Below are 101,999 nucleotides of genomic sequence, written 5' to 3' on the forward strand. Positions count from 1 at the left end.
CAAGAAGAGACAAAGCCAAGCCAAGCCAATCCAAGCAGCAAAAACATGTGATAATCATACCAAAACATTTATTTGTGCTCTAGATTCCGCTCCATTTCAACTTATGTGTGTCACAGTTTCATATGAAATTATTTTATTGCGCTCTTTATAGTCTGGGTATCTATAACTCTTTATAAGTTATGCATTGTTATCGAACTGTCAATTGTGTGAGATGTGCTCAACCTTAGAAACTGAAATCGGATGGAAACTTAAATAATGGTATCTTTTTAGATGATTTATACGAGTTTAAAGTCTATAGTTAAAGTTCTATATGCACACTTAGTTGTAGTGTTATATATACATATACATATACATACCTATACATATACATATACATATATATATATAGCCTAACTACCGAGCATTATTTACTAGTTCTCCCGACATTCCAGTTAAGTGACGTTCATATGGCCATATATGACGAGCCCATATGACGCAGATATTCCAAAATGTTAATCTTTTTATGCTGATTAATATTTCTATCAAGTGTTTCGATACTTAACACACACTTTTAAGTTCAGCTGGTTCGGCTGTAGTGTTCCGGAGTTATCTTAACATGTGACGATCTTACGTATGCCTAACGACCATAACGTAATATTTAATGCAGTTAACTGGGAAACAATTGCGTCAACAGTATTTGTTTATTTACTCGCGGCCCGTACCTATAAATACATGTAGGTATGTCAAGGTGATGTTCGATTGCCTGCCTGATAAATTGTCTTTAATGCTTATGTAGATATATGTGCTGTGCTTTTTGCATAAAAAACTGCTGTTGTGATCTCTGAGCTAAGCCAAGCTGGGGCCAAGTGGGCCATGCGCTTGAATATATATATATGTATATTTATATTTTTATATAAACCGGAAATCGTTGTCTTTGTCTCGTTCTAAGTGTGTCTCTGTGTGTTTGTGTACTATATATTGAAGAGCGTGTGGTTTATTATCTCAGTTCCGTTAAAAACAAAACAAGCGTAGAAATATAGAGTAAACAATTAGAGCAGAACTTGACAGTGACTACGTGATTTGGTTAAGCTCAAGCCACATGCATATATACATATATATATCTCTGTATAAATACAAAGGTAGATGATAGATAGATAAGTTAGGCCCTCTAATGTTTATGTTGATCTGCGATTTATGAAATTTCTCGAAAACCGGCTTCAACTGTTGCTGTTGCTCTTGCCTGAGTCGTCTCTGATGCCTGCTGATTGAATTTGAATTGCTAAATGATGCTCGGGCCAGGGCGATCAAATTGGAAATTCCTTAACTGAATTAATGATCGACTATTAAAATAGATGAAAGAGAACAGAACTTTGACGCTTCTTTAATTTGTTTTCTGTCACAAGGCTGCCGAAAACAAAAGTTTCCAAGGGCCCAAAGCTAGAGTCGACAGAAAAATAAACCAAAACTTGAATAAAGCATTTACATAAATCCAAAAATATAACCGAAAGTCACTTAAAAACAACAACTAAATATTTTTGAACAAATATATACATACGTATATAGATATATATATATATATATATAGTCAAAGAATCATTTGGAGAAATACGTTTTATGAGCGGGCCAATTAGCATAAAACGCGTCGTAAACAGTTAAATAATATTGTTTATACAAATGTGTCTATGCTGTGTGTATCTGTATCTGCATATACATATTATATATTAATATATATAAATATATATATATAGATATATAGATACATTTGTGTCTGTTTGCATTTCGTTTGAGTGCTGCCTAATGACAAATTTTTGAAGTCGCTAAAGTTGTTTTTTTTTTGTTGGTCAACACCATCAATGGCCACTTGTATGAGCAGTCATGCCCAGTCATGCTTCACTGTAGTTGTTGTTGTTGTTATTGCTATCGCTATTGTGACAACGAAATTCATGCTGAAATATTTTGTTAGCCCGAAACTTGTTTGGGCCTCTTTATTTTGTATTTTTGTTTTTTTTTTTTTTATTAAAGCGCGAATTTATTACAGCGACGCTCAGCGCCATAAATATTTTGTTTACAATTATTTAATTTATGCAGTTTTCTTGAGTCGAACGCCACGTTCAATGTGGGCTGCGGCCATTTAGCCATTTAGCCAGTTAGCTGGTTAGCTGGTTAGTTAAGCCAACAACTGCTAAAAGGCCAACGCCAACGGTTTGCTGTCAGCGCAAGTTGAGAGGAAGCCCTATTACTTGATGCCACAATGCACGGGGCACGCCCCGGCAACCAGCCACCCACTCAGCTATTCATTGATTTTTGATTTGCTTGGGTCTCGCTGAGGTCAAAGTGAGTCGATTTAAGCGCTAATGGAAAACCATAAAAATTTGCCTGCACTTCAGGATTGAAAGAAAAGTCGAACTTTTCTATAACCATTCGTTTTGTAATATTTTTTTACATTTTTTATAGCCAGCTGCGTTTAGCCACACAATTTGCCACCTGTGCAAACGAGCGGCTCATTTGAATCCACGAAACAGAAATAACTTGCAAACTATTCAAATTTCAAAACTAACTGTGCTGTCGGCAAAAAACGATGTGCTAGAATCGAAAATCTAGTGTTACCGGGCCAGAATGGGAATGTATTTGATTTCAACATAAAACGACGTTTGCAACGAAAGCTTCGCACATAAACACTGCCTGAGCTGTATTCATGTTCTTGTTTTCCCTTTTACTGCCAATCTAAACTATTGAGCTCAAATATTTTATCTTATCATAAATAAATAGTTTCATTCAGTTAAAGATCTGTTTTTTCAAGTGTGCCGATTGTAGGCATCAAATCAAATAAAACACGAGTTTAGCTGGCAACTGAGCTATCTCTAGCTATATCACTCAACCATATTGTTTGGGTCCGTACGTGATATTGATGTCTCAGTCGGACGATCGTTATGTTTATTTACACAGTTTAGCTCGCATGCAAATAAACAGTGCTCGATCGTAACTGAAGCAGATATCAGCTGCGTATAACGTGGAAAAGCCAATGAAAACAAATACAAAAGCTCGTCCATTTAAAATTATGAAACCCACAATTCCCCCCGTTTTTCCTACTCTGTTCTCCAGTCTTCCTCTGCCGGCTGTTGACATGTTCTGTCGCTCGCCAGATAGTTTTGTGTGTCAGTTGCTAACTTGGACTCTGTTCCGAGATTGGGACATGTCTTTGGATACCTTTTTGTCTGTGCTGATGTTTATTTATTTACGGCTGCACTTTTTGCTGATATAACCCCATCCCGTTTCGCTCGCTCACCCGTTGACCGCTTTTTTATTGTGTCCAATCTGAACGTTTTTATATGACACATTTTGCATGCACTTTGTCCCGGTGCACAAAAGAAAACACAAACTCAAATCAATCCGAAGTGAAACACATGCAATTTGAATGATCGCTTATCGCCAAAAGCCTAAAGCAAATCGGCATTTCGTTTGCGACCCTGACCAAGTGCACGTCGTCGCCCTGACGACGTCACAACTAGCTTATAATGATCAGCTGATAATAAAAGAGGTATAAAAACAGGCTGCTGGAATGTGCTGAGTCATTAGAGCAATTTGAATAAACATATATCAGGGCCAAACATCAACGCATACTTGGCTAACTGCTGAAAACTTTATTTCCTACTAAAAACTTAAGAATGTTGGGGCATGATCAGGCGATCGATATATAATCTGCTGCTTGCTCAGCAAACTATTTTAGCTACACTCAGAGAAAAGGCGATATGCTTAACATTATTTAGTTAAGAATTTGAATACTAATTGAATAGCTAAGATACATTTGCCAACTCATAGATACTTTTGGTTATAGCTCATATCTGTGCACTGAGCTGCAGCCACTGCGCCAACAAGTTTTGTTCTTGGAAAATTCATACTGAATGCGCAACTGTCCGACAGTTGAGCCACACTCTCTCTCTTTATATACATTTATATTCATATATATATATATATTTATATATATCTGGCGCACATTTTATTATCGCGTCAGGCCGCCTTTTGCGCGCTGCTCTTTTAATGGCCGCGCGAATTCCACAGCAATGATTAATTAACAAATCATATAAATATGCCAGCCCTAAAGAAAGCAACAAATATATTTTTCAATTAAAGCACATTATCAAAGTATATACAAAGAGTGCGTGTGTGTGTACCTATTGGAGCAATTAATTTATGAAGATTAGTAATTATCATTGGAATGTGAAAATGTTGTTGTCTGCGCTGATATTGAAATTGAATTTCGCAAACAAACAGCTCAACAAAAATAAGAAATAAAGACAACAACAAACAACGACAACAACAACAACAACACTAACAGTAACAACGACAACAGACAACGTCATCGTCATTAGCTATTTTGCCGCAGCGGGAAAATTGCGACCTCGATAAGATTAAACATATGGCAAATACCATCTGGGGGTACCAGGGGGCATTGGGGCATTTTATATGGCAACAACAAACGCTGCAGGAGAGTAGACATACCATTAGGCAAGTGCTAATGCTGCATGGTAAATATTTGTAGTCTAAGAAATATGTGTATGTATTCGTGTGTTTTTTTGCCCACTTTTACCGAAACACACGGCAAAAAAAAAATAAATAAAAAATAAAAATGCACACAGGAAATACCAGACAAAAAGTTGTCGCTAATCTTATCGAATGGGCCCAGAGAAACGTTTCCAATTAGCTGGCGTGGGAACAGTTGGCCACAGACGGTAAACAGGTTACGATACATCTTAGATAGGGCCAGCAAATACAATACTAACCGAAATCTTCTCTACGGAAATTCATTAGCGATTTGTTGTCTCTATGCAAACAAGCTGATAAGCTAAATATTCTCGGCCAAACGAGTTACACATGGCTAACCTGGATCTGACCAATTTCGTCTATCTTTTTGTTTTTGCAGCTACACAAAACCGCAATCGTTCGAGGACTGTGTGGGCGATGAGCTGCCCGTGGGCTGGGAGGAGGCGTACGACTCGAATATTGGACGCTACTATATCAACCACATTGCGCAGAGCACACAGCTGGAGGATCCACGGCAGGAGTGGAAGAGCGTCCAAGAGCAAATGCTCAGCGACTATTTGTCTGCGGCGCAGGATCAGCTGGAGAACAAACGCGAGATGTACGATGTGAAGCAACAGCGTCTGAATCTTGCCCAAGAGGAATACAATCACCTCAACAAGCTGGCGGCCAGTCGCAGCAGCTGTAAGTATACCCAAAACATGGCCTGGCCCAAACGATTACACCTTTTTCATAATTACTGTGGCTGTCGAACAACAGCGATAAGAGATTTCACAGTAATTGCCCAATAGATAAGCACATTCTTGTCAGCTTATAAGCAAATATTTTTTGGCCATGCCTCTAGATATGACAGCTAAATTAGAAAAAAAATACTTTAAGCCTAATCGTAAATATTGGCCATATAAATTAAATACTTAAGTAAATGGATCCAATATCTGTTGAAACTTCTGCTATCACGCATTAGTTTGGCTGCTGCAAGATCAGGCTCAGCTTATTGATTTACTTTGCCTTTACTTAATTGATTAGCTCTTAAGAGAACTTAGCTATACTTTAAATAAGCGACCCATTTCTTCTCTACAAGGGATTTAGCATTAACGAAATTTCTTAACTAATTCTCTTTGTCTCACTCTTGCTCTCTCGTAGTATGCTCGTCGTCTAGCTCTATGAGCCGACACGATCCAGAGCTGCTGCGCGCCGATCTGATGCTGGCGCGTGAGCGTGTGCGTCAACTTAAACAGGAGCTGAATCACATTACCAATGATATATCCTACACAGAGCGCGGCATGAACACGCTCTACTCCGTGGGCGAGAAGATCAATGCGCGCCAGAACGGCTGCTACGATATTGCCGAGGTGCAGGCGATACGCGAGGAAATGCTTAAGGTGCACAAGTCACTCGTCTCCGGCGAGAAGGTGCGCGAGGAGCTGATGCGCAGTCTGGTGCAGATCAAGAACGAGCTGAGTCGCCAGCAAATCAACGAGGAGAACGCTGAGCTGCTCAGTGCCGCCTCACCTTTCGATCGCGTATGCGTGGCCAGCCAGACAGATCTGTGTGGTGCCGGCGAGCATTTGAATGGTGGAGCACGCTTTGCTGAGATGGCCAAGACGAAGCTGCAGTACGCGGAATGGAGGAAGCACATAAAGAAGCTGCAACAGCAGCTAGCCGATCATGTAGAGCGCATTGAGCCTGGCCAGCTGGAGTCCGACAAGGATCGCATATTGCTGATACAGGAGAAAGAGAAGCTGCTCAATGATCTGAACAGCATATCCCTGAAATCGCGCAGTGCAGAGGAGAAACTGGTCATACAACAGACGCGCCACAAGCTCGAGGAGGATCTAAAGGAGGCGTACGAGGCGACCAACACATGCGTTGCGAACCGCCTGCGCTTCCACGAGGAGAAACAGCTGCTGCTGGCAAAACTGCAGGAGGCGCTCAAGTCCACAAATCTGCTCGAGGAGCGCCTCAAATCATTTTCCTCGGAGAGCACATTCTCCATTAGCAGCGGCAGCAGCCTAGGCTCCCTCTCCACAGCCAGCAGCAAGAGTGCGCTCAGCTTTACGGACATTTACATAGATCCATTTGCCGTTGGTGAATCGCCCATTGATGTGGTGGATCTGCAGCGACGCTCGCAGCGACTATTCCAGCAGCACCAGCGCTTGCCACCCGTGCACCCAGCCGTGCAGCTGCAGCAACAGCATCAGCTTCAGCAACAGACGCAGCCACAGCCGCAGCCAGCCTCAGAGGTCTCGCTGTCGCCGCGCAGCAGCCTTTCCATAGAAACGCCACCCGCCTCACCTTTGAAGTACAATGCGATTGCCGATCAGCCGCAGACGCAGGCAACGCTGAAAGAGGAACCCACCTACGCCAATGCGATGCCTGCGCCACCCGCCTACACAGCTCCACCTACTGTGCCCATGGCATTGGCTGGTGTACGCACCCATCCCTACGATCTGGACTCCACAGTGCTGGACTGCATGATGCTGGAGGCGAAGCTGCAGAAACTCAACCTTTCCTCGCCGCTCAATCTAAATGGACCGCTGTCCCCCATCTCGGAAAAGCCCTCGCTGCTGGATCTGCCCCAAGAGATGCTCAGTCGGTCCTCCTCCACCTCGAATACGCGCTCCGTTTCGGCAGCCGTAAGCAACGAATCTGTGGCCGGTGATTCCGGCGTCTTTGAAGCATCCCGTGCGCATCTGCCGCGCAAGGAACTGGCCCAGGTCCAGATTGGCCTTAAGTATCTGAAGCAGGAAGGCGTGCTCGTTGTCTCCCTGGAGCGTGCCAACAATCTGTCAGCCCTGTGGACGGCGACCACGGACAACTCGCAAGTGTAAGTGCAAAGCGTATGCTTGACTCATGACGCAGTTGCTCATTTCGCTTTTCCCATTGCAGGTATTTGCGCGCCGCTCTGCTGCCGAATTCGCTAACATCCATACGCACCAAGGCGCTGGGTGACTTCCAGAAGCCCGTCTTCAATGACACATTCGCAGTGCCCATCTCGCTGGACAAGTTACTGACCAAGAGCCTACAGGTGACCGTGGTCAGCATGACGGGACAAAAGGAGGAGATTATTGTAAGTCCCATAGACGCTAACTTTTAAATAAATAAACCCTAATCCTTGGAAACACTTGATTCGCATAGGGCACGCTGCAGATCAGCATGGCTGAGTTTAATCCCGATGATTCCACGCTGAAGTGGTACAACGTGCTTAGTTCCAAATTTATACCGACATTTGAGTCTCTGGACTTACCCTCCACAAGCGCCGCGGCAGCAGCTGCCGCCGTTGCAGCAAGCAACAACATCATCAACAACAACACAAGGGAGGAATCCTCGGATGAGTCGACAATAACTTCATCACAAACCTCAACGTTGACGCGCAATCAGGCGCCGCCATTGGAGCTGCAATCTCAAATAGCCGAAGAGCTGCCCGAGCACGTGCGTCTCAATGAGCAGCAGTGCAGCGACGATGATGACGATGATGAAGACGAGGAAGATGAGCAGCAGCTCGTCGGCACTCTCGGTCTGACGCACTGTAAGTCTAAATCCGTTTGAGCTTTGTTCTCTTAACTAATTCGCATTTTAAATCCCTTCAACAGCCGGGTGCATGCTGGATGCTTACCTGGAGAACATGAAACAGGAGTATGCCGATAAGGAGACCAACACAGATTGCGCCTTTCCACCGGAGAAGCTGCGCAACCAGACGCAGCTGCTTGACGACAGGCCTGTGAAACGCTCGCAAACATTTACGCCGTCGGCGGCAGTCAGCAAGAATCGTTATAACTGCCGGCTCAATCGCAGTGACTCCGACTCGGCCATGCACTTCGGTGTCACGCCGCACACCTTCCATCGCGGCGCTGTGGAGCGGCGTTCGCTGCGCTTCCAGCCAAAGGCGACCAAGTCCGTCACAAGTGAGTCCATCTGCAGATCCTGCTTTCAATTCGAATATAACTAAATCATATTTGTTGTCCCTTAGAACTGCATCATACTCACATACCACGCACCAGCTTGGACTTGGAGCTGGACCTGCAAGCACAGCACAGCAAGCTATACTTTCTCAACGATCAAATCTCCAAGTTGCAGAACCTCAAGGAAGTGTAAGTATACTGAAGTAATTAATCTATATCCCCATCGAGTGCTCATTATTTTGCAATTGCCTTATAGACTTCAGAAGGCCTGCGATAACAAGGACCCGTTGATTGCGGCCTGGGCCATTGAGAATGAAGAATTCCAGCGTTTAGTGGCACGCGCCGACCCCACCAAGTGCCCCGAGGAGCGTTTACTGCAGAAGCTGCTCATGAAGACCACCAAAGAAATACACAAGCTACGCAAGACCAAGGTGCCCAAAGGCTGCCCAGATTTGGTCTCCTTCAAGTAAGTTTTCAATATGCAGCTGCCAAGAGGGCTTCTAGTTGCTAACAGTCGCCGTTGTACTTTGCAGAGAGAAAATGTTCTTCTTCACACGCAAGGGTATGTCTGTGCCTGAGCTACCCATTGATTTTTTGCTGCCCGATGCGCAAGCCATTGAGGAGGAGGAAGAGGACGACGACGATGATGAGGAGGATAATGTGGCTGAAACAGCCATTGCCATCAATACGGCTCTGGTGGCCAGCAGCAATAGAAATAAGAATCTCAGTGAGCATCACCATCGATCAACAGGCGGCGCAGTGTCTAAGCTGACTGCCACGCCCACTTCAGCCATTAACCCAGCCCCTGTTACAACACCCGTCCCAGCATCGTCCAATGCCAACGAGGCCAAGGGCGAGCAGCAGCGCTACGACTACGTCGTCGACCGCAACTACGGCGTCGAGGTGTAGTTCCCACAAAGAGATTGGGAGACTGGGATCCCTTCCCACCTGAGCTGTATATTTTTGTAATTATTTTTGGTATTTATTTGCATTAAGCGAAAAGTATTTATGTGTATAGAAGAGAAACTAGATGAAACTGATGTAACAAATATCTGTGCCTTATAGAGAAAGAGTTGGAGCAGACCAACAACAAAAACCATACCAACAACAACAGCAACAAGAAACATGCAAGAAATGATATAATTATTTGTAACTGCATAGAACTAACTAGCCTTAAATGATATATATCTATATATATATATATATAGTAGTATTAGTGTAGACCCATAGTCAGTTTGTACTAATTGACCCCCTCCACCCACATCCCCACAAAAACTGACCCTGTATGAAAAGAGCAAAGCAAATGTCTTATATACCTATGTCCCGCCCCGCAACGCACCGCTCCGCCCGCCCCACTAAAAGCGCGCACATTGCGCGCTATGAAACCTATCAAATTCATATTGAAAACCAACTGTATTCTTAAGACTTGAGCAAATTATACGAATGAAGAGGAATATTTTTATATACATATACATAATATAAATAGTACATATAGAGACTATTGATACATTTTAAATTAGTTTAGTGCAAACACCAACAAACATACAACTAAAAAAAAAGAAATGAAAATATTTATTATATACATACATATAGAAATGGATGAGTGCATATTACTCCAATCTGTTAGTTTAATTAGCTTGCGTTTTTGTTAAGCTCAAAACGAATTCTACTATTTTTTTTTATAAAAAAACCTATGAAAAAAAACCAATACACAAACACAAAAAAGTCCATGTACCATATTAGTTAAACGCTATATGCCACACAGAGGTATATAGCATAGCTAAGAACGCGCCCTAACAAAAGAAATGAAATATTTTATTAAGCAAGCCTGTTAACATTGTTAAACTATTGCCCTGGAGCTATGAATTTGATGAGAAAATCAAAACAAAACAAAAAAAAAATGAAGAACTAAACTATTAAGTTATATGTAATTTTAGTTTAATTTTAGTTTCTGCTTTCTCAGCTCTTTGTAAGCATCGCTGTTGTTTTGTTAAAACTAACCGCAACCCGACCCCGCCCCTTTCCTCGTCCTTCAAACTCAGTAATAGAAATAACGGAAAGAGAGCCCCACATATTTTTTTATATATATACGTTAGTAATTTAGCTATAATAAATTATATGAATGAGAACATGTATATTGTAATTGTGCAATAAACAAAAAAAATTCTACTGACATAATTGAAAATAATAAGCTTTATTAATTTTGTTCATATGGAAAATTGCTCGGTCAAGATGTTTTGTTCCAAGATATCTGAGATATGCCAAGAAATACCCCCACGTCTTAAAATGCTATAATTGTCGAATACAATTTGTCATGCTTTAATTTAGCTGCCGGAAAGTATGCTACACTTTATATTGCTCGTAAGCGCCATCTGGTGCAAAATTCAGTAGTATGGCAACTTAGGAAAGATGTAGCCTAGAAGTACTCAGCACTTAGAACTAACTATAAAAGAAATATTTTGAGATTCAATATAAGTAAATGTGTGTACATATAAGGTTTTTTTTATAAGTTTTTTAGTTTTGATATCCTTGTTTCCATTAAATTTGCTCGATACAAACTATGCAAAATATAACTTCTTCTACATGCCTGAAAGTATGCAATAAATAATAATGAAGCTGTCGTTGATTATTAGACAGCGCCATCTGGTAACCAAATAAAATACTACAATAGATGCAGCCTAAAAGTATGCAGAAGTTAATCTTTTTATTATGATTTTACGTCACGTTTAGCAAATCCAAATGTCAACTTCGAACCTTGAATGTTGGCTTCTTGCTTGGCTCAGTAAAATATATGTAAATCAATAATTTAATATAATAATTTATTTCTTAATAATTGTAACAACTGCTCGACATTCATGTCAAATTGGTTGATAATTTAGAATTTGAATTTATCAATGGAACTTAATAGAAGGAATCCGTGCGGAATTGAGTTGTAAATTTCATGAATCCGACAACAATTAACTGAGTTACAATCTTAAAGTTAGGATATTCGGTTTATATTTATGTTTGTTGTACTTTATCATAAACTTTATTCACATAAAAATAAATAATTATTACATTTCGATATTTAAATTTTAACCAAGCAGCGCTGTAAATTACCGCGTCTGCCAGGGCACATCCTGTTCAGGGTCTCCTGCTGCGGCGATAGTCCTTGTTTGTGTTGTCATTATCATAATGCTTAGTTTTAGTGTGCGTATTTACAAATATGTTGCAAGAAGAAGAGCTTAATTAACGGGTAAATGTGAAACGGTAGACCTCCGGCTAAGGATTGGATGGGATTCGTGATAATTTTTATGGATGTGCAATTTGGTGGAACGGTGTTGGTTCACAGTAGACGGAGTTGGTGCTTGGTGGTGTTGGTGGTGCTGGTGATATTGGTGGTGCTCAAAAGGCGCCATTGTAGTGCAGGTTTTGTGATGCAAATTGCGGTATGCCATGGTTGAGAGCTAAAACTTTACTAATTACTTTCAGTTCTTCGAAATTTCTTAAGCTATTTAAAGGACTTAAGTAATTGTTAGGCCTAATTAGTCTAGAATTGGTATTACCTGAGCTCACGCTGGACGTGCCTGCTGCTCCTGCTTCAGCTGCGGTTGCTGTCGCTGACTTGGATTGCTGCTGCAACAGCTGCTGCTGGAGGTATTGCTGCGCGTTCTGCTGCAACTGGTTGCTCAGCTGCGGCGTCAAGTGTTGCCGATAGAAATTTTGATTATCCAAATCGTTATGCTGGCTCACAATGGTGGTCGCAAAGGAGTTGCTTGGCTGGATTTCCACATTTTCATTATTCAAACCAAAGTTTCCAGTGCCTGTTTCCTGGCGAAAGAGACGTGCGCGATGCTGCTGCTGTTGTTGCTGCTGTTGCTGCTGTTGCTGCTGCTGCTGATAGAGCGCATTGCTTACGTAGCTAGGCAGTAGCAATGGTTGCAGCTGTAGCTGCTGCTGCTGCTGTTGCTGCTGTTGCTGCTGCTGCTGAAACTGTTGGTAATTATTCTGAGGCGGGGCTTGCAAGATAGACGCCTCCGCAGGCGCAAAGTTGAACTGATTTGAGGTTTGTAGCTGTAAATGATTGTTGTTATTGTTGTTGTTGCTGCTGCTGCCGGCAATGCTATTGGCACTTTGGCTATTGCTGACAGCATGTTCCGCTTTTTTTTGCAAATTTTGGAAAATTTGTTGCACTGCATTCGTTGCCGTTGGCAATTTCTGATAGTTGTTGTTGTTGTTGTTGTTGCTACTGCTGCTGTGCAGGGCAAATTTATGAGCCGCAACGGCATCGCGCAGCGGCAATTGCTGCTCAATTGGATATGTGGGATAGATAATGGTCTTCGTATGTGTGCTGGGTATAAATTCGACTGAAGGTCTGATGGAGTAACCAGGCGAAGGTGGCTGCAGCGTTTGTATTGCCTCCAGTGATGCATGTTGCTGCTGTAACTGTAACTGTTGTTGTTGTTGCTGCTGTTGCTGTTGCTGCAGCTGTTGCTGTTGCTGCAGCTGTTGCTGTTGCTGCAGCTGTTGCTGTTGCTGCTGCTGTAGCAGTGGCTGCAGTGTACTCGATTGCGCAAGCGGCGTAGCTTGATAACGACTTTGGCTCTGCTCCTCGAGCAGCTTCAATTGCCGCAAGATCAACGCCTGCTGCTGCTGTGCCTGCAGCTTCAGCTGATAGATTTGCTGCTCGAGAGCGCGCTGTCGCTCAATAATGTAGTTGTTGACGCTGGGCGGAACGGGTGCCGTGACACTAGAGCTGGCCAGTGGCTCCTAAGTGGGAATAACAAGACGTCATTAGCGTAATGTCACCTGGTCAATTGCGAGCTTACCTTAAGGTAGTTGTTGTTCGTGGTGCTGCTGCTGCTGCTGAGAAAGGCTGGCGTTGTGGAGAAGCCAACGTGCTGAAGATTCGTCTGCGTGGTGCTCGTGCTGCTGATGATCGTGGGACTCTGTGTTGTCAGCGGTGCTGCTGGCAGCTCCGATTCCAACACATTCAACTTGGTGATGGTGGGTCCAATATGTGGCAGCTGCAGCTGTTGCAACTGTTGCTGTTGCTGCAGACTGTGCTGCTGATGCTGTGGCAACCTGTGCTCGCCCTGCAGCAGCGGGCGAAACTTTTGCGCCGTGCCTCGCTCATCCAAATCCACGGTGAAGGCTGTGACCAGTGGCGCCTCCTGTATGCGTATGTCCTGCTTGTCCACCAGTTCGATGTTCTCGCCGTCCTCGTTGTGTGTGGGCCGCGGCGTTGTTGTTGTTGTGGTGGTTGTGGTGCTTGTCGTGCGACGTCTGGTGGTACGTGGTCGCGGCGTTGTTGTCGTCGTGGTCGTCGTCGTCGCTGCTGTTGTCGTTGTTGTTGTCGTCTCCTTTTTCACGTTGCGTATCTCAAACTTGATCTCGTTGCTGCCATCGTGCGCTATCTCATTGCTGCCCAGCGAGCTGTCCACACTGCGCGTTAGCTGATGCGAGTCGGGACCTAAATCCGCCTCGATGGAAAGTGGAGAGGCTGCAGCGCCCGGCGTTGTCTTCTTCCACAGCTTAGAGCGATCGATAAAGGAGGAGAGCAACTGCTCCTGGGCATTGCGTTCGTCAAAGGTTGCCGTGTAGAACTGCACGGTGGGCACCACAGCATCCGTGGAGCTGGTGCTCTCCTCCAGTATCTCTTCGCGCTCACGTGGAGCGGCCAGTGTGGAGCTAGGCGCCACTATCTCAGCTGTGGTTGATGTCGACACCGACGCCTCCTCGCGCTCCAGCTTGTCTATGGCACGCAATAGCGCCTGTCGCACCGAATAGTCCAGCTTCTGTATGGCCTCTCGTGGTATAATCTCGTTGCTCTCCGTGCTGACATTCTCTGCCCCCGTTGCTGGCTCATCCTCCACTGGAACGCCGCTAGCGGCTGCCAACTGGAGCGTGAGTGCGGCAAGCAGCAGCACCAGCAGCAACGCCCAGGGCAGCGTGTTGAAATGTCTCTGCGGATGGGACAAGAGGCAGAGTGAGGTTAACTCAAGCAATTATGCTAATTAGCTGTAGGGCTGTGTAATGGAAGAAGGCATTCGCTTGATGGCTCAATAAGCTTGGCCGGGCAACCTACCATCCCATGTCATCTTCTGCTAGAGTGCGCAGTTCAAGCCTCATTTCAGTTAATATCAATAAGTGCAGCCTTGCAGGCGCGCTAAATAATCTTGGCATATTTAAGATCATCAAAAAGAAGCTTAACTCGCCAGCATAATTGTGCCCTTGTGAAACTTACTAAATTAAACATTTGACAAACTTCAAAACTGGAAGCATTTAAGGTGCATAATAGCTACCTGCTCAGGTTGACATATTTCTTTAGAGTTATGACTACGCAGACACCCTAGATCTTGTGACTGGTCAACACAAAAATCTGTGGGACTCTAAGCGGCTGTATCTTATGAAAAACTGACTTTAGTTGCTCGATCTTTCGGTAAGAATTTCTGGTAAATTTCTGACTTATAAAACATTTAACTTCTTTTTTGAATAATCATGAACATTAAGCAAATTGCAATATTAGCCCCTATTGGCCAACTTCGATCAAATTTTAAGCTATGATTTGTTGAACTACCAGAATTAATGATAATTGACTGAAGTAAACTCACCAAGAAAATATCTTCTTACTGAGAAGATACAATAGCTTGCCGTTGTTATTAAATTTTATGGGAGTTTATTATTTATTATTTTTATTCTCATAGAGTTTCACAAGTTGTGCTCTTATAATATTTAAAGGCTGTAGCAAAAGCCTTATAACAATAGTTCTTTAAATGATATATCCCACGAGACGACCTTAGTCAGTCGAAGCACACAGCTCAATGCTGGACTCATGCAATATTGTATTGTGTCTCTCAACCTCTGTCAGTGTTTTCCAAATTCAAAAGTCCTTTAATAATTTCATAAGCCAACAACTTGGGCATTTATTAGATTATTTCAATTTCAAAATCTTTGCAGTTTCGGCAACATTTTCATAGCTGAGCCCGAAAGCTTAGCTGCAATCATGAGTGAGTACAACCGGGCGATGGTGCGCTAATCTGTGCATGTTCATCTTTCCGGCATTTGCAAAGACGGCAGATCATAACGCATTATAGCACGTAACCTGCCGCAGAGATTGTCGAGTCAGAGGTGGTGGGGCGTGAGGTCTGTGGCATGTTGAATGTGGCGTTGCGTTGCGTTGCTTTTGCACAATTTGCGATTTTCAACAGCTTGACGATTGATTTCTGGCCCTGGCTTTTGACTGTGGCTCGGAAACGTTTTCTGGCAAATTGCCTTGCAACGCTTGTTTGGACGCTGCTGAAAGTTAAGACTAATTGTTGCATCAACAAGTGGTGCGCAAATCCCCTACAGTCCGCCGCCAAAGCAAACCTATCTGACCACCTGTCGCTCTCTAAGTGGATCTGGTCTGTGTTTCGGCCTGGCTTTTTGGAGTTCAGCATTTTGGCAGTCACGTTTCTGCCACTTGGCACCGGCTAGTTGCCTAGCTGTGTTTCTTTCTCCCATTTTTAGCCAACATTTTACAATTGTTGCTCGATGCGGCTTGCGCATTGATTTCGCTTCGTTTTGGGCTGCACTCAAATTATTTAATCAGCAATGCGGAGCTAAACTCAAAAATGCTCGAATTTGCCAAATTACTAAACTGGAACTAAGTCCAAAAACTATGCTAATTGAAGACAGCCATAGAAATGCTGAATTGCATGAGGTATGCAGTTGGGGCATATACGGAATACCTTACCGGAATACTCAAGTACTGCAGATGGATAGTAGCTGGGCGAATCATACGTACGTACTTAAGAGATGGGATCTACTCTCTTTGCAACTGTTTGAGTTATGCTAGGACCAGGACCTAGACTTCGATGACTTCTTGCATCCTTGCTTATCTATCAACAACATGGCCTATATCCTTTCTCTTTTTTAATCAACCATTGACTTTAACTCTTTAACTTTGTATCTTTACTTTATTATCTCTGTATGTCCCACTCTTTCTCGCTCAGCCTCTGTAAGTCTCCGCAGTACAAGACCAAATTAAACTTATTAACTCTCTCTCTATCTCTCTCTTTCTCTCTCTCTCTCTCTCTCTCTCAATCTGTCTACTTTTATTCATGTATCTTTTATATCTTTCCATCACAACTCTCTCTATATTCCTCTTTCCCAATTAATCTATGTAATTTCTCTTTCCCTCACATACTCTATTTTCTGTCTCTCCTTCATTACCTCACTCTAACTCATACCCACACTCTCTCTCATTCTATAATCTCTTCTATAATCTCTCAAGTATTCATAATATAAGACAAAGTAAAGCCAATTGAGCTCTCTCTCTCAATATTTTTCATTATCTCTCCTTTTTTCGTAATCTATCTGTGACATTATCTCTCTCTTTCTCTCTCTCTCTCTCTCTCTCTCTCTCTCTCTCTCTCTCTCTCTCTCTCTCTCAATCTGTCTACTTTTATTCATGTATCTTTTATATCTTTCCATCACAACTCTCTCTATATTCCTCTTTCCCAATTAATCTATGTAATTTCTCTTTCCCTCACATACTCTATTTTCTGTCTCTCCTTCATTACCTCACTCTAACTCTTACTCACACTCTCCCTCATTCTATAATCTCTTCTATAATCTCCCAAGTATTCATAATATAAGACAAAGTAAAGCCAATTGAGGTCTCTCTCTCAATATTTTTCATTATCTCTCCTTTTTTCGTAATCTATCTGTGACATTATCTCTCTCTCTCTCTCTCTCTCTCTCTCTCTCTCTCTCACTCTCTCTCTCTCTCTGTCTTTTATACGCTACTTTTGTCATTCTCTTTTTCACTCCATATCTTTCCTTCTCTCTCCCACTCTCTTATAGTTTCTCAAGTATCCACAATACAAAAGCAACTCAAACCAATTTAAATATCAAAAATTCAAACATTAATATGAAAATACTTAAGTAAATATGAATACTAATTAATCTTTTCTTAATTGAGCAGCTCGACAGCAAGTTATAGTTAGATGAATTAATGATGTTGGATCTGATTTAATGGGATGCAACTTTCTATGGCTTTTGTTTCGTGTTGGCCTCTCGGGATAGCCGATTCGACACTCATTTGGGGAGTCAATCAAATTTCTAAGTGACGCAGCAATTTTCACACAAAAGCGTTGCAATAATCATAATAATTTTTCCGAATTCAGCTGAAAAGATTTTGTGTTTTCCATGGTGCTGTCCAGACGCAAGGTTAAGGGTCAAGTTCTGCTAAAGGCCAAGAGTCAGGAGAAATGCAGTTTGACGAGACACAAGCAACTGCAACAACTGATGGGAAATATTTTGCAATTGAACAAATATTTTATGCTGTTTTCTGTTGTTGTTTTTTTTTTGTTTGCTGCACTGCCACAAAATTTATTGCTAGATTTGTTTCTTCTTTTTTTTTTTGTAATTTCTTTTATGGTTTTTTCTTCATTTATTTTTTGGCTAAATAAAAAGGCACAAAATCAATAGCGCTGCTGTCCGCCTTGCTGCTCATTTACGTCAATTTCACTATGGAAATTATTCGCGTCCGACTTGACGGGCGGTTCGTCAAGTCTTCAGCTCGTCAAAGCGTCGCGCCGCCTGCTTTGCGGTCGTCTTTCGCGCTAATCAAGTTGGCCAGCCTTATACGTACATATATATATGCATGTATACATGCCTTCGCAAATGGTAATCATCATAAATTGTAATGCCCAGGCCAAGGCACTGGGAAATCTAACGGCTATATTACGACTCGAGACATAGCCAGCAAAAGCTAAAGCTGAGTTAAGCTCAATGTACAAAAAATATAATTTTTTCTGTTTGATTTTTTTCTTTCTGGTATTTTTATTTAGTTTTTCAACATGGAAATAAGAAAACACAGCTAAAACGCTTCGCGGAAGCACAATATTTACAAAATTTGTACGATCTAATGTTTCCTCTTTATTTAAGCAAATCATCATCAGTTTTTCGAGCGCCGAATGAGTTTACTTATTTAAAAAACTAAATTAGTCCGAATATGGGTTGTGCTAGTCATATCGTAGCGTATTTTGTGATATTTATGATACCTGCTCGAATTTCCCATACTTTCCCCACTGCTAATAGCAGAGTAGGCACAGATCTGCGCTTTATCTTAAACGCTGAGGTATGCAACAGGTAAGTGCGAATCGCGTGCAGCTCGAACATCAAATGAATGCAGAAAATGCTTTATAAATATTTTTTAATTACGCCCCATCTACGGGCGACGAGAGGCATAGTGTAAAAATGATTTAACAATCAAGCCAGGCATTGTATATATTATATTAGCCATACATCAATGCACAAAAGCCAAGCTGTCTATATTTATTGCTCATTTTATTGTTTGAAGCGTGGGCAAAAATTGTTTTTTACTTAATTTTTATTTTCTTGTTTATTATTTGCCACGAGAGAAGCCAACGGCCAACACACTTATATAACCATCTTGTGGGCCAAATTGAAGCTTCACTTTCGTCGGCTCTGCGCGCGTGTAAAACTGGCAGATCGCAGAGACTGCAAGAGCTGAACACCTGAAGGCTTGAAGACTGGGTAACCCAGTTCCATTGATAAATGGCAACTCATATAAGTCGCATTGTCCAGTAATTCAAGCTGGCAGCGGGGCATCTCAAGTCTCGCGCTGTGATTAATTTTACGCCCGCTGACCAAGTCGCATTTTGCATTTTCATTTTGCATTTTTTTCATATTTAACAGCATTTTTTTAACGGCTGCATTTTGCATTCTTCGCGTTGCATTGCTCAAGCAACTGGACACCGTCCAGTGGCATCCACAAGCTACGCACTATTAAGCAGCTGCCACCGAGTCATTTGTCTTGAGGAAAAGAAAACCTGCCCCAAAAAGTTGAGAGCTGTTTTATTGTGTTTCGGTATCTCTGGTAAATAACGCAATCTTTCGATGTCTGTGCAAATTTGTTGTTTGTTTATTTATGCCTTATGTAGGCCAGCATAAATATTAATATTGTTTTGTAAGCCTGGTGCAGCAATGTCATAAATTGCAATAAAACATCATCATAACTTTAAGTGCCAATAAAATCGATTTCATGAGCTAGTCTCAGTTAACGCCCAATCATAACATGAAAGTGTAAAAGCGGGCTCAGCCCTTTTGAATGCATAGTTCGTCTAGAGCTGGTTAAGTGTGGATACTTAAACTGAAATTTATTGTAAGCTGTAAACAGTCTATATAGAAATTTTGATGAGCTTAACTTATGCATACATGAGATTCATATTTTTATTGCATAAATAAACAATAATTGCCTACACAATAATAAAAAGCATGAAACAATAGATTCGGAGATAAAACAATAGGAGTATAAATAAATATAAACATAAACTATAATTGATATTTTTATGCCTGTGCTAATAAAAATTGTTAATAATAAAACTATAAATGAAGGCAAAAAAAAAGAAATAAATAAAAATTTTTTGACAAACATTTTTAATAATAAAACCTTAGTATGTAAATATTGCGACAATAATGTTCAATCTTTTACTATAATAAGAAATGTATTTTGCAATTTAATTTATTTATATTTTCCATTCAGTAAAGTTTGTTATTATTTAAGTTCAGTGCATACTTAAATAAATATCTAAATTTTAATTGAAAAAACAAATTAGATAATATCTGACGTACTTTTGATCTATCGAAACAGTTGATAACAATCGCGTTTAAGTCTAATTCTTTATTGAATTTATTTATTCCAAATTTATATTTTTATTAATATACTTTACATAAGATCCAAAGTAAACTTCAACTTTATTCATAGTAAATAAAATGAAAATCTTAATTTTTCTTACAAACATTTCCTTTACCACAACTCGAAATTGTCCCACTCAAATTTTGTTGTTGTTGACTTCAGTTAGGGTATGCCAACGTCTTCATATATTGACATTGCCGAAAATGCCCACCGCATGCGGTTAGTCAATAAATTTGTTACAGTATTTTATGAGCTTTTAACTGCCTTTGTGGCTACCATGTTTTGTCGTGGCAGCAAAGCGCAGTCTCATAAAATGCCATGTAATTGTGGTGCGTGTGTGCGTCTGTGTCTATGGCAAGCCCAGGCGACATTTGCATAATTTCACACTAAAAATCAAAGCTGCATTGAGATGAGGCACCCTTTCCAAGTGGGCTAGTCAAGAGATTTCCAATCTTGATTTGGGATTTTTCGTTTGAATTGGGCCTAAGACGATTGTCGTGTTTTGACAATTCAGCGATCTTTTGATTGGCATGTGTGTCTCTGTGTGTGTGTGTGTCTGTGAATTGGGCAATCGCTTTATCGATATTGTATCCATTCAGACGATAATCGCAGCTTGTTACAATTCATTTAAGGTCCATTTGCATATTTATATGCATTTAATTGAGTTTTGGCTTCGTTTTGCTATGGCCACAAATATCGGCGATACGCAGATCATTTTGCCACTCCACGATATCTATTGTCTTTATGCTAAGCAGGAGCTGTGAACGAGCTGGGCTCTTTGTTAATTGGCCAGAGGTCAAGTTGTGGCCGATGTTATTAGCCCGATAACGAGCTGAAGTTCAAGTTGAACCATGTCACATTTGACAGGTTTTCTGATCAAATTGAATATGAATGAATATATGATAGCAGCGGATTAGATAACGACCTAAACACATTTGCTCAATCATTATGATAGGCTCAATGAAAATCCGTTCCCAAAAACCTGATGTGTATACCTATACCTGTGGGGTATATCCACACAGCATTTCATAATAAAACTAAAAAAATAATACGAAATTACCAATGGGCGCGTATTACAATAAATTTACAAACAGAGAAAAGCAACCACACACACAAAAAGTTGTTTAGTTGTTGTTTTCGATTAAATTTTTTTTTTTATTTTTCTTTCAAGTTTTAAGTTTTTGCGGGCGCATTCGCGTAATGTTCGCCCATTGTTTGACGGCAGTTGGTTGATCGAGAAGAGGAGAGCGAGGATGAAGATGAGCGCAAATCTTTTCTTTCTCGTTTTTTGCTGTTTGCATCTAATGGCATGTTGAGGTAAAAATGCAATGTCAATGGCACTCGGCACTAGGCACTAGGCATTAGGCACTAGGCACATGGGCAATTCGGTTTCACTTTTATCGACGCCAGAGCATCTGGCTTTTAGGAAGATGAAGATGATCGAGCGACGGCGTCGGCGTCGGCGTCGTCGTCGTCATTTGCCCAACTCAAGTGGCAATTGTTGTTGGTTTTGCTAGTTTGTGGCTGCTGCGTTTTCGTCTAGCGATTGCCGCTTTGTTTTGCTTATATTGTTGCATTATTTTTTTGTATTATGTAAAATCGTTTACATTGTATGCGCGGAGTCGTGTGCCACTTGGTGAGGGGGAATTGCTGCTCGGACTGCTGTTGACCTTTCAGCACAATAATAATAACAATAATGGCGCGTCAAACCATCAAAACGTTTAACGTAATATGGAAAGGGTCATACAAAAACAAAAGACTTAGGCAACGAACTTGCCACTAAATCCCCCACAAAAAGAAACTTTGTATTGCGTGCTCACAATTATGCACAGCACACTTAATTCAGATTTATTTACGCGCTCTGTCAAATACCTTTCAACAATTGAGCTCAAGCCATGGATATGGATATATGTATGATGCCATGCGATGCAACTTAATGTCAGGTGTCGCTGTCGCTGGCGGTGTCGGTGTCGGTGTCGGTGTCGGTGTCTGACTGTCTATGATTTATGTACTCGACGTGGTGAGGAAAAGCAAACTGTTTTAAGCATAGTAAATCGTTATTTTGACAGTTGCACAATTTCGTGCATGGCCTGTGGATGGATACAGATCTACGGACACGATGATCTGACTTATCTCAGCAGGCTCACTGACTGTGCGGGCGTTTTGTGAACTCATGAATTGAATACCTTGTGAATGAACCGATCGTGTGCTGCGCTTTTACTTTTATTCAATTACAATCAAGCAACACTTTTCAATACCCTAGAAATGTGTCAAGGGCGAGAAGCAGAGCACGCGCATATATGCATATATGCAATAAAAAAAGAGAAATCCATTTCTTGTAGAGATCAATCGAATACAAGCATAAATATTGCAATGTGATCATCAAAGAAATCACAAGAAGAGATGAGCATCTTCGATTCCAGAAAGAAAAAACACTATAAATATCCCTTGCTCACTGTGTTGAATTACTCCACAAGAAATACGACTTGAGCTGCTTTCATTATTCATTATTTCATATCCATATTTTTTGCATATCCAACCATCTTCAAGTCCCTTGGGCATTAATCACTTTGGAGTGTTTGCGTATTGCAATGCCAATTGCTTGTTTAGTTGTTGCTGAAGGTCTCGTCTGGGGACAGTACATGATTTATGTGGCTGCTTGCTGATTTTGGCCTGGCTGGTGAAATCAGCAGTTTGGCAAAGAAGAGGCAGCAGCAGCAGCATCAGTCGCATAATCAATTTTAAGTATTGTCAAACTGCAATTATGCAATGGCGAAAAGTGAAATTTTATTGCATGTCAACAGCAGACGACAGATGCACACATCTTTGCAGATGACTTGCCTGGCTGACTGGCTGACTAGTTGGCTAGCTGCCTGGTCAGCGTCCAGTGCCAACTCTCAACTTTGCAACAGGTCGCACCAGCTTGAAAAGCAATTTTTGTAAAGTTGATTGCATAAGTCGAAATCGGATATGGCAGGGTGTGTTTAATGGCTCGCTTGGTATTGGCTGTGGCATTCAGAAAACTTGCTCAATGAAAGAACCAGAAAAACCTTTCAACTGCCACTTAATAAAAACTTGATTAAAGCGTGAACGGCTTAATTTAGTTACCAAAACTAAACTGCTATTAGCCAACTTCATCTAGCTGAATGCAAGATTTGCTTTCGAGCCCAATCAGCCCTGAGATAAAGTGGTATCTATTACGTTTGATGATCTTTATGGGTATCTGAGTTAGACCAGGCTTAATCTGTGAACCAAATGAGCTCCACATATTGTTAATTGAATTGTTTTATTGCCCGATGGGCATCGCCTGGGAATTAATTCAATAAATGACATTAAAAAGCCATTACACAAATGACTTCGCATGCAAATCAAATGATCAAAACGAAAGACCAACAACAAGTGTATATATGCAGATGCTTATTTGATCGTCCATCGATTGATGGGCTGTGCTCTGCCAAACTCCCACACTGCACGATGACTGTCAAAGCGCCAAATTTGGGCGTTGCTGACTGGTAGATTTCGCTAATTGATGATCGGCTGGATGTGTTTGTCTGGCTTTATAATTTAATTAGCAGACTGCCCACAGGGCCACGCCCCCTTTTGATAATTGTCCAACTTTCTACTAGTTTTTAAAAGCTCATCATGCCACTTTCTAATGTATTGCCTCCGAGCGTGTGCACTTGCAATCAAGCACAGCTAAGGGTCAGTTGGCGAGGGAATCGAGTTGTATTGAAGCTCAGCTAGAGACTAAGCAGTGTTGTTTTAGTCAAATTGGTTTTAGTATGATTGATAGGACTTAATTTAGTAGTGGAGCGCAGGAATTTAATCAGGCTTGAGTTGCGTCAAAATTGAATTCCTGTCCTAGTAAAATATATGTCCAAGGATAATGCAGTTAAATAAAATAGTAGTAGCGCAAGCAGGCAGCTAACGAGAGCTAAATATTGTCAAATGAATATTAATCTACAGTAAAAATATTTTCAAAAAATTAATTAATCCTTAAGTCATATATAACTATACCACAAAGACTTCAATATTATTTTGTGGCCTTTGGTGGACTTTTCTAGATCAAAACAAAGGTTTTCATATGAATATTTGCAGAACATCGCACAAAGTAAATAAATTAAGTTAAATTAAGGACTTCTTTCTTTGGAACTGCTACAGAACTTACTCTAGAAGTTTACTTCAAAATCTATCAGTAAACGCGAAGTCCAAAACTTTTGAGAATCCTACATATTTATTTTTGACGATCGCTAAACAGAAAAATTGAAAACGAATCACTTGAAGTCTCAGTAACTTTCATGGCACAAACTAGATGCAGCTGTCTCTTGATAAGCTCAAAAGCACTTACCAAAAGCATGTTTCCCGTCAGCTATGTTCAGGTAATCCAAATGTTCCGCTTCAATTCGAACTTATTTAACGCGAATTAGTTGCTAACGCTTCTGGTTCTTGTTAGACGCACAATTGCTTACAGTTAGTTGTATTGTGTTAGGGTTTGAGGAATTTATTCATTTCATTTGTTTAGCGCCTTTAACGAGTGTTGCCGCGCTGCACTTTAATATTTGGCGTGTTAATTTCGCTTAATTGCAAAATTTCGAATCGTTTCTTTCAAATTAGCGAACAGTTCACACCGACAGCAACAACGACCGGTCGATCGATCAATTGCTGGCTGTTTGTTTTGGTTTTGTTATTGTTTTTTTTTTTTTTTATTTGTGTTGGTTTCTTGGGGGGAGTAGCTGTATGCGGCTGGCCGCTAGCAAAACAACAACTGAACCGTCTGAACGCTCGCTGCAGACTGAAGCGTACAATTTTTGAGGTTTCCCTCGCCTGCCCCAGCGGACCAAAGCTGAAGATGCTGCCGCAATGTTGCCAACGTTGGCGTCGACAGCGACTGCGACGGTGACGCCAACGCCGACTGCAGCAGCGACAGCGACTGCTACGTCAGCATCAATGTTGCCAACTGTTGATCATGTCTGAGACTCACTTTGACTGGTGGCGGCCCAATGAATGAAAGCTACCTCGACTTGCAGAGTTTTGTTTCGGTGTTTATCACACAAGTGGCCCTTATGGGCTTTTTGAACTTGGCTTTGGAGTGCAGCAGTTGCAAATTAAATCTCAGCGCTTTGCCCCACATGAGGCAATCATAATCGAGCCATTCTATAACAAAAGCCGAACTGTTATTTAATTAAGCCGTTCGCTGGGGCCTTATGCGTGTCTCATTTTCGACAACTTGGCAGACGATGCGTCTCTGACCACTTTCCAATTCGCCTCGTCTCTGACTCTGTTTTATGATGCTTTTGGTGTTACTTAACCGAATGCGGCCCCATCTTCACAACTGGTTTTTATGCTCATTTTTTTGTTTTTGCCCATGCCAAAATCCTGGCCTGCAGCGCTGGCCAAATCGTAATGAGGCACAGCCGTAGTCGTAGCCGTAGCCGTAGCCACAAACATGGCCAAAAGGCCAGCGGGAACACGCGCCACGGTTCAGGCCTCAATTCCAACTGTGGCTTCCGCCTGTCTAACCGCACAATTTTTGGGGCTTTTCGCAGTAAAAATTTCTCTTAAATTAGCGCCATTTATGCATGCAAATTAGTTCAGCTCTTGGCCACGCACCGCTTTCCGTTGCTCTTAGTCACTTCCTCTTGGCTTGCACTTTTGACCAATATTTGCACAAAAAGTGCAATTGCTTATTTCATATTTCTTGCAGTCACACTTTGTTTGCTTCGCTGAACTGTTGACCGCTTCAACTCTTGGCTACCAGCTGCGCCTGGCTGCAACGCTGATGAGCTGCAAACGGTGGCAGCTGAAAGCTGGCCATGAATGGCTGACCTCAACGCACTTTCAAGCAATGCAGCATCTTGAGGACCATTAGCTATGACATGCTCTTCACGATTTTTATTTGTACTTCAATTATTTTTATTACAGATTAAAAGGTTTTTATTGCTGATAGACTCGTATAGAGAAGCTCAATCGCAAGTATTGATACGAAATTGATGTGTTTATAATTAATTGTACTTAATCTCCGGCTTGCCATGAAAATGTTGAGATGGAAAATAAAAGTAAAAATCATGTAAGTACTTGAGTTGCGATTTATGAGATACAAAGATTATTTTATAATTAATAATTAACTATATTGCAACCTCTAGTAATAACGTGTTACAAAGGCGGCAACATAAGTTGAATTGACTTTGGATAAGTGCTGAGTTGCGTTGTGTTTGGCTCTTCCGCAGTTGACGCCAAGCAAGCAGAGGCAGTGAAAAGTGCGGCAATGGCATCACAACTTGCCACTTAGCTAACAAACAGCACTTGGAACCGGTGAAACCGAAGGCTCAGACAGACAGGCAGAGGCAGAGGCAGAGGCACATCATTTAGCGAATATTATTATTCGTATTTGCGACACGTTTAGTAAGGCGCAGCCTGCGCCCATAAGCTAAACATCGATGTCGAGACATACAATACCATAGACCATAGACCATAGACCATAGACCGTAGACCATGCCATGCTATGCCTGGCCATGCCATGCCATACATTGGTGCATAACACAGCAATAAGACCCGAAACCTGCTTTCTTCTTCGTGACTTTTGATATTTGAGTGGGGGCCTCATCTCGTGCGCTTTTGAACCCGTTTGCACCCTTTTCCGTTTGCCGCCTTATCGCATATGTATCGTATATGCGTTTCTCCATTCAGCTGGAAACAAATTTTCAATTTGACTTTTGGCCAAACAGCCTGGCAGCCTAGTAGCAGGCTTTTTGCCATTTTGTACATTGAACAAATTTTGACTATGGCCCAAGCCAGGCCAGTAGCAAAGCCCGTCCAGAACCGCCATCACCTGATCTCTGCGGCAGCTGCACACGACTTCCAGCCGAACTTCGGGCTGAACGTGAGCCGCATTTTTTGGCTGCTTGTTAGCCAGTGCTCAAAATTGAAAATGCCAGCTCTCATTTGGAGCCATTGGCAGTGGGTAATTACTTAATGAACTTTTGTGGTTAAAACTGTGATACGTATTGAAGGAGCTGCGCATACTTTTAACTTGAACTAACGAAGTATGATGGACTTTATGTATTAAATAAATAAAATATTATTTTATTATTATTATTATTATTATTATTATTCAATTAGCTAGTCCAAAGGAAGACGTAGTGCCTCGGGTATTCACATTTTGTCTAAGCGGAATTCGCTTGCTTTCACAACCCTCAATCAGATATTCATCGACATGTAAATTTTAATTGATCTCCGCTAATTTTACAACATATTTTGTGCTACTTGGCACACCTCCTAATAACTTCAACTAATAACTGCTGTTCAGCTGGGACACGTGTCTGCATAATGAATTCCGTTTCGGCGCGATTTTTGAGGGATTCGTGTCTCTATTATGACATGCGCCTGTCAAAATGCCGCAGCCAGGGCCTCAGTCACAAACGCATCAAATCGGCTATTTATATTTATTAGTGGCAAATTAAACAAGCGATCAACTTGGGCTTCAAAATATATATAAATAGCTGAAGACAATTGGGAAATCTGTTCAAAATATGATATGCTGGCTCAGATGCGATCAGGCGAACAAATCGTAGGTAAGACAAAGGCCTTTGTGTGCGGCACGTATAAAATAAACATGTCAATAAGAGCGGCAGGCAATAATTTAAAATGCAAATAGTAGATATAGGCAATGGATCCATTGATCCAATCGTTTAAGGTGTGAAATATAGATGGCACACAGATTCACATACACTCACATGCACACGCACACACTCACACGCATACCATTTGCCAACGCATTTCAGTCTCATTTGCATTTGCGCTTTTTGGAGATTGGGGTCTTAGCTTGGGCTGGGATTCAAATTTGGAGGTCAGCATCGTCAACGTCTGCTTCGCATAGACACATTTGATACGGATATTGAGCTGTGGCTTGGTAGCCATCGCCGGTTTCGATTTCAATTTTCATTATTTAGCTTGGTTGCGTCCATTCCAGATTATACGAAATGAGTTTTTAATAAAGCCAAATCAATCATTTGGCAGTCGGTTAATTGTGCGCCACACCCGCAAATGCGGCTTTGGTTTGACTTTTGATACCCCCACATTGTCTACCTGTTAGGCTACTGACATGCTAGCATCGCTTTGCTCCATCAGATGAGCTCCTGTACCCAACCACTCGCCCGCTGACCAGCCATTGTCTGTGGCTTAATGTCAAGCCAGCACATTTATCTTCGGCCAGCTGTAATTTTTCATAGGTCTAAAATCTTTTTATAGAAATTGCTGAAACACTCAAAATTATGCCAGAGAAACTCGCACTGTATAGCTATGATTGACATGCTAATTCAATTTATATTTGAAAAGCTAAAACACACTTTTCCCCAAAACACTCTAAGAGCTCTTTAATTGTAACAGCTGCAATTGTCATTTTCGTATATCGAGATATATCTTGGTTGCTGTAAAGTTTAAGTGTAAGAAACTAAAAATGGTGTTGAATCGAGTTTGAGCTATAAAACTTGAGCATACGAACTCCAGCTACAATGGAATTAAAAATATAATATAAAAATCTTAAATAAATATAAATTAATTAAAATTTTTGTACATACAATTTTGTTACCATCATTTTTGAAATGTTATCTATTTCACACCTCTGACAAAAAATCCAATCTAATATATTTCAACCACGCTAGAGTCGTTAAACCTTTCTAGAGTAACATTTTTGAACCATTTTAAATATATATAAAAGATGAGCAAGACAACTTAGTTGGTTGTATCATACTTGAAAAGTTTATGAAAAATTGATTAATAATTTTATAAAACTATTAAGAGCAGAACAAGATCCGATAATAATATCAATTCATTCCCATGGAGAAAACGAATTATTACTATAAAAAATCTGAAATTGTAATTAATTCCATTGTCAGTTTTCAATAATAAGTGAAAATTGAAAAGGAATAGCTTTCTGCTAGTTATGCAAGGCAACTTTCTACGCAGCCCGCTTAATTAGAATTTCGTTATGCACATAAATACCTCACACCAAAAGGAAAAGACAATCGATTATGATGTGAATTGGCTGGCAACGCTCGTAAAACAGCAAAATGCCAAGTGGAAGCCATTAATAACGAATGTGTTTGGGATTAGCACGGCCCAGCCCAGTGCTGCCCAGCGCTGCCCAGCCCTGCCCTGCCCCGAAATTGACCTGTTTGGTTTTTATGTAACAAAGTGTCGATACAACTAATAATATCATAAATCTTGTCCAATAATTTCTTTGTCTGCTTTGTTTTGTTTTATTTTATGGTTGCATCAACTTTGCGCACTTTGCTTCACATATTTAAAACACAAAACTCAAACAAAAAGAAATTAATTTGGTTTATTTGGGCGCTTTGCTGTTCCTAAGGTGATTAGCTCTTCGTCGAAGACCCCCTCAACACCCACACCCAGCACAACTTAATGGCTGCTCTGCCCGAGGCGCCACAGAACGCCCACCTGTGCTGACTGCGTGTGAAAACATCACGTCCAATAAACAAAAGCCAGCCTTTCCTCCAAATACATTATATGCATATATCTATATATATCTCTCACATACACATATACGTTAAGCCGATCTATTGTTATGCTGGCTCATCATTTGTCATACGAGTCGGGCCTGATGGACAAGGTTACTTGACGCTGCTTTGGTCGACAGTTTATTTTCAACACATCCATATATTTGGCTTAGCTTTATTTGCTGTGAAAATACAATATGAAAACTCTTTACACACACACAAACGCACACACATGTATATACGCAATTATAAAATTCATGCTACATTATTCAAAAATAATATCCTTCTGCTTAAATCTTGATTAACTTTGCAATGACTGCAGCTGTTCCCTAAGTTTTCTTCTTGGCAATTGTCATGGCTTGGCTTAGAGCTGGCTATTGGCCAGATGATTATCGATGACCACCTGTATGATGCGCATGCAATCCCTCTGCCTGGCTATGGTATTGTCTATCAGCTGCTCAATGAACTGGCTGGCCTTGATGTTCGTATTGGGCGGTATGTCCTGGGTGCAGCTGACGTATTTGTTAAAGATCTCCGTGTTGAGGGATGTGGCCAAATAACGTTCGCTTTCATCCTGCTGCAGCAACTTGTTCAGCACCTGCGCGGCGGCCAGCAGTTGGTCCTTGTGTTTCTGATACGCGCGCAGTTCCTGCAGATTCCCATAATCCGCACTATTCAGCTGCACGTAACGCTCGCCGTCCACCCCGCTGGCCTCGCCAGGCTTGATTGACTTTTTTGTCAGCAGCTGGCGTATGTGATATTTGCGTTCCGTCACGAAGTTGCCCAGCAAATAGCCTGCGAAGAGAACAAACGACTCATTAGCATGGGCCACGGCACATCCTTGATTGCCACCCACCTGAGATGAGCATGAAGAAGCCAATGGTGAGCAGGAGTGTGGCGCAGGTGCGCTTAGTCACATATTCACGATACTCACGCGAGCTGCTGTTGGCCCTCACAGCCGTCTCATAGCTGAGCACCTGATGCATGCTTAACTCCTGCGTACCCTTCGGCTATCGGATATCTTATTTTGTCTTTAGTTAAAAAACGCGCTTTGAACTGGTGCAGCTTGTCTCTGGCAACGCCTGTTATGGAACATTCTGTTAGCAGCGGAAGAAACTAGACAACTGCAAACAGAAATAGAAAATTATTTAAATTTCAATATATAAATTTAATGCAAATTAGAATAGCTCTTATAATAATGACCGCTATTAAATATGCATATCCATTAGTCAGATTCGCAGTCTGTTATATTAGGAATATATATATGTATATTTATATATTTATGGCACTCAACGTCACATTTTAATATGAATATTTGTAAAGTTCGAAATGAATAATTTTCAGACAAATATTTCATAATTAAAAAGCGCATTGTGAACGCCTGCAAAGGAATTTAGTTTGATAAATGGCAAAATCGCAATTTGAGTTACGTTAGGGAGACCTACACAAAAATGTGCAAAACTTGAAAAACATGTGGCAAGCAGAGGAAACGAACCATAAATAATAACACGTATTAAGCTTACTCACTGTGTGGGATGAAAAAAAAGATAAAATTGTGATTAACCCGGCGTATACGTGATATTTTAAAGTACTATGACTATTAAATAAACGTCATAACTATGAACTCTAAAAATATATTTACTTGATCCCTATCTGACATTCTTAAATCATAAAATATTAATTAATATATATTTTAATATAAACTCAAATAATTTTTAAGTTTTCTCATGCTTTTCTCATAGAAAGCAAAGTCCATTGAACTCTGCCAGCTGGCAAGCACAACAAAGCAGATTTACAGAATAATATTGCACAATCCTATGAGCTGCGCTCGGCCAGAGGCACTTTCACTTACCCAGCTTTGGAAAAATAAGCAAGAGCCTTTGAACCCTTCCTTCTGAAATATTCCTGTATTCCTTTTTGTACTTTATGGCTCGATGCTCCCCTACATATAATGTGTTTTATATGTATATATACAAGGTATTTGTTGTTCTCACTTTAGTAAAAAAGCGAAACCAAATATTCAACTAGAAATTTTTGTATTTATTTTTATTATTTTCCGGTAGTGCGCGTTATCCTTGCGGCTTGATAGGTGCGCTCGCCTTGCCACCAAGTTGTGCACTGAGCGCCAGCCGCAGTCAGGCATTGGCTTTAATAGCGCCAGAGCCGGCGACAGTTGGTGGTGAATTCGCTTCGCATTGCTCCTGCCTGGGGGTGGTGAATGGGCGTTACTTTTCCTTGCTGTTCCCTCATTACAACGTTTGGGTCAAGTTGAGATACGACTGACTACGTGGAGGCGCTTCATGTGAATATAGAAATGCCGCAATAAATTCATGATTAACGGACATTTCAATTTAAGGCCTGCATCTGTGAAGCCATATCGATTTTCAGACAGCCTACGAGAGCATAGACTGATTCTTACACACACTTCACATGGTGTTAATGCCATCGTTTGTTCTGTTTGGTCTGCTGTTTACTACTTCAAGAATATCACATGCAACTTGTGCCACTTGTGGTGGCAGGTACGAGCGTGGGTGTTCTCTTGGATTAGTTTACGGCTTACACTTTGATGTTGTCGCTTGCCGCCTATTCCAAGTATGTAAAGCACCTGCATGTATTGTTAGGGAAAGGTAATTGCAGGTGAATAATGAATGAAGCTTGTTTTCTAGAAATTATTTTTTTTAGAAATTATTATTTTTTATACACATTAATCATACGCATCGTTGTCTTTATCATAATTTCGGCAGCTTCATTTTCAGTCACTCGCTTCTTGTTCTCTTTAAGTTACCTGCTTCGTTTATCTGCTAAATTGAGCAAGTTCATATGACGCTGGTATTTGTTTTATTTGTGTGCTGCCTTAAATATTTACCTGCACCTTCTCAAGCATCTACTTGTTTCGTTTACAAAAATAAATCATGTAATTGTGTAACAAAAAAATGCAACTTGTCAAGCTAAAGTTGAAGCCGTCCTCGAAGCTGTTGCCATATAGTAAATGTTGTTGCAGTTGTTGTTGTTGTTGTCAGTGAAAGTGGAACTTGTGCTAACAAGCAGCAATATGTCCTCCTGCCTCTCAAGGGCTGAGAGATACATTTCGCTCATTTACAAGTGCTGGGCGAAACGAAAGCCCTGCTGTCAGCAATGCAGTGGAGCTGGCCGTTAGGGGGTTAGGGGCGAGCTGTTCGTGGAGGCCAATGTTTCATTAAGTGAAACGGCTTTTACCACGCTCTATGCGCACTGCACATGCAAATGGCCACCTAGGGGGGAAACTGGATACAAGTGAGGACTACTTGTGTGCGATTCAAGCGCACGAAGGATTTTCAAGGCATAGCAGCAATGGGAACTAGTTCATCTGAATGCTAAATTAATTTCATACTATTAATTAAGTATATTTGTTAAAAAAGCATTTTTGCTGATATCTACTTAAGCAGCCAGCTTCCAACTATAGACTGGTTCAATTATTTCCAATTTCAATATAGTTATGTAACTTTTAATTAATTCCGACCATTCACAGCCCACTCATTCGCATTCGCAAGCTTAATTTCAAAATTCCATTTGGCACACACAGAGAAATGTCAGCGCAGTGCATTGCACTCTGCATCCTGCAACATGCAGGCTGCACACCCATCAGCCTGCACTCTACACAACTTGAACACGTTCGACGCCATTTTTGCTTGCCACCCACTGTGGCAACCTGTGCGCCTGCTTTCATGTCTAAAGCGAGCACTCGCACTCGCACTGGCAGCGCATTAATTTCTAAGTGCATTGACATAGAAACACGCACAGCGAACGCATAAAAGTAGGCAACCTGCAACGTGCAACGTGCAACACGAAATTCAGTCGCGTAGTGATACCTGCAACCAATATTCGACAGTTGTTGCTTTTGCTTATTAACAAACCAATACAACATCAATCAAATTTCTCATTGAACCTTTCATAGGCATATATATATTTCATATTATTTTAATATATTTAGTCTTGACGTTCTGCTCTTCACCATTGCTACTTGTTGCTGCCTTCACTAAGAGCTTTAGTTTGATTGCTGCTCTGTTTATTTCTCTCTTTGGCGACTCTCTTTAAAGAGCAAATTTTGAAGCTTTCAAGTTGTGTGCATATAAATATGCTTTAAATCGTAATAAAAGCTTTGGTTAAAGCTTTTGCTGTGTCAACTGTTATACATGAAAGTTACAAAAGCAACTCTGTATAACAAGTATAGCAAAGTTACTAAATTAATGCCAAAGCTTTTTTAAGCTGTTCAAATACGAGTTGTCCAATGCTAGCTTAGCTTTGTAGCCCCTTTTTGACCATATAAATTTATGGCATATTAAATTATTAATTAAGAGCTTAAGCCCTTAGATCACTCTTAATTGGCTAGTAAAAAGATTTGGAAAGCAAAGCATAAAATCTCACAATGATTACACTAAACAAAAGCTTAACAATAAGACTTGTAGTTAAATTGTAATGCTCTGGCAAACCTTAAATTATTTTGGCTTATCATCGATTCTTAGAGTGCATATAGCTGTGCCTGGGCATATCACATTTTAGCAAACGAGTGTGGCGGGTTTGTGGGGCTTCTGAAATCGAACATAATTTGACTCGCATTATGCATTTGTTTCCTTGCATTTTTCACGTGCGTCGCTCTTCAGCCCGTTGTGGAACAAATAGCAATCAGAGAGCTCTGAAGTCAATTGGCGATTAGCAGAGGGCCCTGGCGGCGCCCATTGACTTGTTTTGCATACGCATTGACCGAGTTTTGAGCAAACGCTAATGTAATTAGCGACATATACCACGTCGTACTGGCCAATTGCGAGCAGTTGAACACGGCTAATTGAAGACAACACATCGAGCAACACATCGAGCCACACAACTCAGACATTACGAAAAGGATTAAACAGGACATTTCGTGCAGTGTAGTGTGAACTGAAAATGTGAAGTATTAGCAAAGCCGCTCTTGTTCCAGTTGATATTGTGTTAATAAAGGCCGTGCCACCATGGAAACGGACGCTGAAAAGGCGGCTGGCTCCCGCCTGGATTACGATCTGATGATGGCCGAGGAGTACATACTCAGCGATGTGGAGAAAAACTTCATTTTGGCCTGCGAGCGCGGCGACTTGCCTGGTGTCAAAAAGTTAGTATTTACCTTCGCAAGTCTGGCAGGCTAATGCAAAGCTTTGCGCCTTCTAGAATCCTAGAGGATTATACCGAGAACCCTTCCGACAAGTTCAACATCAACTGTACGGATCCCATGAATCGTTCCGCTCTGATATCAGCCATTGAGAATGAGAACTTCGATCTGATGGTCTTGCTGCTGGAGAACAACATCGAGGTGGGCGATGCTCTGCTGCATGCCATATCCGAGGAGTATGTGGAGGCGGTCGAGGAGCTGCTGCAGTGGGAAGAGAGTAATCACAAGGAGGGTCAACCCTATGTGAGTTGTGTGACCTACCTCTAATTGCCCATGACTAAGTCTTTCTTTGGGTATAGAGCTGGGAATCAGTGGATCGCTCGAAGTCTACTTTCACCACGGACATAACGCCGCTGATTCTGGCTGCACATCGCAACAATTATGAGATACTCAAGATCCTACTGGATCGAGGAGCAACGCTGCCCATGCCGCACGATGTCAAGTGAGTGCGCATAAAGGTCACAGCCTACGGAATAACTTATATTTGACTTCGTGTCGCTGCCTTTGCAGGTGCGGCTGTGATGAGTGTGTGACCTCGCAGACTACGGACTCTCTGCGTCACTCGCAGTCGCGCATCAACGCCTATCGAGCACTCTCGGCCAGCTCGCTGATAGCGCTCAGCTCACGTGATCCTGTGCTCACCGCCTTTCAGTTGTCCTGGGAATTGAAGCGCTTGCAGGCCATGGAATCGGAATTTCGTGCGGAATATACGGTAAATTAATACTGAAGATTGATGAAGATGGTTCATAATTTAACTACAATATTTTTTTTGTCATTAATCAGGAAATGCGTCAAGCGGTGCAGGACTTTGTAACGGCGCTTTTGGACCACGCGCGCACCTCCATGGAGCTGGAGGTGATGCTTAACTTTAATCACGAACCATCCCATGAGATTTGGTGTCCCGGCCAACGCCAGACACTGGAACGCCTGAAACTCGCCATACGCTACAAACAAAAGACGGTTGGCACTATATTTTATCTCACCTATTGATTGATTGCTTGACTGATTGATTGATTTGATTGCAGTTTGTGGCACATCCAAATGTGCAGCAACTGCTTGCAGCAATCTGGTATGAAGGCTTGCCCGGCTTTCGACGCAAACAAGCCTCACAGCAGCTCATGGATGTCATCAAGCTGGGCTGCAGCTTTCCCATCTACAGCTTAAAGTATATCCTGGCACCAGACTCGGACGGGGCCAAATTCATGCGCAAGCCATTCGTCAAGTTCATCACCCACTCCTGCTCCTACATGTTTTTCCTAAGTGAGTTCCAAATATCTTAGACCTTTCGAGCTTCTCTGAGCTGTTGTTTTCAGTGCTTTTGGGCGCAGCATCGTTGCGTGTGGTACAAATTACTTTTGAGCTGTTGGCTTTTCCCTGGATGTTGACCATGTTGGAGGATTGGCGCAAGCACGAACGAGGCTCGCTGCCTGGGCCCATAGAACTGGCTATTATCATGTACATTGCGGCGCTAATATTCGAGGAGCTCAAGAGTTTATATTCCGATGGCCTGTTTGAGTACATCATGGATCTGTGGAACATTGTGGACTATATATCGAATATGTTTTATGTCACTTGGATACTTTGTAGAGCCACCGCTTGGATCATAGTGCACGTAAGTTGGCCTTTTAAAAATTGCTCATCAACGATTTACAATTTCGAATTGCTTTCAGCGTGATTTGTGGTTTAGAGGCATTGATCCGTACTTTCCTCGCGAGCATTGGCATCCCTTTGACCCCATGTTGCTCTCCGAGGGCGCCTTTGCTGCGGGCATGGTCTTCTCCTATTTGAAGCTGGTGCACATATTCTCGATAAATCCGCACTTGGGACCGCTGCAGGTGTCACTTGGCCGCATGATTATCGACATCATCAAATTCTTCTTTATCTACACCTTGGTGCTGTTTGCCTTTGGCTGCGGCCTGAATCAGCTGCTGTGGTACTATGCGGAGCTGGAGAAGAACAAATGCTATCACCTGCATCCCGATGTTGCTGACTTTGATGACCAGGAGAAGGCCTGCACCATCTGGCGTCGTTTTTCCAAGTGAGTCTGTCTATCTATGTAAAGTCGACAGTTCAAGTTCTGAGCCCATTTGCTTGTAGTCTGTTTGAGACCTCGCAGTCGCTGTTCTGGGCATCCTTTGGCCTGGTCGATCTGGTCTCCTTCGACTTGGCTGGCATCAAGAGTTTCACACGCTTTTGGGCGCTGCTGATGTTCGGCTCGTATTCGGTTATCAATATAATTGTGCTGCTCAACATGCTGATTGCCATGATGTCGAACTCGTATCAAATCATCTCGGAGCGTGCTGATACCGAGTGGAAGTTCGCCCGCTCGCAGTTGTGGATGAGCTACTTTGAAGACGGCGGCACCATACCACCGCCCTTCAATTTGTGCCCCAACATGAAAATGTTACGCAAGACGCTTGGACGCAAGCGACCCTCCCGCACCAAGAGCTTCATGGTAGGTGACTCCACCCGAAAACCTAACCCTAGTCCAGAAGCGCAACAATCAAGACAAATCCTTTGGCAAATCAGTTTTAATATAGCTCCCGTGGCGTTTTTCTTTGCGTCAATGTAAATACGCTTAGCTCGCACTTAAGTAATTCTGCCCTTACATCCCCTTCTTGTAGCGCAAGTCCATGGAGAAAGCCCAGACGCTGCATGACAAAGTGATGAAGCTGCTGGTGCGTCGACATGTGACGGCCGAGCAGAGGCGTAGGGACGATTACGGCATCACCGAGGATGATATCATTGAGGTGCGCCAGGACATTAGCTCGCTACGGTTCGAGCTGCTGGAGATTTTCACCAATAACAGTTGGGATGTGCCAGACATTGAGAAGAAGACGCAAGGTAATGCAGAAATTTTGACGCAACGTGTTGCCAAGCCACCCAAGCCACCAACTAAGCACACTCTCTCACCCACTGACAGCTGCTGCCCGCACCACCAAGGGCAAGGTGATGGAACGTCGCATCATGAAGGACTTCCAGATTGGCTTCGTCGAGAATCTGAAGCAAGAAATGGACGAGAATGAAAACGGACGCGACATCTTCGCCTCACTGGCGAAGGTCATAGGCAGAAAGAAGACCCAAAAGGGGTAGGCAAATTGAATGTGATATGGGGCATATATTACTGAGTTGTTACAAATTCCAGTGACAAGGACTGGAATGCCATTGCCAGAAAGAACACGTTTACTGCGAATCCCATTGGCTCGAAACGCTCCTCTATGCAGCGTCAAAGCCAGCGCAGCTTGAGGCGCAAGATCATTGAGCAAGCGAATGAGGGTCTGCAAATGGATCAGACCCAGTTGATAGGTGCGTGCAGTGCAGTGCTCCGTGCACTATTTACACTCATATCTCTGCTCATACCCTCACAGAATTCAATCCCAACTTGGGCGATGTGACGCGAGCCACACGCGTTGCCTATGTGAAGTTCATGCGCAAGAAGATGGCAGCTGATGAGGTTTCGGTGGGCGAGGGAGAGGAAGCCCCGAACGGTGACACTGAGAAGAAACCAGATGCCAATGGCGTAATTATTACTGAACTGATGACTAGCATAGACCAAAAAATATTTTAACATAACTTTTCAGTCCAAGAAGATGCCAGCCGGCGCAGGCGGTGGTTCGTCCATGATGGCAGCTGCGGCACTGCGTGCCTCTGTGAAGAACGTGGATGAGAAAGGCACTGAGGGAGACAAGAAAGATGATAAGAAACCCAATGATGACAAGGATAAGAAAACCACAGACGACAAGAAATCTGTGAATGGCAAGAAACCTGGCGATAGTAAGCCCGATGCTAAGCCCCAAGCGCCAACTGCTGCTGGAAAGCCAGGCGACCAAAAGCCCGCGCTGCCAGCCACCAAGCCGCCAACTGCAGCCAATGGAGCTAAGCCTAACGAACAGCCAAAGTCTGGCAGTGATGTGGAGAAGCCGAATGCACCGGCGCCACCCGCTAAGCCGGCTGATGTTAAGCCGCCGGCCCCCAAGCCAAATGAAGCCGCTAAGCCGGAAGCTGCGGCCAAGAAAGAGGAGGCAGCCAAAAGCGAGGCGGCTAAGCCGCCAGCAGCAGCTGGAGCAGCTGCCAAAAGTGCAGCGCCGTCGGCGCCTGCAGATGCCAAGCCGGACACCGATAAGAAGCCCACAACGACAACAGCCACGCCTAGCGGTACCAAGGCAGCCAATGAGTCCAGTGGTGGAGCAACGCCCGCTGCTAAGCCGGAGGACAAGAAAAGCGAACAGAAGGCCGATGACAAGAAGGAGAAGGACGCCAATGGCAAGCCGGGCGAGACGAAGCCCGCTGCAGCAGCTGGGGCTCAGCCAAGCGATGCCAAGCCAGATGACAAAAAGGCAGACGACAAGAAGCCCGACGACAAGAAACCTGCAACGGCCCCACTCAAGCCAGCGATTAAAGTGGGTCAAAGCAGCGCCGCAGCCGGTGGCGAACGTGGCAAGTCCACCGTCACTGGCCGCATGATCTCCGGCTGGTTGTAGGAGAAGCTCCAGGAACATTTTTCAATAAAACTTAAGTTGATATTTCTAGCTGAAACTAAGTACTCAAAATGTGTGCAAACAAATAAACGAAATTTAAACTTTAATTCCCAATTTTGTTTCTTTTATACTACGCATAAGTATTTCTAGCAAACAGGCAAATCGACTTCTTGACTACTTGACTTTATGCCATAATTATATCAAAAAGAAACTCGACTTCTTCAATTATAAAAGTTTCATTGCATACTATAATTACCCGACTTAATTCTACTCACAAATCGAAGCTACAGATCAGGCTTAAGTAACCTAGTCTAGGGCATGCAGGAGAGATAATATTTTTAGCTATGACTTAACAGATTAATGAAGCTATTTTATATATATTTTCAAACTGAATAAGTCATATATTTCACTACATAATGGTACATTGTGGCGCAACATAAAATACTTTTGCTGCGCTACAAAGATTTCAAGTGCAATTTACGTGGCAAATCCTTTCCACCCATTTGCTTTAGCCATTGGCATCAAGTATTTAACTTTAGCAACATTTCATTGCCCACAGGTGGTTGGTTGCTAGACACACATACAGACACAACAATAAACACACACACATAGTAGCAAAAGCAATTGCTGTCCCACCACGGGTTGCCTTCTCTGAGTGTAGCGCTGCTCGACTATCTGGTCTGTGCCTGGGCATATAAAAGGACACGAGTTCCATCCAGCATCAAGCATTGTCTCAGCGCACGTCAAGAAGCAAACATCTGACAAAGAAATAAATCCAAAAAATATAGTAGAATATTTCATCCACTGAGAAATGAAGTCGTTTTTGGGACTAGTTAACATTGCCTACACAATTTTGTTGCTTGTTTTGCTGACTAAATTCACAGCTGCAGGTGAGTCTATGAAGTACATAAAAAGTGATTCCGCGTCAATGAGGGACCTATTAATATGGCTTACCCCCACTTGGCTGCAAGTGTAAATCCGCGCGCAATAAATCTCTGCGCAGAAGTGTAAAGACCTCTGCGGCAATCCTTCAGGCCATTTCAATTTGTTTCCATTAAAGCCTAAGCTGAGAAGCGAGCGTAACTTTTTCACAATTTGCATATATAAATTAAATTCAAATATAACAATTTTAATATTGTTTTAAGCTATTACGTTTGGACAGAATGACGATAGTAAGTGAACCTTCACATAGCAAAGACTTACCTATAAAGATTTATAGTGATTTAAAGAGCTGATTTAATTATTTGCTTCTCTCCAGAAGTGGAACACGATAAGATCCGTCGAGGTGCCAACATGGGTCTCTATGCCTTCCCACGTGTGGGACGCAGCGATCCGAGTCTGGTGAACAGCTTGCACGATGCCAGCGATGCGGCTGCCTATGAGAACATCTACGGCATGGGCGATGTCTCCGCCGAAGATTTCGAAGGTGCGTGCAGTTAATTTCCACTTTTAACGGCACTAACTGAATATTCTCAGATTACCAAAAGCGGCCTGGCTATGTGGCTTTTCCTCGCATGGGTCGTAGCGAATCGGAGCTGAGAAAGTGGGCCCATTTGCTGGCCTTGCAGCAGGCGCTGGACAAACGCACCGGACCCAGTGCCTCATCTGGCTTGTGGTTCGGACCACGTCTGGGCAAGCGTAGCGTCAATGCCAAGGACTATCCCGCCGCCATTAAGGGACAAAAGGAAATGTACTAAACGATATGAAAGCCAAACGCCTCCGAAGGAAACAACAATTCGCACTTGAACACACTAATTTGCCAACTATTTATAATTTATGCAATTAATTAACACATAATTAAAACTCCAAGGAATATTATAATGGGTATATAACAAATTAGTAAACATAACACGATCAAACGGGCTGGTGAGGGCTTGCACAATTGGTAAAACTCATTTCAATTTTATTTCAAAGACCTCCGAAACGCATTCAACATGTAAATAGAATATGTGTCTAAAAATCGAAATTAAAAAAATAATAATAATAAATTAATATATGAAAAGCAGTATGAAAATTAAGATGATTTACTTTTTAAAAGGGACATTTGTTATTTATCAATTATTTATTAACTCAGCAAACCTTCCACTGGCTTTACCTATTCCAGTCTTCACATCTTTCACTTAGGCTCTTTCACTATAAATATAATATTTCCAAAAATTTGCTTAAGGTTTTGTGAAAATTTTATTATAATGAAATTGAAAAAAGAGTATGTATATCGGCGTGTTGTATTATTCAGTTAAAGATATGGTCGTTTTTATAAAGATAACTCCATAGAATTTAGTTTTCATCTTTTTTGTTCCCTTCAATCCTTTTGCTCCTTGAACTTGCGCAGTTCGCTTTGAATGGCCTCGATAAGCGGCGCAGCCGACTGGGCATTTGCCCTATGCCCCGGCGTATTTGCCGTGGAACTGGAGCTGGCAAGTGGTCCACGTGAAATCTCCAAAATCGTTTCAGAACACTGGATGGGTCCAGCACTCAAGGGACGCACCAGCGGCGAATGGGAACCATTCAGACTGCTGCCCCAAGCGCTGTAAGTGGGCGACGGCGGCTGCGTGGACTGCGCTGATTTCGGTGTCTTCTCCGGCTGTGCGGTGGCTGGCCGCTCGGCAGTGCTGTAGGCCTTGGGAGGAAAGCTGCAAGGAGTGGACTGGGTCAGCAACTGCCAGTTGGAAGGCAACGTCACATACCTGGGTAAGCCCGCAGAGGAGCCGCGATGCTCGCGCTTTGTGATGCGTCGCTTGTTCGTGAAGTCGCGCGAGGGCAATGGCATGGGCAGATCATCCTGGCTGGCGTACATCTGCATGGCACCCTCTAGCAGGCCCTCGTAGTGGTTGCGTATGGCGGATGCATCGTGCATGGGACTGGGGCTAAAGTCAGCATAGCTCCGGGCCGCTGCGGAAGATGTGTGGAGGAAGTTCAGTTGATTTCAGTTGAGTTCAGTGGGGATTCAGTTGGATTGCAAGTGGGTTATTTGGTTTTATGGTCTCTAAATTGGGTAAACTAATTACAGCTGTGTGCAGGCAATATCAACAACAACTAGGACTACAGTTGCCCGTTAGTAACGTGTCTGTGCCCCAATTTGCACATCATTATCATCATCATCATCATTATGAGCATGATCATTGTGTCCACCCGCCTCACCCTGGTTGTCAGCGCTGCTGAGACGTTTCTTGTGCCGCTCCCAGACGACGGGGCCCACAAAGCCCGGATCAGGATTGTCGCTGTGCGAGGCGGAACGAACATTCCGCACCGGAGGCGGCGCCTTCGGACTGGGAAAACTGGCAATGGTCGCAATGGTGCTATCCCTGCTCCCTAGTGATTTGTGCGATTTCAGGGACCTTGTGGAGTTCTGCGCCGCTGCGGCTTGTGGTGCCACTGCATTCACATTGTCATAGTACGTAACAAAAACTGGATCCAGCACGCGATTGAGTGGCTCTGGCAGCGTGCTCTTTGGAAAGGCGCGCACCGAGGCCATGGACAGAAAGGACCCGACACTGGCCGTATCCGAGGACTTCTCCGAGGGCTGTGCACCACGCGAGCGTATCATCTCCCTGTTGATGGCTTGCGGGGAGCCAACAGCGCCCTCCTCTGGATACTCCTTATCCGTAAATATCGTTTGCTGTTGCTGCAGCAGCTTGTTGCGATGGTAATTGTTGTGTGGATTGTAGGCCTCATTGCGCTGGAAGTTCTCGTAGTTGCGACGTAAAGCGGCCGGAGAGTTGCCCTCCTCTGTTGAGGAATTACTTTGACCCAGTGAGCCCTGCACCGGGCTGGTTTCCAGAGAGCCGACGCGATTCTCGTTGAGATAGCGACGCTTCGACTTGTGCCGCGACTTCTCACTCTTCTTCTCCGACACCACCGAGGCGTATATAGTGTCCTCCAGGCCATCCTCCGCACGATCGTACTGATGCCGTCGTCGCTTGTGGCCATCAAAAAGACGCGCCGCCTTGTCATCCAGTATGCGCTGCACATCAGCACTGGGCGGATTGATGGGGCAGTAAACCGAGGAGTCAGATGTATTGTCCGTGGAGGAGATGGAGTCGCGTCGGGCCCTTGTATGAGTTTCGGCTGGTGGTGCCGGAAAAGTAATGCGTGGCTCCCGCTCATACGAAAAGTTTTGCACGCCCACATCCCGCGAGCGCACTGTGCTCTGGTCAGCGTTGACAGTTGACCCGCCCGCAGTGCTGTCCAGCAAGGTGCCACGCGAGCTGGGTCGCATTGAGTGACCCTCCGACAAGAGCTCATTGCGCGAAGTCGTTCTGCGAGCACGGGAAACGGGTTAACTTGAATCTCTGTATATTTCGATGCTCTGCACTCACCTGTTGACCTCGCTTAGCTCGCGCTGGCGAGCGCGGGTGCGTCCCAGCAGCAGAATGGCCACCAGCAGCAGCATCAGCAGCAGAATGGCCAACGAGCTGATGACCACAAGAGCCACATTGTTCTTCACAGAGTTAAAGAAGCCCGCATGACCGCTGCGCGGCACAGGTGCCAAGGCTGTGGCCGTGGGCTCTCTGATATAAGCTGAGAAATGGAAGAGTTTCGGATAACAGATGGAGTAGCATATGAAGTAGGTCTTCATCTTCTCTTGCTATGTGATGAAGCAGCCATAAACTTACGCTCCGACTTCATGTAGATGGCCTTGCCCAATGTGTTAACTGCCTCCACCTCGCTAACCAGTTCCATGTCCTTGGCCGCTGTTGTGGCCAAAACGGGGCGTCCGTTCACAAGGACCGTATAGATGAGCTCCGTTTGATTGGCAACGGGTCGCTCATTACTGCAAGGATTAAAGTGGCGACATGAGTATAATCAGGTACAGCTCGTCTAGTCTATATTAGTCCTACAATTTGAGGTTAACATACGCATCGGAACCAGCGACATCGTCAGCCGAGCTGTTCCACTTTAGCAGCTCCGACTCACTGATTTGCGTGATGTTGTGTATGACAACCCGCACGCGCTCCTCCCTGTATAATGGTTGCGCCTGTTGTTGTTGTGGCTCCTGTTGTTGTTGTTGTTGTTGTTGACTTAACAACGCCTCGCGCATTTCCTGCAACTTCTCCGACTTGCCATTCTGCTGTATTAGCTCCCAGGGGATAAGCGTTACATATGCGCTATAGTCAATGGACTCCGTTGCTGTCGTGGGCATGGTGGAGCTGCTCAGTGGCTCGCCTGACTCTGAGGAGTCGGCGACTGCCCACTCAGGCTCTTCGCCCGCCGCCCACATGGTTTTGATTTGATGAGTCGTATCCACCTCCATATCGAGTATTTCCACATCATCGCCCGGCCAATTGGTGGTGGCAGTGGTGGAGGTGCTCATGTCTAGCCCCGGCTGACGACGCTCACGTGTCGCATCTATGGAAACGCCCGCAATTTGCTGTGCTCCATTTATGCCCAGGTGGCGTGTTTGCTGTCTGTGTGGACTCAATTGAAAGTTAGAGCAGCTCTAGCTGTAGCCAGTAGCTGACTCACCTGGTGAAAGCCAAGCGATATAGACGAGCAAGCTTCTCTTCGAGCATGGGATTATCCTTGGCCGTATAGAAGCCCGACATCACAGTCAGCAGCCAGTAACGGCGATCCGTGGAGCTGTAATTGAATGGAGGTACGCCAGGTGCGCCCAAATCCCAATTGCCGCCTCCGTCATCGGGCTTGCAGTCCAGGCAAATGGGTATCTCGATTTCCTTTAAAACAAATTGAGTTACAATAGCTGCAGTTCGACCCCTGACACCACTTACATTGTTGCCATCTACGTAGACGGTAGCCACCACAGTCTCCGTCTTGACTATCACATCTTTGCCCTTGCTAATGCCCGTGTGCACCTTCTTCAGGTAGTCGGGCGGGCCGTCACCAGAGCCAGTCCAGAAGAAATCCTCCAAGTGCACCTCATCCTTAATTTCCGGATAGTTATCATCTAGATCATCGTCTGAAAGTAGCGTGTCCAATTAATTGAATCGCTGCGCCAACTTTTAAATTGTTTTCTTTTATTTTCGCCTTTTCCGACTTTTCCCCTGTTATTTCTTGAAGTTGTTTATTCGCGAATCGGCGGCTTTTATTAAACAGTTTCTTGAACTTTTAGTTACTATAGCAATTAACTAGGGTGCAAAAAACTTTATAAACTATTTTTTAATCGTACAAGGGAACTTTGCTGGAAATTCTTTATATTACATAAATTTCCCAACTAGCAACAAATTTGTATTGAATAGAAGTTTTAGTACAAGGAAAGGATTTTATATTTTATATATATTTGCTTAAGACTTCGCTGTCTTGTGGTATAGTATAAGGCTAGAAAGACAGCTTGTAATATGATTAAGTGGGGGACTAGCTTAAGTGGGTCAATTATTCCTTTCAATTGACTGACTACATATGATTTATGATATGAGAAATAATAATAAAAGAAAAGAAAATATTAAGAAAAGATAACGAGTAATATGATTAAGGGGCGGACAGCAGATAGCAAAGCCATAAATGCATTCAGTTCATTAAAATGAAAGTCAATTGATTGAATTGAAGAAATATTATATTTTAAGAAAACATTAGAACAAATGCTACAATATCTTCAAGACAACTGCCAGAGTATCTAAGCATTGCAGCACTCAAAGTGAATTCAAGTTTGTCGTTCAATTTATCGACAAATCATGAAATTTGGTTACCTACCCAACGTGGGCTAGTTGCAGCGGGGCTTGTTGTGCTGGCAGTTTCGCTCGCTGTCATTATGTTTATGTATCTTATTTTAATAGCGCATTTGCAAGTTTGTTTGATCAATTGTCGGCGACTGCAGCGGCAACAGCCACAGCAACAGCTGCTGATACATTATGCTAAGTGCGCCCCTTCATCCTGCGATGGCTCTGCTTTAAAGTAGTTCAGTCATAATTATGATGGCCTGGCCTGGCCTCAATGATGATGACTGAGCACTAACCACAACAAAGCGCAGTTAGACAATTGTAATAAATTTATCGATTAGCACTCGGGTGCCACCAAAAATATTTGTGGCACAGTTGACCAATTTGTGTGCGTGTTGGCTGGCGCAATTAACTTTAACGCATATTTGTGCACCTGTTTCATTAGTTTTGTTGGTGTTTTTGCCTCGTGTTTTTTTATGTATGTGCAAGTGCTTGGGATTTGGCAGCAATTGTTTTTTTGCCTTTTATGCAATTACTCATAAATTATATTGATTGTCCTACATTTCGTCAGACTTTACCAGATTTCGGTTGGGCAATTTTTGTCGGGCACTGACGCATGAAGTCAAAGGTCAAATTACCCGCCGGGCCACAGTTGAAGGGTCAACTCGAGCAGTGACCAAAGCCGAAAACTATTTACACCCGTAGATAACTCTCGGGCATCTCTGAACAATGCGTATAATTTCACCTGGCTTGTTGCTCAACTTACCGTGACTCAATTGTATCAGCGACTGTCCAGCGACTGCCACGCCCCCGCGCCCCTTGCACTTGTGTAAAACTGACAAAAACAATAAAACTGACACAGTACGTGCAAGTTTTGCTTTCATTTCACTCTTTGTTTATCTATTATATATATTATATATATTTTTTAGAGCAGCTTAAACACTTTTAACATTTAGGCAGTTGGTAAACATTTTGGAATTATTTTATTTATTTCACATATATTGTTAAATTCCTGCTTGTATATCTGTTATGGTATGAAAGTTTGTTATAAAATGAAATTCTGTTTACGCGTCACGTTCTCGCATCGCTGAAAGTTGTCCGGGAACTGAGCATTACGTTCTAATCCAAACTTAGGGGCGCGCTCTAGCTCTGCCCTGGTGGTTGTTTGTTTTGTTGTTTCAGTTGTGGGGGTACCATTAATATATACGGTATGTACACCTGACGAAAAAGAGATAGGCGATCAGAATGGTTGGTAAGAATATAAAATGAAATGAAAAATAATTTCCCCATTGAATTGTTATTGTTATTTTTAAGATATTAAATATTTTGCTAGTAAACAGAGCCTCAGAGTTTTATTAATTCTTTGCATATTTAATAAAATATGGTGTGTGTATTTTAATAGGGGAATAGTTAGCTTATAAAGAACAACTTAAAGTTTTTTTTATTTTTTTAATAAGTGGATTGATTGCAGACTTTTCCAAAAATTTACTAAATTCAGAAATAAGAAATATATTTATTTATTTTCTCCGGATATCTTTTTTTGGTAATATATTTTTATTTTATTTTATTTTATTTTTGGTAATATATTTTATTTATTCTTTTTTACTTAATTTTGTATTTTTTAATATTTTTATATATTTTAACTTTTTTATGTATATTTTTTTAGTTTAATTTTTTAAATATTTTATTTTTTACATATTTACATATTTTTTAATCATTCATATAATTTTAATTTTTATATATTTTATATATATTTTGTTACAGTGCATCGGAAACACACGCGGCTTGCACCATTGACGTTGGTTTGTTTGGTTACTCACAGGTTGCGTCGCGCCGCTCTCTGTTTGGGCCGCTTTGTGTCTGGTCAGTTACCTGTGGCAACAATCAAACGGGCCAATTGCGCGCCAAAGCCGCCCCGCAGCTAATAAACAATTTAAAGCTTTTAATTTCGAGCGTTTTGTTCAAACCATGTTGAACACAAAATGCCGCTAGCTTTTGCATTGTTATCGCCTCAATGATGTGCTAGCTTTAGTTCAAACCAAATTCCATTTATGACAAGTTAACGTCTTGCAACAAGTGTAATGTAAGCTTTGCTGTTAACATTCCAGAGCTGTTACAGAAAGCTGCTGCTGCTCACACTCAATTGCTGCCTGCTATATAACACAGCAAGCAGCTTGAACAGCGACCTGATGATTTACAGAGGAGAATTCCGGATTTGGACTGTGCTAAGAAAATCCCCGAAGTGGCATGACCTTCAGCTACGCACCAGCTTGGCGATTCATAATATGTAATTAAACTATTTTGGGGGCATTAATTTAACATCATTATATAAAATGCTGCAAGGCGAAATGCCTCTTAGGAGATGTTTAAATGTTTTTGTTTTTTGTTTGGGGTAATCAAATTGATGCTCCACTAATAAAGCTAAGCTCAATTATTTAAGAATTTATTGTGTTCTACAACATTTTAAAGGCAATCAATCACTAGCTTATTTTAAAGCATTCACCCTAGAAATAAGGAAGCTGCTAAGTACTAATTAGAAATTATTAATACTAAATTATCTTGAGTTCTACAACGAATAATTGCGTAGCACTTTGAGTCGAGGTCTACAACAATGTCTTGGCTTGTGAACAACTCAATGTTCTTGTACCATTCAAGTCTATGCCCATGATTTGAAGATTAAAAATATCTGCCTTTTAGCCTTTTAATGACATTTGTTTTGAACAAGCTTCAAGCGACAAGCGTCATACTTAAAATTGCATTAGCCACACTTCGACTCGTGAGTTAAGCTAATCTGTCATCTGGCAAGAGGCATAATTAACGTGACTAATAATTAATAAAGCCCAAACCTGTAAATTCAAATTCAAATTATGCACAGATCTGTTGTCTAGTGAATCTACAAATTCTATTCAAATTCATGGTCAAGTTCGTAAGACGCGAATGTGTTAATTTAACATCCAAGCTTGTAAGCTACCAGAAACTTAAATGTCAGTCCAGTTACGTAATAATATGTGTACAAACTTGTCTATCCTGATAATGAAAGATCTTAACATGATCTTGACCAAAGACCAACCACAATTTGCTGCCAAGAATGGAAACCAGTTTGAAAACGTTTGAATTCAAATTATAGGCAATAATAAATATATATTTTTTACTCTGTTATTATCACCTGCCTTAATACATAGTCTAAAGAAAAAAACACAGGCTCTTATCCAGCAGCAGACTTCAGAGCTCCAGGGGAGAGCTTACGATTCTTGATCTGATAACGTGTCTTGTAACCATCCTTATCAGCAGTGTACATGGTGATGGAATCCGTATCGGTTTTCTCATCGTACGTCGAGTAGGTACCCATAACAACGAGCTGTTCGTCAGGTGTGCCTGGATTCATGATGACACCAATTTCCTCCCGGGAGCTGCCATTGGGATCCTTCAATCTAAGAATGGATAACCAATTAGTTGCATATCGATTGGCTTGGTTGAGAAACGTTGGACTTACTCAAAACGATAGCCCTCCTTGGTGGGCGCTTGGTTGTAGAATTCCGTAATGATAGTGGGGAACACATAGTCCAGGAAACCAGCTGAGCAGCTGGATGCCATAACCGCCACCAGGGCGGTAACAAATATCTACAAGATAGATTTGAACAGGTGAAATACATATTGAATTGCAGCTGATGAAGCAATTATAGCTAATCGCTTGCCCGGCCAAACAGCAGCTGCAAGCGCTTAGCATTTAATTACAACCATTCAAATGGAATGCGAATACTTTGAATGCCATTCGAATAGCAGCAAGAGCCTCTAAGCTCCACCTTTGCCTTGGCCGACGGCCTTTGTAGCTAACGAATACTCACCAACTTCGCAGCTGTCATGTTGATGCGCGGTGAAGTTCCCAAACGAGACTGAGATGATATTGTGCGGCGATCGACCAACAGAGATCTGCAAAGAATACTTCAGCGAGGCGTCGGCGCCGTCTACTGTATGATGCGCCGTATACGTAATATCTTCGCTGTAGCTACTATTAAGTCAAACCGGTCGCTAACTTATGATACAGAATTTTATCTATGCAAATCCCCAACCAAAAGGTGCTACGCTTTGTTTTATATAGGTTTGGACTAGAAGACTCTAGCATCCACATAATTAACCGGTTCGATTTATGATCCAGGGTCAGCCAAATTTCGGGCATGCTGTTTGCGTGGGTGATAAAACAAACACTTAAAAAATGATCCAAAATGTCATCTTTGTGCAGGGGAGCGCAACGAATGCTTTTCACACGTGTAAATGTCAAGAGATGCTCATAACAAAATAAATAAAAATTTCAAGTTTGAAATATCACAAATTTTGTTTATGCAAATGTTATTTATAATCAACTCTACAAAGTATCTGCATCAGAATTCGCTATGAAGTCAATATTAATGTTCGCATGACGAAATGTGCCACAATGTAGGCCAGGGCTGAGAGTCGAAATGTATCTTATATGTTAAATGTTTGAAGCTCAAAATAATTTATTTTACGCAAAAGTATTTAAATAAAATAAATGGCTTCGGTTCGTGCTTACAATAAATAATAGCCAATGAAAGCTGATTTTTTCAAGTCTTAAACATAATTGCAACTAATTTAATCGAATCCATCACATTTGAAAAAGTCATTTCACATACTGAACACAATTCTTAGCCTTGGGCGAGTGACTTTAGAGCAGCGGAGTTTAGCTTGCGCTTCTTAAATTTATACTGCGTATTGTATCCACCCTTATCGGCAGTGTACATGGTAATACTTTCGGTATCAGTGTTCTCATCGTACGAGGAGTAGATGCCCATCACAACCAACTGCTCGTCGGGCGTGCCTGGATTCATAATAATTCCCACCTCCTCGCGTGTGCTGCCATTTGGCTCCTTCAGTCTTTAAGAGCAAAACAAATCAGTTAAATATAAAGTCGCTTGGTATATAATAGATACCTACTCAAAGCGATAACCATCCTTGGTCGGCATGTGGGAGTAATACTTGGACGTTATGGAGGGAATAAGTTGGTCCAATAAGCCAGCTGAGCAGCTGGCTGCAAGGACAGCCACCACAGCATAAAAAAGTATCTGCAAATTGATAGAAGAGATGTCAGATACAGATACAATATCGTTTGCATGTTTTCAATTTACCAATCTGGCCGCCGTCATGTTGATGCACACCGCAGTTCCAAAATGCAACTAAAACTGAATTTTTGCACAAACCAACATCAAAGATTAGCAAACTACATTAGAGCAAGGCGTGAACAACTAGTCAGGTTCAATGTTTCTAATATTTTGCGTATTTGCATATTCATTTTGACTGGTTTGACATCTCTTTGAGTGGAACTAATTTTATAAATTGACAAGCTATTTATGAATCTTAAGCAGCAACAAAACTAAAACTATTTCAATACAGGGTATCTCTGTGTAGTGAATAAGCTTATCATACTTGATCGTTTTATGCCCTGAACCCACTGAAAATGGTAATGATTTTGTGGAGATGTGTGTAACAGGCAGTAAAAGGCGTAGCAGACCCCACGAAATATATATATTGGTTATCAAAAAGCCGAGTCTTCCTGTCTGCCTTAGAAACCACATAAGCTAGAGATTATTTTACATGAATATTTTTGCTTACCAATATCATTTTTCGATAATTTATATTATTTCTATGTTATCGATAAAAGTCGATATTCGATTTAAGCGTATCTTAAATACCACAAACGACGAAAATTAAATTTACCTAGTATCTCTGATGTATATACAGATTTTGTATTATTGATAATTCTCTCTTCATTTCCTAAACTCGCAAAAAACTCGAGACTAGAAACATGCGCATGTTATTAACACTCTCTGAAAATTTGATTGAGAAATTCCATCTGCAAGAAAAGTTATTCAACTTTTGCAATGTTTGCATAGCAAGGCCCATAAGCTCAGCCCAAGCGCAGCCCAAGCTCAGCTCATTTACAGTAAGCAGCGAGCTTGGTTTATGTATGCATGTGTATGTGTGTGTGTCTATGTGTAAAAGAAGCAGCTCTTCAAAGGGTTCAACGTAGTTGCCAATCGAACACACTCGACGAGAACACTCTTACTTTTTATAGCTATGTGTATGACAAGTTAGCATAATATATAAATATATTAATATATTATTTATTTACATTTGAATGGGATAAATACAAGAGTGTTTAATTATTGATAATATGCGAAAAACTTCAGTTTTTTGGCACAGCCCGCGTGACAGCCTGAGTAGTGGCAAACTCTTAGCCTTTGTGTTCCTGATCTTGTTGGGAATTTTGTTTGAATTTGCATAAATCAATTTTGATTTCATATCTAAATATATTTACGTAGATATGTATACACTCTCGATTTTCGGCTAATTCATGGCCAATGCAAATTTATTGAGTTAAGCCTGAACTAACCAGTTTCATATGACAGAAAAAAAAAAAAAACAAATTTAATTAATATAGTCTACCTTTTCGGCCAGTTTTTATTTCTATGGGAGACTCGTAGCTGCTCACCTTGGCGTTCTTTTGGTTCTGTTATTAATTATAATAGGATTATAGAAAAACTTTTACTGACACCTGTAAAATTATGGAAAAGGGGAACAACCATATAAATCATTCTCCATAGTTGGCGAAGAATTAAAATTGAAAGAATTTTAGATTGATGAATCAATAAATTATAATTGCAGGAATGTCCAGATTATAATTAATTCATAATTTTTACTTTGCGGTGAAAATAAATGATTGCTCTTATGATGTAAGCTTTACTCAAAAATGTCGCTGTGAGGAATTTATTCATTTTGCGAAGTTTGGACTAGGCGAAGAAGAAGTGCTTAAATATTTCTATTTGATGATCTGCCACTGCTGAATAAGCTGTGATATACTGACTTGCCTAACGATCCAATGCCTACAAGCTCAAAGCAAGTTATTGGCACAGTTTTAGATATCTAGCGATACGATGTCAAATTCTTGCTTTTGTGAGGTCACAAAGGTAACGATACAAATCAAAGTTTTTATAAAAAGTATGCAATACTCTCTGGAAGAGTTCGATGAAATCGCGCAGATCGTGGCATACTTTCGTGCAGATAGCCAACAGAAACCAAATTTTGCCTCACTTATCGTTGCCTACTCTTGGGCTTTCGTTAAATCTTTAAAAAATTCGCTTGATTACCCTTGAACCTGTGCCCGCCTAGGGGAATTAAATGAGCCGTTTTATTAATTATACTTAATTACCAAAAACTTAAATGACTTTCTATTAGCTTCAACACTCGAGGCTTATTTCGCGCTTACAAAAAGTAAAAATTTGATCAATATTTGCATTAGTTTTGTGCCTCGCGTCGTGGCTGCTTTATCCAATGCAAAATTTGAAGTCCAGCCTAAACAGGCTTTGGCCTCTGCTTGCCATCGTGCTGCTCACCTGGCTGAACCTGAACAACTTGAGCTCGGTGCAGGCCGCTGACAGTGATGACCAGGGTGTCATAGCCTTTCCATCTAAATGCGAGTGCTCGCTGACCATGACCTGCAACTGCTGCGTGGGCGCAGTCTTCAAGGTCATGGACGTAAACAAGACGCGTATGTTTTAGGTCACGCAGTCAGATAATAGATTAATATTAATTTCTGGTGTTTGCTTACAGTTTGCATGTCATTCAAGCTAAATATACTCAAAGGCTCCGTTGATGTGACTGTTACGCTGGATAACGATCAAGTGTCCAAGTTTACGCTGGACTCCAAGACCACGCCCACTTTCTGTCTGCCCGTACTGTCGGACTTAACGCCCATGGCCGTATGCCTGAAGCTGAACTCGAAGATGTCGGGCCTGATGGCCATCAACATGTGCCCCAGTTTCTATAGCAGCTTCTCAGAGACCCAACTGCTGGAATTTGATTTCCCATGCCTCAAACTGGGCGTGGATGGCCTAAGTATTGCCTAGAGAAGCGTGCTGATAGCCGACGTTGAATAAATGCGACAACGTTTCGTTTCAAGTTTCGTTTTGATATTCTTTATTTTTGCTTAAAATTGCAGCAGCAGGAGAAGAAGCCAAACATAGTTTTAGCGCAGGATTCGTTTTAGTGAGAGGCTATATACATATACAAGTAGTGCAGATCCTAGCTTAAGTCTAAAGCACTGTATTGCTCATAGTTTTTATAATATATTTGAAGTTATATTGTGGTTCTGCATGAAGTTAGTTTCAATCGTAAGACAAAATATATATATATATATTTTTTATTTTAAAAACAATAAAGTTGCAGGTGTTAAATATGTTGTAGCTGAACCCCAGTTAAAGAAACCCCAAAGATGTAGCCCTAAATTATGTCGCGGAGCCTGGGCCAACGAATCGAAATCAAAATCAGAAGTAAACGAAAACGAAAATAGAAATAAAAATAAAAATAAACACTCAATTTACAATAAAACTTACAACTGAAGATCACACAAAGGACTGCTAAACTTAACGGCTATGCGGCTTAGGGCTATATAGATATATATATATATATATATGCATAATGATTATCCCCTATCGATGAACGTTTATCGTTGATCGTCTATCGTTTATCGTTTGTGTAAACTAACTAGGGATGGTGCATGTCAACAATATTCGTTAGCCGACTTCCAAATGCCCTTGCCAAGTGCTGCTCCAACTACGGCTCCATCTCAAATGCTACCCAATGCAGCGGACGGCGACGTTGACGTCTTCGTCGGCGTTGGCGGGGGCGGCACATCGCTCACAATCGCCTTGCACATGACCATCCTGACTCCGGCTAGGAAGTCGGTTAGGTAACATCATGTGGGCCGTGGCGGTGCCGCCGCCTTGCGTGCGGTGCACATCAGCGCGACGGGCGGTGGTGGCGGCGGTGCGCTGCGCATGCGTGGCAAAGGCTTCATTTCACCCTTCGGCTGGAGCTGCTTTGGCTGCGTCGTTATGACCTTTGGTTTGGTGCCCAGACGCTTCGCCTTGACAAGATCCGCATCGGCACCGCCTTCCGAGCTAACCGAATCGTATGATGAGGGCGTCGGTGAATGCCTGCGATTGCCCTGCTCATCCAGTTCAACATCATCATCCGCATCCTCCTCCTCCTCATCATCTTCATCGTCGTCGTCCTCCTCCCCCTCCTGTTCCTCGATCATCGTGCGAAACTCCTGTATGGAATCGTTTAGCGCCCACAATTGTGACAGCAGTGAGAGATCCAATTGACGCAGTCCGTACTAAAAGTGGAGGAGTAGAGAAGCAAACAAACGTAGGAAATTAGTCAAACGACTTGCCACAAATAATATTAATATGCAACATGTACAAGTTCTTGACGTGGCCACCAACGCGCCACAGCCAGCTCTGCGCTGCAACTTTCAAAAAGCCAAGGCAAACCAATATATAAAACGTAAGCCACGATCTTGGCTAACTGAGCGACTGACTGACTGACTGACTGACTGAGTGATTGACTGACTGCCTGTTGCCGTTGTTGTTTTTATAGAATTGACAGTGATTGACAGCGCCACACGGCAACTGAAACTGACGGCGTGTGTCTATAGCGGGGCACACCCACAAGTCCATAGAAAGGTTCGCAATTTGCCTGCTATTGACGTAGAATCTTGGAGTTGAAATGAATTCAGAGAGCTACGACTTCCCTGTGAAGTATGGCGCCAAATAATGTCGGAGACCCATAAAATACTTTGCTTAGCTGCACGGAATTGATTTGTGTAAGAGTCTTACCAATTGCTCTTAGAGCTTTCCTTATAGCTAATCACTAAGACAACTGAATGATATACTATTCCAGTTTACACTAGATAGTAAGAGCTATATTAGTTTAAGGAGACTATTAACTATTGAATTACTACCTATTAGCTTGCTTATGGACCTTTTAGCTGACACTAGACAAAGAGTATCTCAGTGTAAACATATGAAAAGGCAATTTGTCTATCGATATCTTTTGCATTTCACATTCTTCTTTCGCATTTCGCCTCTGGATACGTATTATGCCATGACAGCATTCATCAATCTGCTTCGTCTGCTATCGTGGCCTGACATTTAACAGTTCAGCGGCCCGTCAAGAAGACGATGCGGTCTGGGCGGTGGGGATTGGGTGGTGCAGCAGATGGCGTATGTTAACCTAGCAAACCGCATTTGTGGCATTAAGTAACTTGACAAGAGTTCGCGGCGCGTTTGATAGCGCCAGACAGTTGGCGTTAACCCAAACGGCAGCCATTGGAGACCCGGCTCCAAGCACATTGGCTAGCCACGTATGCATATTGCCTTGGCCTGCATTTGTGGAGCTCAGCTGCGGCTTGAGTTTAAGTTTAAGTTTGAGTTTGAGTTTGAGCCGGGCTGACAACAAGACGCTTGTGGTCAAAATGAAAGTTCCCCTGTCGCTGTCGAGTAGGAAGGAAAAATCTCATTTGTCAATTAATATCGCCGCATAATATCTCGCAAGCAAGCGCGCGCGCAAAAAAAATATATATAAATAAATAAAAAGAAAAGCAGCACAACTTTCTGCATCGCTGCGGCTTTAAACAAATCCGCTCAAAGCCGGCCCCAAACACCCCTCCTACTGCCCCTCATCTCAAGCCAACCCAACCAGCGCCAACTCCCACTCTAAAGTGGCCTGCTAATACGTTAGACGCCAGCCAAGATCTGCTCGAGATGGGGGGAGATCTGCGGTCCGTCTGCGGCTGCATCTTTAGCCATCTGATAGCTGTGAACTGAAGCTGTGCCGGCTGCAATGGCTGCCAACTGGCCAACTGGTCAACTATTTCAGCCTGTCACATGGCCTGTAATCCTGACATATCCAAGGCAAAGTCAAACAAACCCAAGCAGCAGCCACCACCGATCAAGAGCACCCACCAAGCGAAAGCTAAGAAAGGTCAAAAACTTGACTTTAGGCATATTGAAGCCATATATATTAATAAAAGATGCAAATGTGACAGAAATATATTAATATATATATAATTATATAATATATATTAAGTACACTAAAGAACGTATATGAAAAGATTAGACTAGCTCAAGAAATCGCTGGGTTCAACGAGTTAACACAGAGAGTTTAACGAAAAGATGGTCAAGACTCAACCAGACTATCTCTGATTTATAGGTAAGAAAAGACCCATTCAACCATTTTCAGTAAGCAAAATGTTACGCTGCATAAATTATAGGGTATATTACAGGCCTAAAATCTAGTATTGCTAACTTGGTTAGTTTGATTAGCCTTATTTGCGCTCTAACGCAGGTCAGTTTCTTGCATTAGCACAATTTCAATTGTTACAAACACTCGCACACACACACACACACACACACACACAGCCACCCACAAACACACACTTACAAGTATGTTAATTGGCAATTAATTAAGTTGAAGCCCTAAGGCGACAAGTGCAGCAAATTTCGCAATTGCCACAGCCACAGAAACAGAAACAGCTGCAATTTCAATCCAGCAGCTGGCACAGTTTACACGCCCCCACAATATGCAAATATCTATATAAATATATGAATATATATAATGTTTACATATAGCACTCGATATATGCCCATTTCCGCATTACTTGCCTGCCCACAGAGAATCAAAGACTCAAGCGAAGCGTTGCTAATCGAATTTCTCGCAGTGTAGCCGAGTTTTCAATCTGTTTGCGGAAGACAAACAGTGGCAGAGGTTTTGCGGCTTCGCTTGGCGAAGAACTTACACTGAAGAAGTGGCACAAGAGCTCTGTCCAAGTCCAACTTCGAGTTGAACTTTGCCACCACACGGCGTATGCGCAACTGCAGCTTACATCATTTTGGCAAGCGCAGAGATGCGGCCAAGCACACACATCTCAGCTACTCATCAACCACTCATGAGGTACTCAGCAGCTACTCATAAACTACTCACTTCAATGTCACTGAGACATCGCCATGCATCATTTTGTAATTAACAAAACACTGGCAACTGGTTTTGTTTACAATTTTACTTAATTAGCATTAACATATATTGCCTGACCTTGAGCAACTGATGACGAGCAAATGCAAATGCAAATGCCCCAGAAGATACAAGATACAAAATGGTGTTGCACAACGCGGGCTCTGGCTTAGTGAGTAATTAGTGAGAATAACTATTTAAGAGATCACAAAATAACTAAATCACTTTTTTATACATTTTCTAATTCCTTTTATAATAAATTTTACTAACAAACTATTAATAATAAATATTCGCTAAGTTTAGATTAAAACTTAATTAGCTAAAAAATTATGCAATAAATAATTGAAGCTATAAAATGCATATATTATTAAGCTATTATACAAAATATTATATAGTTATAAAAAAAACATTTGAGCTGTATATAGATTAGCTTTTAATCAATTAAAATCAAATGCCAATTTCGTAATATTATTTTATATTATTTAATTCGAATGCAAAGTGCAATTTTCAGCTGATGCAAGCAAAAAGATTTAAAGCTGTGACCTTCAATAGACTTAAATGCAAATTTTAGACGTGCCCAAGTTAGAAGTCGTAAATGAGCTTAAAGATCTGCAACTAGAAGAACAAAGCAGCCGGTAAAAGAAATCGTGAAAGGAATATTAGAAGCGGAGCACAAATCTATTCAGGCATAGATAAAACTTGAGAAAAGATTTTGATAAGATCTAGATAAAGCACTTTGAATCTTTAAAGTTATTTTCGAATGTGTCATGAATGAAATAGGCATATTTATACATATATACATATATATATATATATATATATATATATATATATAGTCGCGAAACTTCAGGGCTCTAAATTTGCAAGTCACATAGCTAAGGTAGCAAAGCCGGCGAGTGTGCCACAAATTTGCATTAATGAGTTTTTAAAGCATTTGTTCTTAACGTTTATTCTGTCCCTTTTTTCTTTTGTGGTCGCAGCTGGCACACGGCTGCAATCAGCATTTCATATCATAATTAAGCCCAACGTATGGCGACATTAGCCAAAGCAAAAGCCAGCAAAGAACTAACTTTCGCCGCGTCGTCGCAGCTCGTAAGGAAAAGTGCAATCGATGAGGCAGATTGTGGTAGAAAATTTAATTAGCTTTAAGCGCATTGCGCTTAAAAATAGTTGTTAAAAAAGAGATTCATGACAACATAACAACAAAGGCATGGGGGAAGTATTATATTTTGTTATGCACATTAGTTGTAGTGCGCAATAAAAAGCGACGACGCGACAGAAGCCCTCAAAGTACGTGTATCTCATGGATGCAACGGCCATAAACTAGCGGCGCACACAGGGCACAACATGCGGCACCAAAGTTGTTGCATGCATTATGCATGTGTGTCTGCAGCTTGCGCCTGCATCTATCTTTAGCCAGGGGCCCAGAGAGGAGGGGCGGTGGGGCGGCAAGTGTTGGCCGGGGTAGTAGGTTTTTGCCTTTGGGGCGTCGCTACGGCCACACTTCAAACATTTGTGCGTTGCTCTTGCAGCGTGAACTTTGGTGACCGCTGCTGAGAATGGGAATAAGAATGAGAATGAGAATGAGAATGCGTTGCAAATGCGGAAGCACCTCCCCAGAGATAAGCCTTGGCCAAAAACAAAATTGTTTTTTAAATTGTTTTTTAGTTGTCATTGTCACTGTTCTAGGCAGCAGCTGTTAAAATACCCTGCAGAGCCTGAAGGTTGGAAAAGAGCTTGATCAGCGCTGAGTCAAGTAAATATTCATACAGAGAAAGTCTTTGATCTGAAGCCATATAAAGATTGTAAAAGATTTTTTCTTGGTTTTTACTTTTACACTTTGATTGGGCTAAAAGTTATAAAAAATTAAAATTTAATTTGCTAATCAATTATTTTGTGAATTGTAAACTTCCTTTACGATAACCAACTACTTAGATGTGTCTGAGGAGGGAATGAATATAGAATTGGGCAAGAAAACTAAACAAATCAAGGCTACAGCATACACAGGATATGTGCTAGTCGATCACATCTGACTAGCGTTATTTCACGGTTCGTTATTGTTGCTGTAACTTAATTTAGCCAAGTTTTCTTGTTGCTGTTGTCGAACGACAACTTTTTGGCATTTGCATTTGCCAAGCGATGACAATGCAGCAGTCACGCCTTTCAACTTTAGCGCCAACTGCACACAGCACACAGATAGAGTAAGCCATATATTTATATATATATATATATATATATATATATTTATTTATGCTTGTGTTGAGTAGCCAAGTCGTTGGCGACATTTTGACGTGCCCAGAACATTGTCAACACTGGAATTTTTGCACTTGCTTTCGGCTCGCTCCGCTCCGCTCCGCTTTGTGGCGCTCCCCCGCCCTGTTAGCTAGTTGGACACGTCGCTTATTTATTGCCCGTTTGCCCGTATCGTATTTTGACGCCTTCCCAAAATCCAAGCCGAAAAGCAATCCACTCCTTTTGGAGTAAAGCCCCAGCACGTACAAGACGATAAAATGTCAACGATATATGCATCCTATACAGCCAATAGACCGTTCATCTAACGGGCTCATAAGCTCATCGCATACATTATATATTTATATAGATATATATAGCCAATATGTTGAGTTTATAGTGGGTGCCACGAGCCGACGTGCTGGCATGTTGTCCAAGCCAAACTCAAATCCAATTGGCATCAAATCTTTTTGCAATCAGTTTTTCGCTCAATTTATATGCAAAGCGCCAAGCGTGACGAGTTAACAGTTTAACCAGCTGCCATTTCTAGACCTTTGTCGGGCGCCGCTCAGGCGCTATATAGATCGTAATATATAACTATGATAGGAGCAGATGCCAAAGCACAGCTACAGGTATGTAGGCAAGAGAGTGGCAGAGTAACAGATTCAGACTCTAGTCACAGAGTCTTCTGTAATAAGAGAGAACAACTGAACTCAAACTTATAAAATAATAAGTTTTCATATATCAATTTTGACTTTTGACATAACTATATTAGCTTTACAGATTCCGCAGACCTTAGTTATTTTATTTCTTTAGGAACATAAACATGTCTACTATTGATCGATGGCTTAGCACTGCATAGATCTGCATATGGAACCAACAGGCAACCATCGCCAGGCGCTAACGGCTTTCAATTGCGTCGCCTAGTGGCACATTAAGAAATACACACAAGTCGCACACATGCAACCGTTGCAAGCATCTGCAACTAGTTTCTGTGGCACACACGCAGCTGCCGCAACAGCAACAAAAAAGTTGCCCGGCCAAAACGGTAGCCAAAAACTGCTGCAAAGCCATAAATAAAACGGTTTGTACAACTTTTTTTGGTTTTTTCTTATTTATGTTTGTTTTATATTTGTTTTGTTTTTCTTTTATTTTTTGTTTTGTTTTTGTCTGCAAAATTACGCAACATTTCTTTAACTGATTCCGCACTGATTGATAAGCCAAACAAACAGAGTCCAGACCCAAAAACGAGCCAAAGCTATTTTAATCGAGCTGTTTAGCGTCTGCTGTGGCAGTGGCAGTTGCAATTGCAGTTGCAGCAGCCTCTCAGCGAGCAGCTCATTAAAATTTCGGTCTGGACCCGAAAGGTGTTGATTGTTTTCCAGCAATAAACAGATTTTTTTAAAAGAGTGCGAACATTTCGACACCAACAGATCGTTATAAGGCATATTAAAGCTGCTGCACGCAAAGATAATAAAGTATGGAAAGCAATTTCGAGTTAAAAAAGTCACATATGCAGAGTTTAGCAAGAGAAAGCGAAAAGAATTCCAACTTTTAGCTAACTTTAGAACAGTTGAGCAAACATGTTCTGCCAAATGAGCAATAAAATCGAGAAACAATTTAAATAGCAAAGTCCACATATGCATATAACATAAAGTGAGCTAAGCTAATAAACTGCGAACACATGTTCATTAAAAGCAAAAACAAATGATTATTAATGTTTATACAAACGAGTTGCATATTTCACAACCTGAACAAAAACGTTGATAGCAACAAAACAAATGATAAAAATCATACACCGAAATATGTCAAAAGCAAAATGAGAACACTTTTTTGTGACAGTTGGTTATTAGCATAAACATGTCCTCCAGGGTCAGTTTATGGCATTCCGTTTTATGTTAAGACATATAGAAGATTGTATAGTAGATGCTAGATAGAAGAAACAAGTTCTGCTTGATCAATTTTTTATGACATTTTTTTCTCTTAAAAAATTATTTTGTAGAGTTTTATATATTGTATATTAGGTGTTTTTTTTTAATTTACACCAATTTAAATCTTCATAAAACAAAGATATATTTTTAAATATCAATGAAACGGGCTTTATTACATATATATTTTTGTTTTTTTTTTATTCTACGGCTGGCGCGTCTTCTGGATCAAAAATTTTCACAATCATCCTCATCATCATTGTTTCAGAAGACAAATTAATGCCAGCTCATAATTGCATATAGTATTTAGACAAAAGCTTGTGGATTATCCTCACTCCAAATACGACAATTCTAATTATACCAGTCAAGCAAAAAATTATAGCAAGTGCACGATGACATTGACAAACCAAATCCAAATATTGATATAAAATTTAAGCTCTCTGTTATATATCTATTCATAATGAAATGTTAAGCCAAACGCAATAAAAAGCAACTATCAACTATTAAATAGATTATCAAATAAAATAGTTTATCCAGCTCAAAGCTGTGTAGCTCTAAAAAGAAAAGTCCTTAGATATTTTTGTCAGCTTGCAGTTTCCCAGGCTTACTTGATGTCCGATAGAAACTTTGAATATTTATAAACTACCCAATTTCGTTGCAACTTGTGCTCTTTGTCAATTCAAGATTGACCTGAGAGGACAAGCGGTTGTGGTTACATAAATTGAAGATAAAATAGCATTAAACATTCACAATTGAATGCTCTGCTTTGAAAGTGAAAGAGCAATTCGAGTGTTGGCTCTAGCCATAGTAAATATCTAATATCTGAGCATATTTGTCACTTGGTGATTTATCTAATGCTGTGGCGTGTAGCATATGGCAGCAGCAGCAACAGCAGCCTTTGGGGCAATAGTAAATTGTTGAATGCTGCAACAGATTTTGTATGCCCCAAGTTTCCCCTCCACTCGGTACACTCGCTTGGCCCTGGGCAAATTAAGTGCGCTGCTGTGGGTATGTTAATCCATAGAGGCGACTTGTCGCTATGTTTGGGGCATGTAAGCCCCCATCGTGTAAGCTGTTGTTATTGCTGTAGTTGTTGCATGCCCCCATTTGGCTTTTGCCATTTTCTAATTGCACGTATGCGCCCCAGAAGCGCAAAGGCGACCCAAACTAACAATCGCCAAACATGAGGTGGACGAGAGAGCGGAGGTTAGGCGTTCAGCTGAGGAGGATTGCTAAGATTAAGGAGGCATCGCTGCCATCGACTGCATTGCATGTGAGCGCTAATTTTTGTAATTTGTGTGCAACTGTCAACGCAAGCCAAAAAGCCACGGGCAGAGCAGAGCTGCGACCAAAGCTGGAGCTCAAGCTGGATCAGGCGCAATTGGCAAAGGCGGGGGCGGAGGCGGCGGGGGAGCGGCCGATTCGAACTTTCACTTGGTAGTTTAATGACAACCACTGTGGATGCACAGCGCCTGTGCAACAGCTCCTGATCGAATGCAGTTTGACTTTATTTTGATTGCAAGCGCAGCGAATGTTTATTTGTTTGTTTATTGAACTGAGCTCCGATTTGCCGCCTACCCATTCGCTCTGCTCCTCCCACACCCCCACCCCCTGCCACGCCCAACAATGCAAATTTGCAGCATTGTGTGCCCACTTTGCATGTCATGCGCCGGTATTGGCGCTTGGCGCATTTGTCAGCCGCCCCAATGCACAATTGCCATCAATTTTTATTAAATTTTTATGCGAGTTTTACGTGCTGCGACGCTTTCATCTCGCAGCGCTATCTCAAATCGTTTAATATATATATGCTGATAACTACTATATATATAAATATTTAATTTTATGATTTTTAAATGAGCGTGTCGTGTTAAGGCTTGTACAGATATCCATTGGAGGTTATATATAGATATATTATATATATAGAAGTTGTTCAGGTTTCTTTTTCTAGTTTAATTCTTAGCTTATAGGGGGATTAATATATATTTAATTTATATTGCCCACTTTTACTTTAAGTATACATAGAAATCTGTAAGCCGGCAGCTACGAGGTATCCTTTAGTCAAGCAATCCCGCGCAGAACACTTGTTTGTGACACACCTCGTTGCAGCAATTGTCCCAAATATTATAAAAAATCAGCCCCAACCGGACAATTTGCATATTATAAATGTTTATTATAAGCTCATTGCGCCATGAAGCTTATATTGCATTATATATATATATGCTATATCTATACAATATATATTCATGTGGCTCCCCCAACGGAACTTGGCTTCAGTGACTCGCGCATAATTAGCCACGCAGCCGTGTCCGCATCCATTTGAGCCGTTAACTAAGAGGAGGGCAAGCGCTTTTGGTCTGTTAACTTGTCTATTGTCTACTTAGTTTTCAATTAGCCAACCTCAACCTTCGGGCCGCGCCATTCTTTTGCCCAATGTGTGCAAACTTAAAGCACGAAATGAACAAAAAGCACTCAAAGGCCAAAAAGAATCGACGGCATTGCTGACATTTAGACGGCAATACAAATAATGCGAAAATAAATACAACTTTGATAGCGAATCGGGGCAATACAATAAATAACATTTAAAGAAATAAATGTACGAAATAAGCATTGCAAATCGCAGCAGGCTGTCGATTTATTGTTTACACTGTGCAGCACTTAACACTAAAATATTTATCATGTTTAAATATTGAGCATATGCCAGGGGCGTAGTCAGCAAAAGGGGGTAAACAGCTAGCCGAAGAGTTGAGTGTGATGCGTGGAATGTGGAATATGTTGTAAATAAAGAGATACGTTATCCGCTTTCATAAACAGAACTGATTAAGTATAGAAAGATATATAGAATAAATATTAATACTGATATTTATCAATTTTTATATAGCATTGGCATGTAATCACTTCCGCTTTTAAAGGCAATTACAGAACAGTTGAGAAATAATTTTAAGACTATATTTCAGTGAAAATGAGTGATAAATCATGGCAAGCGTTTAGATACTTTATTCAGATTTTATCTGAATTCAAAAAAGGAAATTCAATTACAAAAAAGTCAATATTATAGCTAAGCAGATACTTTAAAACTTCTCCATATATACGGCCATAAGACCTCCTCAAGTCCCCTATACAATTTTTTTTATGTAAGCCACATTTAAATCACAATTCCTAGCCAAACTTATTTGTTTTAAACTCTTATAGCGAGCATATGCTAAGGTCGGCACCCCGTGTTTTTTTTTCTAGATACCTTTTCTCGCCTCATCAATAAGTCCAAACAATTGCTAAAGCTTAACAAGTTCTAGCGACTGTAAACAAATCATATAGAAGAACGCGCTGTCGGCGCCATTGTTGAAAAGTTATTGTAGCGTTTCGAATGGCGTTCAAATAAAATGAAAATCATGTTTAAATTGTTTGTTTGTATATTTTATACGCTCGTCTTAAGCTACAAAGAAAAACAGCGAATTTAAAAGTGAATTTCACAGTTAGCTGCGCACAGCAAGAAGTTGGCTAAGTTGCGAGGCATTAGCCAGAAATGACGAATGTCGACAACAACAACAACAACAACAGCGACGATGATGATCATGATAATGATCACAATGATAATGACGAAGTTGGTATGTAAGCCAAGATATATCTGTCTTGTCTTGTAACCTGTTTCCTGGCCTACATCTTTTTGGCTGTTGCCACAATTAGCGTCGCCTCCAACGCGTCGCAACAATTATGAACAGACTTATTGAGCGTGAACACAGCAACAGAAACAAAAATGATATAATAACAATTCAGTGACAATTTTCTTATAGCACAACTCGCCATCTACCTCGCTCCCTCTCATTCGCTTAATTTATAGCAGACTTTCGCTTTCAGCCACGTCAAGTTAACTTCCTGTGTGAAAGGGCAAGGAATGCAAGCATGCAGATTCTACAAGCAACACCATGTCTGTCCCTGTGTGTGTGTATTTCTTTGAACGTCTGGCTAATTTTGTGCTGCATTACAGAGAACTTTCCCCATTCGGCTGGGCGATTCCTCATTCCCTGCAGGGCGTTTACATTAATCCGGATTATTTATAGATGCGAAAACTTCTAGAGTTTATTTTTGCAGGTGCCCGACTGCACGGCTGCCAACTGGGCGCCCGCATAGATCATTAGTGGATGCCATGACAGCCGCCACAACACCAACAACAAAGACAGTTGGGTAAAAGCTGAGTCAATCTCTTCTTCTACTTTACTTTCAACCTCATGGAACAGCGGGTGGGCCCGTTGTGGCCATGTGGCAACCGGCAGCCACTTCGCCAATGTCCAATGTCAGTGCGCCAAATCATTTCGTTATTAATTATGCATGCCGCCAGCTCCAGCAATAAATGAAAGAGAAGCGGGTGGTAGGTGCAGAGTGGAGGGGCTCTACCTCTATACTAGCCCCTGTGATATAATCGCTGCCGGACTTGAACCGCGACTGACATTGGTTCCATTCGCTGATTTTTGCATGATGCATGCAAAGGTAGCACAGAGCCCAGAAGGGAGGGGCATCTACTTGCGGATAACGTTGACCCCAGCGCAGAAGAATCGCAGCGACTCTGAGTAACCGCCACCGGAAGGTGAGTTTTTCGAAAGAAAGGTGTACAACAAGTACTCGAATGACGGCATCGTTAAATAAAGACCCGAAGTTAAAGAACCAGAATGAGAAGAAGCAGCAGTAGAAGGGGCACAGCATAAGCGGAAGACAGCTAAATAAACAACGGAAGCGACAACATAATAAAATAATAAAAAATTACATTCTCTTCCATAAATAAACGAGAAATTTATATTATGATCCATAAAAAAAATTACTTTTTATGCTACAATCGACTCGATAATACAATAAAATTTTAAACAATGTTTTCTAGCTAAAAAGTGAAGGGAAAGAACTTTCATACATTAAATCAGTATTTTACTACCAAAAGATCTCAACGATATCTTACATGATCAAACAGCACAAGCTTCGAGACTGTGCAAAAGGACCTTGACCACAAAATCATGATGTTTTGAAATAAATTCTAATGGATCGCAACGTCTGCTCAGAACAGATCTCGCTCTAAAACTGAGTAGAAATGAACATAAAAAAAATATAAAAAAGTATATATAAGCACTCTTAATAGGCTTTTCATGAAAATCCGCACAGATCACAGAAGAAAAAGAAGTTCTATTAACAACTTGTTCAGCTCATTAACACGTGTTGCTCTATCAATTTCTTCAAGATCATCTTGACGGGAAAAATAAAATAAAAAAAGTTCATTAAACTCCAATACAAAATGGCGTCTGCAATGCTTGAAGTGTGACCAGCGCTAAACAAATTTGCAACGCATTCAAATGAATCTTTTACGCTGAATATTTTGTGGGATTTCTTGTAGCTTGCTTTGCTTGTGGCTTGTGCCACTTTAAGCGAAACAAAAAACTTGGCTAATAGAGAAAGAATACCAAGTGCAGCAAAACACAAAAGGACGACGAGCAGACACCCTGAACAAAGAGTCTATGGCCTTTCAATCAAATGTATTTATGAATGAAGCAAATAAAATTTGAATTTAAAAAAGCGAAATACTCTACGAGTAACTTTATATAAAAGACGGAGGCCTTAACTTATAGTTTTAAGCCAACAATAAAAGTCAATATACCCATTTTGGTATATTCAATGGGTAGAGGTTGTTAAAAGAGAGAATAGAAAGAACCGCCAGCGGCCAATGCGTTCAAGGCCGTTTTATGGAAAGCCATAAAAAGTCATTTCATGCCTTGATGCATTTCTTCTCACCAACTTGGCCCTGATGCTGCCTTTACCATGCTGCTGCTGGGCTGGTCTGTCTTGGCGGTTAGCTTGCGGCTAATGTGGCAGCTGGCAGCTGCTTTTTATGTTGATAAATTTAATTTGCCGACCATAAACCAAGACAAGAGAATTAGTTGGCTCAAGACGCTGACTCCAGCTATGGCTCCAGCCTAATGGCCGCGCATGCGCTGATTAGTTCAACTGCTCAACTCCTGGGTTTTCTCCTATTGTTACCTGTCTGCTGGTTTATTTTTTATGCGTTTTCTTGCATTATGAAAAAGTTTTTATTACTTAATCTACATTGGCGCACACTCACAGTCACACTCAGACACATTAAGAGGACAACAAAAGCTTAACAATTGAGCGCAATTTGGCTTGGATAATTGTAATTGACGAGACTCCAGATGTGCTGCTCATTAATATGGAATGCATGTGGTTTTCTAGAGGCGCAGCACTCCTAGAAATATGCGAAGGCCAACGGCGAAAGCTATCTACAGCCGAGCAACTGGGTAGAGATGAGCTTAAGTCCTACTGACAGCTTCTACGGGTGGCTAAGACCTAGAAATCAATCGGAGCTCGAACAGAAAACGGACTAAATGAAATGAAAATTGAGCAGAGAGCAGAAAATCAGCCTCAACATAATAATTATAGTTGTCGAGCATTTAGTTTAGCAGACCAATCAATTTGCATGCAACGTTTTTGCAGAAGAAAATAATCTCATTAAATGTTTCCCACATGAAATTGGCATTCATTATATTTAGTACTTTGTGTTTACAATTTTTACTATTTTCCGCTTTGAATTCTCAATTGATTTAAGTGCTTCAATAATGAACAATCTTGTTGAGTAACAACAAATTGTAGATCTAAGCTTATCAGCTTCAATCCCACATATCCTCACACCTATTTAAATTTTAAGCCCCAGACACAACTTCCGTCTCGGCAACAGCGCATAATCGAAATGTTTTTATTATCGAAAGCATACAGCAATTTATCATTTGTTGCCAATTGACATAAATTGAAGTTTGCATAATATAATTGCGTTTATGGCATATTTGAAAGCTGATCTAATAATATTAACGGTCTCGCTGACCTTCAGCCAACTATTTACTTTCAGTTTTCATAATTGAACCGAGCGAATATAAACGGCAAGATTGCAGAAAAAAATCATAGTCAGAAATAACCTATAAATAAATACGTATTCCATACGTCAATGTGTATGTATGTCGATGCGAAAGAGTATCAATTTCTTTGGTTTTTATCGCAATTGAACAATTGAAAGCAAAAGCGGCCAACTAACATAATTGCAGCACACACACAGTGCATTGTTTGTCTATGTGTGTGTGAGTGAGTGTGTGTATGTGTGCAACACACCCACCAACAGTTCACAGCTTGAATCGTTAATCATTCAACCGCAACATTTGCAAAAAAAAACAAAGGAAAACTAACCCAGGCCCAAAGCCCACAGCCCCCAGCCCGCACTCTGCCGCTCCACAAGCTCGAGGCCCGGCGACAGGCCGCGCTCAATTGTAAACGAGTAAATTTAAATGTTTATCCAATGCAGCCCAGCTAACTATACAAAGGTAACTCACCTATTGTATACTCTATAAAAGATCGAGTAAGGATTTTCAACATTTATATATATGAAACATTTAATTTCATATTTGCTTAATCTCGTTTATATGATAAACAATATTTTTATAATATAATATAATAATACAATAATCTTTTTAGGAAACATTCTTGTATAGAAAATAAATAAATAGTTAAAATCAAATTTTTTACGTTCTAAATATACAAAATATAATTAAGTTAATTTATTAAAAAATATTTTGTATTCAAAAATATTTGTATTGGTTTAAATTGAAAATATTCTTTAGTTATTAATTAAATGGAATAAAAACTTAAAAATATTTTTTCCATAAAAGCAAACTTGGAAATTTATATTTTTTATTTTTATAAAATAAAAAATATATTAATTTATTGTTAAAATCATGTCAAAAAATATTCTTCAGTTCCATATTCCTATTCTATATTCTATATACGCATTAATGTTTTTTGTATATTATATAAATATATATATATATACAAAAATTATATATATTTATATACTGCAACTTCTGTCATAATATGCAAGATGTTTGCATACCTAATGTATCTTGTTAAGCTGTTGCATAATAGTTATTTGTACACTTACTACCTCATTTTGTGCAGTGTATAAATAATGGTTGGACAAAAACAATGACCAATTACTGTGTCATTGGGCGCGCGTTGGCGTTGGCGTTGTCCGGCATTTTGGCTTTAACTTCGAACGAGCCGACTTTGAACGCGTGAAATTAGTCGAGAGAGAACAACAACAATAATAATAACAGCAAGTGGAGCGTAATTGGTAACAAGACACATAGCAACATTTGTAATTTAATTGTAACAGGTAACAGATACCTAGGGGCAGGGGCAGGTGGCAGAGGCCAGTGGGCGGGGCCAATTTACAGCCCAGCCCACAGATGACGCCTGACCCAGTAAGAAGTAAAAGAGTCGCAGAATTATTGCACAATTGGCATGTAAATTGGTAAATGGCTTAAACGCGCTCAAATTGGCGCCCAAAACAGAGCACACAATAGGCCAAATTGGAAAAAAGGGGGCCAAAATCTGTGGCAGCCGCAGTTCAACTCGAATTGTGGCCGCTCCTAGTCAGCCGACAATTGTAATTTGTGTTTTAGTTTTACACCTACGCCTGCCTGGGTGTACATTAAACAGGTTCTTTGTAAAAGGTCGCCCAAGCACTGGCACATAAAATGTGAAAGGTTTTGGCCACAGACGTTAGACGTTAGACTTTAGACCCGGCCGCAAGACACAAGCAGGCGGCATTCGGCATTCGGCATTCAGCATTCGGCATTCGGCATTCGGCAATTGGCAAGCCCCAAGCTCAGGCTGGCCCACAAAGCCCAATCCGATTGCAATTAAAAACAAGTCGCAGTTGCGTTACAAATTGTTAAATTATTGCGCAAGTGCAGACAAAATTTTAATTTATTTAATTGCAGCATAAAAATGAAAATGAATAAAAAAAACAGACTAAATTACAAATCAACTGTCAACTGTCGGTGACAACAGCAAAGATGATGTCTGCTGTTGTCGAGGCTTGGTCAAGAGCAACAACGTCAGCAAAGACTTGGCTCGGTGCTTGTGGGCCTGGCCACGACGACCAATAGACCAATGACAGTCAGGTGGCTGCCTCAAAAAACGTGTCACAATTCACATGCGAATGCCATGTGCAGTTCGTGATCAGCTCAAAAACAAACTGGATAAATGCCTTAAGTCGCTTGGCATGTGAGAAACTTCAAATCATTCGAATCCGCATCGCAAACGGATGCGAGTTGAATTTCAGCCACAGCTACAAATTGCCTTGAGCTAATTGACACATATATTCTAAATGATATATAAAAACTTATATATATAAAACTATGCATATATATTTATATGTTTTTGATTTATAAGGAAAATTCAACATTTATCTATAAATTCTTAGCTGGTTTGTTGCCTTTTTAGATCAGATTTTAAGATCTCATAATATTTTCCATATTTGTGACAGTTTAATTAACACTTCAGACTTGTTCTTCAATGTAATTAAGTTTTTTTTTCAAGTTTAAATAACTAACTGTTTTTTTTTTCTTCATCTGATGTCTTATTAAAGTGTCAGTAGAGTATTTCCTAGCTTCTCTTGCTTCACGCTGAAATTCCCATTTGCTTGTTGATGCATCGCAATTATAAAGCTGACTTAAAGCGTCATTCGCTCATCAATGCCCGCTGCCCTGTCGGCTGATGATGCCCCAAGACACGATGTCAAATGAATCCATTATTTGAAGAGCCTAACGCCAAGCTGAGCGTTGCGTCTGCGCTTTCAAGTTTGACAAAGTGTTTGGCTAAATGTCAGCTGCCCCCACCATATACCCGGCCGTATACAAAACAAAAGCTAGACAACTTTAAAGCCAAAGGCCGCCCCATCATGTCTCTCTCCCTCTCTTTTTCACTGTCTAACTCAATCTCTTTCAATGGGTAAGTTAATTGCTTTGCCAATTTGACTTAATGAATAAAAGCTGCATTTGCATTTCGCTTTGTTGACCCAACTCGTTGACCATTTCCATGCTTTATGGCCATTTATATCAGCTTAGGCCCCAGCGCGACAATGTCAAAGTTGAGAGTTGAGCTTATTTAATGCTCTGAAATATTCATGAACTCTGCCAGCCAGCAAAACCGAAAGTTTTCGACACTTTCTTTTCGCTGTTATATAGAAGTGATCGCAGCTGCAGCACACAAAGCTGATCTCACGTGCAAAAAGAATCAAATAATATATTTACTCCAAATATATAAACATATAAATGTGTTTATATATATATATATATATACCTGAGATCATTTGTCAAAGTCGTAGAAAGCTGCGCCCAAAAATGCAATTGTTTTTGTTGCTCAAAAATATGACAAATGAACTAACTTTAAGATACGGAGTACTCGAGCGCACACGCTCACACACACACACACAATTGGATATGAAAAATGTGCAACTGAAAACTGAAGAATTTTCAAACAGTGAAATCTGAAATTGCTTTTATGGCATTCAAGTGCTGAAAGGCCGGCACATACGTATGCACATACAAATTTATCAAATCGAAAACATTTCCGTTCCATTGTTGCATTTTCACTTTGGTTATAACAGAATTTAGCTAAGCTTCGTTTCATATGTAAATTATGTTCCCCACCACCGCATCCCTCAAAATGTGATCAAAAGAAGAAACGCAATAAATCACTTTTCAGCTGGTCGAAATACATATACCCTACCCATGTGAGGAACATGAATAATTGCTCGAACGAATTCTTAGAATTTTAATGCAGCGTGTAAGATGTGTGCGAGCACAAGTGATCGACAAATCGTATACCCTATATTATTGCAATGGAAACTTTTCATGACAGCTGTAGTGCATAATGGTAGAAAACCAACAACTGAATAGACGTATAATTCAGTTGTTGGTTTTCTACCTTTTTTATATAACATTATATTAGTGAACTGTGTATTTTAGATAGATGAATAAAATAACTAAATGGCACATTTATAGAGATTATATCAAATACATTAAAATCGTTAGATCAATGATGAAACTGGATTAAGAACCATATAAAAATCCAGTTTATCTGCTTAAATAAAAATAAACTTGCATCAATCGAAATTGTTACTAAAACATTTGAAAGTTGCTTAACGAGTTTTGTTACAAGCTGCCTGACTAAATCATACAACTTGTCTTAAGCTGTAGGGTATTATGAGGTGCTGGCTAATCGACTTACCATTTCCTTGCGCAGCGTCGCTATCTGCGCGTCCAAAGTGCTGCCCGTTACATTGATTTTTGCAGGTGAGCTTGGTGTTGATGTCGTTATTGCTGTTGTTGTATTGTTTTCATTTTCATTTGCATTGGGAGTTGCTGTTGTAGCTGTAGTTGTAGCTGTTGCTGTTGCTGCTGCTGCTGCTATTGGTGTTGCTGTAGCAGCGTCTGCTGTAGCCGTTGCTGATTTATCGTTTGCATTATCTTTGCTGCTGCTGTCTTTAGATGCTTGCTTATCGCCGCTCAAATTGTTGTTGTTGCTTTTGTTGTTGTTATCACTAACTATTTGGCTTGCTAATTTGTTGCCGCTGTCGTTCTCCTGTTTGCTGCTGCTGCTGTTGTTATTGTTGTTGTTATTAAGCTCCTGCTGCGCCAGATCCACATCGCTCAAGAGACCCGAATCGGAGCCGAGCAGCTTGTTGAAACCACTCAATGATTTTGGCAATGGCGGCAAGCCGCTTATGGACATTCCGCTGTGAATGGAAAAAGAATTTCAATTAAAGATACTTTCAATTCAACTTAAGAGCTAGGAGTACATTAGTCTAGTGCTGTTCGTGGCATACCTTCGCTTGCCACCCAAATAGCCATAGCCGTGCCAATAACTAATTACGTTCCCTTCATCAACCAGTTCATCATCAGGTTTATCATTATAATAATCATCGGGATCGTTATAACTATCCTTATCGCTACGCCCATGCCCCATTAGATCATGCAACACCAGCGGCAATTGACTCTGATCATTGTCATTGTCATTGCCATTATCACCATCCTCATCATGATCATCTTCATCGTCATTGAAGTCACTGCATGTGGTGGGCGTTTGGCCACGCCCCACACCCCACTCGTCCTCCACGTTGTCGTCAATGGTAAAGAGTCCATCTTGAAATCTTTGATACCATCTGGCCACATACTGCGCACTCGGCGCAAACGGCCCAAACGCGTTGCGGCACTCGTCGAGTATCTGGGCGGGATTGAGGCGACGGCGGAAGCCAAACAATATGCACTGCTGCAGCTCGACGGGCGTTGGGGCCGGTATCGGCGACAGAAACAGCTCGTCCAGATCTTCGGACATACGTGCAGCAGTTGTTAGCTTGCGTTTGAATCGACTTAAGACATTAGCTGTGAATTGGCAGGGTACGATATAAGAGATAACGATAAACATTTTTTTCTTTCCAGATAGAGCGAAAAAAATAGAGAGTGAGAGAGTGAGAGCGTTAGAGCGAGAGCGAGAGCGCGTGTTTGACAAACTGAGAAATTGAGCACTTTGAAGTATTTTTCAAAACACTAAAACAAAAACAACAACAAGAACAACAAGTAACAAAAGTAACAGCAAGCAAACAAATAGAAAGAGTCATAGAGAGTGTATCCGACTAGCAAATACCTATTCTTATAAGATTTTCTTGCACTTCAAGCAGAGACAGAGAAGCAAGAGCAAACATAAAGAAACTTTTACCAGATACTACACCCAACTTCACATGAGTACAGGGTATAAACAGAGCAACCAAACAATGTGAAGTGTTAGCGAAAAATATGTGAAATTAGCAACCAAGCACATTCGAATTTGAGCTTTTGCTACAGCAGTGGCTGATCTTTTGCTGGGGCATTTACTCAAACGTTAAGCTGACAACAATGACATTTCAATCTTAGCCATTAGCCACAAATACCGACTGTTATATATATAAATATACAAATATTTCTATATATATATTTATATATATAAGACTATAGGCTCGAGTGTTGCGAGTCAAGCAACCAGACACTCAACTCGACTTAGAAACCAGTAACCAAGGCCAGCAGCTATTCGTAAGTAAGCCAGCCACTGGCACAGCTAACCGATCTGCAGTCAGTGCAGACAACATACATTTGGCTTGATTTTTAGAGGCTACCCGAGGAATATGATCTTATAGATAGATCAAAGGTGATTAGCTGTGGAATTGCAACTATCTTAAACTACTGCAAATTCCTTGAAGTTGAACACTAGCTGCAATATAGTAGATGGTAAAATGAACTCTTGGCAATTTACGGCTAGTTTTTGTTAGTTAGACATAAGAAATTTTAGAAATGGGAATTAGGCAGTTAGATTCTATTCTCATTATTTTCTTAAGCATTTTGACTCTTCCTAACTGAAAATTAAGCTAAAATACTTATAATTCTGTTCAATCATATTCAATCAGCTTTAGCTCTTTTCAAGCTAAAAAACGCGCAACATCAGAGAACAACTTGTGACGCAGACGAACTCTGTTTTCGATAGCTCAAAGCTTTAGATATTTTCGGTCGCTTTCATAACAGCTCTTCGGTTCGGCATTGTGTTGGCTATGCCCTAAGATATTATAATTATAATCATAATGCCGCAGCGGGGACTTGAAATCCATATTTACCATTGCAGATTGGCAGCAAACTTAACGCTCCACTGTCGCCACTCGCATTGGCAGCAGAATGCTAACAAACGAGTCCAAAACAAGTTGCATCAAAGGCCACAAAAGTCAGTCATAGATACACAGACACAGACGTATCGTGAGTGTGGCTGAGAACCATTTGACAATGCGAACCGAGTGCGGCTCGAGATACATTTGAGTGCTGTTGCCAACCACTGCTCACAACTGACCCAATTACTGGGCAAATGGTTAGATCGAAACATTGTAAAGCATTCAGCAACGATTTGTAAGTCTCAAGCAGATAATATACTGCCGTTTAACGGTAATCGCTGCCTTAACTTAGCGTAGATCAGCTGCAAATTGGGCGCTACCAAAAGCCACGCTCACAGCCAATATTAACCCCCAGCGCAGATCTACAAGGCAATCATTTTGCGCCAGATCTGGAGATTTATCGGTCACGCCGTGGCTTAAGATATTATTTACTGCGCTTGCACGGAACAAACTAAGCGAACGCTTGGCTGCATCTCTTGGCGTGGCCAAGTTAAGACGTTCGGGCAGTGACAGCCGGTCGGCAGTCCAGGCAAATGCATTATGTATTTAACTTGGCTAATTGCTTGACTTTTGCTGCGCGTCTCTGTGTAATCAGTAGGCAGCTACGCTTTGCCAATCGCTAATTTGTGTGAACAGCAGCCGAGTATCTTTATTTGCTAAAGATACTTTTATGTTTTTTTTTTTCTTTTTCTTGGCCAGTTGAATGCCCGATTTCTCCTCAAATACGCCACAACAATCTAAGCTAGGCTAAACAAAAAAAGCCCCAAGAGAATACTGCAATACAGGAAGCAATAATCGCACATAAGTTAAGAGCTAAAAGCTTCGTGCCTTCGCAATTGCCATGCCGTTTATTTATTTTGATAGCATATTTCATAGATACTCTTATATTTTATGCTAACCATGTTTATATATATATATATATATCATTCATATATATATATATATATATATATATATATATATATATATATATATATATATATATATATATATATATATATATATATATATATATATATATATATATATATCCAATAACAATTTAAAGAAAATAAAAAATCAACCTCAAGCGACGGCCGCAGACCTTTTTTTGCAGCTCTTCGCCATTAACTCGAATAATAATCACCAAAGCGAACAAAAAAATTAAGTGCAAAATACATATTTAGCACGTTCGAAGCATTTAAAAGACAAAACAATAAACAATAAACATAAAACACAGCCAAGAGACAACGTTTTCTTAAGCGAGCAGCGCAGACAATAAAAGCAAATAAATAAAAAATAACAAGAATGAGGAAAAACCACAAACAAAATGATATTCAAGTGTATTAAGTGATTTAGTTTTCTGTTAGCAACGCACTAAATCGTTATCGATTAACGTGTTTTGGGCTAGAAGTATAATTAAAAGTCAATGAGCAACAATCTGACTAAATCTTTTGTTTATGCAAATTGAGTTATAAAAGAAACAACAGCTTTTTTGAAAATACAATTTAGCAACAATTTATTATCGAAATTATCGATTTACATTTAAGCAAGAAATTCAATTCCTTAACTCAAATAAGGCAATCTCTTTGCACACTTAAACAATTTAAACAATAGAAATGTCTTAAATAAGAGCTTTGTCCACATTACAGCTCAGCCTGTTCACATCACATTGCCTTGCACAACTTGATCAATTATATGATCGATAAATGTCATCGAATCATTGTCATACTCACTAGCTGTGGTATGCTTTAACAGTTGCATAGGTAATATAACAGCCGAGTTTATCCAATTCGCATAAGAGATGAACTATTAGTATAATTGCTAAACATGCTGAAAATGCTAATGAAAAGCACATGAAATTTCAGTGCCTGCCTGGCAAACACATTTATGGCGATTACAATAATAAAATGGAGCACGAAAGGAAATAAATTTTGCTCATTTATGACTCTGCTTGCAGCGCCAACTTGTCAGCTAATTGGTAGCCATATACATATATATATAAATATACACATACATATTACTTATATGCGGTATTCCTGCCCTACTCAGCTTGATTAGCAAAAAAAAAAATAACCAACAAAATTGAAAAACCTGCTGTGTAGCGCTCAGCTTGAGCCGTAAACAATATGCAGTTAATTTGGCAGCTGAGCGCCTGAAATTTCACCTGACTAGTGCGCAGGTAATTATGGTAAAAAGCGCTGCAGATTTGCATTTGGTTTTTAACCAGAAAAATGTCAGAAAAGCCAACAACATGCACTGTTATTAATTGGAACAAAAAAACATACCTTAAATACGCGCAAGCATAATTTCTGTCTTGTTGTTGTAGTTACAGTTGTTGTTGTTGTAATTGTTGTAGTTGCTGTTTTGTTTATTGTTATTTATATCATGTCCAACCGGCTGATTGGCTCACATTAATTTGGCAAGTTCATTAGCCCCCAATAGCTAATGACACGAAAGGTCTTACAAGCCAAGTATATGTAAATATATATATATATATTTATTGTAGATATAGTATATATATATAAGCAGGTATTAATATGGATTTATCTAGAGTCTGATCAGTTGATCGGCTCTAAATGGCAATTGGCGGTTTTCTAAATGAAGATTTCTGCCTCGATATCAATCGTTGGCAGTTGCTTTTATGGCAACAGCGACGCCTTTTAGCCGTTGTCGACCTACGCACTCAGTTTTAAAATATATTAATTAATTAGCTCAAGTATTCGTAAATGGCCTAAACTAAACTGAACCGGACTGCGACTGACTGATTGCAGCGTAGGCGTAACAAAAAGGCAAAGAAACAGGAGTATTTGGATACATGCAGTAGAAAGCACACATTCTGAGGTTCTTGACTGAGCAAAGCAACAGATCCATTAAAGAAAGTAGATAATTATGAGAGCAGTAGCTCTATTAATAGTAGTAACATACTAATCACAGCTATAAACATTTTATTACTTCCAATTACAAACATTATAATTACTCTCTCACTTTATAGGAGCCGTCCGCAATCATAAATCTGATTTTTGTGAAAGCATGAGAAAAGCACTAAAAATCTACAACTTAATTCTCGGCGGGCAATATAATTTATTCCAAGAACATATCTTGCTTCAATTTCCACTGTTCACATATGCGATAAGTACACTCTCTTAACACTGGGCCACATTTAGCTGCGGGTTTTAAGCATAGCAAAGCCATAAAGCTCAGGCACAAGCATAGAACCATAATACATATGTAAGATTTTCCACGTGCAGTCAGTACAACGCTTAAGGTCAACACAAATAACTTTGCCTATATATATAAGAGTATTATATATATATAGGCAATTCTTGAGGCACATTCTAAAATAAAACGTCTTAACGTATATGTACATAGATATGTAAGCAGACACAGCTTTGAATGTTGTTTGAAAATCGTTTTGTTATTAATTAAGAAGGAAAAACACATTTTTGTTAAAGACTAAACGACGGCTATATAATTTATACAGATCTCTATTCGAAACTCGGAATCGCACAGAACGATTTTTTTTTTGTTTTTTTTTTTTGGCGCAGTTCTTAAGACTTTGTTGCGAGCCATAGCAACATTTTTTATATTTATTTTTTGTTTTTCTTCATATACAGCATAATTATTTTTAATTGTTATGCAGCCTCGTTTTGTTTTTAGAACGTGCACACACACAGACTCACACACAGACGTACACACACGCACAACAAGAGCTGCGTAAATATTTTGATCGCTGAGATTCTTTGACGCGTACTCACAAATTATAATTTGTAAAAACAATATGGGAATTATAAACATATAATTTGTTTTATATGTAATGGCGTGTATTTCTTTTTTATTCGTTTTGACTGGGCCCGCTGTGATAGCGCTGAGAAATTCGCGTGCTACTAAAAGTCAAACGTTGGCGACTTTTTGCCACGTCGAATATCTCCGAGTCATTCTCTCGCGCCGAGCGGAAGAGATTCAAAAAAGATACAAAACGCGCACAGCTCTATCTATCAGATGCACATATATAAATATATATATAAAAATATATATCTAGACTTGTGTGTTTGTAGCTGCAGAGAGCTGAGAAAATTAGAAAATCCAAGACAAAGATAAAAATATATAAGAAATGCGTGTATTGATTTAATAAAAATAAAATAACGAACAGGGTGTGTCTGTCGTTCACTGCATATGTGTGAGATGAGCGCGAGATAAATGTAAATAGAGAATAAACCCAAACTAAATTAAGTATTCGATTGAGCATGGAAAATCATGGAGTGGGCAATCCAATTTACAGGGTTGTAAATTTATTCAGATAGAAATAAATCAATAAAGAGAAAAACAGAAACAGAACAACAGAGCAATAAAGATTTTCTATATAGCTATATATCTAGAACTTAAGAATGATTTTTAAGACTGAGATCTCAATTATTGTCCAGACTAATTTTCACTAAATTAAGCACAATTTTAATTGTTTATTGATCGCTTTTCTCTTAGTGTAGTTGGAAAAATCGCTTACTATTTCTTCTATAAGGTGACCACCCTGTACCTGCTTGCCGACAGCTGCTAGTGGTGGAGGCTATTTATAGAGATAATAACAAAATAACACGTTGTTTCTCTATGTAGTACATCATATTTGCGCCTCCGCCTCTGCTCAGCTCAGCTCAATGAGCCAAAGGGTAAAACACAACACATACGACGACATTCGGCTCGAGAAAAAATTCGGGCACAACGCAATGCTCATTCAGAAAAAAAGAATGATGTTGATGACGAGGAGGTGGATGCCATCAAATTTGTTTAGCTCCCCGACAGCGTCGACAAACAGCCTACAAAATATATAACAACAAAAAATAAGTACGAATGCTTCAGACGGGAGTGCCACACGTGTAGATACTCTGGCCGATAGGCGACAAGCTGTCAGTCGAGATATTTCAATTTTAGAGAGATAGAGACAATGAGGGAGAGGGAGAACAGAGATAGAGAAATAAATAGAAAGAAAGAACAGAGGCTTAGAACGAGATGGAGAAAAAGAGGAGATATATATATAGAGAGAGAGAGAGAAATGCAATTAGAGAGAGAGAGATAGAATAAGAGAGAGAGAAAGATAAAGAGAGAGTGAAAGATAAAGATATTGAGATACAACGGGACACAGAGGAAGCGATAGCGAGAGCGATAGAAAGAGAATTAAAATGAGCAAGAGTGATAGAGAGAACTAAAGAGAGAGAAAGAGAGCTGTAAACATACGAACAGATCTCTGTTGTCATTAAGAATACTTAATGGAGTCAGGCTTGATTGCTTTTTCCCTACAGGATTCTACTAGCGACTAAGATACCCTGTTTACCCAATTTGAATAAGTTCGGGGTAGAAAAATATTAAAATACATACTAGAGCATTACCCTTGCCCCGTGTGCGGCAACCAAATCGAATTGGGAGCGCGTCGACGATGTCGCATTTTAAAAATAAACTCGGAAAAGCGGTGCACGCAACGCCACAGAGAGACGGCACCACAGAGCGACGAACACCACCGAAAATAGTGCAGGCAATCGCGCAGGTGGTAAATGGGAGCACGAACGGGATGCACTGCGACTGCGACTCAAAAGAATGCAGCAGCAACAACAGCAACAACAACAACGGCGCCATTTTGCTGACAATGTTGTCATAAATCTTGAAATGCCTTTTCAGCCAGTCGGTACGAGGCGATTTCTCGCCAAACCAAGCGACGTGATCATAATATCAATAGTTGACCCAGAAATCAAAACGTTTGTGAAGTTGGCTCGGAATAAAGGTTTCAGCTCTTTTTATTGTCTCTTTATTTTTGGCCAACAAATCAAATGAGCTCGCAGTTCATTGTGTGTGATTAATCCAAAGAAGTTGACCCATTGTTTGACATTAGCTTGGGGAGAGATGGAAAGAGAACGAAAGCAGCGCTTATAAAATTCACTGTGTTAAAAAGGTCACAGTAGACGAGCATTAGACATAATTTATATAACCCCAAATCTCACAATCATTATCAAATTAGAAAGATACGATAGAGAATAGGTAATAAAAACCAATATGTATTTGCATCTGCACTGCATGAGTCCAATAAATAAGAACATGCCGACAAGTTCACTGCCTAAATAAGGTCACAATACTAGACCAATACTAAATAAGCTCGCTCAATCAAAGTTTTCAGATTAACTACAACAGAAAGTCGTGTGAAGGGTATCTTACAAGCCAGCTACTTGCAGAGGAGCGGGAGACTCCTCTGGGAAGGGGGTCACACTCTAATGGGCCATAATTTAACCATTGTATTCTAAGAGATCGCAGCTAAAGCGTTAATTAACTGAGAAGTCGCCTAAAAATTGCTGCCAGGTAATTTTGGGAAAACCTTGCGCATAACAAAAGCCAAATGACGAGTGCGTTAAACAGTTAATAACAGGGTAAAACCGCTACGTTAAGTCACTGGAATATTAAATACTCTATCGTAAATATATGATAAATATCAAATACAGGCTCCAGATATACAAAAAAATCACAACCAAATTAATAAATGCCAACTAACCAACCATATTATCCCATGTTCGATCTCTTAATGTAATAAAAATCTTATAGCTTCATATATCCATCTTCACGAAACTTCAAAATGTCTTTAACGACTCAGAAATTAAGAATTTTATGGCAAGAAGAGATATCTTAAGTGCGTTACACATTTCGTGACAGAATTGTAATGCCCACAACAAGTGTATGAGGGAAGAAAAAAACAATAACAAAACCATTTAACGAGCTGAGCTGAGCTGCGAAAGAGGGTCAAGCTCAGTGTTTTGTGTTTGTTGTGTGGAATTGAATGCGCTTTCATAGCCATAAATGAAATGCTATCAGTGGATTTATATGCAGGGCCTCTCACGTACAACGCCTCCACCTTTCTACACGATTCACAAATCACATTCGCTTTCATTTCAATATGGTAAAACTATACGGGATATACCCTATGGTTTCTGGTCTGCTTTCTGGGCCAATTTGAAGTCAAGTTGAGTTGGTTTCTAAGCCAGGCTGCTTGGCTCATTTGTGAAATCTGTAAATAAACAGCTAAGTAATCATATGCAAATAAGCCAACAAGAAGAAAGAGACGAAGCAGAAGAAGACGAAGAAGCAGAAGAAGAAGCAGAAGCAACAGTTGATTTCACATGGTCGCCTCAGTTTTGGTTTGGTTACCCAAATACGAACAAATTTCGTTTAGTCCGGTGACCCGGGTTCCATACGATTCGTTTCGGGTTTCTCTTTCGAGTCCGAACGAAAAGCGAAATTTGATTTCGGCTTTCTGATTAGTAGAACTAACCAACAAAATATAATAAAAATAAATGAAAAAAGAAGAAGACGAAGAAAAATAAACAAACATCGAGAAATGTGGACAACACCTTTGCGAATAGCAGGGCGAGAGGGTTTTCTTAATTTATGCACCTTGTCATCGCTTTGGCTTTTAACGATGGCTCGATGGGTTTTGGATTGTGGGTCTTGGCTCTACGATATTGTTGGTGCTTTGGCTTTTTTCATTCATTTGGGCTAGAAACTACCTGCTTTAACTAGACAAAAGCGAAAGTCGTCTGGTAATATATCAAATATGCTTGCTGAATTATTTACGGGAAAAAATATATACGAAAACTAAAGGTAAAAATATTTTTTGAAAAATCCATAACGAAAAGAAACAAACGTTGAATGCGAAAAATCCAGTTATTGTTGTCTTAAACGCTGATATAAGCATTATTTAACTGTTTGCTTTTATATTAAATATGTTTATTTAATAAACTTATTTAATGCTGCCCATTCAAAGGGTTTTTGTGTATATGAAATAATACAAACGGGACGGGAATCCAAAAATTTTTTTAGATAAGCAGATTTTATAAAAATTTGTGTGTAAATCTTAGTTAATTGACTAAGCTTAAACTTAAGTCATAACCTTTAGCTTAGGCTTATATTTTTTTTATTAAATATGAAAGATAGCCGATTCAGACGCGTAGCTTGCCTTGACTTGAATTGACTCTTATATTTTACAATTACAATAATTTTAAATGTTTCGATTCAGGTTTTAAATTTATATTAAAGACAAAGGCAAAATTAGGTTTTGACTTGATTTAATTAGTATGCACTTGAAGAAATATTCACAAAAGTTAATTTCTATAGAAGCCCTGTCATATATTATTTCAAGCTGTCCAATTTCGGCAAGGCTCGAGCAACAAGTCCTTCAATTAATATATAATAAATATAAATCTGTAGATCATATATATAATTATTTAAAATTCAATTCTAACAGCAGGGAGACTAGTTTGCAAAGAATCAATAAAGAATAGACGCCAATATACTTTAGCTCGTAAAGCAAACAAGCCTAAGAACAACAAATTCTCCAATTATTGTATGTACTCACACAGCTTTTATATCTAATTATTTATACTTCCATGTTTTCTTAAAGAATCAGCATTTAAACGTAAATACACTTGGCATTTAACTATTCCTCAATCTTATCACAATTCTTTTGACTTCCATTAAACATGACGAAAGACGCGCAGGTTATTTTTGGGGGCGTATTGCCAAATCTGTTGTGCTTAAATAATCGTTCAGCGCTTTGTACATATTTGGCTAATAGCAACGCGATTTCCAAGCAAGTGAAATGCCGAAACAGCAACTACAACAACAGCAGCAACAAGAGCCAGAGCAAGAGCTAAACAAAAGTCAAAGCACTTGGCCAGCCAGTGTGGCCGATTGGAGCAGGAAACTTGAGCAATGCGCGCACTTGACTGCATAGTTTCGTTTTGTATCCATAAGATACAAATCAGCAGCTGCTGCTGCTGCTATTGCTGCTATTTTGGGGCAATACACAACAAACTCATAAAGTTCAATTGCGCCAAAAGCACTTGAGTTTCAATTTATAAAAGCAAAACAAAATACCAAGCAAAAGGTGAGACAAGTGCGCAAAAGATACAAAACTTAACTTTAGACTGATTGTAAGACGCAGATACACAGATACGCAATCGTACGCCGAGGTTTGGCTAGAAATTCACCAGAGAGTCACAACGAAACCGGCTGCTGCAAAGTTGCTGGCAAGCCGGAATCTAGCCTAGGCAAAAACCGAACTCGAAAACTCAAAAATTTGAAATTTAAATTCAAATTTTGTAGCGCAAAACGGTGAGCTCCAAGTGCATTAAGTGCCGAATTGCTTCCGGTAGCTGCGACTACAACACAGCACAGCCAATGGGCCAACACACAAGCTCACTTGTGGCCAAGAGGTGCTCTCTGCTCGTCACAAGTCTGCGCCGCATTTCGTAAGCGGCTTCAGTTTTCTGACAATTTTCTTTTCGCTTCATTTTTGTTTTAGTTTTTTTTTTTGGCCAACCAAACACACACGGCTAATGTTATAAATTAACGCAACACACAACAGCAACAAAAATTGTAACAAATAAAACATGCGAGCAAGCAAAATTGCTCGCCTAGCTGATACCCTAAGCATCATGTTTGAAAGGGTTTCAAGACACCTATGTAAATCTAACTGATCTTAAGATAGACACAGATAAAGATAAACAAAAGCAAATAGCCAACTCGACAGAAGATAATTGTCTTCTGCTCCAGAATCAATAAACTTAATGAAGGTTTTTACCCCAGGCAACACTCATATACCCCATATAAGCATTTTCAATTAGCTGAGAGTACACAACACACAAATTGTAGCGTCATGTGGGTTTATGTAAGCTAGGCCAAACAGCTAGTCGGCCAGCCAGTCAGTTAGGCAGTCAGTCGGGCAACCTACGCGCATGTGCGTCCAGATCCACATCCACTTCCAGGTCGAACCCGCTCACAAAGTTGGCCAATTTTTCCGCATCTGCTGCTGCCGCTGCTACTACTGCTGTTGCTGTTACCTTTTTTAAAGCTTTCGGTTTTACAAATTTACAGTTTTTATTTTCTATTTTTCTCACGTCAATGAGTCTGCATAAAATTAGCAAAGTTCAGCTGCAAAAATTGCTTAATTATCTAATGCCCAACACTATAATAGAAAATGCCGCCAAAAAATAAATAAATTATATGCCTGTCCGCATCAATTTAAAGTGCGTTTGTTTTCGCCTTGTGGGAATGGGAAATCGCTGATAAAGATAAGACGTGTCTGTAGACAGACGTCTTAAGTGTGTGCTTCAGCAAGAATCGAACTGTCTATAAAAGCTCTTCAATAGCAAAACAATAAACTGAAGCCAACATTTAAACAATCAATAATTAAGAGTGCCAAAAGTTGAAAGAAAACAGGCAAAGAAAAGAGCAGAATAGAAGGTCAAAATAGATAATGACCTAAATTATCGTTTCAGTTTAGAAAAAAAAAATATATTAAAAGTGGAATTTATATGCTATGCTAGACAAATTTATTTATACAAACTGTGAGAAGTTGTCAGTTTTTATAAGTGGCATGAGCTTCAGATACTATTGGATATAATATATATGTATAACTGATCCTCTGATTAAATCATGTCTCTCCTTAAAGCGAACTCTCTTTCTTTCTGTCTCAAGGCCCTTGCAAGAATCAGATATGCCTTTAAGAAACATTTCCACTCTAGAGCAAATTATTTTACCAAGCAAAAAAATAAATAAATACTATTTTTTACTGTCTACTATCTATTCCAGTTTAAAATAGAAAACAATACTAAAAATGCCCAAGTACAATGATAAAAAAAATTAAAAATAACTTTTCTTAAAAATTAAAGAACATCTTTGTTATATTCCTAAAAAAAATTAGAGAAAAAATCATAATAATAGCTCAGTGTTAAAAGGCTTAGAAACTCGTATAGAAAGTTGCAGCGGTTTTACACTTGACCCAAAGCTAATACAAAGCCAAATATTTGTACAGCTGGAAAATGCTGCATAGAACAGGCCCCCCAAACAAAGAGCAAAGTACCGTTAGACGCTGAAATCTTCAAGAATCTGAGACTTGAGAGTCTGTCTCTATCTCCATCTCTATGTGTGTTGTGACGGCTCACACACCATACAGAGTCAAAGTACGACTCCCTCCCAAACCAGGCCCATAAAACAGATCAGCGGCTGTCACTGTAAGCGCTCTCAGCTTCAGCTGGTAGCCCCAACTGAAAGTCACAATCGGTTACAGTAAAGTGTCAGATGCTTAGCAATTATGATGATTATGAGGAACTTACATTTCACATAGAACAGCAGACGAAAGACCGTGTATGACTGACTGGCTGACTGACTGACTGGCTTTAGACGACATAACCCATAACCGTAACCAAACTTCTGAGTCGAGCACTGCGCGCACTTTGTGCTACTTACTTCAAATTGTCACTCTATGCTCATAGGGTATTACTATTTGAATAGGAGTAGATCTATATATATATATATATGTATATATATATATAGATATTTAAGCATGTCTCTCTGTGCTTGCTGAACAGAGAATTTCATTCAACTCGTAGTTGAGTTCGATTAGCTGTGAGTCATATACGTTAATAATCGACTCTTTGGTTTTGCTATTATTGAAAAGTTGTAGAGCTTAGGCTTAGCATATACCATACTGTTATAAGTCAGCTAGGGTATTTAATCGTTGTTCTTGCCCGCTGGCCGTTGGCAGTTGGCTTGGGGCTTTTCGGTGCGTTCAACCTGCATTTCTGTCGCATCATCTAAAACTATTTTTTGGTACCTGAAACAAACAGAGGCACAGCACTTGTCAGTCCGTCAATCAGTCAGTCAGTCACTCAGTCAGTCGGTTGTTCAGTTAGAGTCGCTTTGCCATGCTTTAACGGTTCTCACACTCGCGGGCAACTGAATCTGGCGTGTGTATCTTTGGCAGCGAGTGGCACTCATCATAATTACAACGCCGCAACAACAACATCAATCTAACTGACTGACTGACGGACTGACGGACTGAATGACAGCCACACATGAGGCACAGCCAAACGTCGGCTTCACTTGCGCAGTTCCATAGCCTTTCGTAGTGTACATAATTTATGATTGCTTTGCGTGATTTTACATTTCTGTGTTATTAGTCTAAACTTGGCTTGAATCTATGCTCGTGTCTTTGTCTGCTGAAAAACACCTACATACGTTCGCACCATGGACCCAACGCAGCCAGCACACAGCCCACACATTTGGCAAGGGGCGGGCGGGGTGGTCAGAATTGCACGTTGTGGCCAAATTGTGTTTGGAATTTTGAATGCTGCTGATCATTAAAATCAATTCTGATTCATTAGCTTCAATTGATGGCTTTGTGTAATCATTCGCAGACACAGTTGATCCTGAGTTCAGGTGCAGAGTGTGGGATTTTGAGAAATCAACAGATCTTTCAGCAAGCTGAAACCTTGTAATATGATTGATATCTGTGCTCTTAGACTGAGTCTTCAACAATCTATTTGCCAAATAGAGACTGAATGCTTTATTTTATATGATTCGGTGGCATGACTTATGTAAATCTAACTGATAACTATCAAAATGAATATATACTATCTTTTCTCTATCAGAAACATATATTCGTATATGTGTATTCTCTATCTATAAACAATACATATATCATTAACGACTTTCAAAATCAAGCACCCATATCATTATCAAGCCTCCAGACAAACCGTAAGGTCAAGCTCAACCGCAGTGCGAGAATATGATTGTGAAAAAAAACTCTATCAAAGGCTCACCTTGAAATTAGTTTAATGATCTAAAAAAATAAATATAAGTCTACTTAGTTAGTGCGTAAAATATAACACGGCAATTATTTTCAGCACGTCATCAATCATGGCTATAAGAAAAACAAACAAATGGAATGAAGTTAAAAATAGAGGAACCAACTGCTGACCAGCTGTCAGATAGACACAATTTCTGACCCGTAGCATTGTTTGCTTTGCTGTATGTCAATGTTTCTTAAGGAAGCATTCGGAAATTTTGTTGCTGCTGCTGTTGTTGTTGTTATTGTTGTTTTAGCTGCACAAATACACGAGGTCAGGAAATGTGTGTAGGGGGAATATTTCCGCTTGAAGTGCCATAAGGAAACTCTTGACACAGAGACCACAAAATGTTTGATTTAAGAAGGGAAACAATGCAGTGTCGACTGCGTAATGCTCGCTGGGAATGACTTTTAAGAAAGTTATATCAAAATATGTTGAAACGTTTTCAAACCATACACACATAGATCAATCTCAGATTGAGCCAGCAATCTGAGGCCATTATAGAAAAATATATTTCAAAAATCCAAGAAAGCCGGGTATAGCCCTTATAAATGCATGAGCGAGCATTAAAATGGTTATTGCTTCAGTTATGATCTAAGAATTTCCATGTAAATGTGCCGATATTCAAATGATATCTGGATAAACATAGAGAAGCAAATAAACGAACTGCGACAGCATTTGGCTAAAGGCACATTTCGATTGTTGTTGCTGTTGTTGTAGCCGTTGCTGCTGCTGCTGTTGCTGTTGTTTATTGCTGTTGCAATTCCCAGAAAATTATGCTTGAAAATTGAGAGTCTCTCGAGGCGCGCTGCATCGAGTCACCGCGCGAGCTGTTTGAAGCTGGATTTGGATTTGGATTTGGAGTTTGCAGTTGTTAGAGTTGCCTTTCGCGCTGTCGACGCTATTACGACACAGTTTTCGTTTCGTTTTTAATAATCATTTGCAAATGTCTATTAGGCCGCCCCTTCCCACTCCCACTCTCTCTCTGTTCAACTGTTGCGCATGCGCAGCGTTTTTCAAAGGAAACAAATCGTCAAGCCAAACGAAACTGAAAATGTGCCGCAAAAAATAAAGAGAAAAACAAACTTTGAATGAAAATGTTTGGAGCATGTAAATTAAGACTTTTAGCTCAAATTATAGCAGCTGGACCGAGGGAGGCTCGGAGGCTAGCCTGGCAGGCCAGTGATTCCCTGTAAATTTGTGCACATTTCTTATGTTAGCTCGCCATAGAGCGACGCCCATGGTGGCATTGGAATTATAGTCATCCAGCCTGAAAAGTAAAAGTTGGACAGCTCCCAAGGAGTGTTTCACTGCGCTGCCAACACAAACTTGAACTTTGCCAAAGAAAAGCAAACAGCAATTTGAATTATTTACTTAATATGTGTCAAATATAATCAGAAACTGAAAACTAATATATTTAAATAATTCATAATCATTATTAGTCATGTCAAGCTGAATGCAAGCCTGGGCAATTTCCATTGGAAATTACAAGACTTATGAAATACGCAGAATCTGCTGAGAGTGCTTAAAGGTGATGTGTACGGAAATGGTTGGCAATTCTTGACAACGGACAACTGTTGCTCAGTTATGCAATTAAATTAAAATAAAGTTGCAGCAGCAGCAGCGACAGCAACAATAACAGCAGGCAGTCGGGTGACCGCATTGCAGTTGCATTTGTTGTTGTTGCTGCTGCCGCCTGTTGCGAGTGTTGCAATTGCTTTCGCTTTGATTGAATTTATTTTATAATCCACGATGCCAACTGCTTAGCCAGCATCAGTGTGTAAGCGTGTGTGTGTGTGTGCGATGTATATAACTGCGTTTATGCACAGGCATAAGAAAAACTGCATCTGTAAGATGCAATTTACAATTTGCATTTTACCCACTGCGCGAACATAGGAAACGGACGACGCGTCCGACAGCCCCCAGAGACCGACACACACAGACACACACAAGCACACACAAGCACACAGGCAGGCATATTTTTGTATGATAAATTATATTATTGGCATAATAATATATTTAAGAGTCATAAGAGCCGTAAAACTTGCAGCGACTCAGGTTGAAAGCCGTGTGATTTAAATTCAAGCATTTCATATTTTCAAATGCGCATTAGCGGCTTCCTTCCAATTCCATTTCGATCACAACAAAAAAATAGCTGTAAATATTAAAAATTAAGTAACTAAAGCAAAAAGTTTAACCTGCAGTTACCCTGTAAGTGTAGTGAGCCGTACAAAAAACTGGACTTCAGGAAAAGAATTGAAAGTTCTTTCCCATTCATAAATCTATTTGAGAAAATATTTTACATCTCATAAGAATATCATCATAAATATCTAAAATCTTAACTAGCAAGTCGAAAGTTGTATCTATTTATAGCAAAATAATAGCACATGGGAGCTGGCTAAATTGAATATACCCCTTCATACACCACAAATTGCTATAGGGTACAAGAGCGTTAAACTAAAAACCAAAATGGAAAATGGCAAATTGCATTAAATAAATAGAAAACTGTGACTGTTGCTATTGCTGTTGCGGCCTCTCTCTGCGAGTCTCATGTTTATGGATTTGCTTTGCAAATTGGATTATGCTTTATTGTGATATTGTTATTGTTGTTGCTGCTGCTGCGCCACATCCTCCAGCGGCGGCAATAAAAATGTCGGCGCATGCGTCGCTGCCAAAGTCTTGTAATTACAGCGTTGCCAGCGTGTTGCACAGTGGTTGCCACTGAATTTATGCCCCACAATCTGGCAACTGGCAACTTGCAACTGGCAACTGGCAACTGGCATCTGGTAGCCCCTTTAATTATTTGCACGAATTCGGTTTGTTAATCGCCCATTGACGTGCCACATCGATCGGCCACAGACATCTCCATAAAAACACACACACACACACTCAGCTAGGTACAGAGTATATATAGAGCTACACAAGCATCTGAGTAAAAGTGCAATGAAAGCCACAAAAGGCACACTTCAATTAAAGGGGACGGCACGGCGCGATTGTCGACATCGGATTGCATCGGAGTTAGTTAGATAAACAAAACTGCGCGCCAAATTACGGCATTGTTATCGCAACAGCCAGAGAGAGAGAGAGAGAGAGGGAGAGACAGCAGGAGAACAAGAGAAAGAGGGAGAGAGCGTGTATGTTGAGGGGGGCGAAATTTATGATTGAATTCAGCATTTTCACGTTTGTTTTTCCTTAATGGGCAAGTGAAAAGCCGAACAGCAACAAATGGGCCCATCAATTGCCAAATGAAATGAATTCAAGAAGTTGCAAGCGGCGAGTTTAAATGCCAATGACCGACACGAGTTGCACTTATCGTCGGAAATCCACAAAAAAATTGTGGAAAATGCAAAGTGAAAACTAATGATAGAACAGCTCTAATGTGGCCTGGCCGGCCACAGTCCAATTACCAATAAGGAAAATTGCTGTGCACGTAGAAAGTGCTTAGAGCTAAGTGGGAAAAAATGCATTTTTCTTTCTTTTCCCCAACTATCGGTTAGGGAAATACTAATAGAAAAATTAACAGTTAACTTTTGATTTAATAAAGAAAAGAAATATGAGAAGCTATGAAATGCCCTTTAAGTAGAAAAAGTCGAAGACAGCTTGAAAACAAAGGCCTTAAGAACTGCTTAAACTTTTTTCTCTGAGCTAGATTATAACCAAATATTAAAATAAATAAAAAAGAAAAGCTACAGTTAAAGACTTCATTAATACTGTATTCAAATGCTCAATAACAATCCCAACTTCCAAAACAAGAAAAGGCCAAATTGCGCATACGAAACCAGCTTATTAATCATATCATCAGCATATGCTGCCTTCGTTCATTCAGATTGAAAATTACTCTACAACTTTATACAATATTTATATGCATTAAATCATGCCCCCTCAGAAAAAAAATACAAAAAAAAACGAAAGAAATACTTGAGGCAGCATATCATTTAATCAAAAGCTCGTTAGTCTGCGCACACAGTTTGCGCTTGAATTTTTAATGGCTTAATCAGTTTCGGTTTGGTTTTTTGGCTGGGGTAGAGAGAAGGAAGCCACAAGGAAATTGCATCGGAAAGCGATACAAAAGAAGCACATCAAAAGTTTTTCCTCCACTTGCACATATGTACAAAAGTATTTTGTTTTTTTTTTATCTTTTTTGTTGCCTCACAAATTGATTTGCTATGTGAGGACGGATAATTGGTTTCTGAGCGACCATAGAAAAGCTTTCACGGACAGTCTGCGGCGTAGCTATAAGTAAGTTTTATTAACAAGTCAATTAGAGCGCCCTATTGGCAGCCAATTGGTATTTTATTCAGATATATATAACATATTTATGTGAAGATAGCGGGTTTGAAAAGTTAGAATAATGGGGCTATAATTAAAAAACAATCAAATTAATTTCAATCATTATAAATGAATAAATTCTGCGCATGCAGCCGATTGCATAATATTTAAATGTTCAAGTAATTATTTCATTAAAATTAGTAAACTTTGTTTAATAAAAAAACTTTATATTATATTCTGTTTTTACATTACAAATATAAATATTTAATAAACTTTTAATTGAAAAGTTTGAGATAACAAATGAATTGTTAGCTAATGCCTTAAGCTGGGTACATAAACTATTTATAAAAAACTGAATAACATTGCAATATAATAATTATAGCATATGCATACCTGTACTGTTAAGTGATACTAATACCAATATATTTTTATTATATTATTTATTTGGATTATATTATTGAGCTTGGCTTATATGCTATTTAGCTTAAATAATACATCAATACCTTAACGCAATGGGAGCCGCCGTTTGGTAGTCTAATACCACGTCTATATTACTTCAAATATTTTAAGCACATTCAGTTACAATTCCGATACTCAACTTGATGGACTTGTGTTAAAATGGAAACACGCAAGCCGAGCCCAAAAAAGGAAAAATCAATCAATTTTTTAGTGCTCATTAAATGCATATAAAACCAATCATAAACAAATCACATCCGCTAATTTTAAACTATAAATACAAAAATATCTTTTCAATATCTAAAAATCTATAGACTTCCATATGAGCGCATAACATAAGAGGAAAGAAGTAATTTCTTTAAAAAATTTGTAGTTCGCATTCGAAACATGTTTTTAGAGAAATGCGCTTAATTTTTTTTTAGCGCTTCGTTGGAATAACAGTTCTATGCGAATCGGGAATAGTATTACTCATAAAAAACATAATCAACTATAGAAGTGGCGTGTGCGTGCGAATTGATCGGCTGATTCATTGGCGAGTTCTATAAAGATTTTCACAGCTTTCTCTAGGTGTCAAGTTTTCTGAACATGCTAAGAAAACATAATTGTCTGAGTGTGTGTGTGCGTGTGTGTGTGCGTCTGGGAAGAAGTTAACTACTATTGCATTTGGCTCATTGCGTCGCACGTAAACCGTATGACTAATCAATATAGAGAGCAAGACAGAGACAGACTGAGAGACAGATAGATAAAGACTCGCTGGGAGACGCTACGCTTGGGCGAGTTTCACAAGCTTCGCGACCCGCATATAAGAGCTTTGCGTATGAGTTTTTACGATCGTACGAATTGTATTTGCATTTATATTGAATATACCATATATACATATAGAGGTATTGGTGTGTGTGTGTGTGTGATCAGCAGCAAATGCCAAACAATGTGAGTCACGATAATCAGCGTTGAGCACACCGCAAACACGTCTTGCAATATTCAGAGAGCTCATAAGCGCGAGGGTGGAATAGGGAATACATATATATTATAATACATATTTTCAAAAAATAATTGTTAGCTTCAGCTAAGAATTTAAAAAATATTTCAAAAAATATGTAATAAATTAGATATTAAACTATATAAAAAGTTTTCAAAAGCAATAAAAATTCTAAATATATTTATTTAAATATATTTATTTAAAAAACCCTGATGCAAAACGTTTCAGTTGTCATGAAAAAAAATATATATATATATTATATCTAAAAGTTAAGAGTAAAAACAATATAAATATGTAATAAATTATATATTAAATATTAAAATTATTCAAACCCAAAAAAAACTAATAAATTTCTAAGAAAACTCTGATGAAAAAAGTTTGAATTTTCATGAATGAAACTTTCCAAAAAAAAACTCACAAAGAAAAACAAGTTATAAATGAATTAAATAAATTAATCTATCAATCGATGAGCGTTACTTACGATGTCTTATATCAAAAACTTAGCAATGAGAGCCCACGTAAGAATTTTAACTCAATTTTCGTTGGATTAATTGTACCTTGATCTACACTGTGATATATTTATGATAACAGCATTAATATGCATTTCACTTTCTAGTTCTTTGTGCCAATTGCAATGTAATCATAATTTACAATCAGGTTTTTAATAAAACCCTGTTACAACCCTCGTGTATTAAACAGAGTTGCTGTGTTATATGCGCAGTTATAATAACAACGCTTTGAATATCGCACAGTGGCTGGAAAACGAGTTTGGATTTGTTGAAATAAGCATTTATGAAAAATTAAATGCATACAACATATTTGTATAAATATGAGTGTAAATATATAGTATATACAAATACATATATATATAGTAAACTTACTAGTGTTTGCTTATAGAGAGGAGACATAAGTAGACGCTAACTTGGCCAGACAGTTGTTGTTAAATATTGCAAGATGTTGCAGTTGCAGTTGCAGCAACTGCAATCGAGCGTAATGCGCGCGCATGCAACGTGCCGCAGCACCAGTGGCAGCAGCAACAACAACACCTTTGAAATGGTGTCAGCAATAATTTATCAAAATAAAGCGAAGAAAAAAAACGAACATGAAAAAAGCATAAATAAACCAGGCAAAGCTGTTCAAACCGCATCTAAGTCTAAACACAGAAGGAAAAAAACTGAAAAGAGAACCCGAACAATTTGCATGAGCGCACAGCCAAAGACAAAAGACAATGCATGAATGTATCTGTGAGATACGAGCTATCTCAAGTGCTGGCCCAGGGCATGTAAAGCGTGTCAGCGCAGTGAAACTCGGTGAAATAATTGCGGTAAGCGCATAAATAAAATTACACATGTTGTGAATTTGCAAGCACCAGCCACGCCCACTGCCACAGCCGCCGTCGCCACTCGGCAGTCAGTAGTCAGAGCCAGCCCTACAACAGGTAAACAAACGCAGACAGAGGCAGGCAACAGTTATTCGCTCGATCTGTGTACCTCAACGTTCTTATCTTATCGCCTCTTCCTGTTGCTCGCTGTGGTATTTATTGATTTCGATACCCCTTACCATTTGTAAAGGGCTGCGACAGGGATTGATGTAAGTTACAGGAAGATACGAAGCCTTTCTGAATCTTAATCAGTGGACATGCTGAGTCAATCGCTTCCACTCTCTCCATCTGTCTGTCTTGCTCGCTCTCTTCTCTTATCCTTCCATTTCGAATCTACATTTAGATCTACAAGCAGATTCATTCAAACTTCAAGTTATCCTCTAGCCGGACATACCCAACCAATTCAATTCGAAAATAACATATAAATATTTTCGACGTTTTGTTGATAATGCAAGTGGCAAAAACATTTTTACGACCTTTCGGCAGGGTCATAGATAGACAGGCGCGGGTAGTTAGAGGGTAGCAAAAAGGGTCTGTCAATAGGGTTGACAGCAGCCGCAACTAATTAAGGAAAATGACGTCGACAATGAGCATTATCCTGCGCTCAGCCCTCTGCACGTGCCCTTTTGCCCTTTAATAGAAAAAAAACAGGGACTGGTCCAAGTATATGGACCACAGTGAGACGACGTTCACTTTTCCACTACATTTGTCCTGTCAACAGGAATTTTCATGGCATTTGACAGCATTTCTCAGAAACTAATCAATGGAAATGCAGGCAAACCTCAAACAGAAAACAATATATATGTGTGTATCTATGTATGTATCTGAGCAATTCGGGGTATTTTATTTACTGTGAGTTCCTGAAAAGGTCACGTAAATGCTTATAATTCAAATATCTTATACAGAATAATGCTTAGCGAATGCAGCAAAGGCACGGTTTGAGTTTGAGCTATAGAAAAATATATAACAAAAATTAATATAATAAATATTAATAATCTTTAAAAATTATTTTTAATTGCTGTTTTTATTTGTAATCTGTCTTATACTAGACAATAAACAAATTTGTAAACAATAATATTACGTAACCGGGTGGCTTGGGCTACAATAAGATCTTTAAAAAGAAATATATTTTATAAAATTCTATCATCATTCTATATGCATTCTACTATATATCTGCCATGAACATTCAAATAACCAGTTTTACTCACTCGATAAAGCTAGTTGTCCCTGAACAAACAGATTATTGTTAATGAGAACAAAGATTTGTTACGTTTCGAGTGAGTCACATTGGCTTGCTTAAGTCTCCATGGTAACAGACTTATCAAGGAATTCAACTGTTTCATTTATCGATGAACTACTGTATTTATTCAAACTGAAATTTGAAGAGCGAGCACAAGTAAAGTAAATAATATATAAGCTAGTATATCGTCATAATGTATATATTTTATAGTTGCTGTAAGTGACACGATAATATTGGGAATATTCAGGTGCACAATTTTCGCATTCCAAGCTGAAATGAAAACTTCCCCGCTAATGCATGCATCTACTAGAAATGCAACAATAAAATTGATCGTAGATTAAATTAGCAAACATTTAGTGTCATAGGAACATGGCAAAACCCAATTCCAATTATATAGAATACAAATTGTGTATTACATATTAGATAAAATATTATAAAATTCCTAAAAAAATATTATGTCATTATATTTTATAGCTTATATATAATATATTTTGTAATATTTCATCTCTAGTTTTATAGCCCATATATATTATAGTTTTTCATATTCAATCTCTAATAATTCTGTGATGAACTCAGTTGATGCATGAAATCTACCAAAAATAACCCAAAAATAACCCATTATATCATCATATTGCAGTTGGCTCTATAGTATATAGTCGTAAATAGCTCGGCAAGAATTTGTAAATCGCTGACTCACCGTTTGACATTGCGACTTCGCTTCTCGTTCTCTCGCTCAGCCTCCTTGACGCTGTCCCAGCTATCGCCGACGCCCGATGATGACATATCATCCAGTCGCTCCTCGTCCTCCATGCCCGAGTCCTCCAGGCTAATGTGACAGCTGGTGAGTGTCACCTGCTTGCCATTATCCCCCACCTCAATCCAATCGGACGTACGTATGCGCTGCGAGCGCTCTGTTCCATAAGGCGACGAGTCCGAGGAGCAGCCGGAGGGGCAACGTTTGCGTGGCGTCGAGCTGCCATTCGCATTATCCTTCAGTGATTTATTGACGGCATAGGTCAGTGTGTCGTCCTCCTCATCGCCATCGGCATCTTCCACATTATCAGCGTCCACATCCTCCGTATCGGCGTCCTCAATCGAATTATAGCGCTGACGCGTCTTAGTGGGCGTGGCCTGCCACTTAGTGGGCAACTGTTCCAGCGAGCAGGCACGATTGCGCATAGCCGCCAGCTCCGAGATGAGCAGCTCATGGAAGGCATGCTTCTTCTCGGGCGTATTGCCCGCACTGACCGAACTCTTGATTGGCTTCGATTTGGGCTGGGTTTGGGCCTGGCTGTTGCTGGCATTTATGTTGATGCGCGTGCAGTTGCCTGCTGCCTGAATCACCTGGCTCAACTGTTCCTGCTCCAGCTCCTGTTTCCTTTCCCGCTCCAGCTGCTGCTGCTGCTGTTGCTGCTTCTGCTGCTGTCGCTTGTGACGCTCCTGGGCCAGCTCCTGCTCCAACAGTGCTTGATGCTGTATGGCGCGCTCATGCTTGGTTATAATGGTCGTGTCGGCCAGAGTTTGCTTTTGCGTTTGGCTAATGATGATCTCAGAGAACAAACGCTCGGCAGCATTCTTAAGATTATTCTTGAACTCAACGGTTTTGCCGCCCAAATAGCTGCCTCCGCCACCCTGACTGGACAGCGGACTGTCCAGCGTTGTCTTCGAGCGCCTGAAGATGCTGCTCACGGGCGCATCCTCCACATCCAAAGTAGCCACCGGCATCTGGACAATCTTCCGCGGCTTGGGCAGCGGCTGTGCAGCGGGCAATAGACCTGCTCGCTCGAAATCCACCTTGCCCAGGCTCAGGCGCGTGTCCTTGTGTGGCGGCGTGGTCTGTGCGCTCAGGCTATTGGCGCGATTCACGCTGACAACCGATTCGCGAGGTTTGGCTGTGGGCACAGCGGGCGCTTTGCGTAGCTTAAGCGGCGGCTTGGGCGCCGTTGCGGGTGCAGCAGGCGGGGTTGTTGGTGCTGCTGTTGTTGTTGCTGGACCAACTGTTGTTGCTGCTGCTGCAGCTGTTGCCGTTGCACTGTTCACTAGCGCCATGGTGGGCGTCTGTGTTTGCGCCTGCTTCTTTTGCAGATTCAGCGAGGGCGACTTGTATACCAAGGTGCGTCCCACGGCGCTCAGTTGGCTAACAAATGTGGGCTTCTTTTGTATGAGCGGCGGGCAGGGCGTGGCAGTTGCCACGGTCCCAGCTCCTGCCGCTGCTGCTGTTGCTGTTGCTGTTTTGGGCCTGGGCGGCACTGGCGGACCGGGCCGCTTAACCGCAAGTGTTGCCTGCATTTCGTTTGTTGTTGTTGCTGCTGCTGCTGCTGCCATTTACTTCTCAGTTCTCACGCGTTGTCGCTGTTATTGGCTGCGCGGCGCAAAACCCGTATTTGTAGGTCACTTTTTATACCCTAAACACGAGTGTGCCAAGGGGGTATGTGAAGCCCAATGTTCTTGTGGCGAATTTGTCAAGAGTTAATTGAATATAAGTTTGAGGGCTACTGCTTTTACAGTTTTAGAGTCAAGATACAAAAATGTGCTCTCAACTGCTTTTCTCTTTTGCACTATGCACAGGGTATTTGCCAGGTCGACTCCTGTCGCTGGCCACGTTCTGACTTGTTTTTTTTTCTTGCACCTTTTCGACTTCTTCGACTTTGTATTTTGGTATTGCGATGCGTTTATTTATTTATTTATTATTATTTAGCATAAAACTTGTTTTTAGTTGCGTTCTCAAGCGACGGCGGCGGCTGATGCTGCTGTTGTCGTTGTCGTTGTTGTTGTTGATGTTGTTTTTAGCATTTTGACTGCAACTGCGATGGCTGCTGCGATGGCGATGGCAACTGACACTGCGACTGCGACTGCGACGGCGGCAGCAACTGAGACTGCGGCTGATCTATTTTGAATATAGGCCACGGCGGCGCACTAACGGGCCTAGTTGCTCTTTAAGTGTTGCTATTGCTGTTGTTGCTGTTGTATTTGGTTTGGCTTATTGCTTATTGGTTTATTGGCTTATTGAAACTGGTTTTAGCTCGTTGTTGTTTTTGTTGCACTTTGAATTCTCTGTGAGTTTTGAAGTGAAAGGGTTTTGGTTTTTAATATTTCATATATAGCGTACAGTGTTTGTTCGAAAATTGTTAACTTTACGTAAGCTAGAATTTAGAAATTCATTCATTTTTATTAAAATTTTTCAATTATTTAAGAAAAAGTAATTTAATATTTAAATAATTTTTAAATAATTTTCCTTAACATTTGGAATAACTAAATTCATTATATTTAATTTTCGAACGATCACTGTTAAATTCATTAATTTGCTTATTTTTTTTTTTTAATATATTTTTTAACAAGATTATTAAATTTTAATGTTTTGAAAGTCTTTTAAATAGTCTTTCGTTTCTATTAAATTCATCTGTAGCTTTTGCACGATTTTTGTGTCTTGTTGCGGGCGAATCAACAAAAAACAACACGTCATAATTAAGTTAAGCTGTTAGAAAGCTTAATTAAGCCAAAAGGCACATACAAACGATAAAAAGCCGAACAGCAAATGTGCCCAGAATAAATTGTAAATTAATGAAGCGTTTGAGCCGCAGCAAATTGTTCGTATAATGAAGGAAAAACTAACGAATGATCATTAAAAAACGATTTCAGAATTGGATTTTCGTGCATTTTCAGGCACTGTGTTACGCCGCGAAAAAAAAAACCGTAAAAAGAAAATGCATAATTAGCAATTTAATATGGAAATCGCGGCAGTTAAAAGTAAATAAAAATTAAAAAGAATTGAAAAGAATACAAACAAAACGTTAAAAGCTTGAGACTGTAAAGAATTATGCACGAAAACGAGTTTGTTACTAATTTCATTTAGTTTTAATCAAAGACATGAAAAGCGACAGTTTTTGATTCTTCGTTTAACAAGTGTTGATTAGCGCAAAGAATTTAGAGTCTCGATTTGGGGTCATGGCAAATCGATCGATCTACGATAACCGATATGTTGTTGGTCGATAAAAACTGTTATGCGGTGAGCAGTTGGCTTTACTGCAACAATAAGCGTCTTATTTACTAAGGAACACACTCACACACACACACGCGTGCGTACAGCTTGCACTTTGAGCTTTCGCTTGATTGGGCTCATTTCATTTAAATTTTGTTTAATTTAATTAAGTGCTAAGGCGCTGCACACAGGTCCAAAGAATATCATCCACCCACACAGACGCAAGCATTCGATGCAACACACACGCACACAGAGACCCTGCACGCACATGCATGATGCATGGCTATTTTTGACCAAAAAATTCTTATTTCAAAAATTGTTAAAAATATTTATATATATATTTATGTAAATTAGTTACACTGCATTTGCATTTGTATTGCATTTGTCAAGCACCGAAAAACACACACGAAAAAACACCGACACCGAAAACGGACACCGAACTCACACACGCACACAACATTAGCGACCGAGCGACCATACGAGCCGTCCGTTTCGACGTTGCGCTTTGCACGAGAGTCAGAAATAAACTGAGAGCAATGTAAGAGCTAAGCGCACCTTGCTCAATCTCGGCGCATTGTGTGTTTACAAATTTGACTGTGTGTGTGAGTGGGTGCGTCAGTGTGTGAATGCCACTGATGTGCGCGTGACAAAAACATTCATATTAGCCGCGCATCACGAACTCTATTTTGGAGCTATTTTATTATATATTTGTATTTATATTATATTCTATACATATTGTCTTACCTTGCTTTGCAGTTTATTCTCTTTTTACGCTCCCTCAAGTTTGACTTGAGCATGCTCAACGCAAACTCACGATACGCTTACCCACGACAAACTCACGCGACATCTCTATTCATATGTTTGCTGTTAAAGCCTTAGCGTGACTGCTCTCTTAATACTTTAAGCTCGCTGTTAATGTACAATGTTAATTAACAGCAAAACAGTTTCTAGCTTCTTAAAGCGAATTTTACTAAATGGAAAATAAATGTTGAATCTTAAAATGAACTAACCGTGACAACTAAGCAACTTAGGCTTAGGCATGATTAATATTGTTGTTGAGTGTCGAGCAGCCAGACGGTTCTCTATAGCTCTCTTCAGCTGTTATTTAAGAGTAGCTGTGGGTAACGCAGCTAAAAACTACTGCTCTCTCTCCCTATCTCTCTCTCTTATGTAAAGAGTAACTTGGCACATGGCCAAAAGTGCATTGATTGGCATTTGGAACGGGTCTGCTGAGGGCCGGCGCCGGCGTCTGGCTGCTGTGGTCGACCGGCCGCCCAACCATTGCAACAGCTGTTGTTGCCGCATTGCCACGCTATGCTCCACGCCTCAACCCTCAAACCTATCCTGCTCAACAACTACGTAAATCTTTATTGATTGCATGTTGCAAGAGACGCCAAAAAGAACATAAACGCTAATCGTCTTTCGAGTGACTTTGCTGTCTGACTAAACAATTATTTTAGCCGTCCGCAGCTGACTGCAGACAAATGCAAGTCGGCACAGATACATTAAGTATACGTACATAGATTAAGTATATACTCAAGGAACTCTAAAACTCCGCCTTACATAT

The 101,999-nt window shown here is 40.4% G+C and overlaps 10 protein-coding genes across 14 annotated transcripts in view; 4 read left to right on the top strand and 6 right to left on the bottom strand.

Moving 5' to 3' along the window:
- The window catches only part of LOC111597806 (protein kibra), a 25,142-nt gene extending 14,826 nt beyond the window's left edge, over nt 1–10,316 (top strand). Inside the window, exons 2-9 of the mRNA XM_023312691.2 lie at nt 4,901–5,202; nt 5,662–7,345; nt 7,408–7,588; nt 7,657–8,047; nt 8,112–8,423; nt 8,489–8,609; nt 8,677–8,886; nt 8,954–10,316. Of these exons, the coding sequence (XP_023168459.2) occupies nt 4,901–5,202; nt 5,662–7,345; nt 7,408–7,588; nt 7,657–8,047; nt 8,112–8,423; nt 8,489–8,609; nt 8,677–8,886; nt 8,954–9,329 (3,577 nt within the window). The 3' untranslated portion in view covers nt 9,330–10,316. The remainder of the gene's footprint in view (nt 1–4,900; nt 5,203–5,661; nt 7,346–7,407; nt 7,589–7,656; nt 8,048–8,111; nt 8,424–8,488; nt 8,610–8,676; nt 8,887–8,953) is intronic.
- A 1,488-nt stretch (nt 10,317–11,804) lies between these two features.
- LOC111597821 (myb-like protein Q) lies at nt 11,805–16,999 on the bottom strand. The gene is made up of 4 exons (XM_030224797.1): nt 16,988–16,999; nt 13,229–14,365; nt 11,966–13,169; nt 11,805–11,866 (listed from the first exon to the last, which is right to left on the bottom strand). Exons 1-4 carry the CDS (start codon nt 16,997–16,999, stop codon nt 11,805–11,807), a joined length of 2,415 nt encoding a protein of 804 aa, XP_030080657.1.
- Nucleotides 17,000–29,795: 12,796 nt separating this feature from the next.
- On the bottom strand, nt 29,796–31,731 carry LOC111597862. Its single transcript, XM_023312786.2, has 3 exons — nt 31,477–31,731; nt 30,481–30,748; nt 29,796–30,419 (listed from the first exon to the last, which is right to left on the bottom strand). The coding sequence occupies exons 2-3, from the start codon at nt 30,608–30,610 to the stop codon at nt 29,989–29,991; spliced, it is 561 nt and encodes a 186-aa protein (XP_023168554.1). The 5' UTR covers nt 30,611–30,748; nt 31,477–31,731; the 3' UTR covers nt 29,796–29,988.
- A 2,689-nt stretch (nt 31,732–34,420) lies between these two features.
- Nucleotides 34,421–39,385, top strand: LOC111597842 (transient receptor potential protein). The gene is made up of 14 exons (XM_023312748.2): nt 34,421–34,746; nt 34,803–35,046; nt 35,103–35,245; nt 35,314–35,515; nt 35,587–35,763; nt 35,829–36,063; nt 36,117–36,415; nt 36,474–36,841; nt 36,901–37,258; nt 37,428–37,647; nt 37,727–37,892; nt 37,949–38,109; nt 38,172–38,323; nt 38,385–39,385. The coding sequence occupies exons 1-14, from the start codon at nt 34,610–34,612 to the stop codon at nt 39,282–39,284; spliced, it is 3,762 nt and encodes a 1,253-aa protein (XP_023168516.2). The 5' UTR covers nt 34,421–34,609; the 3' UTR covers nt 39,285–39,385.
- Nucleotides 39,386–40,021: 636 nt separating this feature from the next.
- On the top strand, nt 40,022–41,281 carry LOC111597861 (cardio acceleratory peptide 2b). 3 transcript variants are annotated; one of them, XM_023312783.2, is made up of 4 exons: nt 40,022–40,171; nt 40,427–40,453; nt 40,540–40,707; nt 40,758–41,281. In XM_023312783.2, the coding sequence occupies exons 1-4, from the start codon at nt 40,093–40,095 to the stop codon at nt 40,976–40,978; spliced, it is 495 nt and encodes a 164-aa protein (XP_023168551.2). In that variant the 5' UTR covers nt 40,022–40,092; the 3' UTR covers nt 40,979–41,281. The 3 variants fall into 3 exon arrangements, with proteins under 3 accessions (XP_023168551.2, XP_023168552.2, XP_023168553.2); XM_023312784.2 differs by lacking the exon at nt 40,427–40,453; XM_023312785.2 differs by lacking the exon at nt 40,427–40,453 and having other exon boundaries at nt 40,543–40,707.
- Nucleotides 41,282–41,502: 221 nt separating this feature from the next.
- On the bottom strand, nt 41,503–46,779 carry LOC111597820. Its single transcript, XM_023312709.2, has 9 exons — nt 46,662–46,779; nt 45,011–45,198; nt 44,748–44,956; nt 44,123–44,689; nt 43,898–44,055; nt 43,601–43,802; nt 42,423–43,540; nt 41,969–42,173; nt 41,503–41,914 (listed from the first exon to the last, which is right to left on the bottom strand). The coding sequence occupies exons 1-9, from the start codon at nt 46,777–46,779 to the stop codon at nt 41,584–41,586; spliced, it is 3,096 nt and encodes a 1,031-aa protein (XP_023168477.2). The 3' UTR covers nt 41,503–41,583.
- A 2,273-nt stretch (nt 46,780–49,052) lies between these two features.
- LOC111597802 (endocuticle structural glycoprotein SgAbd-9-like) lies at nt 49,053–49,839 on the bottom strand. Its single transcript, XM_023312687.2, has 3 exons — nt 49,741–49,839; nt 49,389–49,516; nt 49,053–49,326 (listed from the first exon to the last, which is right to left on the bottom strand). The coding sequence occupies exons 1-3, from the start codon at nt 49,756–49,758 to the stop codon at nt 49,101–49,103; spliced, it is 372 nt and encodes a 123-aa protein (XP_023168455.1). The 5' UTR covers nt 49,759–49,839; the 3' UTR covers nt 49,053–49,100.
- A 594-nt stretch (nt 49,840–50,433) lies between these two features.
- Nucleotides 50,434–51,127, bottom strand: LOC111597801. The gene is made up of 3 exons (XM_023312685.2): nt 51,037–51,127; nt 50,846–50,973; nt 50,434–50,785 (listed from the first exon to the last, which is right to left on the bottom strand). The coding sequence occupies exons 1-3, from the start codon at nt 51,052–51,054 to the stop codon at nt 50,557–50,559; spliced, it is 375 nt and encodes a 124-aa protein (XP_023168453.2). The 5' UTR covers nt 51,055–51,127; the 3' UTR covers nt 50,434–50,556.
- Nucleotides 51,128–53,239: 2,112 nt separating this feature from the next.
- On the top strand, nt 53,240–53,814 carry LOC111597819. The gene is made up of 2 exons (XM_023312708.2): nt 53,240–53,456; nt 53,519–53,814. Exons 1-2 carry the CDS (start codon nt 53,240–53,242, stop codon nt 53,812–53,814), a joined length of 513 nt encoding a protein of 170 aa, XP_023168476.1.
- A 31-nt stretch (nt 53,815–53,845) lies between these two features.
- On the bottom strand, nt 53,846–99,186 carry LOC111597800 (ras guanine nucleotide exchange factor B). 3 transcript variants are annotated; one of them, XM_023312683.2, is made up of 4 exons: nt 79,225–79,313; nt 73,625–74,180; nt 73,027–73,534; nt 53,847–55,085 (listed from the first exon to the last, which is right to left on the bottom strand). In XM_023312683.2, the coding sequence occupies exons 1-4, from the start codon at nt 79,262–79,264 to the stop codon at nt 54,663–54,665; spliced, it is 1,527 nt and encodes a 508-aa protein (XP_023168451.2). In that variant the 5' UTR covers nt 79,265–79,313; the 3' UTR covers nt 53,847–54,662. The 3 variants fall into 3 exon arrangements, with proteins under 3 accessions (XP_023168449.2, XP_023168451.2, XP_023168450.2); XM_023312681.2 differs by lacking the exons at nt 73,625–74,180; nt 79,225–79,313 and adding an exon at nt 97,151–99,186 and having other exon boundaries at nt 53,846–55,085; XM_023312682.2 differs by lacking the exon at nt 79,225–79,313 and having other exon boundaries at nt 73,625–74,278.
- Nucleotides 99,187–101,999: the final 2,813 nt, after the last annotated feature.

Source organism: Drosophila hydei, unplaced genomic scaffold (assembly GCF_003285905.1).
Source record: "Drosophila hydei strain 15085-1641.00,03,60 unplaced genomic scaffold, DhydRS2 tig00008119-arrow-pilon, whole genome shotgun sequence".
In the NCBI taxonomy this organism is placed as follows: Eukaryota; Metazoa; Arthropoda; class Insecta; order Diptera; family Drosophilidae; genus Drosophila; species Drosophila hydei.

Excerpts from the sequence above, each read along its gene's own strand:
- LOC111597821 (XM_030224797.1), bottom strand. Across the intron at positions 13,170-13,228 it reads CGAACAACAACTACCTTAAG|GAGCCACTGGCCAGCTCTAG; the intron begins GTAAGCTCGCAA and ends ATTCCCACTTAG. Across the intron at positions 11,867-11,965 it reads CACGTCCAGCGTGAGCTCAG|CTCTCAACCATGGCATACCG; the intron begins GTAATACCAATT and ends GTAAAGTTTTAG.
- LOC111597862 (XM_023312786.2), bottom strand. The coding sequence starts at position 30,610 with ATGCATCAGGTGCTCAGCTATGAGACGGCTGTGAGGGCCAACAGCAGC. Across the intron at positions 30,420-30,480 it reads CTTCTTCATGCTCATCTCAG|GCTATTTGCTGGGCAACTTC; the intron begins GTGGGTGGCAAT and ends TTCTCTTCGCAG.
- LOC111597842 (XM_023312748.2), top strand. The coding sequence starts at position 34,610 with ATGGAAACGGACGCTGAAAAGGCGGCTGGCTCCCGCCTGGATTACGAT. Across the intron at positions 35,764-35,828 it reads TACGCTACAAACAAAAGACG|TTTGTGGCACATCCAAATGT; the intron begins GTTGGCACTATA and ends ATTTGATTGCAG. Across the intron at positions 37,259-37,427 it reads CCCGCACCAAGAGCTTCATG|CGCAAGTCCATGGAGAAAGC; the intron begins GTAGGTGACTCC and ends CCCTTCTTGTAG.
- LOC111597861 (XM_023312783.2), top strand. The coding sequence starts at position 40,093 with ATGAAGTCGTTTTTGGGACTAGTTAACATTGCCTACACAATTTTGTTG. Across the intron at positions 40,172-40,426 it reads GACTAAATTCACAGCTGCAG|CTATTACGTTTGGACAGAAT; the intron begins GTGAGTCTATGA and ends TATTGTTTTAAG. Across the intron at positions 40,708-40,757 it reads CTCCGCCGAAGATTTCGAAG|ATTACCAAAAGCGGCCTGGC; the intron begins GTGCGTGCAGTT and ends GAATATTCTCAG.
- LOC111597820 (XM_023312709.2), bottom strand. The coding sequence starts at position 46,779 with ATGAAAGCAAAACTTGCACGTACTGTGTCAGTTTTATTGTTTTTGTCA. Across the intron at positions 44,690-44,747 it reads TATCGCTTGGCTTTCACCAG|ACAGCAAACACGCCACCTGG; the intron begins GTGAGTCAGCTA and ends GAGTCCACACAG. Across the intron at positions 44,056-44,122 it reads GCGTATGTTAACCTCAAATT|TAATGAGCGACCCGTTGCCA; the intron begins GTAGGACTAATA and ends TAATCCTTGCAG.
- LOC111597802 (XM_023312687.2), bottom strand. Across the intron at positions 49,327-49,388 it reads AAGGAGGGCTATCGTTTTGA|ATTGAAGGATCCCAATGGCA; the intron begins GTAAGTCCAACG and ends ATCCATTCTTAG.
- LOC111597801 (XM_023312685.2), bottom strand. Across the intron at positions 50,786-50,845 it reads AAGGATGGTTATCGCTTTGA|ACTGAAGGAGCCAAATGGCA; the intron begins GTAGGTATCTAT and ends TTGCTCTTAAAG.
- LOC111597819 (XM_023312708.2), top strand. The coding sequence starts at position 53,240 with ATGCAAAATTTGAAGTCCAGCCTAAACAGGCTTTGGCCTCTGCTTGCC. Across the intron at positions 53,457-53,518 it reads CATGGACGTAAACAAGACGC|TTTGCATGTCATTCAAGCTA; the intron begins GTATGTTTTAGG and ends GTTTGCTTACAG.
- LOC111597800 (XM_023312681.2), bottom strand. The coding sequence starts at position 98,778 with ATGGCAGCAGCAGCAGCAGCAACAACAACAAACGAAATGCAGGCAACA. Across the intron at positions 73,535-97,150 it reads CGAAGTCGCAATGTCAAACG|CGGAATGTCCATAAGCGGCT; the intron begins GTGAGTCAGCGA and ends TTCCATTCACAG. Across the intron at positions 55,086-73,026 it reads CGACGCTGCGCAAGGAAATG|TACGGACTGCGTCAATTGGA; the intron begins GTAAGTCGATTA and ends CTCCACTTTTAG.